We start from the raw sequence: 144,179 nt of genomic DNA on the forward strand, positions 1-144,179 counted from the left end.
GTATAGATCAAAGGAGCCCTGAAAACATTTTGCAAGGCAAGGGGAAGCAAGGGGCAGTTATACATCATGGGGTCACAGGTTCAGTGCAGGTTCAAAAACATGTTTGGCAAGGCACATCAAGTCTAAGAAACAAACTTATTCCTAACGAGAAATAGAAACTTGGCCTTGTAGAGTGTAGGGACCTAACAAGAGCAGTATGGGGACATAACAACAGTGTGGGAACCTAACAACAGCCGTGTGGGGACCTGACAACAGTGTAGGGACCTAACAACAGCGGTGTGGGGACCTAACAGCAGTGTGGCTCCTGTTCCAAAGTGAAGCCAACATGGCTTCTGCTCTCGGTTCACAGCAACACCATGCATACAGGAATCCTTAGGGGTCAGGAGATGTGTGGAAGCCCCTGAAACTGGAGTTGTAAGTGGTTATGGCCGTTTGGGTGCTAGGAACCAAACCTCTGCAAGATTGATCCTCTGCAAGAGCATGAAGTGCTTTTAACCATGGAGCTGTCTCTCCAGCCCCTGTGAGAATCTTCATTTCCATCCTAGGAAGGGAAGGAGTGCATGCTTGTGTAGAACTAAGACGTGAGTGGGAATGCTCTCAATCTCAACACCTGATCTCAAGTGAGCTGGTCCTTGTGTGAACGATAACTCCTGAGAAAAAGCTGTGTCTACAGAGGCTGATGGGCTGATTGGAATTCAGTACTGGGGAGAGATCAGAATGTTGCAGGCCCAGAGGCTATTACCTCATCTTATGCTAGTTCTTGGTCTCTGCAACAGACATTCCTTGCTCACTTGTGTCTGAAGCAACATCTTGTGACTAATGGAGAGAAACCTTTTGGAATCTGCGAACAGACCTCTAGCTTCCGCCAACCCCAGCGAAGGATGTCATCAGATAGTATCGCGGTCCCATAGAAAAGCTGCTCCTCTCTCGCTGAAACTGCTTCTCGGGTGTACCTGCCAATGTATTTTATTTTATTTTTGTCCTGGTTAGGGTTACTGTTGCTGTGATGAAACGCCGTGACCAAAGAAACTTGGGGAAGGAAGGGTTTATTTGGCTTACAGATCCACAGCATGCATGGTTCATTATCGAGGGAAATCAGGACAGGAAATCAACAGGGCAGGAACCTGGAGGGGTGCTGTTTACTGGCTTGCTCAACCTGCTTTCTTACAGAATCCAGGACCACCAGGCCTGGGATGGCACCACCCATAGTGGGCAGGACCCTCCCACGTTGATCACTAAGAAAATACCGTGTTACACAGAGAAATCCTGTCTCAAAAAAAACCTAAATAAATAAAGAAAATGCCTTACAGCTGGATCTTATGGAGGCATTTTTCTTAACTGAGGTTCCTTTCTTTCAGATAACTGTAGCTTGTGACAAGCTGACATAAAACTCGAGGCTGGCCCAGTGGTTAAGAGCACCTACTCTTGCTAAAGGACCCAGGTTCCATCCGCAGCACCCACAGGGAGGCTTGCCGCTTCCTTAGGCATCAGGCGTGCATGTGGCGCACAGACAGATGTACAGGCAAAGCACTTTCATACAGAAAATAAATAAGTCTAAAAAAACAAAAACTAGCCAGCACAATTTCTAAAAATTATTTTGTTATGTGTATGTGTGTTTTGCCTGCATGTATATATGTATGTGTCCACATGCATGCCTGGTGCCTGCAGAGGTCAGAAGAGGGTGTTCTGTCTCCTGGAAGTGGATTTATAAATGGTGTAAGCCACCATGTGAGTTCTGGGAATCGAACCCTAGTCATCTGGAAGAGCAGCCAATGCTTTCAACAACTGAGTCAACTCTCCAGCCCCACACTAATGTATTTTAAACTTACCTTGATGTATGACTTTCTTTGTTCTGTAAAACCATAAAATTTCATAAACATTGACTAACTTAAATCTGTTTTCCTGGGCCCTGGTCACTCAAAATGACTCCCAGAATAAACTCTTATTCTCTTTAAGATGTGAGCTGGTTTTCTTTCATAGACACCTAGAAATGACTGCTCTTTTAGAAAAATAGGGAAAGGTAAGGGCTATTTTGAAAAAACTACTAGCTTTGTTTTCTTTTTTTCTTTGTTTGTTTGTTTTTGTTTTTTCAAGACAGGGTTTCTCTGTGTAGCTTTGCGCCTTTCCTGGAACTTGCTTTGTAGACCAGACTGGCCTTGAACTCCCAGAGATTCGCCTGCCTCTGCCTCCCGAGTGCTGGGATTAAAGGCGTGCGCCACCACTGCCCGGAAGCTTTGTTTTCTTGACACAACTGATCATCTAGGTAAGAGACAGGGTCTATGTAGCCCCGGCTGGCCTGGGACTTGCTATCTGTAGCTGAAGATGATTAATGAACTCCTGATTCTCCTGCCTCTACTTCACAAATGCTGGGATTAGAGATAAGGGCCACCACACACAACTCAGTTTGGTAATTTTTCGTTTGTTTTTTTTTAGAAAGTGTCCCCAGTTGGGTGGTAGTGGCTCACGCCTTTAATTCCAGCACTTAAGAGGAAAAGGCAAGCAGCTCTCTGAATTCAAGGCCAGCCTGGTCTACAGAGCAAGTTCTGGGACAGCCAGGGCTACACAGAGAAACCTTGTCTCAAAGAAAGAAGGAAGGAAGGAAGGAAGGAGGGAGGGAGGGAGGGAGGGAAGGAAGGAAGGAAGGAAGGAAGGAAGGAAGGAAGGAAGGAAGGAAGGAAGGAAGGAAGGAAGGAAAGAAAGAAAGAAAGAAAGAAAGAAAGAAAGAAAGAAAGAAAGAAAGAAAGAAAGAAAGAAAGAAAGAAAAGAGAGAGAGAAAAAAAGAACTAAAAGAACTGTGCAGGTTGATCTGGATGGAATTCACTATGCACAAGGTAGGTTTAAACATGTGGCCATCCTCCTACCTCTGCCTTCAGCGTGCTGGAATTATAGGTGTGAACCATCACACTAGCTTCATTTGGGTAGTTCTTGTTTGTTTATCTGTTTGTTTGAAATAGGGTCTTATTATGCAGTCTTGGCAGGCTAGGAATTCCCTATGGAGACTAGGCTGGCCTAGAACTTACAGAGCTCTACCTGCCTCTGTCTTTTTAGTACTGGGATTGTAGAGGGGTCCCCAAACAGCTTGACTACACAGCTGCCATGACAGGCTTAGAGGCCCAGACACAATTTCTGGCAGACCCCACCCAGTGGAGCCTGCATCTAAGGGGAAGTACCTGACATTCTAACATTCCCTATACCCCTAGACAAATGTCAGCCAGTCAGAGTCCTGAACCCTGGAGATCCCCTCACGCCAACCTCTGCCGAGATGAAACCCCCACCCTGCCTGAGCTCTCTGCTCTCACCGCGGTGTCTGTCGGACAGAGGGACCAAGCTCAGAGCTTGAAGAGAATAAAGGCTCTTTGCTTTTACATAGGGGATTCGGTCTCCATGGTGGTCTTTTGGGGGTCCCCGCGATCTGGGCATAACAGGATCAGATGCCCTCTTCTGGCCTCCTCTGTTAAAGGGCATACACATGGTACACAGACACATGCAGGCAAAACATCTATAACATTAAAGAAAGATTTATTTATATGAATGTTTCGCCTGCATGTGTGTATGTGCCTGCACAAGCCAGGAGGCAGAACTGGATCTCCTGAATGTGGTTACAGATGTAAAGTGCCATGTGGGTCCTGGGAACTGGACTGGTTGTCCACAACCTGCTCTTTGCTGTTGAACTATCTTTCCTGCTTCTGTATACATATATTTTAAATGTATAACAGCATGTATGCCTGCAGGCCAGAAGAGGGCACCAGATCTCATTATAGATGGTTGTGAACCACCATGTGGTTGCTGGGAATTGAACTCAGGACCTCTGGAAGAGCAGTCCATGCTCTTAACCTCTGAGCCACCACTCCAGCCCCTGCTCATATATTTTAATCTGTTAATCATATCTTAATTAGGAAAAAGAACATTTAAAAAAAAAAACCGAATGGCTTCCGGGAAGAGAAGGAATTACAGCTGTAGATATGGTTGTTTTCTACCCATACCAGACAGAAAGATACATTTGTTTGTTTAGAGAAAGGCAAGTGATAAAAACGGCGTCCTTTTCTTAACCCACCCTTAACTGTGCTAATATTTTATTTGTGCCCCCCAATAAAGCTTATCTGGGGATCAGAGGAATAAGTCAGCCTCTCTATTAAGCACAGAGGTCAGGCAATGGTAGCACATTCCTTTAATCCTAGCATTTCGGGAGGCAGAGATTCAGATCTCTGTGAGTTCAAAGCCACACTGGGAACAGAGCCAAACGTGGTGGTGGCACACGCCTTTAATCCCAGCACTAGTTAACCATAGAGGTCTGGAGGTCTGTATAGACAGACAGGAAGTGAAGGAGCTAGGCATAGAGATGAGGTAAGATGGTAGAACAGCACGGCATATAGGTGTATATATATAAAATAGGGAGTAGCTCTCTCTTGGGCTGAGGATTTCCTAGCGTTAAGAACGTGGCTGGCTTCTTTCTGCTCTCTGACCTCTCAGTTTTACCCCAATATCTGGCTCTGGGTTTGTTTTTTTTTTATTAGTGAAACTGTTCAGCAATTCGTCTTACACTCAACCTTACTGTTCCATCCAACTAGACGCCTGTCTCTTGCCTTCTGTTTGGTTTTGGTTTTGGTCGTACTGTAAACTGAACTTCAGGCATCTGGAAAGCTAGACAAGGACTCTACCACTGAGCGGTATTACCAGCCTATGTCACGCCTGTTCTTAGGTTTTCTATTTCTGGGGTTTATTTTGTTTCTGTGGTTTTATTTGTTTGAGAGAGGGTCTCATGCTCTATTGAGCTAATCTGGAATTCACTATGTAGCACAAACTGGTCTCAACACAAACTTGGGGCCGTTCTCCTTCAGCCTCCCCAGTTCTGGGATTACTGGTTTGAGGCACCATGTACAGCAGCTTATCTGGTTTTTGAGATTGGGAACTGAACCAGGGCCTCACAAATGCTAAGCAGGCTCTCTATCACTGAGCTACAACCCTCCTTCCCTAGCTAAGTTAAACTAGCAGTATTCCCGGTGATAGCCCTTCCTTTGACTACTGTATATTGAAATGGTGTGGTGGGTGGAGTGAGAACGGCCCCATAGGCTCATCTATTTTCATGGTTAGCGCCCAGTTGGTGAACTGTTTGGGAAAGATTAGAAGGTTAGGAGGTGTGACCTTGTGTGAGTGGGTGTGGCCTTGTTGGAGGAAGTATGTCACTGGAGGTGGGCTTGAGGTTTCAAAAACCCATGCCAGTCCCAGGGTCTCTCTCTCTCTCTGCCTGCTACCTGCGGATCAGGATGTAAACTCTCAGCTACTTCTCCAGCACCATGCCTGCCGGCATGCCGCCATGCTCCCCGCCATGATAATAATGGACTAAGCTTTTGAACAATAATCAAGCCCCCGGTTAAATGTGTTCCTTTATAAGAGTTGCCTTGGTCATGGTGTCTCTTCAAAACAATAGAACACTAAGACAAATGGTTTTACTTTAAAAATATTCTTTTTGCCAGGCAGTCGTGGCGCATGCCTTTAATCCCAGCACTCGGGAGGCAGAGGCAGGCAGATCTCTGTAAGTTCAAGGCCAACCTGGTCTACCAAGTGAGTTCTAGGAAAAGGTGCAAAGCTATATAGAGAAACCCTGTCTAGATTTATAAATGGTGTAAGCCACCATGTGAGTGCTGGGAATCGAACCCTAGTCATCTGGAAGAGCAGCCAATGTTTTCAACAACTGAGTCAACTCTCCAGCCCCACACTAATGTATTTTAAACTTGCCTTGATGTATGACTTTCTTTGTTCTGTAAAACCATAAAATTTCGTAAACATTGACTAACTTAAATCTGTGTTCCTGGGCCCTGGTCACTCAAAATGACTCCCAGAATAGACTCTTTCTTATCCTCTTTAAAGATGTGAGCTGGTTTTCTTTCATAGACACCTAGAAATAACTGCTCTTTTAGAAAAATAAGGAGAGGTAAGGGCTATTTTGAATAAACTACTAGCTTTGTTTTCTTTTTTGTTTGTTTGTTTGTTTGTTTGTTTTTGTTTTTTCAAGACAGGGTTTCTCTGTGTAGTTTCGGTGCCTGTCCTGGATCTTGCTCTGTTCAAGCTGGCCTCAAACTCACAGAGATCCGCCTGCCTCTGCCTCCCGAGTGCTGGGATTAAAGGCATGTGCCACCACCGCCCAGCTAATAAATTTTTTAAAATGAGATTTGTTTAAAAAAGAAAGAGAGAATATTCTTTTCATTGAGTATTGTGATACACATCTTTGGTTGACCCCAACACTCATGAAGCAGAGGCAGGTGGGTCACTGAATTCAAGGCCAGCATGGTATACTTATCCAGTTCCAGGCTAGCCAGAACTACATAATAAGATCCCGTCTCACAATAAAAAGAATGTACTTTTAGCCTCTGTCTTTTAAGGGTCTTGTGTCTTTCTTCTGGAGTACCTTTCTCTTTTCTAACTCTAATGCCAAAAGTCTAGGTTGATCTGAAGGATGGCTCAGCAGTTAAGACAGCTCACTGTTTTTACAGAGGATCTGAGTTCAGATGCGAACGCTCACATAGGGTAGTTTACAGTTGCCTGTAACTCCAGCACCAGAGCATCCAATACCCTCTCTCAGCTTCAGCAGCCACCTGCCACATGTGGCTACATACGCACACACACACACACACACACACACACACACACACACACACACACACACGAATAAATAAATAATAAATAAAAATTAAATCTAAAAAACCGGTCCTGGATCTCGATCTGTAGTCCAGGCTGGCCTCGAACTCACAGAGATCCGCCTGGCTCTGCCTCCCGAGTGCTGGGATTAAAGGTGTGCGCCACCCCCCCATCCCACCCCACCACCCCCCATCACACCACCACCACCACCACCCACCCCCGGCTTGCTTGCTTGTTTTTAACAGTTTCTTTCCCAATGTCCTGGTGTCCAGCAGGTCAGTGCTTCCATGACTGAAGACCTCCTCACGGGGGCTAGTGGCCAATCACTGAGGTAAAACTCTGTTCTAGTCAGGGATGGGAAGTGCAGGTGAGGTTTGTCTGGGTGCTAGGGAGAGAACACAGGGTCTTTCATGATGCTAAGCACAGGTTCTGCCCCTGAGCTATCTTCCCAATAACGCAAGATTTCTTTCCTCTTTCTTTTTAGAAAAAAAACTTTAAATTTAAATTTAAAAAAAAAATTAAAATTTATTTTAAAATAAAATGAAATTTGTTTTATTATTGATGGTGGTGGTGGGGGAGAATGCACGTTACCCAGAAGATAGTGCTGGATACCCTGGCACTGGAGTTACAGATGGTGATAAGCGGACATGTGGGTGCTGGGACTAGGGTCCTCTTCAAGAGCAGCCAGTGTTTAACCACTGAACCGTCTTTCCCGCCCTCTTTTTGGAAATTTTTATTACATTTTGTAAACGGAGTTTTCCTGTCCCAACTGCCTGTTCCCAAATAATTGGCTTTAGCTTGTGTCACGTTGACATAAAACTGTCCAGAACACCTAGACTCAGGCCTAACTGGGATTTGTGGCTTCAGTGCAGAAAAGGATTTCAGGCCTAACTAGTACGTATATGATGAAGCCAACTTGGAGATTCGAACCAAGCTACTCTAGCACAGGCTTAAGAGTGAGGGTTAGGGCCGGGCGTTGGTGGTGCACGCCTTTAATCCCAGCACTCGGGAGGCAGAGCCAGGCGGATCTCTGTGAATTCGAGGCCAGCCTGGGCTACCGAGTGAGTTCCAGGAAAGGCGCAAAGCTACACAGAGAAACCCTGTCTCGAAAAACCAAAAAAAAAAAAAAAAAAAAGAGTGAGGGTTAGAAGGAAGGCTCCGAGAAAGAATGACATCAAGTGTGGCTTGGTAGAGGTAGAGTTCGTGTCAGAGCATTAACACGTACCATTTTGATGAGTCTCAAGTTACATCGCAAAGCGTTGCTAGGAAACACGCCGCCCTTGGATAACCGAGGTGGCTCTGGACACTGGCTGGAGCTGTAACCTGAGAAGGTAAAACAGTGAGCGCAGGGATGACACACGTCCTTCTGTTTCTGCTGAGATTCCCAGAAAGTGCGGGTTTAGAGCTGAGCAGAGGGAAAGCCCTTAAGCAGTGAGTAATGACTTGTGCTGGGCAGGGGGGGGGGGGGCGGGGGGGGGCGGACGGTGGACGGACGGACGGACGGATGGACGGACGTCCTTGCCACCTGCTGTCGGAAGCTTCAGCCACTCTAGGACGAGGGAGGGGCTCCTTCATCTCATGGGCTTGTACTTGCCTGTCTATCCTGCCTCAACGTGACGTGCCCTTTTTTGTTTGTGGACAAGATTTGACTGTGTAACCCTGGCTAGCCTGAATAGATAGACCAGGTTAGCCTGGTATTCAAAGAGATCCACCTGCCTCAATGCTCAGATTAAAGGGATGCGCCACCATGATAGCCAGACTTATTTTTTCACAGGCTGGAATCTACATGGAGACTGAGTTCAGAGGCCACTATATATATATATATATATATATATATATATATATATATATATATATATATATATTCTTGAGACAGGTTTTCTCTGTGTAGCCCTGGCTGTCCTGGAACTCACTCTGTAGACCAGGCTGGCCTTGAACTCAGAGATCTGCCTGCCTCTGCCTCCCGAGTGCTGGGATTAAAGGCATACACCACCACCTCCTGGCCTTTTTGTTTGTTTGTTTATGAGACAGAGTTTCTCTTGTGTACCTTTGGAGCCTGTCCTGGATCTCACTCTGCAGCCCAAGCTGTCCTGGAACTCACAGAGATCCTCCTGCCTCTGCCTGGGATTAAAGGCATGCGCCACCTCCGCCCCACTCTCTTGGCCTTGTTTATCTCTTTTCCTGCCATATGGCTGCCATGTGGGCAGCTCCCATGCCAGTCAGTAGCTTGCATGGTGTGGCTCTTTCCTCCTCCATTCTCCTGCTTGAGGCAGCTGCTAAGATTTACAGCTTGCCTACCCTGGCAGTTACTTTTTTTACTCTTTTTAAAATTTTCCTTGATCTTCTATTTAAGTCCATTCTTAAATTCTTTTTATTAATGAGACTACAAACCCAATTTCCATGATATCATGTGGCGATCACATAGGGACTCCCTAAAATTCTGGTAACAGCATGAATAAAGTGAGTTTTCTGCTCCCTGTCCTCGGCTTCCTCTTCTTTACTTCACAGACTATGGAGCTCCATTCTGCCAATGAATTACTCTCCTGCAGATTGGTAACAGTGAAGGGGAGGCAGAAGGGCACAGGAGAAGAGAGGAAGACTCCCAAGGAGAGGAATCAATATAAAAATCAATATAACAAATCATAACAAAACTTTGCGTTGACAGGCCTAAGTGTTTCTCAACCTTCCTACTGCTGAGACCCTTTAATCCAGTTCCTCATGTTGTGGTGACCCTCAACCATAAAATTATTTCATTGCTACTTCATAACTGTAATTTTGCTACTGTTATGAATTGCAATGTAAATATCTGTGTTTTCCAATGGTCTTAGGCGACCCCTAGGAAAGGGTTACGACCCACAGCTTGGGAACTGCTGGAGAGGAAAGCATTCGCTGCCAAGACTAAGGACATGAGTTCAATCCCCAGGATCCACGTGGGGGAAGGAAAGAACTGATCCCCACAAACTGATCCCCACTGACCTTCACATGCTTGATGTGGCATGTGTGTGTACCCACACACATATACCTGTACACACACAGATGTGTAAATAGAATTAAAAAAAAAAAACAAAAACCTTCAAGTTGGGTTGGTGAGATGACTCGGGGGCAAAGGCACCTGTGGCTAAGATTGACAGGTCCGTTCTCACTGGCAAGGCAGTCCAGCCAAAAGAGCTTCAAGTTCAGCTGGAGACTGTGTCATCGGAGTGACGACAGAAGATACCCCAACATCCTCCTCTGCGTGTGCGCAGAGGCGGGGGTACCTGTACCCCATTCACACACCAAAGAGAACGTTGAAAGAATTTGTATTTCCTTTTATGTGTTTGGGTGTTTTAACTGCATTTATGTGTGCACACCGCATGTGCACCTCTCCAGAAGAGGGCACCAGATCCCCTGGAGCGGGAGATACAGAGGGTGGTGAGCTGCCATGTGGGTGCTGGGACTTGATGAGCTCCAGCCTCTGGAAGAGCAGCCAGTGCTCTTAATGACTGAGCCATCTCTCTAGGCCCCATATATAAATTTTAAATAGCAAAAGAGCAGGATGTAAAGGTACATGACTGTAACCCCAGCACGCTGGAGACAAGAGGGGTGAGACAGGAAGATTGTGTCTCAAAAACAAGAAGAAGATAAACCTAGGGTAAGGCAATAAAAAACAAAGTCACTAAGTGGGCAGATAACATAATGTTAGACAAAATAAATCTTAAGAATTATATAGCTGGGCAGTGGTGGTGCACGCCTTTAATCCCAGCACTCGGGAGGCAGAGCCAAGTGGATCTTTGTGAGTTCAAGGCCAGCCTGGTCTACAAAGTGAGTTCCAGGACAGGCACCAAAGCTACACAGAAAAACCCTGTCTCGAAAAACCAAAAAAAAAAAAAAAAAAAAAAAAAAAGTATTATATAGAAAAAGTTATACAGGCCTGAGGATGAACTCAGTGGGTGGACTCCTGCCCAGACTTGGGTTCCACAATCCTGCACTAAAAAAAAAATAAAATAAAAATACAAGAGTAGAACCCAGGCTGGTTTGGTCTATAGAACAAGTTCCAGGACAGCCAGGGCTACACAGAAAAACACTGTCTCAAAAGAAAAAAAAAAAAAGAGTAGGCTCCAAGTGTGGTGGTCCATGCCTGTCACCCCAGTACCTGAAAAGGTAAGGCAGGAATATTGTAAGTTTCAGCCTGGGCTACTTAGTGACTTGGAAGGCACCTTAGGCTGTCAGTCATACAGCTATGCACTAGCTCAAAATAAGCAAGGAAAACATGGTAAAAGCTGGGCTTAGTGGCAAGCACCGTCACATCTAGTTTGGTTTTTGTTTTGTTTTTCCAGACTTGATTCTCTGTCTAACAGTCCCGGCTGGCCTGGAACTCACAGGGATCCGCCTGCCTCTGCCTCCCGAGTGCTGGGATTAAAGGCCTATGATAATATGCCTGGAGGGGAGGGGCGGGCTGTGTGTAAGCGCAGGTGTCCTTCGAGGCCAGAAGAGGGCGCTGGGTCACCTGGAGATCCTTGTGAATTGCCTGTAGTTGTGCTGAGATTTCTTTTCTCTCCAAGAACAACACAAGCTTTGTTTTAAATTTGTTTTTCCTTTTTAAGACAGGGTCTCACTATGTACTTCTGGCTGGTCTACAACTTAATAAATAGACTAAGTTGACCTCAAATTCATGAAGATCCAATAGTACACATTCTTAACTGATGAGTCATTTCCAACAGAATTTTATATAGTGCCAGGGATCGAATCCAGAACTATGTTTTAAGCGCGTGTGCACGTGTGTGTGTGTGTGTGTGTGTGTGTGTGTGTGTGTGTGTGTGTGTGTATACGTGTATACTTTTTTTCTTGCATACATGTCATGGTGCATGTGTGGAGGACCCCATTTTTGGAAATTGATTCTCTATTTCCACTATGTAGGTTCTGAGCCTCAAACTGCCTGCCTCTAAGCTGCCTTGCCATAGGCCAATACAGCTTTATTTATTAACCAATCAGAGCAACATATATTCACAGTATACAAAAACATATCCCACAGCATTTTCTTTTTAAAATTGAGATAGAATCTTATTCTATAGCCCAGGCTAGCCTTGAACATTGGGTCAAACCTCTAACCATGGCCTCCTACATGCTGGGATTAAAAGCGTGGGCACTATCGACTTATCTTAAAATTGTTTTATTTTTTATTTTTGGTTTTTTGAGAAAGGGTTTTTCTGTGTAACAGCCCTGGCTGTCCTGGAACTTCCTTTGTAGACCAGGCTGACCTTGAACTCAGAGATTCACCTGCCTCTGCCTCCTGAGTGCTGAGATTAAAGGTGTGCACCACCACCACCACCACCTGGCTATCTTATTTTTATTTATTTATTTATTTTTTTTTTGAGACAGGGTTTCTCTGTGTAGCCCCCACTCTCCTGGAACTCAATCTGTAGATCAGGCTGGCCTCAAACTCAGGTCCATCTACCTCTGTCTCCCAAGTGCTGGGATTAAAGGCGTGCACCACCATGGCTGGCTTTTGGTTTATGTTTATGTGTATGGGTGTTTTACTTGTAAACATGTCTGTACACTACATTCATGTAGTGCCTGCAGAAGCAAGGAGGGGCTATCGGATCCCCTAGAGCTGGAGTTGTGAGCCTCCATATGGGTGTTGGGAGTAAAATCCCAGTCCTTTGGAGTAGCCTGTGTTCATCATTGAGCCACCTCTTCATCTTAAATTCTTTATTGTAGCAGCTGGTCAAGATCCCAACTGTACCCAAGTAAAGAGGGGACTGCCGCTTCACTTCCAAGTCTCCACTGTTGGTGACAAACCCAGGTATCATTTTCTCCAGGAATTTTGTTGTTTTGTTTTTTGTGACAGGGTTTCTTTTCTCTATGTATCCGTGTGTGGTAGTATTTTATTTAAGGTGTGTTACTTTTGTTTATGTTACTTTTAACTCTGTGAAGCTGTGATACTTACCTGTCTAAAACACCTGATAGTATAATAAAGAGCTGAATGGGCCAATAGCAGTGCAGGAGAAAGGAAATGTGGGGCTGGCAGGCAGAGAGAATAAATAAGAGAAATGTGGGAGAAAAAGCAGAAAGAACAAGAGAACAAGGAGAAGAGGGCTATAGGGGCCAGCCACTCAGCCACACAGCCAGCCGCAGAGTAAGAGTGAAAGAAAGACATACAGAAGAGAAAGGTATAGACAAAAGGTGTAAGAAGCAAAAGATAATTTAAGAAAAGCTGGCTAGAAACAAGCCAAGCTAAAGCCAGGCATTTATAGTTAAGAATAAGCCTCCATGTGTGATTTATTTGGGAGCTGGGTGGCAGGCCCCCCAAAAGAGCAAAAACAACCAACAACAGCCCTAGATGTCCTCCTGGAACTTGCTCTGTAGACAAGGCTGACCTCGAACTCATCTGCCTCTGCCTTCTGAGTATTGGGATTAAAGGCATGCACCACCACTGGCCTACACTCTAGGAATTCTTTTTTTTCACTAATTGGACTCAACTGTCCAGATATGAATTAGGTGTGGTCATTGGTCCCTTTAACAAGCACATGTTAAATAGTATCTATTATTCTTCTCCATTAAAATTAAATTCCTTGAAGTGTCTTAAGCAGATCTGATAATCCCTCTACCACTGAGGAACCCAGACTTTGTTGTTGTTGAGGTGGGGGAGGGATCTTACTGTATCACCCAGGCTGGCCTGGACCTGAGCCTCCTCTTCAGTCTCCCTAAATGCTGGGATTACAGGTGAACCAGCAAGCCTGGTTCTAACGTAAGTACTTCATTAAGGAATGACGGAATGATGTTCTAGTATGCAGACTTCTACATATTTCAGACAGCACTTGTTACAATGGATTACTAAGGAACATAAAGCTTGGCTTAATACTACATTTTAAAGTATATGGAGTGAAACTAGACACATTTACATAAAATTTGTAACATTTATTTAGGCAAAAAATCCCAATCTGTACATACAACATTAATACTTTAGTGATATTCCATTTGAATATATAGCATGATTTATGTGCAGAATACTCTTGTTCATCAGGCCATAACTAGAATACCTTCATTCAGCCCATACAGTCCAGAATTGTGTCCAAAATATACACATTCAACTTCTTGATGGGTGTCTTGTTCCTTGAAAAGAGTTAAACCCATCAGAGCTCAAACAAAAGATAGCTTTTCATATGTACAAGTCTAGAATTTGACAGAGAAATCCTGTAAAATCAGAGATTTTCATTTTGTTATTAATTTACTTATTTTGGACTTTTCAAACAAGGTCTTTCTATATAGCCCAAGATGGCCTGAACCTCACTTAGTAGCTCGAGCTGGCCTCCAAGTCAAGACCTTTCTGCTTTGCCTTCTGAGTGTAGACATAAAAAGTTGGTGATTAATTTTGTTATACCTACCATTCAATGTGGGGTATGAGTGTGCATAACGCACACATGGGGATCGGAGGACAACTTGTGGAAGTCAGTTCTCTCCTTCCACCATGGGGATTCTCACCAGACGGAACTGAGTTCAGGCTTGGCAGCAAGCCTTTACCTCCTAAGCCATCTCACTGGCCTGCAAGTCAGTGACTTAAAAAAAATGTTTCTGCAGATTATCTGAGAAATCTTGAAATAACATTCAACTTTTAGAGGAAAACAATGCCCTCAAAGATTTCCTTTTATGAAAGTATCTCAACTTTCATTACATAAGGAACTTCTTGCTTCAAAGTTGATTTTAAAAAGATTAAGAGTCCAGTGTAAGGGCACACGCCTTTAATCTCAGCACTTAGGAGGCACAGGCAGGCAGATCTCTGTGAGTTCCAGGCCAGCCTGGTCTATAGAGGAAGTTTCAGGAGAGAAACCCTATCTCAAAAAAATAAACATACTACCACTCCCCCCACTCAAAAAAAAATCCTTAAAAGAACTCAAAGTTTTCCATAAAGTAACTCAAAGTGAAGTATTTACCATTAATGAAATAGATTTATGATTTGCCACAAAATAATTTTGAAAAAAAAAATTCAGAAACCCTGTTTTTCAAGACAGGGTTTCTCTGTGCAGTCCTGGCTGTCCTGGAACTCACTCTGCAGACCAGGCTAGCTTTGAACTCAGAGATCTGCCTCCAAGTTCTGGGATTAAAATCACGTACTACCACACAATTTTGTGAGGTGGGATCTTATGTTGCCCAGGTTCATCTTAACATTGTGACTCATTTAAGTCCTCAAATAATCCTCCTGCCTCAGTCTCCCTGGTATCTGAGAATATAGGGGTGCTGCCCAAGATGGTATGGAACTCAAGCTTTTCCTGGCTCAGCACTTCCTTGTTAAAGTAACAGCATGTGTTACCACACTGCTTGGCATAGTCTTGCTCATCACTGACTGTCAGCTAGGCTGTGCTGTTCTTAAGGGCCATCCCTTTAGTACAGTAGTAAGAAAATGAATTGAGTTTCAGATATTTTTTTTTTAAGTAGAGCAGTTGGAAAGACAGAAAATGTTCTTTCTTGGGCTACTAGTCATCCTAGTGTCTTGGGTTAAGATTCAGAAACAAATGCATGTACCACAAAGTGTGCCACATCATGCAAAGTCCCATGACATTTTAAGTAACACAAGCCATGACACACCTAAAACCCGACTGCAACATTCTCTATCACACTCGTGTTCCAATCACCGGTGGGTTTTATATGATGACTAAAATGAGCACTTTTGAGTTAACACTGAAAGCTAAAAACATGTCAACACACAGCAAATGACAACTGACCATGCAACATCCATGAGCTAGTCACATGAAACAGCCACAGGGATTTAAGAAGGAAAGCAAGTCTGCAAACCTTTCTGGAAGCAGTCTCAGAGCAGTGCTGAAGCCCAAACATACAAACTCTCCACAAAATAATATGCAGATAAAACCAGAAGAGTCCTTATCAGCTGACCGTAGGGCACTGCCGTAACCTATGCCTGCCTTCAGCGTGTGATTAACACAGTTTAGATCACATAAAGTCCCACCAAAACCAACTAATATAAATGTGCCATTGGAGAAGAGACAGGCTGCGGGTTACCACATACAAAACCGTTCACTGGGTCACCTCCCTCCTTTCAACTGAGCACTGTTTGTTACACACTGTTCTGGGCTTTGGGGAGGAGGATGCATTTACAACAAAGCCAAGCCTGGCTTGGTGCACCCCTATATTCCCAGCACTCAGAGGGCTGAAGCCAGCCTGCAATATATATCAAGTTTATCTAAAAAAGGCAAAAATTGTGGCTGGAGAGATGGCTCAGTGGTTAAGAGCACAGGCTGCTTGCTCTTTGGAGGGTCCAGGCTCAATTCTCACACAGCAGCTCACAACTGTCTATAACTCCAGTTCCAGAGAGCTAATGCCATCACATAGACATACATACAGGAAAAACACCAATGCACATAAAATAGACAAACCATTTTTTAAAAGGCAAAAATAGCTGAGGATGGTGGCCCATGCCTGCAATCCCAGGCCCTAGCATGAGGATGCAGAGTTCAAAGTCATCCTCAGACACATAGTGCGTCTGAGACCAGCTTGGGCTACATAAGATCCTGTCTCAAATAACAAAATGGAGCAAAACCAAAAACTGAGCCACATTTACTGTTCATTAATTCACCCCAACTTGGGACATTCAATGTTTTCAGTAACATGTACCAAGGGGGGGGGGGGAGTATGGTTGAAGGGCATCAAAGATAGACCAATGTTATCTTTATTTTTTATTTTTGTGTGCATTGGTGTTTTGCCATGGGTGTCGGGGTCCCCTGAAACTGGAGTTACAGACAGGTGTGAGCTGCCATGTGGGTGCTGGGAATTGAACCTAGGTCCTCTGGAAGAGCAGGCAGTGCTCTTAATCTCCCCCGCCCCAAGCCATCTCTCCAGCCCTGACCAATGTTATCTTAACAACAGCCACACTGAAGTGACTAAGCAGCCAGGCAAGTGGTGTGCTTGGAGCACACAGGCAGGTCGGCTGAGCTCTAAGCTAGCTCTGGTTATGAGACAAAACAAAGCAAAAAAACCCAAAAAATTGATTAGGAAGACCAGGCCAGCATAAAAGGACTCACTTGTAAAAGAAACTTCATTAACTGGATTTATATGATTGATGTAATTTTTGTTTTGTTTTTGACACAAGATCTCACTATATAGCCCTGGCTCTCCTGGAACTATGTAGACTAAGCTTGAACTCAGGGATCCACCCGCCTGTGCTTCTGCCTCCCAAGTGCTGGATTAAAGGCATGCACCATCAAGCATGCCTGGTTTCTGGTTTTAAACATGGACCCTTGATTCTTTAGAAACAAAAAATATAAATGCAAACTCCCAAGGCAGTCTTCATCCTCACCTGGGTGAACCCTCCTGCCCAGGCTAAGCAGCAGCAACCATTATGGTCAACTCTGGAACTTGTGTGTCCGATAGGACTTTTTGTAAACCCTCATTTAAGATCAGTAGTCACTGTGTCCATCCCCTATTACTTCTTGATGTATAGTTTTATTGATAATAAAAAACATTTAATGTCCTTTTCTCTTTTTCTGATAGTAGGAATTGAACTCAGAGCCACTCACTCTGGTACTGAGCTAAGTTACACTCTCAACCCAGAAGGAGAAAAATTTCAGCGTATATAAGATCATAGCAAAACTTACTCGATGCACAAACACCAGATGCTGTGATTTGCTATACTTTGCTTTATTAGATTACAATCTTACAAAGTCTAATTCCACTTCCTTTCTGGGAGGGGTGCTGGGGCTGGCCCCAGGGCCTTGTGCATGCATTTCCTTCAGCAGATCCAAGTGTTGCTTTGCTGGCCCAATGGCTTGTATCTGAGTACACTGAGTTCACCAAGGTCATTCAGTTTAGTCTAAACTGTACTTGAAAGCACATCCCTAAGCCAATGACTTTGGAGGTATCAAGCACTTACATTATAGTCTCCAATTACAAAGGGGAGGTCTGTAGAGACTGGCTGGACATAGCAACATATAATTACTGTATTTTAGCTATATTCAGGACTTTCTTGAAAATTCTGTCTTACTGATGGCTTTCAGATCCATCCCAGAGCCAGACACAGTAGCACATGCCTGGAACCTTACCACTTACTCTGAACTGTCAACTGAGTAGGATCAAAGTAGACTACAGCCTTAGGTCTACACTTAGTGAGACTATCTCAAAACAAAAACAAACATACCACCCCCCAACACACAAAAATCAAAACCACAGAGGCACTAACATCTTGATACATTTGTGATGTGATCATTTTTTATTTAAGTTTTGCAATGTAGCCCCGACTGGCCTGCAAAATATAAATGGAAATCTTTTTGAATCTTCATGTATCAGATTATTCTGAAAAATTCTTTAGTTTTTTGACCATTTCTTGTTCTGCTTCTTGAGACAGGGTTCTGAATTTGCTATGTGGTTGGTGATGTTGGGACTACAGGTGTGTACCACAACACCTGGCTTTATTTTTCTAACGATTTGCAAAAGCAGAAAGTTTAAGTAGTAGCTTATAGGAACACGCATTTTTGTCCTGACACTGGACACCAAAGTTCTCCAACAGGCTTTCCCAAAGTAGACTAGGTAGACCTGGCTGGTCAACACCACCAACTTGCAAGCTACTGCAGACTATTCTATTGTTAGAATTTTAATTTTAGACATTAAAATTGAGGGTGAAATGTCAACAAAATGCAAAAACTCCTTTGAAAGAATTTTCTTTCCTCTGAAATATGCATAACTATGAAAAATGCATCTTTTTGTGGGGAAGGCTGTTGAGACCAGCATCACTAGGTAGTCCAGGCTAGCCTCAAACTTTCAACAATCCTGTCTCTCCAGTGGCAGATCATGTTTGAGCAACCATCACAGGTGAAAAATTAATCTTATGGCTCTAAAAATCCCTTGAATCAATGAAGTAAGAATTCAACCATTGTTTTATATGGCTTTTTGATAATTCTATGTATCTATTTTCTTTCAGTTTGATTCTGTCTTCATTCCTACGAAGGAAGCCCACAATATTCAAGTCTAAAGTCTGTCTGTGACAGTAGTATGAAACATGAGTCAGACATGTTAAAAGCATACTAATAAATCAGTCAGCTTGTTGGTTTCCTATAGACAGGGACTCTCACGTAGCCCAGGCTGGCTTAGAATTCAGTCTTCTCCCCTCATTTTCCACATACTAGGATTACAGGTATATGCCCCATGCCCAGCTTAAACAAGCTCCTTTCTAAACTGAAATATTTCTGACTTACTTAAAAATATCATTTTAAAACTCTATTGAAAACATTTTAGATGTGTATGAATAAAATGTGGTCAGATGAGATTTCAGATTAAACCTATTCACAAAACGGATTTTGTTACTGTACCTGTTTGAAATGGGTCTTGCTATCTAGCCCATGCTGGCCTTGAATGCCACCTGCTCCTTAATGTTTTGGATTAAGGGCAAGTGCTACCAAGCCTCCTTAAAATAAAAACTTTGTCCTGTTTTGTGAGACAGGAGTTCCCTGTGTGGTCCAGGCTGGCTTACAGCTCTGTAGCCTGAGCTCTCCTCCAACGTGTAACCCCTCTGTCTCACACTACTCCCAGCTTAAAGTAGAAACGGAAATGGAAATTAAGTTTGTTGGTAACATGATACCTCCCAGGGTCATAGGACAATAACTGATTCTTCATTGTATCAATCATCTTAAAGGAAAGGCAACTGTCTAAAAAAAGTCCATCAAAAACATTTCCTTTACCCAGTCAGCTACATATTTAATCATTTAGCAGCAGCCTATTCTTCTCTTGCATGTTTGGAAGCAGGATGTGGACATCTTTTTCTAACATGAACACATAATGAAGACATACTAAATGTCACTCTAACACAGGTTGGCCTCAGACTCATGGCACCCCTCCTGCCTCCGTCTCCTGAGTGACAGGAGTGCAGGAATGAGCCATTTATGCTGACAGATATCTGTATTTTATCATAAGAAAAAATTAACATTTTTGTGTGTGGTGCTGGGTATTGATTCCATATATGGTAAGAACACACTCTACCACTGAGCCACAGCCCAGCTCAAGGTTAAATTTTTATAGCAAACTTTCTGTTGTCAATTTGTATTTTAACTAAGCAAACTAACTCTGAGTGGTCTCTAGTGGGAAAGAAGGGGTAAAAACAGACAGTGTTAACCAACAACACTGAAAAACCCACACTCTTTTACAACACGAGTGTCTCGGAGAGGCTTTGATACCGGATACTGTGGTAACTGGGGAGTATTTCTAGAGTAACCTGCAGAAACAGTCGTGCTTCCAGGGTTCAGCATGGAGAACAGCTCCTGCTCCCGGCCTTGGTAGGGGGACAAGGAGAACCTGTCCCATTCTCAGAGCTATACCATAAAAGCAATGTCTAACTCCTGTTCAACTCTGTTCTTCGTCCATGGCTTTTCTTTTGTATTTCTTTGACTGCTATCCAGGCTCCAAACAGCCAAGAGCTTCCAGAGACACAATGGGTTTCCACTCACACAAAGAAGCCATCTTGTGAGAGATACACAGAGAATGAGGGCATTTTTACAGAAGCAGTATAAAACTTACAACCGAGGCAGAGCCAATGTCACATCAGCAGCCCTGCTCACGCTGCAGATGACCTGGCTGCAAATGACCTGGAAGGGACTCTACACAAGTCTGGCATAAGGGTTCGTGCAATTTATCATAGAACTGTAGCATCTCAAGCACAGGTTAAGTTCAAACACTGAAAGATTTCCTAAAAGACAATAATGAAGGAAGACCTTTCTTGCCTCATAAGTTAAAAATCACAAGACAAATCAGACTGTTCACATGGGCAGTACTGTACATTACCAATCCCAAATGGATCACAGGACTCTTCTCTCTCTCTCTCACACACACACACACACACACACACACACACACACACACACACACACACACCAACACCAGAGAGCATATTATTCCAAATGAACCAACCACAAAAATGATTCCTGTTGTTCATTATCCAACTACCTATGGCTATCAATTTAGTCGGGCCTGGGGCTGCTTTTTACAAGGAGGGGGCCTCCCATGGCGCACAATGTGTTTTTCTAAACTGTCCAGAATGGCTACAGCAATCTGCTGGACGTAGGGGTCTGTCTGTTCATGTTCTTTGATGTTGTACAAATGCTGTAGTCCTCCTTCTTCAATCAGCATGCTGCAGTATCTTGAAGCTGAAAGAAAAATACAAGAACATTTCTCTTAAGGCATTTATGTATCTTGAAGTTATCCCACAAACAAAACAAGTTCTTTAGAGCTTACAACAAAACAAATGCATCAAAGGCCAGACATGGTGGTATATGGAGCAAATCTACATAGTGAAGATCCTGCCTAAAAAAACAAAAACAAAAAAACCCCTCACAAATCAGGTGTCCTCCTCTATCAATCTCCACTTTATTCCCTTGAATTCGGGAAATCTTAAAGAAATTATTCTTATTTTATGTGTCTGGGTGTTCTGTCTGCATGTATGTCTGTGAACCCCCCCCCCCCCCTTGCATACCAGGGCACAGAGAAGGCCAGGAAAAAGTATCAAATCCCCTGGAACTGGAGTTATAGATGTTCAAGTCACCTTGTGGGTGCTGGGAATCTTAAACTCAGATACTCTATGGAAGAGCAGCTGGTGCTCTGAACTGCTGAGCCATCTCTTTAGCCCAGCTCTTTGTTTCTTTTTGGTTTTTCCAGACAGGGTTTCTCTGTGTAGCTTTGGAGCCTGTCCTGGAACTCACTCTGTAGACCAGACTGGGCTTGAACTCAAAGATCTATCTGCCTCTGCCTCCTAAGTGATAGGATTAAAGGCATGTACCACCACCACCCTCTGCTGCCTAGCTATTTTTTTTAAGTGTGCCTATTTTTCTTTCTCTTTCTCTCCCTCTTTTTTTCTGATTTGCTTTTCTTGTAAGACAGGGTCTTATTATTATGCAGGCTAGACTGGCTTTAAACTTTTTTTGACCCTATTTCAACTTCCTGAGTGTTGGAACAAAGGTGTGCCACCAAACACACCTACCAAGCTCTCTGGAAGAATTCACTGAATTCATAATCTAAATCTCTTACTCTGTACTTTAACAGTGTCTTGGGGCTGGGAAGATGGCTCAGTAAGTACAAGGGTTTGCTGTCCAAGCATGAGAGCCCGAGTTCTAATTCTAGAACCACATAAAAAGCCAGGCATGGCCATGTGTGCCTGTAACGCCAGCTTCTGGGATGGAGACAGGCAGGTCCCACAAAATCCCTAGCCAGCCAACCTACCCAAAACAGCCAACTCCTGGATCAGTGAGAGTAAGGCAGAAGGCAAAAGAGGAAGACACCCAAGCCCTCCTCTGGCCTTGGAATGTGTATACGTGGGTGCGTATACCCACAGAAGCATGTGCACCCCGCCCCACACAAGTTACTGTACTTAAAAATCAGTGCAGCCAGTGGTCATGGCACAACCCTTTAATCCCAGCACTTGGGAGGCAAAGACAGGTAGATCTCTGTCAGTTTAAGGTCAGCCTGGTCTACACAGTGAGACCTATGTCAAACAAATAAACAAAACAAAAAAGCAGTGCAATATTACGCTAAAAATGACTAAAAAGGACTTTCTAGGCCGGGCAGTGGTGGCGCACACCTTTAATCCCAGCACTCGGAATGCAGAGCCAGACGGATGGCCAGCCTAGTCTACAGAGCGAGATCCAGGACAGGCACCAAAACACAGAACCTTGTCTTGAAAACAAAACAAAACAAAACAAAACAAAACAAAACAAACCTTTTGAGCTGTGTGTGGTGGCGCATACCTTTAGTTTCAGCACTAAGGCAGAGGCAGGCAGATCTACATGAGTTCGAGGCCAGCCTGGTGTACAGAGCAAGTTCCAGGACAGTCAGGGCTACACAGAGAACCCTGCCTGTCTTGAAAAACAAACCAAACAAAACAAATGGCTTTCCGGAGGCTCGGGAGACGGCTCAGCAGTTCAGAGCACCACTGCCTGTAATTCCAGCTCCAGGCAACCTGATAGCATATAGGTGGTGTACAGACACACATGCAGACGAAACACTCATACCCATAACATAAAATTTAAATAAAAAAGGGTGGGCTTAATGGAACTGGGTATGGCAGTGGCTTTTTGAATTCCAGTATTTGGGAAGCAAGTGAATCTCTATGAGCTGGAGGCTAGCCTGGTCTAAATAATAAATTCTAGGCCAAACAAGCCAGGGTTACAGAGTGAGACCCTGTCTCAAACAAACAAGCTTAGGGTTGAAGAGATGGCTCAGTTGTAATGGGTACTTGTTATTCTTATAGAGGACCTGGGCTCAGTTCCCAGCACCCACATCCCTAACTGCAGTTCTAGAGGATAGGATGCCCTCTTCTGGACTCAGCAGGCACCAAGGCAAGTACATCTCCTAGTTGGGGGCCAGTCTGGTCTACAGATTTCCAGGACTGATGGGAAACACAGAGAAACCTTGTCTTGAAAAAGAAAAAAAAAGAAGCCAGGCTGTGGTGGCGCACGCCTTTAATCCCAGCACTTGGGAGGCAGAGGCAAGCAGATCTATGTGAGTTTGAAGCCAGCCTGGGCTACAGAGTGAGATCCAGGACAGGCACCAAAGCTACAGAGAAACCCTGTCTTGAAAAAAACCAAAATAAATAAATAAAATGAAAAAACAAAACAAAACAACAAAACTCTTAAAAACAAAACAAAAACCCGATGGCTTTCTGGGCTGAAGATATATGTTAGAGAAGAGTCTTGTCTAGCATGTTCTAGGCATGGTGTTATATATCCATCTCACCACTCAGAAAGTTGAGACAAGAGGACTCCTGAGAGTTTATGGCTAGCCTGGGCTACATAGTGAGTTCTATGCTAGCTTGCCAGACTATACAGGAAAAACTCAACAACCCTTAACCCCCTCCCCCAATGACTTTCTATTGAACACAGTTCTAATTTTGGTACATACGATTCTTGCTGCAAACGTGTTGCATGGCCCAAACTGCCCACAGCTGGACTCCTGGTGTGGTAAAACAGCCAAGTAGTGGGAAAAATGGATTAAAGGATCTAAAGGTTCAAAATAAAAGAATCAAAGTCACATTTTATACAAAGTATCATTTTCTAAGCAGTGATTCTTACATTTAAAAAAAACACATGCCATTTCTAGACTGACATGAAGGAGCAATGCACACCTTTTCTTTGTCATGGCTATTTCAGAAAGGATTGCATTGAGACACCATGGTAGAGAAAAGTTATTTAACATACTGTATTAAGGGTGTGTGTGTGTGTGTGTGTGTGTGTGTGTGTGTGTGTGTGTGTGTGTGTGTATCTTTCAAAAGCTTTTGGTTTGGTTTGTTTTCCCCTTTTGGTCTTCCCCCTTAGATATGTGAAAAAATACACTTTACACTTTAAAATTAGTCAGAAGACAGGTGTGGTGGCCGCACCTTTAATTCGGCGGCAGAGGTAGTTGGATCTCTGTGAGTTTGAGGCCAGCCTGGTTTACAGACTGAGTTCCAGGACAGCCAGGGTGATAGAAAAAAAGGTGGGGGAGGAGGCAGAAGAGGTAAAGGCTACCACATAGTAACAGAGAGCCATTCACCAAGGAGACAAAACAAACGCACACACATATGCACCAAAGGCAGCTGGGACTGCTAGCTTCGGAAAACAACACAGCCTGAGCTACGCAGGACCCTGTGAGAGATCTTAAAAGAATAACCTAACAGTGTGCCTCAAGGTCTTAGAAAAACAAGCAAACCCCAAAGCAGCGCATAACAAGAGACAATAAATAGGATGAAAGAAAGTTATGAACATGGAGATCAAAAACAATGCACACAATCAATCAAATAAGGAGTTGCTTCTTAGAAAAAATGAAATTGGCCTTTCACTTAGTCACACTAACCAAAAGAAAGAGAAGACCGAAATTAATACAATTAGAGATTGTAAACATGTTACAATAGATTACAATTAAGTCCAGAGGATTACTAGAAAATAATTTCAAAACTAATATTCCAGAAAATGGATTAAAATTCTAAATGACCTACTAAAATTAAGCCAAGAAGTCATACACAACCTAAAACAAATCCATAACAAGCAAAACAACAACAAAAATAAAAAAACTGAAAGCCGTCTCGAGGGTGGAGGGAAGCCAGGAATGGCGGTAACCTTTAATCCCAATACTCAGGAAGCAGACAGATCTTAGTGAGCTATAGTTCTGGGCCAGCCAGGGCTATGTAGTCAGGCCTGTCTCAAAAAATAAAAAATAAAATAAAAACAAAAACCAACCAACTGCCAAAACAAACAAAAGGCCAAAAGTGAATTAAATTCTTACAAAGCAAATTCAAAAACACGCTTAGATTATGTATCATGACCAAGCTGATTTCATTCCAGGGATTCAGGATAGCTCAACATATGCACATCAGTAATTGTTATACAGCTTATAAACAGACTCAAGGACAGAAATAATGATCATCTCAATCACCAAAGGCCTTTTACAAAGTTCAACTTTCATGATACAAGTCTGAGGAAATTACCTGATACAACAGGCCCAAGTAGGCTCACACTATACACCAAATGGCAAAATAAATAAATAAATAAATAAATAAATAAATAAATAAATAAATAAATAAATAAATAAATAAATAAATTCCTTTAAAAACAGACTGAGACGAGGGTGTCCACTTTTTCCACTGTTACTTAATTTAGGATTCATGTTTTAGCTAGAGAAATAAGACAAAAGAATGCAATAAAGGAAAAGGAGGGTGTCAAATTATTACTATTTACAGATAATTCTTAGTTCTGTCAAGTATTTCCAGCAAAAGAACAGCATACAAAACCAACATCTCCAAATTAGTAGCCTTTCTATATAGCAGTAGCAAATTTGCTGAAAAACCATTCAAGGAAGAAAATTCCATGCAGAATAGCTTCATAAAAAATAAAGTGTCCAGAAATAACCCTAGCCAGGGAACTGAAAACTTCTAGAATGAAGACCTGAAGACACCAGGAAGGAAACTGAAGAAGACACAGAAAGATGCAAAGACCTCTAAGCTCATGGGTTGGTGTAATTAATGGTGTGAAAATGGTCATGTGACTGAAAGCAACCTACAGATTCCATGCAACTTCCATGAAAATCCAAGACATTCTTCACAGAACTAGAAAAACTACCTTAAAGTTATGAAAACACACAAGCAGGCCAGTGTAATCTAAGAAATAAAGCTTGTCTGAAGATCAGAAGACAGTGCTAGCCACAGAGTTAAACATAGAGGTCAGGCAGTGGTGGCACACAGCTTTAATTCTAGCACTCAGGAGGCAGAGATCCGTCTGATCTCTATGAGTTCAAGGCCACACTGGGCTACATGAGATTGATTCAGTCTAGGAGAGAAACAGAGCCAGGCAGTGGTGGCACACACCTTTAACCCCAGTACTTGGGAAGCACACTCGCCACTGATCCCAGCACTAGGAAGGTTGAGATAGGAAGTGAAATGGCTGGGCAGAGAAAGGCATGTAAGACCTGAGGAGACAGGAACTAGAGCCTTTCAGCTGAGGACTCAGAGGCATTCAGTCTGAGGATTCATGGAGACAGGATCTTCTCTTTCCGGCTAAGGAGTTGGCAAAGTGAGAAGTGGCTGTGGCTTGTTCGTTTCTCTGATCTTTCAGCATTTACTACAATATATGGCTCTGGATTTTTATTATATCCATTTAGGGTTCGTGCAACATCTGGTGTCTGACTTTTGGGGCACAAATTCATGAAAAAGCCGCTTGCCTGTGGCTTTGCAGCCACAGGCTGAGGCCAGAGTTACACATGACCAGAGTCTCTACCCCACCTGGGCCGGAGTCCTCCCCTGCTGGCTAAGTTCTTGTTGCAGCCTCTCTGCAGCAAACGCCATAGGTTTTGGGGCTCCAAAAGCCACAGGAGTTAGCTGCGTTCACACAGTCCCCGGTGCAGACAGCTGACTCCACAGGAGCAGGTCCAAGGCCAGACTCAGCTCCAAACACGACTTAGCTGCTCTCCCCATGCAGAATGCTGGCTCTTTGGCTTCTCCCCTCTCCAGGTAGGTCGTGGCTTTCTCTGGGACCCCTCCTTGGACTGCGGCCACACTGTCATTGTCAGCAGATTTGGTGAATCAATTGGGATTTTTGTTTTTGTTAAGACAGGGTTTCTCTGTGTAGCTTTGGAGCCTGTCCTGGAACTCGCTCTGTAGCCCAGGCTGGCCTCGAACTCACAGAGATCCGCCTGCCTCTGCCTCCCGAGTGCTGGGATTAAAACATGCGCCACCACTGCCCAGCTCAATTGGGATTTCTTAAAGGAGAAATTAGTTAAAAGAGGATTTTTCCCCCACATTAAAAAAAAGGGAAACACTATTACAAGGGAAGGAGTTTGGACTTTATAAACTAGAAGGTTTAAAAACGGATCAATTAAATGAGAGGATAATTAAAGTTGATGGGATTTATGTAATGTCAATTATAAATATTATTTGTTTGATTTCTATTTTATCATTAAAAGAGTTGGTTAATATGAGTACCAAGATAAAAGTTTTAGAAAAACTTGTTAAAACAGATCATAGAGATACTCCAGACCCTACAGAGGAATTTAAAGGAGAACCAATTTCAACATTGCATCATAAGGTTACAAAAAAACAGCCTAAGGCTTTTAAACAGCCAACCCTAATTTATCCAGTAACCTTATAGGAACTACCAATGATAGATATCCCCAAGACTTTGTATGAGCTGACTGGACTACTATGCAAATGTTAGATTTGAGGAGATTCAAAGAAGCTATAGTGTAATATAGTATGCATTCCCCGTTTGTGAAGCAAATGTTAAACTCATGATCAACTTATAATAGAATTAATTATCCCTAAAGATGGAGAGATTTGGTTATAGCAGTCTTAGAGGCTGGTCCCCAATTACATTGGAGGACCTGGTGGAAAGATGAGGCTAAGACCATTGAACAATGAAGTAGGGCTAGAGGTATTGAAATCTCCCAAGATTTCTTCTTGGGGAGGGCGATTATGCTGATATACAAAGACAGTCTCTACGTGATGACCACACCCTGGCTTTATGCCGAATGGCAGCCTTGAATACTTGGGACAGAATTGAAGAAGTAGGAAAGAAAATTGAGTCATTTACTAAAGGTATACACGGCCCAAAAGAAACCTTCACTAATTTCTTACGAAGACTGACTTCAGCAGTAAATAGAATGATACCAAATTTAGAAGCTAGACAAATAATAATTGAAACTCTAGCTTTGGAAAATGCTAATGCACAATGCAAATGGGTAATTAGGCCATTAAAAGCAAGATCCTTGGAGGAATGGATCTGAGATGCAATTAATATTGAATCTCATGACCATGATGATGCTTGGATAGGAGAGGTGATTCCCAGAGGTTTGAAGAAAAATAGTTATGTCTGATGTTTCAATTGTGGTAAACAAGGTCATCTAAAAAGGGACTGTAAACAGGACATTCCTAGAAACAGTATTTTTTCAAGAAATCATCCCAACAGAATACCCCTCCCTTCCGGATTATGCAGAAGGTATGGCAAAGGAAGACAGTGGACTAATGAATGTAGATCAACAAGGGACAGACAAGGTAATCCCTTGCCTTTGCCATCAGGAAACGCCCTGAGGGGCCTCTCTCAGGCCCCCATATCAAATTCAGTCCTTTCCTGTAATCGTGGAGTAAACTTCTCCCCAGAGCAATTAAAGAACCTAATGCCTAGTGTAAAACACCATACTGCGCTGGATGATAGAATAGAAGAGAGAACAAAAAGATCAGGAGAAACTATATATCAAAATTGATAAAGATTGTATTGGGAACTTCCCCAAAATTAGGGTTGGGGAAGGGTTTTGTTTTTGTCTTTCAGGAGAATGAAGGCTAAGGAATCTGAAGAGCACTGGACAAATGAGACATCTGAAGAAAAAGGACAAATCATCCAGAAAAAATATTCCGTGAAAAAGATTTTATGCAGTGAACCATGACCATGCCTAACAGCGACCTTTGAAGTCTCCAAAAAGATGATGAGACCCTTTGAAGTCTACAAAAAGATGATGGGACCCCATAACACTGATTTCACATGGACTATGATTAACACCATTAGGCTGACAAACACCACCCAAAGAGTGGCTTTGGACTACAAACTGCTCAGGACAGTTTCAAGATGGCTAGCTGAGATGACCCAGCCTCACAGACTACTCTACCCAGGACTTGAGACAAGCCCTGCACTTTTCCATTATGCAGAGACTGGACAACAAATGATACAGCTACCTCTTCCAGGACTTGATAATTAACCCAAAATTTTCCTTTTCAGGATCCCCTAAAGATGCCTCTGCCCCCAGACAGCAGGAAGTAAACTTAAGAACACAACACCCACAATCCCAAGAAGTGGGGTGGGTGGTTTTTGGTCGATGGATGAGTTATGGACATTTGTTATTGTTTTGATGGTTGGTTACAAGTTGTTATTGGTAATGGTCAGGAAAAAAGCTGAATGAAGGAGATTAGATTCAGGATTCCTGTTTGAAAAGAAAAAAGGAAAAAGAAAAAAAGAGGATATAGATATGATAAGATAAAAGGTAGATTATTGAACCTATTCTGAAAAAAAAAGATATAGAAATGATAGGATAAAAAGGTAGATTATTGAATTTACTCTGGAAAGAAAAAAAGGGGGGGGGGGCTGGAGAGATGGCTCAGAGGTTAAGAGCACTGGCTGCTCTTCCAGAGGTTCCGAGTTCAATTCCCAGCACCCACATGGTGACTCACAACCATCTATAATTTGATCTGGTGCCCTCTTCTGGCATGTAGGCAGAATACTGTATACATAATACACATAAATCTTTAAAATTAAAAAAAAATTTGTTTGGGAGCTGGAGAGATGGCTCAGAGGTTAAGAGCACTGACTGCTCTTCCAGGGGTCCTGAGTTCAATTCCCAGCAACCACATGGTGGCTCACAGCCATCTGTAATGAGATCTGGTGCCCTCTTCTGACCTGCAGGGATACATGCAGGCATGACACTGTATACATAATAAGTAAACTAACCTTAAAAAAAAAAAAAGAGAAAAAGGGAACATAGATGTAAGATAAAAAGGTAGATTATTTTTTAAACTACTATTTCAACTCTTTTTTTTATTTTAATTTTTATTTTTTCTTGTTTTAATGTGCCTTGGTGTTTTGCCTGCATGTGTGTCTGTGTGAGGGTGTCAGATCCCCTGGAACTGGAGTTACAGACAGTTGTGAGCAGCCAGGTAGGTGCTGGGAATTGAACCCAGGTCCTTTGGAAGAGCAGCCAGTGCTCTTAACCACTAAGCCATCTCTCTAGCCCCCAAAAAGGGTAGATTATTGAATCTACTTTTAAAAAGCAACTACTAGTTTTAAATATTTTACATTGGATTGAATTTTTGTATACTGTATACAAATTGTGTATATTGATACAAATTTGAGATTAATTCTGTTAGAATATACTGTATATACATTTCTATTCTTGTTCAAGGTAACAATGAAATGCAATTTTCTAGTCCTTGAAAGTTATTACCAACTATTTAGGATAATAAAGCAATGCAAGTTAGTAGTTAGTCATTACAATCAAACTTAGGTATGTTTTCAAGGTCAAACAAAAATATATTTTAGATATACAGATCATCTTCAAACACTTTAGATATCTGCAGAATATAGTATTTGAATGTTTTAATACACAGATTTTTTTTTCTTTTTTATGACAATGAGATACATTTGCTCCTGGCAGCACCAATCAACTTCAGAGAAGATGATGGACATTGAAGAAATTACATATGGAGTTTACTTTCTTTGTGTCAAGTTAGCCACTGTGTAAAAAAAATACCCTTGCCTTGACTGCTGACAGTATGCTGTTCAAAATGGACAAGCAGGACACAAAAGAAAGGACTGCCGAACTTTGCCAAGACAAGGCAGGACAGCCCTTCAGAAAATCCTGCTTCACAGAGGAGTCTGTCAGATATGCTAAGCCTGTAGGCCAAAGATGGATGCCCCAACATTGCAGAGGAACCTCGGGTGACTGTCCAGGCAGCCAGCTCTTTCTATCATTTATCACATTTTTTGGAAGTCATCTGTTTGCACTTCCTGCTTACTCAGCTAAATATTATTTCCTATTCGGGTATCTGAGGGAGCTGAAGGCTAGATAGTTATAGTTTTCCTTGTTAACAAATTCAGAAAAAAAAAAAAACCTCACTAAAGAGGTGTAAAGTTCATAAGTTTGAAAGACATCAAAAGATAGTTTTGGGTTGGTAATACAAGTTAGAATAGAAAATGAATTAGGTACAACACTTTGGACTCATCAAAATAGGATAGATAATGTATTTTCTCTGAATTTGTCAAATGTTTATGGACTGGACATTGTTAATGTAATTCTTGACTATATATATTATATATGGCTACTATACTTATAGTTTTTCTTATATTAGTTATAACCTTCTTTTATTATTTTACACAAAAAAGGGAAAATGTAGTGATATTACAGTGTTGTACTGTAATAAACTTTGCCTGAAGATCAGATGCCATCCACTAGAATAAATATAGAGGTCAGGCAGTGGTGGCACACACCTTTAACCTCAGTACTTGGGAAGCACATACGCCACTGATCCCAGCACTAGGAAGGAAGGTTGAGATAGGAAGTGAAATGGCTGGGTGGAGAAAGGCATATAAGGTGTGAGGAGAAAGGAACTAGAGGCCTTTTTGGCTGAGGACTCAGAAGTATTCAGTCTGAGGATTCATGGAGACAGTGTCTTCTCTTTTCAGCTAAGGAGTCGGAAAGGTACAAAGTGGCTGTGGTTTGTTTCCTCTCATCTTTCAGGATTTACCCCAATATCTGGCTCTGGATTTTTATTAGGACTATTTAGGATTTATGCAACACATGGCCTCTGGGGTAAACACTTGCAGTGCAAGTCTGCTGAGGAAGGGAGCTCCAGAACCTCAGACAGAAGATGACTGACTTCTAAAGGTTCTCTTCTGACTGTCTAATGCACATCACGGCACAAATAAAAAATAATCTACTTTTTAAAAGAAACAGAGAAGACCTAGAATGTCAAAACAGTCTAAGCAGAAAAGAGCAATGCTGGAGATAGCAGGCCTCTAACTATACTACAAAGCCACAACAACAAAACAGCATGGACCTGGGACAAAGCCAGACATGCAGGCCAGCGAGTAAGAATGGAGGACTCAGGAATAAACCTACAAAACCACAGCTACCACCTTTGACAGTGACAAACTTACACTGGGGAGCTGGAGAGAGAGCTCAGCAGTTAAGAGCACTGGCTACTCTTTCCAGAGGACTCTGGCTAGAGTCCCAGCTCCCGCATGTTGGCTCACAACCATCTGGAACTCCAGTTCCAGAGTACTGATTCAATGGCCTCTGAGAGCAATGCATGCATGTGGTACACAGACATACAATCAGGCAAAACACGGACTATACATGTAAAATTACAATCTAAAAAACAAGTCAAAATATACCAGCATGTATTAATTAGCCAATAAAAATAAGCTGTAATAAAATTCTGCCTATAATACTACCTAATTGTCATAGATTGATTTAGCCTTCCACAATGCCTTCTGTTTTTTTTTTTTTTGGTTGGCTTCTTGTCTTGTGTTTTTTTTTTGGGGGGGGGGAGGGGTAACTGTAGGATGGGAGTTGAGTGACAGTGATAGGGATCACAAACCCAGGGTTTTATAAATGACAGACAGCACTTTACCAAGCATATAACCCCTGCCCTCTTGGTCATGTTTAAATTTAAACAGCAGAGAAAAAATTCCAGGGATCTGCCTTCAATAAATACAGATAAAGGAAGGAATGTTGAATGAATAGTAGAAAATAAATCAAAATACTTTAAACCCCCTTGAGACAGGTGTTAGCATTCAGACCCACTTCTTGAAATCCTGGCCATTAAGCAGATAAATACCCTGGCCCACCTAGCCTCATGACGTCATCCTACATTCCCGTTCCCTTTAAGAAAGGACTCCTCACTCTCCTCTCTCACCCCCCCCCCATTATTTCTTTCTTTCCCACTCCCCCTCTCTCTTCCCCCCACCAAATAAAACTCTCCACTGAGCACTGTCTTTGTGGCATCTCTGTCTCTCACCTGCTGTGGGACAGACACCTTGGCTCCACCCACCAAGACCTGTGTGTGTGTGTGTGTGTGTGTGTGTGTGTGTGTGTGTGTGTGTCACAACAGGGTCTTGTTCTATAGTCCAGGTTGGCCAGGAACTTGGCAACCCTGCCTCAGCCTCCTCAGTGCTGGGATTATAAGCATGCACCACCATGAACAGCTACTTTACATTACTCAAAACCAGTACTATGAGAGATACTTGAAGTAAAGATTATAAGAAAATGACCAGATTACTTAATAATCATGCCAATTACCTGTATGCTACCATCTCACACTCTGGGGTTGGCCATTTCAAAATAGCTGAATGCTAAAAGACACAAGACATAGGATATATTACAATATTTACTTTTAACAATATTACTTTATAATGAAGCTTTTATATTTAACTATTACAAAATATAACTTATATCATCCCAGAAAATACCAAATGATCCTACCAAATCATCAAGAAGAGAATTCCTCTGGCTACGGCTCAAGGTCCATGCTTGTTCACCTCTAGATATTAAATGGGCAATAATCCCAGCTGCAAAGTAACTGACTTCTACTTCCACACTGTGCAGGAGACTGCTGATATGGTCTATGAAATCCTTCCACATTAATTCAGAATGCAGCTCTTGTACTTCAGCTATATTGTTCTGGGAGAAAAAGAAGATATAACAGTCTTATGCGAAGGAAACGGCAGAGAGAACTGTTTTCAGACACTAGACAAGCACTAATGCTGGTCTCTACAAAGTATGCAAGCTGGGCATTCTGCAGACTGTAATACAGGTAAGGGGAATTGTGGTCAGTTGAGCGGTAAATGTTGCCCATAGTCTTGGATCCTTGAACACTCGGTCCCAAACTAATGCTGCTGCTGGGGGGTTTACAAGTGTGGCCTTGCTGGAGAAGTTTGTCACTGGGGCGTGCGTACTCTAAGGTTTCAAAGCCTTGTCCATTCCCAGTGTGCCCCTTCTGCATCATGCCTGCAATTCAAGATGTGAGCTGTCAGCTTCTACCAGCTTCTACTCCTGCTGCCATCTTGACACTGGCTGACATCATAGATTCTTTCTTTAAAAACTTTTTTTGACTGTGAGTTCAAGGCTCACCTAGTCTACAGAGCGAGTTCCAGTACAGCCCAGGCTACATGGAGAAACCCTGTTTTGAAAAACTAAAAAATTTTTTTTTTCTTTTGAGATTTTTAGAAATGTGTACGTGTGAGTGTGCACCAGGTGTGTGCAGTGCCTAGGGGCGAGGAGAGGGACATCAGATCCCCTGGGGCTGGAGCTGCAGATGGCTGTGATTCTCCACATGGGCAGAGGGGCTTGACACTGGGTCTTCTGGAAGAGTAACCAATACTTTACTTTTTTTTTTCTTTTTTGAGACAGGGTCTCACTATGTAGCCCTGGCTGTCCTGGAACTCTTTCTGTAGACCAGACTGGCCTCAAATTCAGAGATTAACCTGCCCGTGCTTCCTGAGAGCTGAGATTGAAGAACTGCACCACTATTCCAGGCTTGTTTTATCTTAATTTAAAAATTATGTTTTATTTGTTTTCCATTGTCACTAGATGTTCAAAAACAACACACCACTGTCTTTCTACATTTCTTCTGGTCTTTTTGGGACAGGGTCTCACTACAATGTAGGTTCACCTGCACTACCGCATCCAGCTTTCTTACTTCTTTCTTTTTAAGACAAGGTATCATGTAACTCTGGCTATGCTGAAGAGGATGCTTTAAACTTCTGATTCTCCTGCTCCCACCCTTCATCTCCCAAGTGCTGAGATTACAGGTGTATGTAAATCTTACTTTTATTATACTCATGTTTATATTTTCTTTAAACACCCAAATTTTTGTGATGCAGAGAATGGAAACCAGGTTTCATGCATGCTAGATAGACAAGCACTCTATCAACTGACCTATACCCCCATTTATTTATCTATTTCGAATGTGTGTTTGTGTGCGTGTGTGTATCTCACATGCAGACATCAGAGGACAACTTGCAGGTGAGTTCTTTTCTTCCATCATGTGGGTTCTAGGATCAAGATCCTATCATCAGGCTCTGCAGCAAGTATCCTTACCAACTGAACAGCCTTGAGGGCCCAAGCAGCAACTTCCATGTACACACTCAGACAGAAAATAATTATGCCTTGGAATTAAATCAAGAATGGTGTATATCTTACCAAAAGTCCTAGAACTTTTTGTTGAATGGATGACTCAGTTGGGAAAGACTGCACAAAAGAAAAGAACATATAACTATCTAAATAAACAAACAAATGCTCAAAGAAACCAACCACATCCAACTGTTAAGTAAATTTCCATTCTAACCTCTAGAACTCTCATGAAGAGTTCCAGCCCTTGATTTTCAATGAAATGTCTGCATGTTGTTGGGGATTCATCTGTGAGGTTCCAAAGGGCACTCAAAGTAAATTTCAATGTAGTGTCCACTGAATTCTGATTAGTTTTCTGCTTCACTATTTGAAGAAGTTGCTAAAGAAGGAAAAAAGAATTAAGTTTTCATTATTGAATTGTCATAATTTGAGATTACCAATAACCACAAATCCATGAGGACTATTCTCATAGCTTAAAGCATTCCTTATAAAGGTTCTAAAAAATGTAAACTATACTTACTTATTTAGAGTGTGTGTGAGGGGGGCATATCCATACCACAGTATGTGTGCAGAGGTCTGAGAACAACTCACAGGAGTTGGTTTTCTTTCCACCCTGTGGGCACTGGGGATGGAACTCGTGGTCATGGCTGGCAGGAAGCATTCTGCTTGCTGAGCCATCTTGCTAGCCCTAGTTTGTTTTGTATTATTTCTTGAGACAATCTTGCTATGCAACTCAGGGCTAGTCACCTTGACACAAGCGACAGTCACTTTGGAAGAGGAACTCTCAAATGAGAAAATACCTCCTTAAGATTGTAGGCAATTCCGTAGTGTATTTCCTTGATTAGTGACTGCTGTGGAAGGACCCAGCCCATTGTGGATGGTGCCCTTTCTGAACAGGTGGTCCTAGGGATGTATAAGAAAGCATTCCTCCTTCCACCATTAGGTCCCGGGGACTGAACTCAAGTCATCAGATTTGGTGGCAGTTGCCTTTGCAATGACTCATCTCACCGGTCTTGAACCAGCTATCTTTTTTGTTTGTTTGTTTTTGGTTTTTTGTTTTGTTTTTTTTCGAGACAGGGTTTCTCTGTGTAGCTTTGCGCCTTTCCTGGAACTCGCTTTGTAGACCAGGCTGGCCTCGAACTCACAGAGATCCACCTGGCTCTGCCTCCCGAGTGCTGGGATTAAAGGCGTGCGACACCACCGCCCGGCTGAACCAGCTATCTTAATTAGTCATATCATTATAGTAAAACCTGAGGCGTAAGAAAAGCAGGAGGGGGTGAAGCCAGACAAAACTAGTATTTATTAACTTACAGTAAATGATACCTATAGTATCATTTTCTAGGGATGTAAATTGGATCTAAGAAATATTAAGTAATTTGGTCATAATCAACTTGATAAAAGAATTAGATTCTAATAAATTTCAAGTTTCTCTAAGGAAAAAAGGGCAAGGCTGGCATGGTAGCTGACACCTGTAACACCGGGACTTGGGAGGCTGTGGCAGGAGGGCTCTCACTACTCTGCAAGGTCCCTCCTGGGCTACACATACGGTGGTGAGAGACTTGAAGCTTACACTAGGTATTGAGAGGACACAGCTTTCACACATCTTGCACACTACGTCTAGTGTAACTAGCCTAAGAAATGCAGTGTGAGAGTTAGGTGTGGTGGTACATACCTTTAGTCCCGGCTCTCGGGCGGGAGTAACATGCACCGGGCTCTGGGCTCAACTTCAGGAACAACAAACTTAGCTATTTTCATCATTACTGTTAACTCTGCTCACACGGCATGCATCAAGTAGACCACTTTCTTAAATCTTTTCACATACTTTCAGCCAGAATTACTGAGATATCTACATAGCCCTCCACCTCTTTGAGAGAGGATCTCATTAAGTAGTCCTGGTTAGCCTAGCATTAACTACGTAGACCAGTCTGGCCTTGAATTTACAGAGAGAGCCACCTGCCTCTGTATCTCAAGTGCTAGGATTAAAGGCATGTGCCACCATGCCTGGCTCCAAAATACAGCCCTTTTTACTTTTATTTACAATAAAATTTATTTTTATTTTATGTGTATATGTGTATGCTGAGTGCACACATGTGTACCACATGTGAGCAGCTGCCCATAAAGGCCAGGAAAGCACTGAATCTCCTGGAAGTGGAGTTACAGGTAATTTTAGGCCACTCAATGTGGGTGCTGTGAACCAAACCCAGGTCCTCTGCAAGGGCAGCAAGTGCTCTTAACCCGAGTCCAGGACTATTAGTTCACAGCTATTTGCATTTGTCAAGGACTAAAGTTACTTCAAATTAAAAAAAAAAAAAGATACATTTGGGCCTAGAGATGGCTCAGTGATTAGAGAGCATTTGCAGAGAACTCCCAGCACCTACACGGTGGCTCACATCCACCTTTAACTCCAGTTTCAGGGTATCTGTCATCTTCTTCTGATCTCTGCAGGCACCAGGCATGCACATGGTATACATAAACATATGCAGGCAAAAGACTCATACACATAAAAATGAAATAAATAAATGAATAAAATGGAAAAGAATACATTTGGGGTCAGGAATACAGCTCAGTGGTGAAACATGGGCCTGGCATATGCAAGCTATCTACAATCCCTAAGTCTACAACGGACCGAACGTCAAAACAAAACAACACAATTAAATATATTCATTTAGAAAAGTGAATTAATTAAAAAAATAGCAGCTGGGACGGGGGTTTCTGTAGTAGAAAGCTGACTTAGCGTGTGTGAAGCCTTGGCCTAGATCCCCAGGAACACATATACCTACACCCATACATACTCACAAAAGATATACCCCACTACTGTCTGTCTATACTCCAGTCCCAAGGGATCCAATTCACTCTTTTGGCCTCCACACAGTGAACAGACATACATGGAAGCAAAGCACCCAAACACATAAAATAAATACTTAAAAAAACCAAAACACCATGTAGTGCCCTAAAAAGAGGGAAAATAAACTTACCCGGACAATGAAAAGCTCAGCACCAAGCTGTGCAGTTTGTTCTGTAGAAAGCTGGAAGCAAATGTAAGATATAGTAAGTGTCCAATTACTAGTAGGTGTAAGTTCACTGTAATTCACCATAACGGCCTCCATAGCCAGACGGAAATAGCCCCTTAGCTTCTAATTCTGCAATATTTAACACAATTAAACAAGCAGGCTAGCGAAGGGGGGCACTGACTTTTCTGGCACACAAATGGAGGGGCAGTAGTAACTGTAATGAGAAACAACTGCCTTTAGGGAACCATTAGTTCAGGTACCTTGGCAGCCAGGATGGAAATGATAGCAACTGCCATTCTTTGCATGTTTTGATCTTCGTGGTTGCAAAGCCACTGCATGACAAGCTTGGCTGCTTCAAACCTGAAAACACAAGAGGGTTTCCTCAATCTTGGAGATCCAGGCAGCATTTCAGGGAGCCAGGTGAGGGCTGATGCTACAACTTCGTGTGTGGGAAGGGAAGGGAAGCTTTTCTTAATGAGAGAGAATAACAAATTACCATTAGTGTTTTCAAAATGTTGCCTGTTTGGTTTCTGTTCTGTGCTGGGGACTGGACCCAGGACCTCATCTAGGCAAAGGCTCTACCACAGAGATATATCCCCAGCCCTTTATCTTTTTTATTTATCTATAGTGTCTATTGTTTTTATTTCCCTTACTGGTAGTGTGTATGTGTTTGTCTATGATGTGCATGAATGTGAATGCATGCTATGGTATGTATGTGGCCCTCAGAGGACAACGTGTGAGAATCAGTCCTTTCCTTCCACCGTGGGTTCTAGAGCTTGAACTCAGGTGGTCAGGCTTTTGTGGAAAGTGCTTTTACCCGCTGAGCCATCTTGCCAGCCCTTATTTATGTCTTTTTGAAATAGGGTCTCATGTAGCTCAGGCTGTCCTCAAACTCTCTATGTTGCCAAGGATGACCTTGAACTGCTGATCTTCCTGCCTCTACCTTCCACGTGCTGGGATTACTGGCATGTGCCACCATACCTGGCTCTTTGTTTTTATTTAGAGACAGTCAGAATAAGTTGCCAGGCAGGCTTTGAACTTCTGATTCTCCTACTGGGATCATAGGCCTGTACCACTGTGCTCATCAAAATGGCAGCGATGGCAGAGAAACAGGAGCATGGGGCCGAGGAGAGAGCTCAGCTGGGAAAGTGCCTGCTGGGCAAGCAAAGGGCCTGAGCTGGATCCCCAGCACTCATATAAAAGAGCTCGGCATGGCAACGCATACCTGTAATCTTAACTCTGGGGAGGCAGAGACAGGAGGATCCCTGGGACTTGATGGCCAGCCAGTCTAGCCCACTCCATGAACTCCAGGTTCAGTGAGAGCCCCTGTCTCAAAAAAATAAGGTAAAGAGTAATTGAGGAAGACACCCAATGTCAACCTCTGGTTTTCACACTGATACATGTGAACAATGTGCACACACATCAACAACAGCATCAACACACACACACACACACACACACACACACACGCGCACACACTAATGTAGAAATATAGTCAAAATTGGCATTTTATCTTTTACAATGAAAACATTTTAGTATTTCAACATCACAGCTTTAAGCACACTCTTTGTTAAAAACTGAAAAGTTATTACATGTGAATGTGTGCACTCATGCCTGTTCTCACACAGCATGCACGTGGAGGTCAGAGGACAACTTGAGGGAGTCACCTTCCTCCTTCCACCACGTGGGTCTGGGGGACTGAACTCATGTTGTCAACCTATTACTTGCCTGTTAAATGGAACATCTTGAAGAATCCGGTCACTGCAAAGTGAGAGGAGGCAATTCTTCTGTAACTAAAGGATAAGAGAGAGAGAAAGAGGAAAAAAAACATCATTCTGTTATCTTTTATCCAAAGACAGTCTTTTAAAAAATATTTTAAAAATTACATTTAAATGTGTATACAGAGGGTGCGGACCTGCTGAGTGCTGGAGACGGAACCCAGGGTTCATGAATGCAAGGCAAACACTCCCACCAAGATCCAGTTACTTATACAACCAGCTCCAGTTACTGTTTTTAAATCTTGAAAAACACACAATTTTTGTTCTTGATTTGAGATAGATTTCTCAATAATGCAGCTCTGTCTGTCCAGGAACTTGCTATGTAGGCTAGACTGGCCTTGAATTACCAAAGATCAACCTGCCTCTGCTTCCCAAGTGCTAGGATTAAAGGTGTGTACCACCACACCTAACCAAAATTATGTTCTTTAAGCTAATTCTTTATAAATGCTATCAAGAATAAATTGTTTTAGGAAAACATTATACTTTTAAACATGGGAATTCAATTCAGGTGTTATATCAGTACATTAAATCATGATCTTTGAAAATCCTTGACTTTAAAAAGTATTTAGTTTTATTTTGTGCGTGTTTTGCCTGTGTATATATGTGCCAACATGTGTGCCTAATGTCTACAGAGGCTGGAAGATAGCAATGGATCCCGGGGAGGTTGTGAGCCTCCATACAGAAACTGGAAACCAAGCCTGGATCCTCTGTAAGAGCAAGTCTTGTCCACTAAGTCAACTCTCCAGCCCTCAGCCCACTCCCACCCTGTTTTTGTTTGTTTTGAGACATGGTCTCATGCAGCCCAGGCTGGCCTCTAACTTACTATGTAGCTGAGGATGACTTTGAACTTTTAATCTTCCTGCTTTCACCTCTTAAGTGCTGGGATTACAGGCAAGCAAGCAAGTATATGCCCTACTCCCAGGAAGGAGCCCTGGGCTTTGTATATTCAAGGCAAGTACTCTCTCAACTGAGCTATATTCTTAGGCTCTCCTCTCTCCTCCTCTCCTCCTCTCTCCTCTCTCCTCTCTCCCTCCCTCCCTCCCTCCCTCTCTCTCTCTCTCTCTCTCTCTCTCTCTCTCTCTCTCTCTCTCTCTCTGGCTTTTCGAACAGGGTTTCTCAGTGTAGCTTTGCGCCTTTCCTGAAATTCACTTTGGAGACCAGGCTGGTCTTGAACTCACAGAGATCTGCCTGCCTCTGCCTCCCGAGTGCTGGGATTAAAGGCATGCGCCACCACCGCCCGGCACTTTCCTAGTTTTCAATTGTCCTAACTGCCTCTCCAGCCCCCAGATGAAATGTCTGGGAGCAGAAAAATCGGATTTCAGAGATTTTAGTGTAAGACAAGATTTCTAGTGTAAGGCTAGATTTTTAATGAGCCTGTTATGTTGGAGCCATTATCTTGGGAAATGGTTAGGAAAAGCAGTGAACCTATTATGGGACTAGGTTGGCCACTCTAAGGGCAAGCAGCTCATGACCTGGGTGTAGGAAGAACAAGCATTAAGATTTGGGAACACTGGCATGGACTTTACCAGTTGAGCAGACCAAATATGAAAATCCAAAATCTGAAAGGCCCTGAAATAGGAAGCTCTCTGAGTATCAAACAGGTACCAAAAGTTTTGTTTTTTAGTCTCCAATTTTGGATTTTGACATGAGGGCTCTTAAGCTGACTTGTTCTTAGTACTTTGCTATGCTATGCTAAATTATGAGGTTTTCTGTCTGAACCGCAGACCTCATCATAGGGGCACATATTCTAAACTGAATAAAGAAAGAGACACTAAACTGGGAACAGAGAAAAGCATCACTTCATCTGATCGATGGCTTCCCTTTGCAAAACACCATTAGCAAACAGAGAAGACATTTGTTACATTCTTCAAGTTCTAACCAGCTGCAATTTTAACTTTTGTAGCTCTAGTCTCAAATATGCAAGTATTTAACAATTTTCTATACTGTCATTTACCAAATTTGGCTATCACTGGCTTAATCCTACACTGCCCTTCCTACATTCTGGTTACAAGCAACTTGCCCTCCCTGGAATGGTTTGTACATTCCCATATAGGTCCAACTGCTTTTCTTATGCATTTTAAAAGATTTATTGCCAGGCGGTGGTAGTGCACACCTTTAATCCCAGCACTCGGGAGGCAGAGCCAGGTGGATCTCTGAGTTCAAGGTCAGCCTGGTCTACAGAGTGAGATCCAGGACAGGCACCAGAACTACAAAGAGAAACCCTGTCTCAAAAAAAAAAAAAAAGATTTATTTATTACGTATACAGTATTCTGTCTGTATCTACAGGCCAGAAGAGGGCACCAGATCTCATTACAGATGGTTGTGAGCCACCATGTGGTTGCTGGGAATTGAACACAGGACCTCTGGAAGTGCTCTTAACCTCCATCCCTCTCATCCATTTTTCAAGATGTGGCTCCATCACCTGCTCTTTGAGTCTTCCCATTCCTTCTTGTCCATACACTATGTACCTGACAGCGCTACTCATTTCCCTCAAGTTCCTATGACATTTAGTTCAAATAGCTGGAGAAAATGTTCATAATAGCATCCAGTAGCTGCAACTTTTCCTTCTGTGAGGGGTTTCTTTATTTTGACAGGAGTCTTGCTAGGTTGAACAGGATTGCCTGTAACTCCTGGGCTTAAGAGATCCTTCTTCTTCAACCTCTCCAGTAGCTGGGATTACAGGTACATAACAGCACGCCTATCTAAATATTAAGTCTTTTTTTCATATTTATTTATTTACAGACATCTATGTGTGTGTGCCTGAGTATATATGTGTACCATGTACATGCAATGCCTGCCCAGACCAGAAGAGGACTCGGATTCCCCCCTGAAGCTGGAGTTCCAGGTGATTGTTGGCTATTTGTAGGTGTTGGGAACGCATCCGGGTCCTCTGAAAGAGTAGCAAGTGTTCTTAACCACTGAGCCATCTTTCCAGCCCCATAAATTAAGTAACATTTAAATGTTCTATTTTAAAACAACTTATTTATTTGTGGTGTGTATGTGTGGTTTGATGTGTATGAGCATGTGGAGGCCACAGGTCTATACTGTAATCTTCCATTATTATTCTTTATCTTATTTGAGACAAAAAAAAATCTCTTACTGTGATGGTTAATCTCAACTGTCAATTTGACGCGACTTAGGGGGCCTGTGAGGGGTTATCTTGATTAGGTTAACTGAGTTAAGAAGACTCACCCACTGTGGATGGCACCATTCCCTAGACTAGGATCCTGAAGTGTATAAAAGGAAAAGGTGTGCTCAATACTAGAAAGCACCCCATTTGACTACTGATGTGAGGCTGCCAGTAATCCTCCTGCCCCCGCTGCTGATATCCCACAACAGAGGACTGTGACCTTAAACTATAAGCCAAAGTCAACCCTTCCTTCAGTTGACCTCGGCAGGATATTTGATCACAGACTGGAAAATTAACTAATCTACTTACTGAACCTGGAGCTAAAGTCACCTAGACCACTGGCCAAAGAGCTCCCAGGATCTGCCTGCCTCTGCTCTCCAGTGCTGGAGTTGCACAGCTCCCACACCCAGCTCTTACATGGTGCTGGGGATCTGAACTCAGGTCCTCACGATTGTGCAGCAAGCACTCTACTCAATCTCTTAACTCCCTAAGTGTTATTAAATAAATAGAGAAAATATTTACAAAATACATGCATTATAAGGCAATACCTCTGAATCTTTAATAGACAGATGCCAGTCGCCTAAGAAATATTTTGGAGGGGAATGATCAGTGACAGGTCTCATATTTCCCAGACTGGCTTGAACTCACTACACAGTCAAGGATGACCATGGATCACTGGTCTTCTAGCTTCACCTCCTAAGTGCTTAGATTACACGAATTTACCACATTTGGCCTGCACAAACTATGTATTTAAAAGCCTTTAACTTGGAAAAAAATTCTATTTTATGTATTCATCTGTGTGGGGGTGGGGTGGGGGACCAGGGGACAACTGTGGGAGTCAGTGTCTTCCTCAGTGTGGGTCCTGGAGGTTGAACTCAGGCTGTCAAGCCTTGGTGGAACACCCTTAGCTGCTAGGCTCTATCATCTGTCCTTTTTTCCCTCGTGTGTGTGTGTGTGTGTGTGTGTGTGTGTGTGTGTGTGTGTGTGTGTTCGTTCCTGAAGGAGCGCACATGCCAGGGCACACGGTCATGTGTGAAGGTCAGAAGAGAACTCAGAGGAGTCAGTCATCTCCTGTCACCTTGCAGGATTTAGGGGTCCAATTCTTGTCATTAGTCCTTAGTGCAAGTGCCTCTACCCACTGAACCACTTCTCAGCCCAATAACTTCAAAAACAACATGTATTTCTTTTCTTTTTTTGGGTTTTGGAGACAGGGTTTCTGTGTTGGCCTGGCTGTCCTGGAACTCGATTTGTAGACCAGGCTGGCCTCGAAGACCAGATCTTTGTAGACCAGATCTGCCTGCCTCTGGCTTCTAAGCACTGGGACTAAAAGTGTGCGCCACTATCACCTGGCTTATGTATTTCTACCTTTAAATAACATTGGATAAAAATGGTATGGTGCACAGGCCTGCCTGTGATCCTAGCACTGAGAAAAGGCAGAAAGATCGTAAGTTCAAGGTCAACCTGGCTATATAATTATGCCCCTTCTCAACAGAAATACTAATAATTAACATACTGGTTAACTTTGAGTTTTTCAAGTGAGTACATGAAATCATATATGTAGCCTTCTGCAGAGACTGATCTAGGTTGTGGTCTGTAGTTGCAACTGATATTTCCTGCTAAAAGACTACAGTTCCCAGCTTCTCTTGCAGACTACAGAAGTCACTCTGCATCTTCCTCTGTAGGTATTTTGGCCAACTGCACATTTGGGTAACAAAATGCTCCCTTGCTATAAATAAACACAGTCCCACCTAGGGCCAGACCAAGTCTCTCTTTCCACCTTCCTTTTTTAATAATCTAATAGTAACTGAGTCATCATTCGCTACTTTGTGTTTGTGTTTGTTTTCACTGGAATTAAAGATGTGATCAACTAGCAGGCAGTGGTGGCGCACACCTTTGATCCCAGCACTTAGAAGGCAGAGGCAGGGCAGATCTCTTGTGAGTTTGAGGCCAGCCTGGTCTAGAGTGAGTTCCAGGACAGCCAGGGCTGTTACACAAAGAAACCATTTCTTGAAAAACCAAAATTAAAAAAAAAAAAAAAAAAAAGGACCCCAGCAGCCATTCACTGCTGTTTTTACTATTTTGTTGTTTTTTTTGTTTTTTTGGTTTTTTTTGGGGGGGGGGGAGGTGGTTCCCGAGACAGGGTTTCTCTGTGTAGCTTTGCGCCTTTCCTGGAACTCATTTTGTAGACCAGGCTGGCCTCGAAATCACAAAGATCCACCTGCCTCTGCCTCCCTAGTGCTGGGATTAATGGCTTGCGCCACCACTGCCCGGCTACATAGTATTTGTACAGATTCTTTTTTAATTATATGAGATTTATTAAGGTATAATTCACATAGTATATAATTCCTGTTAAGTGTGGTTTTTAGTGTATGCACAGAGTTACATACCTATTGCCACAGTTCATTTTTAGTACAGTTTCTTTTTCTTTCTTTCTCTCTCTCTCTCTCTCCCTCCCTCCCTCCCTTCCTATTTTAAAAACAGTGTCCTATAATTCAATTTGGGCCTCAAACTTGCTATGTAGGGGAACATGACCTTGAACTCCTGCTCCTCCTGCTCCCACATCCTGAGCTCTGAATTACAGCGATGCACCAGCATACCCAGTTTTATTCAGCGCTGGGGATTAAACCCAGGGCTCTGTATGTGCTAGGCAAACATTCTACCAATTGAGTCACATCTCTCGCTCAGTTTTTACCATGTTTTCCTATCTCCAAAAGAAATCCAGCTGAGGATGCAGCTAGCTTAGTGATAGAGTGTTGGCCTAACACTGTCAAGGTCCTGGGTTTGAGTCCTAGCATTGAAAAAAAAAAATCCCGCCGGGCGGTGGTGGCACACGCCTTTAATCCCAGCACTCGGGAGGCAGAGCCAGGCGGATCTCTGTGAGTTCGAGGCCAGCCTGGGCTACCAAGTGAGTTCCAGGAAAGGCACAAAGCTATACAGAGAAACCCTGTCTCGAAAAACCAAAAAAAAAAAAAAAAAAAAAAAAAAAAATCCCACACCCATTATCTATTACAATCACTCTCCATTTTTCCCACCCTTACTTCCTAACTGAATTTTTCCCCTCAGTTTTCCTTTGTTAATTACACCAATACATTTTTGGTTCTGTTTTTTGTTTTTGTTTTCCCTATGTAGCCCTGACTGTCCTGGAACTTACTGTGTAGACCAGGCTATCTCAGACTTAGAGATCACCAACCTCTGTCTCCCAAATGCTATGATTAAAGGTACATACCACCATGCCTGAAACACCAATAAGTTTTAATTCTGGGCAGGGGGACACATGCCTAATCTCTGGACTTTGGAAATGGATTTAGGGGGATCAGGAGTTCAAGAACAGCTTGGCTACAAAAGGTCTTGCTTCAAAAGAACAAAACAACAACAGACAAGAAGGCTTGCTTTATTCAAGTGAACTGCAGGGAAGCAGGAAGCGTAAAAGAAGATTCAAGAATACTCGAGTGGGAATAAGGGAGTGCTTACCTGCTGGTGATTAGGAAAATGTTCCATGGCCTTGAGCAGCAAATGGGTCACATCAGCGAGGAGCCGGACAGGCATGCCTAAAGCAAGGTCCTGCTTAGTTAGGTTAAACACACAGGCACTCGCAGCCAGCTGCACAGGCAAATTCATAGGATGGTTCCTCATACCAGTAACCACAAGCTGGAACAAAACAAAACAAAGCATTTAGTCCTCTTAATTCACCTCATAAATACAAATCCTCTTCATATAGTGAGGCTGCTCTGTTGCTCTAGAATAACTTCAAAGACATGTTCATATGCAGAGAGCCTAGGCCATTATTATTCTCAATTCCCAAACTTCCCTTCCAGTTAGAATGCAATAAAAACCACCCTCTCCCCAGACTATACAACTGGTCTTCACTTCTTTCCCTTCTAAAGTCCCCCCATTCGTCAATGCAGTTGAAAATTTAGCTATCTTTAAAATTTATTTTATTATTTACTTATGTGTGTATGTGTGTACATATGTGTGTATGTGCCCACAGAGGTCAGGAGGGTGCCAGATCCCTCAGAACTGAAGTTACAGGCAGTTGTGGCCTACCTGCCATGGGTGCTAAGAAATAAACCCCCGAGGTTCTCTGTACAGCAACAAGTGCTCTCAACCACTGAGCCCTCTCTCCAGCCCTGGCAAAACCTAGCTTTCAACCACACTAAGAAAGCTTAAGTAACTAGAAAAGAACTTCGAATTCTGACTCACTGTGTGCTCTCCTTACTGGAATATAGAAATACATGTCACCTTGCCAAACCATAAAGATCTTTTGCAATCTTCTCTAAAGTTGATCCCTCCATGGATATGCCAGATCATTTCCTTGTCTGTCTACTCAAGGAAATGATGACTTCTACATAATTTTTAAAATTATGGATTGGAAAGATCAGCATATTTTAAAAGTTATTCATTTATAAATAAGGGGAGGGAGCACTGCACTTGCCTGTAATTCCAGTACTGGGAGGCTGAGGCAGGAAGATTGTAAATTTGAGGCCACGTTGGGTCTCATAGCAAGATCCTGCGTAAAATAACAAAACCTTCCTTTAATCCTATTTCCTTAATCAATTGCCATTTTCCCTTTGCTTTCTTTCACAGCAAAACTCCTTGTGTGAATGGGCTTTAATCTTTAATCTCTAAATAAATAAATTTTTCAAATCAGGGCTAGAGATCTAGTCCTTTGTGCTCAATTTTATAGAAACCTAAACTGGAGCTGGGCAATGGTGGCACACACCTTTAACCCCAGCACTCAGGAGGCAGAGGCAGGTGCATTTCTGAGTTCGAGGCCAGCCTGGTCCACAGAGTGAGTTCCAGGACAGCTAGGACTACACAGTGAGACTCTGTCTGGAGAAAGAAAGGAAAGGAAGAAAGGAAGGGAGAGAGGGAGGGGAAAAGGGAGGGAGGGAGGGAGGGAGGGAGGGAGGGAGGGAGGGAGGGAGGGAGGGAGAGAAAAAGGGAGGGAGGGAGAGAGAGAAATGTTGCACAAATCCTAAATGGTCTTATAATAAAAACCCAGAGCCAGATATCACGGTGAAAGCTGAAAGATCAGAGAAACAGAGCAAGCCACAGCCACCTCTCTTATCTCACCAACTCATCAGCCTGAAAGATCGTGAATTCCTGTCTCCTCCCACCTTATACTCCTTTCTCTGTCCAGCTATATCACTTCCTGTTACAACCTTCCTAGTGCTGGCATTAAAAGTATGTGATCCCAAGTGCTGGAGTTAAAGGTGTATGCCTTTAACTGCCTGGCTCTGTTCTCTTTTAGACTGGGTTAATCTCCTGTAGCCCAGTGTGGCCTTGAACTCAGAGATCCAGATAGATCTCTGCCTCTGGCTAGAATTAAAGCTGTGTGCCACCACTGCTTGACCTCTATGGCTAACTCTGTGGCTTGCTCTGTCTTCTCATCATTAGGCAAGCTTTTTTTCCTAGATTACAAACAATACATCCCCACAAAAGAAATCAACACTGGAAGTGTGTGTGTGTGGGGGGGGGGGGGCAAACCAAGTACCAGCATCTACTGGTTTGTATGAAGAGACTGACAGGCATTAGTGACAATAATAAAATGTTATAGTTCCTACCCAAGCAGCCCATTAAAAAAATTTAAGATACTTAGTTCAGCTCTGCCAACTAAGTTTCACAGTCTATAAAATGGAAGATAAAATCCACCTCTTCAGATTGTGCCCACTAAATGAAGTATGAAATAAAGTCTTACACTCACTAGATTTCAAAACTGAATATGCATAAGAATTATCTTGGTCTAAGTAAGATACAGAACCCTGAAGCCCATGTAGCCTTATCAAATCTGAATTTCTTGTGTTCATAAATCTGTTGGTTATTATTTACGTATGTTTGTGCTAGAGGTCAAATGCAAGTTCTCTACCACTAAGCTATACACTGGGTGCAGCAAATATGCTCTTCTAACCACCCTCCATCTCTCTCTTGAGACAAGGTCTCAACTACATAGCCCTAGCCGGGCAGAACTCACTCTGTACACCAGGCTGGCAGCAAACTCAGAGATCTGCTTGCCTCTGCCTTAAAAATGCCGGGGTTAATGGCACACACCCACACCTAACTTTAAATTGTATTAAGACAAGGTCTCCTTATTTTTCTTTTTAGTTTTTAGGTTTATTTTACTTGTATGTTATGGACGTTTAGCTTGCATGCATGTGTATGTGCACCACATGCATGCTTGTTGGATTACCTGGAACTAGAGCTATGAGTAGCTGTAAGCCATTATGTGGGTGTTAGGAATCAAAGCTGGGTCTCCAGCAAGAGCAACAAGCACTCCTAACTGCTGGGCCGTCTCCTCAGCCCACAGCTCTCCTTATGGGGCCCAGGTTGCTCTCAAGCTTGCTATGCAGCTCACAGGGGCTTGAACTTGTCACCTTCTGCCTCAGCCTCCTGAGTGCTAGAGCTATGACCTATTCCACCATGTTCAACTGATCATACCTGTGTGTGCGTGTGCGTGTGCGTGTGTGTGTGCGTGCGTGCATGTACCTGGAAGTCAGAGGAAACCTGGCAGTCAGTTCCCTCCTTCTACAGTGTGAGTCCTGGGGACTGAACTCAGAACCCCAGGCTTAGCAGCAAGCTCCTTTACCTGCGGGGCCATCTCACTGCTCCCCGCTACAGCACTCCTAAGGATTGAACCCAGGGTCACGGATGTATGAGACAGGACTCTTAACAGTGGGTTACACATCCAGATTTACATCAATGAACTTTTTTTTTTTTTTTTAGACAAAGTCTCACTGTGTAGCTCTGGCTGACCTGAAACTCACTATATATACCAGAATGGCCTTAAGTTCGAAAAGATCCATCAACCTCTGCCTCCTGAGTGTTTAGATTAAAGGGTATGTATCACTGTACCTAGCTGAATGGACATTTTTTCCTTAGACAGGGTCTCACAACTCACTGTGTAGGTAAGGATGCCCTTGAACTTCTGATTCGCCTTGTCCCCATCTCCCAAGTACTGGGACTACAGCATGTCCCACCATGCCCAGTTTATACAGTGTTAGAGATTAAAACTATGGGCTCATGCATCCTAGGCACGCCTCTACCAACTGCTCTACATCCCTAGCCCTACTTATGGAAATCTTTATTTTGGAGATATGTATAGTATGTGTGTGAGTGATGTTATGTGCACATGTGTGTAGATTACAGAGGAGGACACTGGTTGTCCTGCTGTGTGACACGCCACCTTCTTAGGTTAAAATGGGGCCAGCGAGCCCTAGTAATTCTCCTGTCTCCACCTGCCCCTAGCACAGGGGTTACAAGCATACAAAGCTATGCTGGCTTTTTAGAAAATGTGATGCTAGGATCTGAACTTGGTTCTTCATGCTCGCCCACTAAACACTCTTTCCCAATGAGTTATCTTCCTAGCCATATCTTACAGAATTCTAATACGTATTTCTAAAATGCTTCTGAGTGGGAAAATAAGGCTGACACACATGCAGTATACTGAGTCCATTCATACACTTCCATTTTCCTGTAATAACACATCTCAGGGTTACTGGTTTGAAGTAATTAAATAGCACTGTAAAGCATTTAAATTACTTAATGAGACTACTATAAACTTCTGTAATGATATGCAATTAACTTCTTATTTTTAATTAATAACTGGAACTGGGATCATCAACCCCAATTAAAAATAAAAAAGAAATAAAAGTCAAAACTAAATACACAAAATCTACTAGAAAAGTTATTTCAAATATCACCACTTTCTTGTTCTTACCTTTAAGATTTCTGGCTTTGTTTTTTCCATCACATGAGTCAGGCTAAAAAGATGAAACAAAGCTTCCCGGACAAAAAATGCCCTTTCGCTGTACCGTCTTAATGCTTCTGCAATTTGAGTTTCATTGGCTTCTCCAGACACCTTTGAACAGCCAAAAGACAAGTGTTTAGAATTCATTTAACCCTCTACTTTTCTCCATCTTAGCATCAGCTGAAAATATGACATTCAGCATAACTAAGGCTTGAAGCAAATGGGAATGATTACTTTCTAACTATCATCCTCCAGACACACATAATGAACTAAGAACCCAGGACAAGCCTGTAGATAACATTTCCTACACAGCACCTAGAATAAACCTCAAGACATTTCACACTTCATCAAGCCTTGCTGTCACACTGAGGCTTTTTTTAAGATTTATTTATTTATTATGTATACAGTGTTCTGTCTGCATGTATGTCTGCATGTATCCCTGCAGGCCAGAAGAGGACACCAGATCTCATTATAGATGGTTGTAAGCCACCTTGTGGTTGCTGGGAATTGAACTCAGGACCCCTGGAAGAGCAGCCAGTGCTCTTAACCACTGAGCCATCTCTCCAGCCCTCACTGAGGCTTTTGTTTTGGTTTGGTTTGTTTTTCCAAGACAGCATTTCTCTGTGTAGTCCTGGCCTCGCTGTCCTAGCACTAGCTCTGTAGACCAGGCTGGCCTCGAACTCACAGAGATCCGCCTGCCTCTGCCTCCCAGTGCTGGGATTAAAGGCGTGTGCCACCACTGCCCAGCTCTCACTGAGGCTTTTAAGCTGCCAGGATTGCTGGCCTTTTCCATGATCTTTCAAAAAGCCAAGCTCCATCTCAGCAAAAGGTCATCACATACAATGCCCAGTCTAAAATTCTCTCTTTGCTTAACTAATTTGTCCTTACCCTTCCTAAATCAAGCCCAAAAGCCTTCCTGACACACCAATCTAAGTCAGGTTACCCCAAAATTTTTTTCCTAGTTATCATGGTCCTCCCACTTCAGTGACCCATGTACCACTCAACTGAGTAAGTCAACAGTGCCTAGCATTATGCATGGCTCAGAAGAACATTTATTATATATTCATCAAATAAACCTGTTAATTTCCCCAGATTGATCAATCTCTGTAAGAGGGTTTATTCAAAATTGAACCTAACTTCAAACGTTAATATACTTATGTTAAACTGCGGTTCAGGGACCACTGTGCAAACAAACACAGATAATGAGAAATATCTATAAAGTAATCAGACTGGCAAGTGAAAAGTGATGACTAAGACACAGGACTGGTGAGATGACTCAGTGGGTGAAGGTGCTTGCCATGCAAGCCTGGTGACCCGAGTTTGATCCCTGAAACCCAAGTAAAGGTTGAAAGAGAGCCAATTTGACAAAGGTGTGCTCTGACATCTACAAACTGTCAGTGTACATGCACACACGCACATGTATCATGCATTACAGACACACATACAATGACTAAGACATCACAATGGTCTCCAATGGAAGATCAGCTCTAGGTACCATACAATCTCCAATGAATTACTAATATGATACTGAATACCAATAGCTGCTGGTGTTACAGGGAGAGAAGACTAGACATTACCCAGAGCCCAGTCAAAGAGCACAAGGGTCTTGGCAAAGGGATCAAACCTTAATTTAACTAAACTCCAAACCCAGCTAGCGATTTGCAGAAAATATAGGAATAGTGGTTCAAAACTTAATCACAGCATTTAGGAGGTTGAGGCAAGAGAATTCTAAGTTCAAGGCCAGCCTGGACTGCACAGTAAGTACTAGGCCAGCATGAGATACAGTAAGACCCTATCCCAACTCCTAACCCCCAAAAAGACAGAAATATGGACCATGAACATGTATAGCCAAAAAATTTCTAAAATTCTACTCTCAGGAGAACTCAAAAGTCAAAAGACCAGTTTTTTGTTTTGTTTGTGACAGTCTCACTGTGTACCCTTGGCTGGCCAAGAAACTCTCTCTGTGTAGACAGGCTGGCTGTGAACACATAGTGATCCACCTGCCTCTGCCTTCCAAGTGCTGGGATGAAGGGCATGCACCACTATGCCAGGCCAGTAGACATGTTTAAAGGGAAAGACAAGGAAGGAAAGATCTATGCGACAGAGCATTAGATAAAGGTGCCTGGTATCAAGCATGAAAACCTGAATTTAGTTCCTGGGACCCACACAGAAGAACCGACTCCTCCAAGTTGTCCTGTGACCGCCACATGTATACTATGGCATAATACATAAATGTAATCATTTTTTAATTAATAAAAAACGGAAGAAAAGAAAGAGAGGGTTTCTAAGGGTGTGGTACATGCCTTTAATCCCAGTAAATGAGAAGGCAGAGGCAGGAGGATCTTTGAGTTCAAGGCCAGCCTGGTCTACACAGTGAGTTCCGGGTGAATCAGGGTCTCAAAAACAATAAAGGGGTGCGGGAAGATGGGCACAAGAGTACATGCCTTTAAGTCCAGAACGTGGGAGGCAGGTACATCTCTAGGAGTTTGTTTGAGGCTAGCCAGGGCTACATAGTGAGATCTTGTCTCAAAAAAAAAAAAGGGGGGGAGACAGAGCTGGAGAGATGGACAAGTGGTTATGAGTACTTATTTTTGTAGACTACCTGGTTTGATTCCCAGCACCACACACAAAATTTAAAAATCTAAAAAATAAAAATGAATGGGAAGGGAAGGAGAAACCTATAAGCTGCAAGATGCTGCGAAGACACTCCAGGGATGGAGGGCTGCCTCAGCGGTTAAAAAAGCATGTTGTGTCAGGTGTGATGGCACAGGCCTTTGATCCCAGCACTCAGGAGGCAGACACAGGCGGATCTCAGTGAATTTGAGGCCAGCCTGGTCTACAGGGCAAGTTCCAGGCTAGGTCAGTTACACAGAAAAACTGTCTCAAACAACCAAAAAAAAAAAGTGGTGTGGGGGGGAGCATATTGCTCTTGAAGAAGACTGGAGTTTTGATTCTCATCATCCACACTTGGCAGCTGGAAACTGTATTGTATTCCAGTCCCAAGAGATCTGATCTCCCTGTATCTCCAGCTCCATGGGGAAATCCAGCTCCTTTAGCTTACACACACACACACACACAAATTAATTAATTAATTAATTAATTAATTAATTAAAAAATGATAAAATAAATGTTTATTTTTCTTTCTTTTTTGTTTTTTCAAGACAAGGTTTCTCTGTGTAGCCCTGGCTGTCCTGGAACTCACTCTGTAGACCAGGCTAGCCTCGAACTCAGAGATATACCTACCTCTGCCTCCTGAGTGTTTGAATTAAAGGTGTGTGTCACTATGCCCTGACTAAAATAAATCTTAAAAAAGACATTCTAAAAAAGTTTTTTTTTTTTTACCTTTTTTTTGAGGGTATATATGCATGGCATATGTGTAGAGGTTAGATAGAGGGCAATCTGAAGGAGTCAGCCTGCTGTTCTGAGGTCAATTCTGTACATTAACGCGATGTAGAAGATAAATGACACCTGATGACTTCCACACATGTGCAGGAAACATACACATCCCTCCCAATAAATAAATATAATAAAAAATTAAGATATTAAAAAATACAAAATAAAATACATAAACAAAACAAAAATAAAAGAATAATTGCAGGGCTGGAGAGATGAGTCAGCAGTTAAGAGCACTGGATGCTCTTCCAGAGACCTGGGTTCAACCCCAGCACCTACATGGTGGCTCACAACTGTCTGTAACTCCTGTTCTAGGAGATCCAATGCCCTTATACAGATATGCACACAGGCAAAACACAAATGCATATAAAATAAAAATAAATAAATAAATTTTTAAAAAGAATAATTGCTTCTCAGACTTTTGGGCAAGAGTAATTACAGAAACAAAATAAGTCACAAATTTGCAGGGCTGGGCTGGAGAGATGGCTCAGAGGTTAAGAACACTGGCTGTTCTTCCAGAGGTCCTGAGTTCAGTTCCCATAATCCACATGGTGGCTCACAACCATCTGTAATGAGATCTGGTGCCCTCTTCTGGCCTGCAGACATCCATGCAATCCATGCAGACAGAACACTGTATACATAATAAATAATTAAAAATCTTAAAAAAAAAAAATTTGCAGGGCTATGGCATGGAACATTTTAACAGCAGAAGTCTTAAAAAATGAGGAAAAACACAGTAAGAGAAAACACGCAACAAAACAAGGAAGAAAAAATAAAACAAACAAGGTTGAGTGTGATATCCCAGAAGCTAAGTTTAAAAAAGCGGAAGTGTCACAAGGAGGAAGGCAGCGTACTGTGCCAAACACCACTCTGGGTCAAATAGGTGAAGTCCGAGAATCACCACTGGACTTAGTAGATGTCAAGAGCCACAGCTTGGTTGATAAAGTAAGCCTTGGGAGTGAGGCAGCCAACAAATTTAAGATTGTGAAGTGCAAGACTGAGGAAACTTGGGCTGGAGAGGTTAAGAGCACTGGCTGCTCTTCTAGAGGTCCTGAGTTCAATTCCCAGCAACTACATGGTGGCTCACAACCATCTGTAATGAGATCTGGTGCCCTCTTTTGGCCTGCAGGGACACAGGCAGGCAGAATAGTGTACACATAATAAATAAATCTTAAAAAAAAAAAAAAAAGCTGAGGAAACTTAATGGTGACAAAACCATAGGAGGAATTCTGGGGTCAGCAGACCAGCTACGGTGGAACTGAAAGTCGTGGAAAAGCCAAACCAAGACCTCCTTCAGTAGAGGTAGTAGGTGTAGTGGAAGCGTACAAACTTTAGATCCAAACTGTCCAAGGCACAGACAGGATCTACGATCAGCGGGCTGTTACCCTAGGAAAACCCTAGTTGGGACTGGGAGATGGCTCTGCAGTTAAGAGCACTGGCTGCTGCTCTCCTAGAGGACTTGAGTTGAATTTCCAACACCCACATCGCAGCTCGAAACTGTATGGAATTTCTGTCCCAAGAGATCTGATAGCCTCCTCAGGCACCAGGCACACAAATGGTACACATACATCTAGGCAACTCATGTGTACACACAAATAAACTAAAATAAAAAGAACGTCTTTTGGGACAGGGTATGGTGGCATACACCTTTAATCCCAGCACTCTGGAAATATAGACAGAAAGGAGGATCACTGTGAATTCCAGGTCAGTCCCCTCCACATACTGAGTTCCAGGCCAGGCAGGGCTACACAGTGATGAGACCCCACCTAAAAACAAAACAAAACAAAACAAAAACACAAGAAAAAATTTTTTAATTAGGTGTGGTGGCTCACATCTATAATCCCAGCACCAGGAATCTGAAGCAGGAGGACTATGGAGACACAAAAATAAGTAATGCTTATGAAGTGCAATAAACACATCTCATATTCTTAGAAACACCTGCCCCATAGAAATACTAGGAAATTATAATGGCTGTTTCTTACATCCATTACTGTGGTCTTATAAACAGGCACATAAAGCCAAGAGCCAACCTAAACTCATCCCAATACTGAGATAACCATTTCAGACAAGACTTTTTATCAATTACACTAAATTGATTAAAAAAAAATATCTTTTTTTCCCCCAAGACAATTTTCTCTGTGTAGCCCTGACTGTCCTGGTCACTCTGTAGACCAGGCTGGCCTTGAACTCACAAAGATCCACCTGCCTCTGCCTCCTGAGTGCTGGACTAAAGGCATGTGCCACCACTGCCCGGATAAATTGGATAATTCTAATAAGAGATAGGTAATCTCAGCTCTCTTCATTTAATCTGTCTTATTTTTGAGCTGTCAAATCAGCAGTCAAAGAAATATCAACCTTTGTACATATCTGAATAAAAAAGTTCTAATGATCACTTGTTTGTTTTGAGTCAGGTCCTTGCTATGAAGACCTGATTCGCCTGATCCTTGCTATCCTAGGCTGGCCTCAAACCTTTTTGCCTTGGTCTCCTATGTTACGATTATAAAAAAAATGAAGTACCAAGCCTCATTTAATTTTTTAAATTATTTACTTATTTATGTGTATGATTTTATCTGCATGTGTGCCTAATGCCTGTGAATGTCCTAAGACATCAGATCCTCTGGGACTAGTTACAGATGGTTGTGAGCTGCCATGTGGGTGAACTGGGGGTTGAACCCAGGCCAGGTCCTCGGGAAGTATAGCCAGTGCTCTTAACTACTGAGCCAACTATCTCTCCAGCCCAAATATTTTAAAACATTATCGTTATTGTTGCTGTTATCATTACTATTATTTGAGACGGGGTCTCACTAAGTAGTCCTGGCTGGCCTAGAACTCTGTATGTAGACCAGGCTGGCCTCAAATTCAGAAACCTGCCTGCCTCTGCCTCCAGAGTACTGGGAGTAGAGCTAAGCACTCTACCCACTGAACTCCACCCCCAGGCCCCACTGGGCTTTCGGAGACAGGGTGTTACTATGTAGCCCTTGCTGCTTGGAACACACAGAAATCCACCTTCCTCTGCCTCCTTGAGTGCTTAGATTAAAGGTATTCACTATGCTTGGCCCCACTGGACTTTTATTTGGGACTATTACCCTAATGCAAGCCTTTCCACTATACAATGATTTTTCCATGCCTTCTTTCATATATTAGACCGTTATCCTAATGAAGTCTTATGGAATTAAAAAAAAAAATCGACCAGTCAGACAAAATACATTTTTAAAAGCTAACCTTCAAGTGTCCTTTGCCCGTAAGGAATTCGGAATAACCAGCATCTGTGGCCAGCAAACCGACAAACTGCATGCTGGGCCGCTGCTGTATAAAGGCTTCAACAGCTTTATCTGTCACATGCTTTCTCCCTGAAACATCTAGGGAGACAAGATTGGGCAAGATGTCCTTCTGCTCTAATAATCGAAGGGCTATGTCTGATGTAAACTGCTTATCATCTGAGATGTCAAGATGATTCAGATGTTTTAGTTCCCGAACAACATCCAGGATCTGGGTAGTAGTCATTTTTAAACATTTCAAATGGTGCATGGTGAGAGACTTGAGTCGGTCTTTGCAGGCCAGCAGGGCAGTGATATCTGTGATTGAGGTGTTAGAAATATCCAGGCTCTCCAGTCTAGGCAATGAAGCAACTTCAGCCAGATCTTCATTGTAAAAGAGCACATTAGTGATGCTCAGAGCTCGAAGACCAGAGAGCCGGCTGAAACACCGCTCATAAGGATCCTCGAGGGACAGAGTTAATGAGTTCAGTACTAAGCACTGAAGATTTTGCTGGATCCACTTGTTACTGCCAAGGCCACTTATGATGTCTGTGATAGTGATGTCGGCATTCACACCCGTGGCATCAAGTTCTACTAACTTATGGTGGCAGAAGGCTTTCCGGAAAGCAACAGCGGAAATCTTTGCTTTTCGAATGCAAGCGCGCTTTAGCCGCATCTGGTTACCCCTGAAAATTCCCACAGTTCCATCATTCAGCAGACCTGGGGAAAAATAAGCAGTATTTTAACTTCAAAACAAAAACAAACAAACAAACAAAAAACAGCCAAAAAATAGCAAATATTTCCATCTTAGTTTAAATTTCTTTCTTTCTTTCTTTCTTTCTTTCTTTCTTTCTTTCTTTTTTTTTTTTTTTAAAGATTTATTTATTTATTATAGTGTTCTGTCTGCATGTGTCCTTGCAGGCCAGAAGAGGGCACCAGATCTCATTACAGGTGGTTGTGAGCCACCATGTGGTTGCTGGGAATTGAACTCAGGACCTCTGGAAGAACAGTCAGTGCTCTTAACCACTGAGCCATCTCTCCAGCCCTTATTTTAAATTTCTAACATACATGCTGCTGTATTTCACTTGATACAATTCCCTGAGATGATGATATTATTACTCAGACTGAGACTCAAAAGGGGACTTTCCAAGATTATGGAGCTGGTAGCAGCAGTCAGATTCACCAGCACTCGGCTGTCTTCACCCAACCAAGTGGATATACACACCAAGAGATACACAGGCAGCTGTGCTTCCCAGTACTTCCTTACAATAGACAGGACCACATGCCAGACACAGTCAAGGGGCTGTGGCTTAAGCACCTGAGAGTCAACTGTGATTGCCCACGTTCTCTTCTCCTTTCGTGACAAAGGAGAAGGCTTCAGATTCTAGACATGTAGTATTCTGAGGACCAAGTCTCTATCAATCTGGATACTAAAGTGACCAAGGAAGAGAATCTTCAATGGACCTTGCAGAGTTTATGGATAAGGTTTAAACTTTACACTAATATATTGATACCAATATATTTCTAGAATATCTCTTAAGTTCACAATACATTATTACACATATAAACATACACACAATGTATTTAGTAGACATAATAACTAGAATTCATTTTTAAACCACTAGCCAGAATTGGGTGTGATGGCACACACCTTTGATCCCAGCACTCAGGGGGCAGAGGCAGGTAGATCTCTGAGTTCCAGGCTAGCCTGATCTACACAGTCAGCACTACATAGAGACCCTGTCTCAAAACAAACAAACAAACCCAAAAAAACTTACTAGCCAGATTTGAAATCTTTTTGTTTTGGTTTAGTTTGTTGTTGTTGTTGTTGTTTTATAGACAGGTTTCTCTGTTTAACAGCCCTGGCTGTTTTGGAACTTGATTTCTAGACCAAGCTGACCTCAAACTCACAGAGATTGCCTGCTCCTGCTTCCCCGGTGCTGGGATTAAAGGTGTGCACCACCACACCCTGCTTGGCTTAGTTTTTCAAATTTTTTTTTTTTTTTTTGGTTTTGTTTTTTTTTTTTCGAGACAGGGTTTCTCTGTGTAGCTTTGCGCCTTTCCTGGGACTCACTTGGTAGCCCAGGCTAGCCTTGAACTCACAGAGATCTGCCTGGCTCTGCATCCTGAGTGCTGGGATTAAATGTGTGTGCCACCACTGCCCAGCAGTTTTCAATTTTTAAAAATTGTATTTATTTATTCATGTGTGTGCACATCTGCTCAAGGCACAGCAGGAGTGTGGACGTCAGAGGACAATTGTGTGGAGTTAGTTCTTTCCTTCTATGTGGATCTCCAGAACAGAACAGAACTCAGATCTCGGGCTTGGCAGTAATGCTATTTATTCAGTGAGCCACATTACCTGCCTCTGGTGTTGTGTTTGTTTTTAAGACATGGTCTCACCCTGTATCTCTGACTGGCCTCAAACTTGTATCCAGTGCTTGAAACCTTACTGAAAAGACGTAACATCTGGGCATGGTAGAACACACTTGTGATCCCCATACTGGAGAGACTGAGGCAAGGACATGACTGTGAGTTCACTACTTAGTTAAACCCTCTGCCTCACACACACACACAGACACTAAAAGGAGAACAAGGTTTTTCCCTAAAGAAAGCGGGAAAAACAAACAAACCAAGAAATTATAGGGTAAATGTGAATAAAACGAGTAGAATAAAAGCCTCTCAGAAATTACCTATCATGCTGGGCAGTGGTGGCGCACGCCTTTAATCCCTGCACTTGAGACAGAGGCAGTCGGATCTGAGTTTGAGGCCAGCCTGGTCTAAGAGAAAGTTTCAGGACAGCCAGGGCTACACAGAGAAACCCTGCCTCAAAAATTAAAAAAAAAAAAAAAGGAGCCGGGCGGTGGTGGTGGTGGTGGTGGTGGTGGTGGTGGTGGTGGTGGTGGTGGTGGTGGTGCACGCCTTTAATCCCAGCACTCAGGGAGGCAGAGCCAGGCAGATCTCTGTGAGTTCGAGGCCAGCCTGGGCTACAGAGTGAGTTCCAGGAAAGGCACAAAGCTATACAGAGAAACCGTCTCGAAAAAAACCAAAAAAAAAAAAAAAAAAAAAGGAAAGATCTATCAGACAATAGTGCTATGAGAATATGACACTTTGGAGCCTTACCTCAAAATATTACATACCAAACAATAACAGCCATACCTATAAAATGTACTCTAAAGCCGGGCGTTGGTGGCGCACGCCTTTAATCCCAGCACTCGGGAGGCAGAGTCAGGCGGATCTCTGTGAGTTCGAGGCCAGCCTGGGCTACCAAGTGAGCTCCAGGAAAGGCGCAAAGCTACACAGAGAAACCCTGTCTCGTAAAACCAAAAAAAAAAAAAAAAATGTACTCTAAGAACAGTCTGTGGCTGTAAGCATTTGGGGCAAGATAAATGCATACCATGGGGTTAAAAGAAGAATTTTCATGGTCATATCAGCTAGTCCACACTAACGATGCCATTCAAGCTGCCAGACAGCCATTATCAAATCAGAATGAAGGCATTTTTGTCTGAGAGCTGTTGCTAAGTGGTAGAGCACGTACCCAGCATGTTCAAAGCTTAATTATTGTGCTACACAAAGAAACCCTGTCTCGAAAAACTAAAAAAGTCTTCATGAAACTTGTCATGTTGAACAAAAACTGAGTCAAGAGAGTACAGCAAAAAACATTGGACACCAAGAATTGCACCCTTTTTTTTTAAAAAAAAAAAGCTAATGTTCTACCACTAAACAGCAATCTAGTCCCTTGGACATTGGCTTTTATTGGAGTGATATAAGGCCTTTTTCAGGGTTCTGAGCAGAAAAGCCATAGGGTTCATGTATATTTTAATTGTATGTATGTATGTGCGTGTGTGCGCGCGCGCATACCTGTGCAATGGCATGTGTCTGATGTATACTTTTGAAGGTCTGATGTATTGTCCTTTTTTTCGAGACAGGGTTTCTCTGTGTAGCTTTTCGCCTTTCCTGGAACTCACTCTGTAGACCAGGTTGGCCTCGAACTCACAGAGGTCCACCTGGCTCTGCCTCCTGAGTGCTTGAATTAAAGGCGTGCGCCACCACTGCCTGGCAGCCCTTTCTTAACAATGTACCTTGCAACCTGCTGGCAATCTGGGAACCCTCCACACACCTGCACTGAGCTACATATACACCTGCTTTAACAATGGAAACTAGTTACTCTTCTTAGCAATCCCGAGATAACACCTGTTTCTATTCAAATGTTGCGAGACATATCAGGTATCTGGGCCAATTCAGCCTGGACAGGTTGTAGGTACATAACCATCAGGGCAAATTGTGTACTAGTCAGGCGGTGGTGGCGCACGTCTTTAATCCAAGCACTCGGGAGGCAGAAGCAGGCGGATCTCTGTGAGTTCGAGGCCAGTCTGAACTACAGAGTGAATTCCAGGAAAGGCACAAAGCTACACAAAGAAACCCTGTCTCAAAAAAAAAAAAAAAAAAAAATTGTGTACTCTGAGAGACCTTTGCTGCTGCTGTTGTTTGTTTTTTGAGACAGGGCTTCTCTTTGTTACCACTCCAGCTGTCCCGGAACTCTCTGTAGACCAGGCTAGCCTTGAACTCAGAGATCACCCGACCTCTACCCCCTGAATGCTGGGATCAAAGGTGTGTGCCACCACTGCTGGGCACTCTGAGAGTTCCTTTAGAAAGAATCCCCCATTTACTATTTTATGCTTAGGTATAATTGGGCATACATATGATTTAAATCAGCTGCGTCATGGTAAGGGGTGTGTAGTAGAGAAAAGGCAGTACAACCCAAACCTGTCAATCTAACAGAGAACCACCCTCACTAACATCTCCTATAAGCAGTTCCTCCTTCCACGAAACTCCATAAAATAAAGCCCCAAACAGTAACCAATACCTTTCTGTACTCTCCCGCTCAGGTGGTCCCGTCTCTCTTGGTAGTATATCCAAAACCTGAACTTTTGTTTTGCTATAATGAATCTTACTGATTTACTTTTTGTGTGTACATTTTTTCCAAGTTATGTGGACAAGGTACCACAAATTGGAAAAAAAAAAAATTATGCTGGGGCTAGAAAGACGGCTCAGTGGATTAAGAGCACTTGCTCTTTTGCAGAGGACCTGGGTTCAATACCCAAGCACCCACATGATGGCTCACAACTATCTGTAACTCCAGATTCAGGCAAGTCAACATCCTCCTCTGGTCTCTGAAGGTGACCAGGCATGTAAGTGATGTACAGCAACAGCAAAGCTGGGTGGTGGTGGCACATGCCTTTAATCCCAGCACTTGGGAGGCAGAGGCAGGCAGTTCAAGGCCAGCCTGGTCTACCAAGTGAGTTCCAGGACAGCCAGAGCTACACAGAGAAACCCTGTCTCCAAAAACAAACAAAATTTAAAAACCCAGCAATAGAAAAGAAACTAATATAACACAAAACTGAATTTTTTTTTTTGAGATAGGTTTTCATGTAGTCCAGACTGAACTCAATCTCACTCCCTAGCTAAGGATGACCTTGAACTCCTGATTCTCTTGCCCCAGAGTCCAAAGTATTGGTATTATAGGCACAAGCCAATACACCTAGCATTTATTTTATTTTATTTTTTGGAGTGTGTATGCATGTCACATTGCACATGTGGAGTTCAGAAGACAACCTGTGGAAGTCAAGTTTTTCCTTTCAGCACATATATCTGTGGGACTAAACTAGGTCATCAGGCTTGGCAGCAGGTGCCTTTGCCCACTAAGCTGTCCCAGGGGTCCACCACACCTGGCTTTTTTTTTTTTTTATTATTTTTGGTTTTTCGAGACAGGGTTTCTCTGTGTGGCTTTGCGCCTGTCCTGGAACTCACTCTATAGACCAGGTTGGCCTCGAACTCACAGAGATCCGCCTGGCTCTGCCTCCCGAGTGCTGGGATTAAAGGCGTGCGCCACTGCCACCCGGCTTACACCTGGCTTTTTAAAACAAATGTTTCGACTGAACATGCTGAGCATGATCACGCTGGTATTACATAATCTCTTAGATTGTTGCACAGCACTGTGAGTAACTTACTTTTAATAGCTATACTACTTATTGATAGTTATTCTAGTTCCTGGGTCAGAATGAATTCAGCAGTTCAGTGAAAACAAACAGATATAGAGGTTTTCTTTTCTAAATTATACCAAATAACTCAATTGCAGCTCCATTTTCCTTCTTCTTCTTTGGAACATATTACTTGCATGCACACTTAACAGTATTTTTCTTTTTTTCCTTTTACATTTAATGCAGGTGGGGGTAGGAGAGAACATGCGGAGGCCAGAGGAAGTTTTCAAGTGTCCTCTCTGTTGTTCTTAGTCCTCTTCCTTTGAGACAAGGTCTCTTACTGAACCTGGAGCTAATGGTTCTTCTAGTTATTTATTTTTAGTCAGGGTAGCAACAGAGATTTTCTTGTCTTCATCCCTTACCAACACCGGGTGTAACCACACCTAGCTTCTCACATGACACTAGGGATCCTAACTAAGTCCTTATGTTGAAGTACTTTACCCACTGAGACACTTCCAGCATCCCAACAGTATTTCTTTCTCTCTCTCTCTCTCTCTCTCTCTCTCTCTCTCTCTTTCTCTCTCTCTCTCTCTCTCTCACACACACACACACACACACACACACACACACACACACACACACACACAAAACGAGGCAGAGGCAGGCGGATCTCTTGAGTTGGAGACCAGCTTGGTCTAAAGAGTGAGGTCCAGGACAGCCAGGGCTACACAGAGAAACCCTGTCTCAAAACAACAACAACAGAAAAGAGTCAAGAGTCACTTTTTAGGTCTTGGAGAGATGGCTAAGTGGTTAAGAGCATTTGCTATTCCTATAGAGGGCCAGTGTTCAGATCTCAGCATCCACATAATGGTTCACAACCATCCCTAACTCCAGTTCCAAGGGAATCTGACACCCTCTTCTGATCTCCATGGGCACCAGGAATGCACATGATACATATACATACATGCAGGCAAAACACTCATTCACATAAAATAAATAAAGCAAAATGTGTGTGTGTGTGTGTGTGTTTACGTGTGTCTATTTTAAAGAATTGCTTCTTTTTGGGGGGCGGTGTGTGTGTGTGTGTGTGTGTGTGTGTGTGTGTGTGTGTGTGTGTGTGGTGTGTGTGCATTTCAAGACAGAGTTTCTCTGTTTAGTTTTGGTGCCTGTCCTGGATCCAGGCTGGCCTTGAACTCAGAGAGATCCGCCTGCCTCTGCCTCTGCCTCTGAGTGCTGGGATTAAAGGTGTGTGCCACCGCCACCCAGCAAGAATTGCGTAAGTCAAAAAAGAAAAATGGTTTGCCTAAATTGGAAAGGAAAAAAAAAATCATTAAATCTAGGCAAAAACAGGAATTCCTTTTCCTAGAATCAGATTCATCTGACTTTTTCTACTATTTCTACTACTTCTAAGAAAATAATTAAATGGGCCATAGCAGTACTTTAAAATCCAATGCCAATTTTAACAGCACACAATTTGTCTCTTCCATCTTTCATCATTTACCATGAACTGCCATGGTCTGAAGCAGTCGATCAGCCACCTCCTGTGGAAATACTCCAGGTTCCTGAAGACACAATGTTCCATCTTGTCGTGCTGAACAGAACTTCTCAAGGTTAGTGGTCAGGAAACTCAAGCAGATGTCAAGTAAGGAATAGGGAGATGCTTCCTCCTTGGAACACAGGAAGGAACATAAAGGGAATACACACACAAAAATGAACAAATTAGTTTCCAGAAGAGCAGAGAATCAAACACTTCTTTACTCATTCAGTAACTACTGCCTGTGAGACAGACAACGAATACAGTGACAGCACCAGATGCCATGTTATGGGGTACAGTCTGTAATGTGCATCTCAGAAGCAGAGAACAGAGGTCCTGAAACAAATTTCCACACAGCCCCTTAAGTACTACAAGGGAGGACACATGGGGACATGTAAACACACAGCAGGTTTTAACAAGTCGAAGGCAGATAGGGAAGGCCTCAGAGGAAAAGCAGACTAGTCTTCCTAAGTCATCACTGTGACACCCTAAAGACAGCTGTTCTTTTTCTTTTTCTTTTCAGACAGTCTCACACTTACCTCTGGCTGGACTGGAACTCAATACATAGACCAGGCTGGTCTGGAAATCACAGAGATCCACCTGCTTCTATCTCTGGAGTACTAAGATTAAAGGTGAGCACCACCAAGTGCAGCCACAAAGACACAATTCTTCAACTGTGACTTTCCTATCTGAATCCTTCTGTGTGGCTAGTCTTATGTCCACGTAACACACACACACACACACACACACACACACACACACACACACACACACACACACACACACACACTAGAGTTATCTGAATGGACAGAGCCTTACTAGAGAGACATAGATGGAAAAGGTTTATTTATCTCTCATTCCAGATTCAGTACATCACACAAGGTCAATCAAGGTGCCAGGAGCTTAAACCAACTGCTCACATCTCATTACACTCAGGAGCAGAGAGATGGATCTTATGTATTTGGTGCTAAGGTACCCTCCTCTACTCTTACACAGCCCAGGTCCCAAAGCCAGAGAACTGTGCCACCCACTTTCAGACTGAGTCTTGCCCACATTACTAAGGCAACCAAGACAGTCCCCAAAGAAAGCCCACAGGCCAACCTGATGTAGACAATCTGTCCTTGAAATTCTTCCCAGGTGATTTTAGATTGTGTCAAGATGACGATTAAATTAACCATCACATTTCCCTACTCCATCAAATAAGTATTTGTATAGCCTTCCCTTTCACCAGGAGTGTGGGTCCTTTAGAGTTTCTGGCTTTATTTACTCTCAGTTCTAATTCTTATGAATGAAGTTTAATTTCAAGATCTACTACTTCAAAGGTTCCATCAAAAGACAACAATGAATAAGTAAAACTTGGAAAGTGAAGTCTCCAGCTAGAGGGACGGCGGCTCAGCAGTGAAGCACTGGCTGCTGCTGTAAAGGACCCAGGCTCCTTTCCCAGGACCCACAGCATGGCCCACAGCCTGCAACTTCTAGGGGATCCAGTGCCCACTTCTGACCTCTGTGGACACGAGGCATACATGTGGACAAAACACACACATAAAAATAAACATTAAAAAAACCCTCAGAAGGCCGGGCGGTGGTGGCGCACGCCTTTAATCCCAGCACTCGGGAGGCAGAGCCAGGCGGATCTCTGTGAGTTCGAGGCCATCCTGGGCTACCAAGTGAGTCCCAGGAAAGGCGCAAAGCTACACCGAGAAACCCTGTCTCGGAAAACCAAAAAAAAAAAAAAAAAAAAAACCCTCAGAAAATAATAACCCAGGCATGGTGGCACACACCCTTGATCCCGGCCTGCGTGTCATTTTTAAAAACAAACTAGCCTGGACCTCTACGCAGCCCAAGGTGGTGTCAAACTATCCTCCTCCATCAGTTTCCCAAGCCCAGGATTACAGGTGGATAATCTATGATCTGGCTGTGAAATGCATTTTTATTTATATTTTTTGAAGGATTGAGTAATATAAATAAATATAATAAAAAAGGACTCCAGTTGTCTGGATTAAAATGCCATTTACAAAACTATGTAAATTTATAAGGTAAAGGACGTAGTCTTCCTGTACTTCAGTCTATGATCTAAAAAAATGCAGATAACAGGACCTACCTACCTCATGGAACAGTTGTAAAAATAACTACACTCTAAATGCAGAACTCTTGAAGTAGTGCCCAGCATGTACTAACTGCTGAGTTAGTGCTTATTATAGAATGTAAGTTCCACCAGGAAAAAAATGTTTTGTTCACTGATACAGTCATAAGCCTAAATAACACCTACTACATCATAACAACAACCGTCGATTAAACAGCTAATCGTCAAGCACAAATTCACTGTTAGGTGTTCTTCACTCCTAGGAAAGAGACACATACCCAGAGATACTGTTACAAGGTTAGAGACTCACACATACCCATCCTGACTTCCTGCCACCCTACTTCAGGAGAAAGCACCTACTGGTTTATGGATTTTTGTTTCTTTTGCAGTATTGGGGGTTGTACAAGTACAGCGTCACTGAGCTACAGCCCTGCCCCCATTATTTTCTACCAATAATTCCACCAAGTCAGATTTCTAGAATTAAGCATCGGAGACTATCAAATCTTCCACCCTACCCCTTTCTGACAACATCTTACAAATGAGGAAGTCAATAAAGTAGTCTCAAGGACACAGGTGATATCCTTAAGAATACAGACATCAGGGCCTGAAGAGATGGCTCCACAGTTAAGAGCACTGGCTGCTCTTCCAAGGGACCCAGGTTCAATTCCCAGCACCCACATGGCAGCTCACACCTGTCTGTAACTCCAGTTCTGGGAATCCGACACCCTCACATAGACATGCACATTTTAAAAAAGAATGCAGATGTTATAAACAACTGGACTATGGGTTTATGCTTGTGTTTTGTGCTAGGGCTCAACCCCAAGGTCTTTTGCTTGTTTGTTTTTGAGATAGAGTCTCACAACCCAGGCTGGAGGAGAATTCAAAGAGAACCCTGCCTCTGCCTTTCTGAGTGCTGGGATTAAAGGCGTGTTCCACCATAACTGGCTCACACCCAGGGTCTTGTCTTGTCTATGCTACTCAAGTGCTCTGCTGCTAAGCTACATCCTCAGCTGCTTTACTAAAAGAAATCACTACTCTTCAGAAACTCCTAGATTAAAAATTTAAAAGCAGATAAAGCAAGTTTTCTGCATGCATCACTTACAAACCTAGCCAATGTGGCAAGTAGCTATGTGCTAAAGGGCAAGGAGATAGAGTTCCAGCTAAACAAGATCAAGGTCTCAAATGGTAATCAATCCCTCCCCGCTTCCTTCTTAGCTCATGTAATAAAGCTATTCCAAGAAACAAAAATTCAGGTCAGTAATCACTGAGCCTTTATGGATTATACTGATGAGTAACACAGAGATATCTCAGCATTATTTCCCTTTTAGCCACAAGCTTGAGTTTTGAAATACAATATAGTTCAGATACAGGTTTAATAATGTCAAGAGCAGTTATGGGCTTAGAGTCTCCTGGTTTTGCTCCTTACTAGCTATGTGGGCTAAGGAAAAGCAATTAATTTCTCAGTTTCCTTATCTGAAAAAGTGAAGCTACCTCTATCCTATCTCACATGATATTAGTACTGAGTAGATGGGATTTGTGTGAAAACCAGATCTAAAATACTAAAGTAAGCGAGGCATGATGGCACACACCTGTAATCCTAGCAATGGCAAGGTCAGACAGAAGGACTGAAAGTTCGAGGCCACCCTGGGCAATATAACAGGTTCAAAGCCATCTAAAGCTACATAGTGAGTGTAAGTCTCAAAAAACACCCAACTACCATGGTCTATGTAGCACCATGGTAGAGCTTGTTCCCTAGCATACAGAAGGCCCTGGATTCAATTCTGAGCACCACAAATAAAATAAAATAAAATGCTACAATATCTGAGCTGAGGATAGAGCTCAGTGGTAAAGCATTTGTCTAGCATTCACAAGGCTTTGATCCTCAGCAATGCAAAAATCTAGCCAACCAACCAAGACCCTTAAGTTATTAGCAAATATGAACACCAGTGAAATAGGAGTCCTTGGTATGAAAAGTTAGTTAATACATTCTTCAAAGCTAAGAAGTTTATGAAAAATTTAAACTCTTTTACAGTAATTACCTTTAATTTGCTAAAATCTTACTATCCTTTCTTTAAGAAACACCACCACCCAGCAAAAAAAAATTTTAAAGCAACCAAAAATTGAATAAACCTAGGAAAGGCTAGTAATCTAATACATGACTTTTGCAAGAACTTTGTTTAAAGAATAAAGGATTTTAGTAAATTCATCTGTTGTTGTTCTGTGGTCCTGGGGAATCTGACCCTGTGCCTTGCACGTGCTGAGAAGTGCTCTAAGACTAAGGTACAATTCACACCCTCTGGTTTTTTCAGATGAGGCTCACTATGTAGCCCAGGCTGGCCTCAAACTCAAGATTCTCTTGTACCTTCCAAATATTGGGATTACCGGTGTGTGTACTGTTTTTAATAATCTCATAAATCCCCAATGGCAGTTTATATGAAACTGAGAATCAGTAAGCAAAATTCCAACACTATCAACAATATGCCCTTCTCCCAAGTTCAGAGTGAGGTCACTACAGAAAATGTACTTAGCCGAGTGGCAAGCCAGATCCCTGCAGTTTGTCTTCTTAAACTCCTTCCTCCAATTTAAATCACGCTACTGGGCTGGTGATATAGCTCAGCGAGTAAAGGCACTTGCTGAAAACGTACATCCTGAGTTCAATCCCCAGGTCTCAGTGGTGGAAGGAAAGAACTGCTCTAAGTTGTCAGTTGACCACACACACTCTCAACACATAAATAATACAATAATGATTTTAAAATAAATAATTTCAAGGAAATTGCTATTCTAACATGATCACCTACTACCTGGCTGAACAAAAGTTGTCCCCATTCCAGACCATGTTTCATAATTCATTTAAGAAAGGCCATCCTCCATCTCAAATATGACACTACTTCACATAAAGTCTTTGCACCTGGGTACAGTGGCCTGGACCTGGAGTCCTAGCACTTGGGAGGGTAAGGCAGGGGATCACTTGAATCTACCAGTTCAAGTCCAGCCTGGACTATATAGCAAGAGCCCATCTCAAAAAAGTAACAAACAAGCTTTTCAAGCTACTGAGGGTTTTTAATAGGACTCAAGGTCTCCTCAGTCTGATCACAGGTTTGTTTTATCTAATCTACCACACCTTCAATGCTGAAGTCACGGCTTCTAGAACATATCCTGCCTAGCCTTCATACTACCTTTAGTGACTTTTATTGCTATTTTGTTTTGCTTTTTGAGAGAGGGTCTCCTGTAGCACAGGCTGACCTCAAAATCACCAACGGTGACCTTGACTCCTGATCCTCATGTTGTCACCTGAGACTAAGCATGCACCAACCCCCAGCTTTCCCCCTTCCCACTGGTCCCCTTACTCCTCCTAACCAGCCCCCTTCTGTTTTCATGTCACAGAAGACTAGGACCCCATGAGCATCTCCCTCTCTATGATAGAGTAGTGATGAGCCCAATCTTGTAACTCACGTAACCAGAGCTACCATGGACTTCAGAGCACACAGCTGTGTCCTGGTCCTCCTGCCTCTATCTTCACTCTACTCTCAGCAGTTTCTGTACTCATGACTTTTCTCAGCATAGTGCTAGACTACCTGACAAAACCACCAAAGGGAAGGATTTCTTTTGGCTCACAGTTCAAGGATATGCTCCACCATGGGGGAATGGCATGCCAGTCAAAGTGAGGCAGTTTGTTCCATCCCATCAGTAGTTAGACAGCAAAGGGCCAAGGCCTGAAACCGGGCCAGCTTTAACTCCAAAGGCCTGTCCTGTTGCAGCCCATTTCCCCAGGCAGGTACTCCCTCTTACGGGCTCCACAATCTACAGCAGGAAGACCATAGGGAAGTTAACTTTAGACAGCGGAGCATGTGGAAGACATTTCACATTCAGGCCATCATACTGTTGTTTCTGATATATTTTTAATTACGTGTTCATGTGTGAATATGTGGATGTGAGTGCAGGTGCCTAAGGCAGCCAGAGGCCAGAAGAGGGCATCACATCCTCTGGAGCTGGAGTTACAAGGAGGCTGTGAGCCATAAGATATGGGTACTAAGGACCAAACTAAAGTCCTCTGGAGGAGCATCAAAGCACCTTGAACCACTAAGCAATTTCTTCCTGGTACCCTTTATGGCACCGTCATATGTTTAACCCTAGGAGTTTTTGTTGTTGTTTTTTGTCTTTTGAGGAATTTCTTGGACGACAAGTCAACTCCACATGTGGCTCCTTCTAACTATACTAGCCTCTCCACAACAGAACTCTTATAATTCCTCAAGTCTCCATTTGAAAGGATCCTTTCCAGAGTCACCACTGACTATCATATCCCATGATGCCACCATGTCTTTCTTAGTACATTTTAAGAATGCTAAAACCCTTCACACCTAAACCTACTCTACATTCACAAAAATATAAAAGGGAGGGAGGGTGACACCTGTTTCACAATCTGATATTCCCAACGCAAACACCGTCAAATGGCAGAAACTCTGTCAGATGAATGAAAGGTCAGGGCTGTAACTTAGGCCCGAAGCATCAGTATTGCAACAGTTCTTGTAAGAAATACAACTCTAGGGCTCAACTCCAAACGTAATGAATCAAACTCTGGAGGTAGGGAGCCCAGCAAACCCTTCCTGATTCACAGTAAACTCTGAGAACCTCTGACTTAATTATCTCAAGTATCCAAATTGTACCATAAACATTTGAAATATATACATTACAAAGCTTTATAATAATCATTCAACTACTTACTAAATAGATATTAAAGGTCCTATGCAAGGAAAACAAAAAAGTAGCCCCTACTAGTAATTTCCAGCCCACAATAATAGGCCAGCATTTTCCCTCTTCACTTCTCCCATACACTTGCTGTGAGTACATGTTTTAACAAGCAAGAACAACACAAGTTAGTTGAATATGAAGTTGAATATGAACACAATAATACCCAATTATTGCTGTGATCTGAATGTGTTTTGCCCTAATTCCTATGTTGACTGCCTATTCTAGCCTACAAGATGCCTAAGGAGGTAGGACCTTTGAAAAGTGATTAATCAGCCAGGCAGAACCCTCCAAATGAAACCAGTGCCCTTCTATAAAAGAAGCCCCAGGGAGCAGCCTTGCTTATCCACCATGTACAGATACAGGGGAAACATGCATCTATGAACCAGGGTAAAAACTCCCACTAAACACTGGGCATGATGGTGTATGCCAGCACCCAGGAGGCTGTGGCAGGAAGACACCTTCCAGCTGGAGGACAGCCAGTAGTACATGGCAAGCCACGTAGCAAGACTGTCTCAAAAAAAGATGCTGGATGATGGTGATGTATGCCTTTAATCCCAGCACTCAGGAGACAGAGGTAGGCGGATCTCTGAGTTCGAGGCCAGCCTGGTCTACAGAGTGAGTTCCAGGACAGCCAGGGCTAAACACAGAGAAACCTTGTCTTAAAAAAAAAAAATTTAAGTGGGGTGGGGAGTGGTGTGTGTGTGTGGGGAGGATGGGATGGGACTCAGGATATAGCTCAGATGACAGAGTCCTTACCTGGCATGCACAAGGGAATGGGTTCAATACACTGCTCAATATAAACCAGGTGTTGTGGCACACACCTAAAATCTCAGCACTAGGGAGGCTGAGGCAGGTGGATCAGGAGTTCAAGATCATCCTCCACTACACAGTGAGTTTTACACCAGCCTGGGCTACATTGAGGCTTAGTTGTAGGGAGCAGTAAAAGAAGGGGCTGGGGAGGTAATAGTGGTATAAATGCTCTCCTTGAAAGCATGAATTCAGATCCTCAGCACGCACATAAAAGCTGGGCATGGCAATGTGTGCCTGTGACCCTGGTGCTGGGAGGCAGAGACAGGCAGATCCCTGAAGCTCATTGGCCAACCAGCCTAGACAAATGGACAAGCATTAGGTTTAGTAAGGGATCCTGTCTCCTTATTTAATTTTCTGAGACAGGATCCCTTACTGAACCTAAGGCCTGTCCACTTAGATCACAGTTAAGAGCACTTGTTGCTCTTTCAAAGAACCAGGGTTTAATTCACGCTTACAACCATGTATAACTCCAGTTCCAGGGGATCTGACACCCTCCTCTGACCTCAGGCAAACAAGTAGTACACATCATACACACAAAACACTCACACATATTAAAAATCTAGAAGAAATTTTAATTAAAGAAAAAACCAAAATTCTAGCCTCTACACACATACACATGCATGCATACATACATACACATGTACATGAGCACTTACACACTCACACTCGAAGAGAAAATAAAGCACCTTTCAGACAATCCATGTGGAGGTGCTGTTCCTGGATATCCTACACTCCAAAACTCTTACCATTTTCTGTTGTCTGTAAGTTTGCCAGCTGATGACATTTTGTTATAGCAACCTAAATGAACTAAGACAGTATCTTTCTCACCTCATGTCTCACTACACATCCTATTTCTTCCATCCTTCCAGGCAGTAACCAGGTAATCCTTCACTACAAATCTTTTCTTTCCTTCCCTGCCCCCACCCAGAGACAGGGTTTCTCTGTGTAGCCCTGACTGTTCTGGAACTCATGCTGTAGACCAGGCTAACCATGAACTCAGAGATCCACCTGCCTCTGCTTTCCAGGTGCCAGGACTAACGGCAGGCATAACACACCTGGCTTTCACAACACATCTTAAACTTTGTTCATCCTTCTACTCACATTTATAACAAAGCTTTCTTCTTCTTTTCCAAATATTTCATATAAATTCCATCCATTTTTTAGGCCCAGCTCAAATGACTCTTTTGAATCCCGGTGGGAAGGCCCACATTTCCAAAAGTTTAGCAGTCTGCTGTCTTCCCCAGCAAGATGCCCTCTAGTCTGTCACTATCACTACGACCCACTACATTCCTTTCTGCACCAAAAGCAAGATGCTTCAGCTCACCCTGAATAGTCTGTAGGTGCCTCAAATTTGAGTGTGAGACTTTATTTGTCAGGTGGGGAAATCAGTGTGTCATTCAAGTGTCCACCTGATCTGGGCACTGGAAAGAAATTAAGTAAGGCACAGTCATTTCCACGTTCCATGAAAAGGACAGATTAGCACACAACGACAGTAATAAAAGTGAAGGAGGCAGGCACTGGAGAATGACAACGTATGAAAGACAGAGTCGAGTGAACTAGGGAAGGGTTATATGTTAAACGGCCGGACAAGAAATTACTTTCCTAAAAAATGCAGGAAAATAGAAACTAGGAAACTATGATTAGCCTGAATCCTTTTGACTAGAATGTATTACTCCTTTGACTAGAATGTAGATCAAAATTTAGCTTACTGTATATGATGGAACAGAACAATGTTTTCAACATGTATACTGCAAAACACAGGTAACTCAACTCACTTAAAAATGGACTGTAACCACAGCCATTTTGAAGCAGAAGGAAAATTTTCACAGAAGAGGTTCCTCCAAGAAAGGACAGAAAGGGCAGAACAAATGCGCCCTTTACAAGGAAGGAATTCGGAAGGCTGTCACAATCTGACTGCCAGGCTGATTTTCAGACCTCAAATGCCCTTGGCCTCTGCCTCCCAACAAAAAAACAAATTATTTGTTCTGAGCAATAACTGTCATGCTTGCAAATTTAAAAAGGCTTTTAATTTCCCGAACTGTAACTCTACATGAAAACACACTGGAAATAGACAATTTCAAAACCTTTTCAGGTATTTCTGTCAAAAGGCCAGATGATCACATAAGGCCACAATATGTACTCTGTAACACACTATCACTCAGGTTGATGACACTAGGTCGTAAGGCTTCCAGACTATTCTTCCATACCTCCAATCTCCCCCCTTCCGCCCTCCAAAACAGAAAAGGGAAAGGCAGGCTACGAATCTGTACGTGCCCGCCCAACAGCTCCGGGGAAGCAATCGCCTTCAAATTGTTCCTGCTTCGACTCCTGAAGTCTGAAGAAGGAAACAGGGGCAGATGTGCGAGCCGGCGACGGAGGACATCCGACTAGGGACAGAGGAAATGCGGATGGTCGAGGACCAAGGGGAAGAGGGGGCGGCGGAGACAAAAATGGGGAAGGGGGGAAGGGGGGCGAGGAGAGAAAGCAAGCAAAATGCGGGAACGAAAAACAGGGAGGAAGGGGGGGAGGGCTAACGATCACAGAGGAGAAAGGGAGAAGGAGGAGAAAAGGGAAGGGTTAAGGACGGAGGCTGGGAGGGTGAGAACGCGAAGGAGGCTGTCACCGGGGGACAAAAGGGTGTCACCGGAGAGGAGGGAGATTAAGGGATGTCCCCTAAAGGGATTCGCTCCCGCTGGGTGGGGAACGCCGGGCCGGCCGAGGCCGAGGCTGAGGGAAGAAGGGTGAGAGGAGGCTAGGTTGCCCAGCGTCCTCGGGCCACCCGGGGGTTGGGGGGTGGGGGGAGAGGCAGGCCGCGCTAGCTCACCATGGCTGCGTGGGCCTGGTCCTCCGGCATGCAGCCTCGGTCCTGCGTGCGGCGGCGGGCCGAACCGGAGCCCGCCCCTAAGATCAGCCGGCGCGGGGGCTCCAGGAGGCTCCGGTCGGGCAGCGGCTCCGGGCTGGGCCCAGGCCTCGGCCTCCCTCTTTCTGAACTACAGCCCGACAGCCGCAAGCCGCAGCCTGACCGAAACCCAGGCTCCGCCTCGCTCGCCGTGCCCGCCGCGCCCCGCCCACACGAGGTCCCGCCCCTCTCCCCGTGCCCACCGCGCCCTGCCCCCTAGAAGTCCCGCCCCTCTCCCCGTGCCTGCCACGCCACGCCCCCACAAGGTCCCGCCCCCTCGAGACTCCGCCCCGTCCTAGCGTAGACTGTCCCTTCTTGGGGCTTGAGTCCTTAAAGGCGCCACGCCCTCTCACGCGGGTCAAACCTCTCTGCCTGGAAGAGCTTTAAACCTTACCTCCCGGAGACTGCGGTGCCTGCGCGTCACTCACCCTCATTTTTTTAAATTTAGCTTCTGATTCCCGGTCATTAGTTATTGTTGTTATCGTTCTTGGTAATTTCAGCATTCTGTTATATATATATATATTTTATTTTATTTATTTATTTTTGAGACAGGGTCTCTCTACATAGCCTAGCGGTCCTGATACTCATTATGCAGATCAGTCTGGCCTAGAACTCACAGAAATCCTCCTGTTTCTGCCTCCTGAATGTTAGGATCAGAGGCATACACCACCACACCCAGCGAATTTTTTTTTTAATTTTTTTTCTTTTTTTTTTTTGAGACAAGCTATGTAGCTCAGGCTGGCCTAGAACTCACCATGTAGACAGGGCCAGCATGGAACTCTGGAGAGATTCACCTGCCTGTGCCTCCCGAGTGCTGGGATTAAAGGCATGCGCCACCACTGCCCAGCTCAAATGCTTTTTTTTATTATTATTATATTTATTTTTTGTGTATTTGGGCATGTATGGGGTGTGAGTACCTGTGGAGGTCAAAAGACTTCCAGTTGAGTGAGTCGGTTCTCTTCCTCCAGAATTGAACTCAGATGATCATTCTCGGAGGTAAGCTCTGTTAACCTCTACATCATCTGACCAGTCCTAAGTAATTTATTATTTTTAAATGTTATGAGTATGAATATTTTGCCTGTATGTATGTCTGTACACCACTTGTGTGTTTGGTGCCGGTGAGACCAGAAAAGGGAACCAGTTCTCCTGGAACTGGAGTTACATAGTCCTGAGCTGCCATGTGGGAACTAGGAATTGTACCGTGCTCTCTGGAAGAGCAGCCAATGCTCTTAGTTGCTGAACTAGCTCTCCAACCAAAGCTGTTTGATTTGGACCTTTCTGGCTCCTCCCCGCTGGAGATCACCCTTGTTTCTGCCTGTCATTGCCACATTTCTTACTGTCAGAAATTGTGACCTCTCCAAAAGTCCGTTAAATTTTTAACTGTATGTGTTTACTTATTGTGATGCTGAGGATGAGCCTGCCACATGCTCCAGCCCCACAATCTCAATTTTGACCATCTCCCTTCCCCTCCCTAACCTCCTGCCTTTCTAGTTCACCCTGCAGGACTCCAACTTTCAACTCATTCAAGACCCCAAAGCCACCGGCCCACTTCCTTTAATTATTTCCTCACACTACCTTCAGCTTCTCATTTCAAAAATTCATTTAGAGTCCATTGCCCATGATGGAAATTGTCCCCAGTATTCACTTTCTTTCTTCATTCCTTCTCTCTTTCCTTTATACTAGCAAAAGGCTCCAGGAGCTGGAAGATGGCTCCACAGTTAAGAGCACTTGCTGTTCTTTCAGAGGATCTAGCACCCACGTGGCAGCTCACCACCAAGGGTAAATACAGTTCCAGGGGATCTGACACCCGCCTCTGGCCTCTGAGGAAACCAGGCATGCACATGGTACACAGACATAATATGCAGGCAAAACATCCATGCACATAAAAGAAATAATAACAATTTTTTTTTCTGGGCTGTGGTGGTACAGGCCTTTAATCCCTGCACTCGGGAGGCAGAGGCAGGCAGAACTCTGTGCATTCTAGGCCAGCCCGGTCTACAAAGCTAGTTCCAAGACAGCCAGGGCTATGCAGAGAAACCCTGTCTCAAAAAAACAAAAACAAACAAAAAACAAAACAAAACAAAACAAAACAAAAGATCCTGTATCCAACTAAAAATTTACAAAAAAGGACCTGGGGTGTAACTCCAGTTTTTGATTCAGGATCAGACCTATATTTTTGTAAAACAGAAGAAAAAGAAATAACCAGAAAAATAAAAATTTTAAAACAGGTAAACTGGCTGGAGAGATGGCTTAGTGGTTAAGAACACTGGTTGCTCTTTCAGAGGGCCCGGGTTCAATTCCCAACACACTTAACAGCCCACAACTGTCTGTAACTCCAGCTTCAAGGAATCTGATGCCCTCTTCTGGCACCAGACATTCATGTAGTACCCAGACATACATGCAGGAAAAGCACCAGTATGCACCAGAAAAAAAACAAACAAACAAAGAACAACAACAAAAAACCTTTTAGGGGCTAGAGAGATGGCTCTTCCAGAGGACCTTGGTTCAATTCCCAGCACCATCATGGCAGCTCACAACTGTCTGTTCCAGTTCCAAGGGATCGGACACCTTCATATAGACATCCATGCAGCCAAAACACCAATGAATGTAAAATAAAAATAAAAACAGGGATACCAAGCATAGGCTTCTGAAGACCTCACCCCAGGGCCCTCTGCCCCTGGGCCACTCTCCATCTTCCCCACTCCCAAGTGTACAGTTCAGGTAGCACTGAGTACTGGTGTTGCCATCACCAACCGTGCAGCTGCAGATCTGCCACATGCTGGTTTGCTTGCACTGTGGTCCTGGGAATTAACCCCAGGGCCCTGCGCATGCTGTGTAATAAGTGTTCTCTTGGGCAGCATCCTTGGCTGCTCAGAACTCTTCTCTTGCAATCCTGAATGTCTGTGCTCATTAAACAGTAACTCCCCGTTTCCCCTCCACCTTTGACAAGCACAGGGCTACCATTTTGTTGACATTATTGTTGCACCGAATATTAACTTGACGGTCTCACACATACTATGCAAACTCTCTACCACCGAGCCACGCCCCAAAGCTAACATAGTCCTGTTTGTTAATCTCTGTGAATTTGATTACTCTAGGTCAAGGGTGTGTATTTGTGTATGTGTATATGTCTGAGGATTGAGCCTATGGCCTCCAGCAGGTCAGGCATGCTAGGCAAGTGCTCCACCACTGAGCTGTGTGTTCACCCAGATGATGATGATGATGTTTTGTTTTCTTTTTGACTTTGTTGAGACAGGTCCTTAAGGTGTAGCCCTTGCTGGCCTGGAGTTCACTATAAAGACCAAGCTGGCCTTAAACTCACAGAGATCCATTTACTTCTGCATCCAAAGTGCTGGAATTAAAATTGTATAATGTACCACACTTTGTTCTTCTTATTAAAAATAAAAATTGGGGGCCAGCCAGTGGTGGCGCACACCTTTAATTCCAGCATTCAGGAGGCAGAGGCAAGTGGATCTCTGTGAGTTCCAGGCCAGCCTGCTCTACACAATGAGATCTAGACTGGCTGGGGCTACACAGTAAGATCATGTCTGAAAAAACGATAACAAAAAATGGAGCTAAAGTTGATGTGTAACCAATGAAACCAATTAGAGAGTCCAAGAATATATCCAATATACATGGGAATAGAACATGATCAAGATATAATATCAAATCGGAAGAAAAGGGTGGGATTATATTTGGTGTTGGGATCACCAGCCACCTAGTAATTTTTAACATGAATCTACACAACATGCTACTCAGCAAGATAGGCTGAAATGTAAAGAAAAAAATGAAACAAAAATATTGGGAGAAGTTTTGTTTTGTTTTGTTTTGTGAGACAGGGTTTCTTTGTGTAAGAGAAATTTTTTATACTCTCAACATGAGGAAAGTATTTTTAAACACAAAACCAAACCTAATTCCATTAAAGAGGGGTTGGGGAAATGGCTTGGGGTTAAGCTACTGCAGAGGATCTGAGTTCCCAGCACCCATGGGAGGTTGCTCACCAGTGCCTGTATCCCCAGCTGCAGGGGATCTGTTGCCTCTGGCCTCCAAGGAAACCCACATGCACATAGTTAAAAATAAAATAAATCTCTAAAAAAATGCCATAAAGAAAAGATTGATACATTTAGTATTGATGTGGGGTATTCACCAGAGAAGATTGCTCAGACATGGGTTTAAGCCAAAAGAAAGTCTTTATTAGCTGGCCGGCAACTACACTGGGTGCTTGGAATCCTCAGTGTAGTACTGAGCCTTTCTCTGGGTGAGCTTTTAAACACACACACACACACACACACACACACACACACACACACACACACACACAAAACATGTCCTGAGTTGACACACTTCAGTTAGCAAGAACAGTTAGCCAGAAACAGAACTACAGAAGCTATAAATCAAGGTTAATACTGTTGGGGAATATTTGTTTACAATGTAAAGATGTGTCTCTGCCTAAGGTGCCTTCTGATTGGTTTAATAAAGAGCTAAATGGCCAATAGCTAAGCAGGAGAGAATAGGCAGGACTTCCAGGTAGAGAGGGAGAAACTGGGAGGAGGAATCTAGGCTTGGGATTTTTTTCCAGCTGACTCAGAAAAAGTTGGATGTGCCATACTAAGAAGAGGTAACTGAGCACATGGCAGAACATAGATTTTAAAAAAATAGGTTAATTAAGTTATAAGAGTTAGTTGGGAAAAAGCCTAAGCTAAGGCTAGGCTTTCATAATTAATAATAAATCTCTGGTCATTATTTGCAGGCTGACAGTCCAAAGATAGTCCGACAAGAAAGCTTGCTGCACAATACATTTAGAAACTTTCCCAGAACTGTAGGACATGGCTGCTGATCCAGTGTCCAGGATCCATGTGAGACATGGCTGGATCCCTCTGTCTGCTAAGGTATACGAATGTGGTGGCCACCCTAGTTGTTCTCTGCTGTGGGACGGTCTATATGTCAAATTGCTCTGATTGGTCAATAAATAAAACACTGGTTGGCCAGTGGCCAGGCAGGAAGTAGGTGGGACAAGGAGAGAGGAGAATTGTGGGAAGCAGAAGGCTGAGGCAGAGAGACACTGCAGCCGCCGCCATGACCAGCAGCATGTGAAGACGCCGGTAAGCCACCAGCCACGTGGCAAGGTATAGATTTATGGAAATGGTTAATTTAAGATAAAAGAACAGTTAGCAAGAAGCCTGCCACGGCCATACAGTTTGTAAGCAATATAAGTCTCTGTGTTTACTTGTTTGGGTCTGAGCGGCTGTGGGACTGGCAGGTGACAAAGATTTGTCCTGACTGTGGGCAAGGCAGAAAACTCTAGCTACAGTTCTCTCTCTGTCTCTCTCTCTCTCTCTCTGTGTCTTTCTATGTGTTACTGTCAATTTTGTTCCCCTGTATTGACCAATGGCTTTCTCTGGTGTGAGACACACACACACCCCGTACCCCCTCCTGTTGGGGACCTGAATCCTTTTGGCTCTGCCAGGTCATCCAGAGAAACCAAAAAAAAAAAAAAAAAAACCAGCAAAAACCCCTCCACCTGTCCCACTCCAGGAACAGGAACAGGAACAGGAACAGGAACAGGAGCAAGAGCAGGAACAGGAACAGGAACAGGAGCAGGAACAGGAACAGGAACAGGAACAGGAGCACTTGCTTGTTTTGTTTCTTGACTCCTGCTCAGGGTCAGGGTTGGCCCCTGTGTGGAGGTGAGGGGGGCCGGGGCCTCTCATCCAGGGCCCCCTGCACCTAAGCTGAGTGTACACAGGGAGGGGGAAATGGTTCCCCCGGGTGAGCATTCCCTCTGCCCTGCTCCATGCCTGCTCCAAGCAGCCCCAGAGAAGGGGAAAAATTCCCCTGGGCTGAGTTGGAAGGAGAAGAAAGTTCCACTCCATTCTCTTTCATGATTTATGTTATCTTTTTAACTAGTGATCTTTAAAACCCACCATTCTCTGAAAAAAGAAAAACAAAACAAAAACAAAAACCCTACCCCGACCAGACAACACAGCACAGACAGAACAGATTTTTTTTCCTTCTGTCCAACACCAACCAAGGAGATTTAAATAGCTAGATCCTTTTTAAAGGATTAAAAACAGCTACTAAAAAGATTTTCTTTGTCGCTAGTAGGCCCCAGATATTTTTTTAAAAGTTATAAAAGTTTTTAAAAAAATTCATAGATATAAGTAGGTCCAGTTGCTGGAGGAGGCTTAAAGGGTGCTTCACACCAGAAAACTGATTGGGACAAGACCTTTTGCATAAATGGAAAGTCACCATCATCTTCTCTGATGATGAGATGCAGTTAAGACTACAGATACCAGCAAAATTTTGGTGTCTTGCTTTCTGTCCAAATAAACCAAATCCCAGGACTGGCCCAACACCAAGCTCCTGTAATTGTTCAACTAACCAGTTTGGCTGCCTCCATCCAGATTAAACAATACCCAATGACTTCAGAAACAAAAGGGAAAATTGCAGTCCATATTGTCTGGCTTAAAGAGATAGGCATCCTGGTGCCCTGCCAGTCACCTTGGAATACGCCTCTCCTGCCTATGAAGAAACCTGGGACCTCTGATTCTCATGAGTCTGGTTCTTCCAGAGAAACAGGTGTACGCTGTCTTAGACCTGAAAGATTCTTCAGCCTCCCATTGGCGGAGGTGAGTCAACCCATCTTGGCTTTTAAATGGACAGACCCAGAAGGGAGGCTACAGTAGGCAACTTACCGGGACCAGGTTGCCCCAGGATTTAAAGACACTCAATGCTGCCCTTCTGTCAGGTTTCCTGGGAAAAGAGTTACAGACCTTGGGCTATAAATGTTGGCTAAGGAAGCCCAACTTTGTACAAGGCTACCTATCTTGGCTACCATCTGAGGGGATTGTCTCAGAGTAGAATTCCAGGCACCCTTCAGATCCCAACTCCAAAGACTGAGAGACAAATCCAGGAGCTCCTAGGTGCAGCTGGATAGTGCTGCCTCTGGACACCAGAGTTTGTGGAAATAGCAAGGCCTCTATACACCAGCACAAAGGGGGCACTAAGCCCTGAATCTGGACTGAAACTAAACAGAAGACATTTGAGATTCCAAAACAGCTCTGACTTCGCCCCAGCCCTAGGACTTCCAGATGTCTCCAAACCTTTTCATGTTTGTCCGTGAAACAAAAGACAAAAGGAGTTTTAACCCAGACTTTGAGGCCATGGCAATGCCCTGTGACATGCCTGTCCAAACGCTTGGCCCACTTGTCTAAGGGCTGTGGTGGCTGCTGCTAATTTAATGAAAGAAAGCAAAACAAGCTAACTCGGGGTCAGGATCTTGTAGTCGCAGCACCCCACAACATGGTTGAGGCCCTCCTCTGAGGAGCACCAGAATGCTGGCTGTGTGACCCAGGACCAGGCCCTGCTCCAGGCTCACTCTAGTACTGTTTGAGAACCCCAGTGCCATCAACTGAGCTACCCTCTTGCCTGATGATGCAGGTGCTCATCCATGATGGTCAGATGAAAGATGAAAGCGGGTATGTGGAAGCTGCGGTAGTTACTTTAACCAAAATGATGTGAGCCCAAGCCAGGTACCTCAGCCCAGAGAGCAGAACTGATTCATCTGACCCAGGCACTCAGATGGAGAAAAGGAAAGTCCACCACCATCCATATACATGGACCGTCAGTTAATTATTCTATTTCTACCAGGCATATCCATGGTATAATCTATAGAAGAAAAAAAAAGGGATTCTCACAACTGGAAAAAAATTTTATTAAAAAATCTTGGCCCAGCTGGGCGGTGGTGGCACACACCTTTAATCCCAGCACTCAGGAGGTAGAGCCAGGCGGATCTCTGTGAGTTTGAGGCCAGCCTGGTCTACAGAGTGAGATCCAGGACAGGCACCAGAACTACAAAGAGAAACCCTGTCTTGAAAAACCAAATATATATATATATATATATATATATATATATATATATATATATATATATATATATATATATATATATACATACACACACACACACACCTTGGCCCTCTTAGAAGCTATTTGCCTCCCTCTACAAATTGCTGTCCTCCGCTGCTGGGCTCTAGATCTGGATGCCCAACAAACAGCCCTAAGATCAGTGGGGCCTATTGATATTCTGATGACATCCCATGATCTGGTGCCACCTGAGACTCTGAGGTAAAGAAATAAACAGCTCAAACACACAGGCTGATGGAGGACACAAGAGGGAAAGCTCATTCTCCTGAAACTAATCTATACCAGGCTACTCATCTGGTATCCACAAAACTTTCTGAGTTGCTTAGACCAAGGTATGTGTTATACCTAGACTGACTGGACATCCTAGCATGGGATGTCTTAGCCAGATGCCATGTTTGTGAACAAGTAAATATAAAACAGAGAGTCCTTACCCAGGAAGGGGTCCAAATAAGAGACCAACATCCCGGTGAACTCTGGGAAAATGGACTTCACCAAGATCCCATCTGCTGGGGGAATATAAAAGTGCTTGCTAGTTTTTATAGCTACCTTTTCCTAGTGGATAGAAGCATTTCCCACCCAGACTGAAACTGCTCACATAGTAGCTAAAAAGCTCCTCCAGGAATTTATTCCCTTATTTGGCCTCCTCCTAGCAATGGGGTCCGGCAATGGCCTGGCCTCATAGCCAAAACCTCTCAGTTAATAGCTAAAGCTTTAGACACAGATTAAAAACTTCATTGTGCATATAGACTTTGAAGTTCTGAGCAGATGGAAAAAATAAACAGGACATTGAAGAAACTCAAATGGTCTAAAGAGATGACTCAGAGGCTAAGAGCACTAGCTGCTCTTCCTGAGGTCCTGAGTCCAATTCCCAACAACCACACGGTGGCTCACAACCATTTGTAATGAGATCCTCTTCTGGCTTGCAGGCATACATGCAAAAAAAATAATGTATACATAATAAATAAATATTTTTAAAAAACTCTAACAAAACTCTGATTAGAGTCCAGCAGAATAGCCGTCCTTCCTTTGCTTTGGTTTGTTCTGCTGCTCCCCGTGAAGGGAGGGATTTACCTACCCCCAGGAGATTATGTTTGGAAGACCACCCCACTGCTTCCCAGGCTCAGGAATCAGCAGTTGGCAGAACTCTCTAGCCATTCCTTTTTCCAGTCATTACAAAGCCCTCCTATTCTCCATACAGGCTATTCATTAAACTATCTCAGAGACCCAGATGACCTTTGGGTCCACCACCAGTTTCCCCTTGTTCAAGTCCAGTGATACTGTCTGAGCCAAGTGAATAGCCAAAGGGGTGCTGGAACTAACCTGGCAAGGACCTTACAAGACCCTCCACTCTTACTGTGATGAAGATAACTACCATTACACCATGGATCTACTGCACCTAGGTCCAGAAAGCAGAAGCCACAGACGCTGCTGCCCAAGGGACTGTCTCTGGACTATGGACCCATTAAAATTAAGGTTTCATTGGGCCCTGGGCCCTTCCACCCACTGCCCCTCTACCTCCTTCTGAGTCTTGGGTTTGCACTATGGGTATAAATACAGGGTCATGCATGGTCCAACCCCACTGCCCTCTGGCCTGGACTGGAAACTGAGGAAGACAGATACAGGGAAAGTGTTAGCTAGTGTGACCACAATGAGCAACCCATATTCCATCTTGACCTTTACTTACTGATGCCCATTTTAAGTATCCGGTTATATGGAGAGCAGGAAAGATAGGGGAATTTATCTTTTAAGATAGGAATACAAGCCAGGTGAGGTGGAACACCTCTTTAGTCCCAGCACTTGGGAGGCAGAGGCAGGCAGATCTCTGCAAGTTCAAGGCCAGCTTGGTCTACAAAATGAGTTCCAGGATAGCCAAGCCTATTACACAGAGAAACCCTGTCTCAAACAAAACAAAAGTTAGGAATACAGCATTTACAGTTCTATTCATGCTCGGTGGTTGGGCCCGACAGAGCCTGTCAGAAACAAGGGCATTTCCGTTGCAAAAATTGGTGTAAAACGGAGGCTTCCTGAAAAATTCTTTTAAAAAGATTCTGGCCTTTAGAAAACAGGAAAAACCTGGGGAATCAGACTTTCTGACACAGAAAGGGTCCCTGAGGATAAGAGTTAATCATTCCCGGCCAGAAATCAGTCAGGACTGTTGGCTATGCTTAGCCACCCAGCCCCTGTAGTACATAGGGATAGGAACTAACCAGACTGTCAGCCCATTGACTGATAAAACTCACTATGACTGAGGGCAGCTCAAATTAATGTTAGAAGACTTACAAGGAGCTGAAACTTGTCTAATATCCAAAACCTTTTGTTTGTTTTTTGTTTTTGTTTTTTTTTTCTGGGGTGCAGAGGGGGGTCAGTGTTTCTCTTTGTAGCTTTGGAACCTGTCCTGGAACTCACTCTGTAGACCAGGCTGGCCTCAAACTCACAGAGATCCGCCTGCCTCTGCCTCCCGAGTGCTGGGATTAAAGGCACTTACCACCACCACCACCTACCTAATATCCAAAACTTTTAACCTAGGCACTCTCCCTTATTCTGATACCTGCTATTCTGCCTTATGGGTTAATTCATATGGATCACAGCAATATTCCCCGGCCTCTGAGACTACTTGGTGGGCATGTACTAATGGTTTGATTAAACAAGCCTCTCTTGATGCTTTCCAAACTAAGGAGACAGGTTGATCAGGACTTAGAGGTATTAAAAGTTTCCATTTCTACGTTAAAACAATAGTTATATTCCCTTGCAAAGACAGTTCTACAAAATTGGAGAAGTTTAGACTTCTCATGAGATTAAAAAACAAAAAACAGCCGGGCGATAGTGGTGCACGTCTTTAATCCCAGCACTTGGGAGGCAGAGCCAGGCGGATCTTTGTGAGTTCGAGGCCAGCCTGGTCTACAGAGCGAGATCCAGGAAAGGCGCAAAGATACACAGAGAAACCCTGTCTCAAAAAAAAAAAAAAAAAAAAAAAAAAAAAAAAAAAGAAAGAAAGAAAGAAAGAAAAAGAAAAAGAAAAAAAGAAAAAGCTATATGACTTGGGAGAAACTTGTTGTTTCTATGCTAATTGATCAGGAGTAGTTAGAAAATCATCTTGCCATGGTTGGGGGAATAAAATACCAGTCTCTGTTCTCTTGATCCCTCTGGATAACTGCTCTGCTATCAGCACCTACTGGGCCTTTAATTCTCATTCTGTTTGGATAAGGGCAGGCCCCTGCATCTTAAACTATATGACCAATTATGTAGCAGTTCAGTAAAATTAATAGTCTTTAGGACCAACTATGCCTCTTTAGAGCAGGAGGAATCCACAATTTGACCATTTAATTTGTCATTAAGACCTCGCCGGGCGTGGTGGCGCACGCCTTTAATCCCAGCACTTGGGAGGCAGAGGCAGGCGGATCTTTGTGAGTTCGAGGCCAGCCTGGGCTACCAAGTGAGCTCCAGGAAAGGCGCAAAAGCTACACAGAGAAACCCTGTCTCGAAAAAACCAAAAAAAAAAAAAAAAAAAAAAAAAAAAAAAAAAAGACCTTAAGTAACAGGGTCCCAGACCTTAATAGGCCGCTGGAGGAGCTGGAGAGATGTCTCAGTGGTTAAGAGCACTGTCTGCTCTTCCAAAGGACCCAGGTTCAATTCTCAGCACTCATATGGCAGCTCCAACTGTCTGTAATTCCAGTTTCAGGTGACCCAACCCTCATGGAAAAACACCAATGCACATAAAATAAAAAAATAAATAATAAAAAAAAAATAGGCCCCTGGACCTAAGCACCACTGACTCCACAATGGAAGTACCATTCAGGTCATAAAACTCAGTACACAGCACCATCTGCCAGAACTAAAACAAAGACCTAATCCACCACAGCCCACAGTTCTGGAAAAGTCTCTGAATGTACTAACCTTGCTTTTTGGCTTTTGCAGTTCTGCTTCTGGCTAACTGTTCTTGTTAACTGAAGTATGTCAACAGAGGACATGGTTTTTGTGCTTAAGAGCTCACCCTGAGAAAGCCTTGGGGCTACAACTGGGATCCTGAACACACAGTGTAGTCCTCAGCTGTCTCATAAAGACTTTCTATTGGCTTAAATCCATGTCTGAGCAGTCTTCTCTGGTGGACACCCCACAGCATTGCTGGGTTATTTCACTTTGTTCCTGCGTTCCTTAGAGCAGCATGGAAATTATTCTTTTCCCAACACAGGGGTCAGGGATTTGTTTGACTAATGGGATCTCCCCAACCTGTGGGGCAAATTTGCTGAATACTCCAGGCAGGGGCCTGGAAGAAGATCACAAAGTCTTGCCTTCCAGGGAGATAACAGTGTTGCTTCCTAGCTTCATTGCCAGGATGCATCCGTCCTTGACATCCTCCAAGTGGTTTGATCCCTGTCAGCTTCCTCTTGATGGCATCCTTGGTCCTACGGAGATCCTTTTGCTCTTAAGAGGGTAATTCACAAGGGGCCCAGAAGATGAACACCAGACCACACTTCTTCCCCTCCTTGGTCCATTAGTTTGCATCACAGAGGGCATAGCTGCAGTTCTTATCTGACAAAGATGAGTAAGGATCGTCCGTACTTGGCCCACATCACCAGCCAAGGTCTCCCTGCCGCTTCCAGGATGATGTTTTTGGCTTCACTCAGGCAGAAGAGCACTACCATCTTCTGCTCTTTACTTCCTCTGACATCATGTACACTTTCATGAATACCTCAATGACATCAAGACAGCCATACCAGCCATACCATTCCTGTTTCCAGAAGCCAAAAGAGGAGCCACAGAAGACCAAAGCCACTTGAGCTGCTGGAGGGATTCAACTGTACCGTAAGCTCTATTACAGAGTAAAGCAGGCTCTAAACAGTGTGTATCACATGCTCACCCCAGGAAGAAGTGGTAGTGGTAATATACTCTCACAACTGCTTACATGTGCATCAACTCTCCCTGGAAGAAGACCCTGTAGCAGGAGACAGGCAAGAGTGAGACTCTTCATAGTCTGGTCTGCTTTCTACTGCTGTGATAAAACATTGACCAAAACCAACCTGTAGGAAGCAAAAGTTTGTTTGGCTTACAAGTTATGGTACTTCACTGAGGGAAGCTGAGGCAGGAACCTGGAGACAGGAACCAAAGCATTGAGGGAAAACTACTTGCTCTGCATGGCTTGCTAATACAACCCAGGACTACCTGACCCTAAACCTAAATGGAAGAATAACCTAACCTGAACTGAAACCCTAACACTAACCCCAAACATAAACATAATGATAATTCCAATCTTATCCCTAACCCTAAACCTAATCGCAAACTCTAAACCTAATTCTAACCCTGACTGCTTCCCTAACATAACACCAACCCTAACCCTAATGCTGACTGCATTTCTAATCCAAACCCTACAGTTAAACATAACACTAACACAAACCCTAACTCCTAACCTCAACCCTAACACTGCTTCCCTAACCCTAAACCGTTCACCAAACCCAAACTGAACCCTAAATCAAACCCTAACATCAACTCAAACACTAACCCTAACCCTAATGCTGACAGCTTCCTTATTTCCAACCCAAACCATAATCCTAACACTAACCCTAGCTATAACCGTAAGTAACTACTCATCTAATCGTAACACCAGCACTGACAGCTTTCATAACACCAAACTTAATTCTAACCTTAACTGTAACAGTGACTGCTTCCATAAATAAAACCCTAACCCTAACAATAACACTGACAGTTTCCAAAACCCTAACCCTAAACCTAGTAGTAATCCTACAACTAAACATAACCTTAAGGATACAGCCTAAACCTGACCCTAAACATAACCCTAATGCTGAACTGCTTACATAATACCAATCAAAACCCTAACCTAACCACAGTCGCAAATGAAACTCCAAACCCCAACCTGGAAAGTAACACAAACCCTAACACTAACCCCTAATCCCAACCTTCCCTAACTCAAATTAAAAGCAAACCATAAGCCAAACCCTAACCATCACTCATATTCTTAAACCTAACCTCAACACGAAAACTAACCCTAACACTGGGTGTTTCCCTAACCATAACCCTAGCCCTGACGCCAACCCTAACCCTTACCCTAAACAAACCCTAACCCTAACCCAATTCCTAACCCCTAGCCTTATCCCTAAGCCTAAGACTACCACATAGCTAGGATATGGAATGTAGGTCAGCTGAAGAGTTAATACTCATCTTGCAGAGGGTTTTAGTTCTGGCACTAACAAAACAAAACAAAAATCAACTTGGGTGTGGTAGCATATTGCTGTAGAACATTATTTTAAGATATGTTACATTTGTTTATCCTGTGGAACATTTGCTTAATGACGCAAAGATGTGTTGCATTCCTTTACATTGCATTTGTTTAACTCCGTGAAGCTGTGGGACTATGCCTGCCTAAAACACCTGATTGGTCTACTAAAGGGCTGAACGGCCAATAGCAAGACAAGAGAAAGGCTAGGTGGGGCTGGCAGTCAGAGAGGATAAATAGGAGAAATCTGAGAGGAGAAGATTGAGGAATGAGAAGAGGAGGATGCAGAGGGCCAGCCACCCAGCAGCACAGCCAGACATGGAATAACAAAGAAAGAAAAGATATACAGAAATAGAGAAAGGTAAAAGCCCAGAGGCAAAAGGTAGACAGGATAATTTAAGAAAAGCTGGCTAGAAACATGTCAAGTTAAGGCCAGGCATTTATAAGAAAGAATAAGCCTCTGTGTGATTTATTTGGGAGCTGGGTGGTGGGACCCCAAAAGAACAGAAAAAACAAAGAGCCAAAGAGCAAAGAATAAAAATAAAAAACAAAACAAACAACAACAACAACAACAAAACCTATAGCTTATGCCTTTAATCCTAGCACTCTGGAGGCAGAGGCAAGTGGATCTCTGTGAGTTTAAGGCCACCCTGATCTATACAGTAAGTTCTAAGACAGCCAGGATTACATAAACAAAACCTTGAAACCTATTGGAACATAGATATACCCAGTCCAGGTAGGCAACAGAGGTCAAAGAAGGTTTCTATGTCACATTTTTTAGATGCACTGTTGTTCCTGGGTTTTGAAGGACATGCAACCAGATGATGTGCTTGAGTCTCCAGCGTGTGACCAGACGTGGGAGACAGAGCTGGAAAGGCATGCTGGGGCAGAGTACTCTGGAGAGCAAGCTTTTTTTTTTTTTTTTTTTTTTTTTTTTTTTTTTTTTTTTTTTTTTTTTTTTTTTTGAGACAGGGTTTCTCTATGTAGCTTTGCGCCTTTCCTGGGACTCACTTGGTAGCCCAGGCTGGCCTCGAACTCACAGAGATCTGTCTGCCTCTGCCTCCCAAGTGCTGGGATTAAAGGCGTGTGCCACCACCGTCCAGCTGCAAGCTTTTGTTTTATCTTCAGTGCCGAGGGACACTTGGTGACACCGTACCAGCACCGGTGCTTTTCCGACAGTCAGCACTTGATGGCATTGAAAAGTCCATAGTAACTCATTATTAACGTATCCCCTCATGCTTGAGCACTGACCTGCACCCATTCCTGTGTATAGGCGGGAGGCTTTAGGAAGAGACTTTTGGGATCACAGCTTAAAATCCTGTGGGCTTAGTTAGTTGTGCTTGTTTGTGTTTATCTAAAGATTTCTTTTCTTTAGTTTTCATTATGTGTGTGTGTGTGTGTGTGTGTGTGTGTGTGTTGGAGTATGTGCATGTGAGTGCAGATACCCAATGAGTCTAGAAAAGGGTGTGGGGTCCCATGGAGCTAGAGTTACAGATAGTTGTGAATGACCCAACATGGATGTAAGGAAGCTAATTTTGATCTTCTGCTTAAACAGCACCCAATCTTAACCACTGAGCCATCTCTCTAGGCTGTGTGAGAGCCAAAAGTTACAAAAATGTTTTCATTACTATGCCTAAGAGATCCATGAAACAAAATTTGCCTCTGATCTGCAAGCCCCTTGCCCAAGGACAGATAGTTCCTGAAGTGCTGGAGGCTATTGTGTATGGGAGACAACAAGCCACGTGTGTTCATGCCCCTAAACAAGCTTGTTTGACCCATGTGCACTGGATGTGCTTCATCACAATGGACAAGAAATATGGCAGGAGGTACTCTTGCCCCTGATTGGACCTGATGAGAAATACTTTAAGCCCCTGCAAACCATGACTAGTGGCCATTTCCTGGGAACCTAGGCATGGACCTGGCCAGAGCCTATGCACCTGACCATTATTTAATTAAAGTTTGCTTCAAGACCTGGCATTGGTCCCATGCCTTTAATCCCACCCAGCACTTGGGAAGCAGGGACAGGCAGATCTCTGTGAGTTCCAGGCCAGCCTGGTCTACAAAGAGAGTTCCAGGACAGCCAGGGGTACAAAGAGAAACCCTGTCTCAGAAAAAGAAAAAAAAAAAAAAGCTTCAAATTTGATTTTAAACTGTGGTCATGGTCTTATTCTTGACCAGTAGAATTAACAGCTCTGTGTTTGTTTCAGACATTCAGACAGGATCTCCCTGTGTAGCCCACACTAGCCTGAAACTCAAGGCAATCCTGCTTCAGCCTCTTGAGTCTTAGAATTCATGAATCACCATTCCTAACTAAAATTATGGAACAAATTTCAGTATTGTCCATGCATAGGGGCCATGCTAACCTCTGTGTTGCAGCTGGATTTTTCTTTGGGCCACCAACCAGCTCCCAAATAACAACACAGAGACGTCTTACTAATTATGAAAGCTCGGCCTTAGCTTAAGCTTTTCCCACTAGCTCTTATAATTTAAATTAACCCATTTATATTAATCTATGTTTTGTCTTTCTTTCATTCTGCATGTCCAACTCCCTCCAAGTCTTGTTGGCATCTCTCTGCACCTCAGTTATCTCCTCTTACTTCCTCTCTTTGTACCTGGAAGTCCTGTCTATATCTCCTACCTAGCTATTGGCCATTTATTACACAAATCACAGAAATACATTTTCACATAGTATACAAATATCCCACGACATTTCCCCCTTTATTTGTCTAAATAGAAAGGAAAGGTTTTAACTCTAACATAGTAAAACTATATACCATAAGAACAATTATCAAGTAAGAATTACATTTACAATGTCCAGTCTATCTGTATTTGGCAAATTCAGAGAAAATATTACATTATCTATCCTATCTTGGTGAGTCAAAAGTTTTGTACCTAATTTACTTTCTATCTAACTTGTATTACCAACTCAAAACTATCTTTTTAGACTTCAAAACATTTTCTTAGCTAAACAACTTAAGCTTTTATATTTTTCAACCTTATACACTTTATACTTCTTTTATGAGTTTCTTTTCTGATTTTGGTAACAAGGAAAACTGTAAATATAACTATCTAGTCTAAACTCTATCATAGACCAAAGAAGGATATAATATTACCTGTGTAAACAGGAAGTAGAGAACAAGCAATTTCCAAAACTATAGAAATGACAGAGACAGCTGGCTGCCTGGACAGTCACTCAAGTTTCCTCTGCAGTGTTAGGGCATCCATCTTCAGCCTAGAATATCTGACAGACTTTTCTGTGAAGAGGAATTCTGAAGGACTGTCCTACCTTGTCTTGGTAAAGTTCAGCTGTCACCTTCTTTTATGTTCTGCTCACCCAATTTGGACAGCATACTGTCAGTAGTCAAGGCAAGGGCAGTTTTTTTGTCAAGTGACTAACTTTGCCACAACAAAGGCAAACTCCATATGGAGGTTCTTCGATGCCTATCATCCTTTTTTGAAGTAAATTGGTACTGTCAGGAGCAGATGTGTCTCACCGTCATGAAAAGCCTTAGGCTATTTAAACATCTTAAATGTCATATTCTGTAGGTCTTTGAAGTGTTTAAAGTCCAACTATCTAAAATATATTTCTGTTTAACCTTGAAAACATACTTAGCATAACTATGTTTAATTATTATAGATGACTACTACAAACTACTAACCTGTATTTCATAATTATACATTTTTAAATGAGCTGCATAGGTATAATACCTTAAACAATAGTAGGAACATATATACATTATAACAAAAATAACTTTAAATTGTATCAATATATAAAAATCTATACCAATATTAAATATTTGAGATTAATGGTTGCTTTTTAAAGTAGATTCAATAATCTACCCCTTTATCCTATCCTTCCCATATCTCCTCTCCTTTTTTTCTTTCAGAAAGAGATCCTTGAATCCAACCTCCCTTGCTTAGTTTCCTCCCTTACCATGACCAGTAACAATTTGCAACTAACACCCCTAAATTATAACAAACATTCATAATCCACCAAATGACCAAAAACCACCAACCCTACCTCTTGGGAATGTGGGCATAGTCTTAAAATTACTTCCTGTTGTCTGGGGGCAATGCCATCTTTAGGGAACCCTGAGAAAATTGGGATAATGATCAAGTCCTGGGAGAGCTAGCTGTATTATTTTTTGTTTAGTCTCTGTGTGATGGGAAAGTGTAGGGCTTATCTGAAGTCTTGGCTGGATAGTATGTGAGGTTGGACCATCTCAGCTAATGAGGTTGTTCTGGATGCAGAGGAAACTGCAACAGAGGCACTCTGAGAGGCTGGATCACCTGGGCTACTTGTCTTTTTTACTGGTATTTGGTTCTTTTGTTCTGAAAACACATAAACTTTTAAAGGTAACATATATATCTGCATTAACACAAGTATGGAATGTGTGGTGTGCACAAGTCAGCTAAAGATTATTTTTTGTTCTATGTTTGAGCAGGTAAAAGGCATATGTTAACTCTATAAGTCTGTTTGGACTGTATAACCAAACTTCTGTTCATGCCATATGAAAGAATGGCATGTAATAATAAGTCATGAGGACTCTGTAGCCAACAAGATTTACCATGTCTCACCCGGTCTCAGAGCTGTTCCCATGTCAAGGGATCAGCATATACTTCACACATGGCTTCCTCCCCTATGTCTGTAGCCAAGATCCTCAAGAGGTCTCCCCTGAATCAAATCTGATCTCAATTAACTTCAAAGGAATCCATAGCTTTTCATTTCCTGTGGAAACAAAAGCACAACCTCTCCACCAACACAACACGTTGTCTGACTTCCATTTTGAAGCCAAGACACCCCTAAAGTATCTAGGCTGGTTTAATTCCGCAGTCCCTTCCACAAACCAGCGTCTCTCAGCAGCTGTCATTCTTTCTTCATTAGCATTTAAAAAGTTCAAAATTAGGGGTTGAGGATTTAGCTTAGTGGTAGAGCGCTTGCCTAGCAAGCGCAAGGCCCTGCGTTAGGTCCTCAGCTCTGGAGAAAAAAAAAAATTAACCAAGCACCATATAAGGTCCAAACTCCCTGTGCTATAATATTTTCCATTTTTATGTGGTATATATATATATACACATACATATATACACACACATATATATATACATATATATATATATTCTCTTTTTAAAGACTATTATTTTTTAATTATTTTTTCTATGACTGTCTATACCCATTTTCATTTCTTTCTTTAGCATCTAAGCACATTTTTAAGTCTACTCTACTTGTTGAGAGGTTTTCTACATCTGGACCTGACTTTCTGTGCATCTACAGCTTTCTCGGACCATGAGACAAACCTTAAATGGTCATGCCAGCTGCCCCAGAGCTCTGGTGGCTGGCTCCACACCCCCTCCCGTGTCTCCCCCACAGTGTCTCCCCCCCCCCCCAGTTCCGTGAGAGCCTAACTTCATAGAAGCACCTGCAAGAGCTGTGTTTACCACCCCAGCTCTGGGAATGTGCTGAGTCTGATTGGCAGGCATTTTTACCTATCAGGCCAGCTGCTCAAGTGCTCTGCTGTACAGCCAGGGCTTCTTACATCATGAGTGATGGGCTCTGTGTATGTGCCCCCACTTTAGGCACCATATAATATATAGTTGGATTTTTCTTTGGGCTGCCAGACAGCTCCCAAATAACCACACAGAGACTTCTTTTGTTGTTGTTTGTTTGTTTGTTTGTTTTTGAGACAGGGTTTCTCTGTGAAACAGTTCTGGCTGTTCTGGAACTCATTCTATAGACCAGGCTGGCCTCGAACTCGAACTCGCAGAGATCTGCCTGCCTCTGCCTCCTTAGTGCTGGAACTAAAGGCATGTACCACCACTGCCCGGCCAGAGACTTCTTATTAATTATGAAAGCTCGGCCTTAGCTTAGGCTTTCCCCACTAGCTCTTTTTTTTTTTTTTTTTTTTTTTAAGATTTATTTATTTATTATGTATACAGAAGAGGGCGCCAGATCTCATTACAGATGGTTGTGAGCCATCATGTGGTTGCTGGGAATTGAACTCAGGACCTTTGGAAGAGCAGTCAGTGCTCTTAACCTCTGAGCCATCTCTCCAGCCCCCCCCCCCCACTAGCTCTTATAACTTAATTAACCCAATTATAATAATCTACATTTTGCCTTGTGGCTTTTTACCTTCCTTTCATTCTATATGTCCAACTTCCTCTGCACCTCAATTATCGCCTCCTACTTCCTCTCTCTGTGCCTAGAAGCCTTGTCTGTACCTCCTGCCTAGCCATTGGCCATTCAGTTTTTTATTATACTAATCACAGCAGTACATTTTCACACAGTGTACTGTGTGAAATATTCCACAACACTGTCACTCCAATTATAGTGTGTGAACTGCTAAGGCAAACAACACCTTTTAAGCTTTTTTAGAAGGCATAAAATCTCAGCCGAGACTTGAGATAATTTACCACAAAACCCAATTCTTTCCCTGCCCTTAGATTTGCAGCCAGCTGGGTCATGTGAACTTCCCCAAGTCCACGTGCACACTGTGAGTATGGCTGCAATCCCCAGCTGAACCCATCGGCGTGTGTGGTGAACAGAGCCTGTTGTGCTGAGACACACGGAGCATCCCAAGTGACAGGAAAAGAAATGAGTATCAGGTCCCAACTCTCAGGCATTTCAGATCTAAAAATACAAAGGTATGCATTACACCCAGAAAACATTTTGGAAATCATTGGCCACAAAGAATACACTGAATAATTATTGAGGTCCCAGTGACGTGTTGGGACACAGTGGTGAAATAAATGAGACTGGGTTCCTAACCTTACAGAGTTCATGGTCTGGTAAAATAGGTACTAAAATGAAAAATAAGAAATAGGTGCAGCTATCTAAGAAAAGGAAACCTCAGCTGTGTACCCACAGCCCTAACAACCAGCCAAATTTAGAACTCCACTGGGAATAATGTCCAGGGTGTGTATCCCAGCCTGAGCTGAGGCTGGGGGCATGTAGGAAGGGCAGCCGGGAAGAAAGCCTGAGTTCTGGGAAAAGGACAGGGTGTAGCTGAGGAAGTTTCCAGTGGAGTGTCCCTGGGGGTCTGATCGGAGGGCTTTGAGTGCTGAGCTAAGGATCTCCTCTTCCAGGGGACCTGAGTTCAGTTCCCAGCTTCCATAGAGGTGGCCCATAACCACCTGTAACTCTAGCCCTAAGTGATCTGGTCCCTCTGGCCTCTCCTCTGCAATTGCATGCCCATGACCACATACAGACACACCCACCCCACATAATTAGGCACTAACAAACAAAAGGTTATTATGTGTCCTCCTCACCTTGGGGTAATGTAGAAAGTAAGAGCCCCATTGCACAGCCCCATATACCTACAATCCCAGCACTCAGGAGGCAATGGCAGCAGTTCTCCGTGAGTTCAAGGACAGCCTGGTCAACATAGCAGGTTTCAGACCACAGTTATACCGTGAGACCTGACCCTGCCTCAAACAAATAAAAACACACAAAACAAAACACAAGAATTGGAGTTATCTGTCCAGAGATATTTTCTCTGCATTTCAGTCTCTCCCTCTCCCCTATTTCTCTCAACAAAACAAAAGCAGGATGTAGCCTCTGCGTGCCTATAAAGCACAATCCTCCAGTATCAACCTCCTGAGTACTGGGATTACCGGTGTGTACCGCCATGCCTGAATTTTCTCAAATCTTTCTATTTCCCTATAGTTAAGGTGTTCATGCATTAATTTAACACAGATTTTACAACACATCAACCACATTTCAGACCTATCATAACATGTGATGTGTTGAGAAAGTAGTTACCTTTCAACACTGGCAAGTGTGAAATATACAAATGAAGGGCAGAAGGCGTTTCTGGAGCATGTGGTTTATGTCTCAGCTGTGGCGTTTAAGTTAGCTTAGCCAAGGCAGAGAAAGGCAATGCTGATCTCTGCTTTTGATGCTGCATTCTTCCATATCTGCCAAGCCCTCCTGTGCCCTAAGCCCTGCATTAAGTTCTGTGGATGTAGATGTGAATCGGAGGCTGCTCCCCAGAAGCTTCAAGCTTAATGTAACACAAGCATTTTCTGTGTTCGGGCTCTTTCCCCCATTAAGAGCAATTGCCGGGCGGTGGTGGCGGTGGTGGAGCACGCCTTTAATCCCAGCACTCTGGAGGCAGAGGCAGGCGGATCTCTGTGAGTTTGAGGCCAGCCTGATCTACAGAGCAAGATCCAGGACAGGCACCAAAACTACAGAGAAACCTTGTCTTGAAAAACAAAAAAAAAAAAAAAAAAAAAAAAAAAAAAAAAAAAAAAAAGGAGCAATTGCCATTTGCTTAGTGTGTGATACCTCAATGTCACACTAAATGTCACGTGTCATTTTCATTAATTATCTTAAATCAGTCTCAGACATTGCTAAGATTTATACTACACAAGGGCAGGGTTTTTTGTCTGTTCACTAATGTACACTTAAAATCTGGAAGAATGCTTGCTACAAGGAAGGATTTGTCTATTTACTTTTTATCTATTTGTTTGTTTATTTGAGACAGGGTCTTACTCTGTAGCTCTGGCTGGCCTGGAACTCACTATGTAGATCAGGCTGGTGTTCAAAGGGTCAGGCCACTGGGTTTGGGGGTCAGACAGTTCAAATTTCAGAAGGGTCTCAGTTCTGCCTTTTCCTGTGTGGGGAAGACTCAAGCACATCTCCTACCGATCCTCGGTTTACACATCTGTGAGATGGAAGTCAAGTGTGTCTCCCTGACAAAGTTGTTTATTCAGTCTTTATGGATTGGCTAGAAAGACAAGGAAAATTGTGTAAGTGTTTTGCCTGCAGGTATGTGAACCATGTGCATGCAGTGCCCCAGGAAGCCAGAAGAGGGCATCTGCATCCCAGAACAGGAGTTATAGAATGTAGTGAGCTGCTACCTGGGTGTTGCTATATAAACCTGGGTCTTCTGGAAGAACCATCAGTGCTCTTAACTACTGAGCCATCCTTCTGCCCATTGTTTTGGTTTTCTGAGATAAGGTCCGATGTAGCCAGGCTAGTTTAGAACTAGCATTAAGTCAACAACGACCTTGAGCATGCCTCCATCTCCTGAGCGCTGGAATTACAGGTCTGAACCACCACGCCCAGCAAAAAAAAAAAAAAGTTTTTAAAATAAATTGTGTTATATTGTGAGTTCTAGGCTGGCATGGGCTGCAGAGTGAGGCCCTGTCTCACTTCCCTAGATTTATTGTCAGTAAATGTTTGTCTATACACTATTATATGTAGCTATAGACCTGGGGTCATGTAAAAAGGTCTCCAATGAAGGGGGCTCACGAGTGGAAACGGTTTAAGAAACCCTAATGTAGCCGGGCAATGGTGGCACACGCCTTTAATCCCAGCACTTGAGAGGCAGAGGCTGGGGGATCTCTGTGAGGCCAGCCTGGTCTACAGAGAGAGTACCAGGACAACCAGGGTTGTTCAGAGAAACTCTGTCTTGAAAAATCTAAAAAAGAAAAAGAAATAAAAAAAGAAAATATTTGTATGATTTATTTGTGTGTCCATCTGCATATGGAGACAGAGGGCTGGCAGGCTACCTGTTGCAACTTCCCTGACGTGTGCTGGGAATTGAACTTGGGTCCTCTGCAGGAACAATATGTGCTCTTAACCACTGAGCCATCTCCCCAGCCTGTAGATTAGGGTTTCTTTCTTTTCTTCTTTTTTCTTTTTGTTTGTTTTTTCGAGACATGGTTTCTCTGTGTAACAGTCCTGGCTGTCCTGGAACACTCTCTGTAGACCAGGCTGGCCTCGGACTCACAGAGATCCCCCAGCCTCTGCCTCCAGAGTGCTGGGATTAAAGGCGTGCGCCACTACCTCCCAGCAATAATAAAAACATTTTTTAAAAAAGAAAAAGAGCCAAGCGGGTTCCAGAGCTGCCAGAGCTACACAGGGACCCTGTCTAGAAACAAAAAAAAAAAGAAAAAGAAAGAGAACCGAATGCCCTAATATAGAGTAGGTCAAAAATGAAGTGGGGAAGGTTCCCACCCGACTTGTTACCCTGAGGGAGGAAAAGGAGTTCAGGGCTGTCATCAACTTCCACTGTGCCTTGGTACCAAGCCCCTTCTTCAGTGAACTCCAGTTCTCTCCCTTGCAAAGCAGGGCACAAGCACTTTCAAGCTCAGCGCTGGAAGTTCTTAAGTCTGCCGCTTTAAGCTGGCTCTGGGCCAGGCAGGTCACGTGAGGATGGTGTGACTTGCCTTCAGTCACCCTTGATAAGCAGTCTGGGCAGGGGTGACAGCTGTCACAGCCTGGAGTAGGAGGAGGGAGGCAGTGAGGGAGGGCTGTAGGCTCCCGGGCTTGAGCGATTGGCTGGCCACAGCAGGAAACACAGGTCTCCCGACCGACCGCTGGGCTGCCCTGTATCGAAGGTTGCCAAGAGATCTGCAAGAACTTGAAGCCCGGAAAGTCTTAGTATGATCGTGAACGAACCGTGAACCGTGCTCTGGTTCTGTGTCACCATTAGTGCAAGGCTGCTGAGGAAAGCGAGCTAAGACACAAACACCAATCCCAAGGCTCCAAAATGATCTCATAGTAAAACGTAATTGGTCCTGCATCTCTGCAACAAGCAGGATCCTGGTAGCCTGCTGTGTGACCTTTACTTGTCTGAATGCCTTTTTAAACGAAGACCTATTGGACCGGGCGTGGCGGTAAACGCCTATGACGCTGGGGAGGTGGAGGCAGGAGGATCAGGAGCTCAAGGACTGCCTTGGCTCTGTGTTAATAACATGTTCAAGCAGGTGGAAGGTGTGACGGCAGCCTGTCCTGGCCGGTAGGGGTGAGGTTGGCGGCTGGACGATCTCTGTGAGTTCCAGGCCAGCAGATGTTATGCTTTGAGACCCCGTTTCAAAAACAAACACAAAAACAATTGGAGGCCACCTAGACTATATACATAAGACCCTACCACAAAAGAGGAGAGTGGAGGTGGGGTGAGCGGCTCCTGGAGAGATGGCACTTGCACTGGACCTGGATTCCATGGGAACCCACATGGCAGCACACTACTGCCTTTTAACTGTAGTTCCAGTAGATCCAACAATCTTGTCTGGCCTCTGCAGGCACCAGGCATGCACCTGGTGCAAATACATACATATGAGCCAAACATTCACAAACATAAAATTAATTTAAAAAAATATGAAAACAAAACAACAAAATTACTTCAGCTAATACTTGAGAACACTACCCCAAATTCTCTGTCCTTACACACAGGTGAACACACAAGAACACACACACATACACAAACACACACACACTCACAAATAATTGCAATAGAAAAAGAGTCACAGCTGGGCAGTGGTGGCCCACACCTTTAATCCCAGCACTTGGAGGCAGAGCCATGTGGATCTCTGTGAGTTCGAGGCTAGCCTGGTCTACAGAGCAAGATCCAGGACAGGCACCAAAATTACACAGAGAAACCCTGTCTCAAAAAACAAACAAAAAAAAAAGGAGAAGAAGAAGAGGAGGAGGAGGAGGAGGAAGGAGAAGAAGGAGAAGAGAAGAAAGAGAAGGAGAAGGAGAGGAAGAGGAGGAAGAGGAAGAAGAAAGAAAAAGAGTCACTGGCGCACCTTTAAGTGGACTCAGCTGCCTCTCTCTTCCCCACACTCTTCCTCAACATGCACACAGCCATCTTCCATTGGCCATTTCCACCCAGGAAAAGGAATCCTATCGAATGTCCACTATTCAGAGCCTACATTCTTTGGGCCCCTTTGCTGATATAAGTAAGGGTGATGACCTGCTTCCTGCCAGCACTGAGGATCTATCCATGTATGGATTCTATCCATATAAGGAAAATGAACATCATTTGGTATTATTGCTGAAAGATATTTAACTGAATTTGGTATTTGAAAAAAATATCTTTTAGAGTTTCAAATAAAAAAAAATGTATGAGAACCCGAATACTCTTTAGAACCATATTAAAGGCTGCTTTAAAATACAATAAATACTAAGTGAAACAGTTTCACATTATTACTGTCCAAAGGATCACTAATAGTCACCATAAAAAGGAACCAGTGAAGGCATTCAGGGAGGAATTGACCTGCAATGGTACTGTAATTGAGCCTCCAGAATATGGAAAAGTAAAAGTGCATGAGATCATCCCTGGGCTGGCTAAGCAAGAAAGCAGGTAGAGCAAGCCATGAGGAACAAGCCAGTAAGCAGCACCCCTCTGCATCAGCTCCTGCCTCCAGGTTCTGGTCCTATTTGAATTCCTGTCCTGACTTCTGTCAGTGATGGACTGCAGATGTAGAAGTATAAGCCAAATAAACCCTTTCCTCCCCAACTTGCTTTTGGTCACAGTGTTTAATGACAGCAATAGAAATCCTAACTAGGACATTAACAGAAAGCAGGTATCAATGCTTCTCCTGAAACAGCTCCTAAGACTAACTATGGGGGCCTGGAAATGGGGTTCAGGGGTGAAGAAGTCTGGCTTCTCTTCCAGATGACCCTGGTTTGATTCCCAGCACCCACATGGTGGCCCACCACAGTCTACAATTCCAGGTCCAGGGAATCTGAAACTCTCTTCTGGGTACCAGGCATACAGGTGGTGCACAGACCTACTTGTGAACAAAACACCCACACACGTTAAAGAAAAAAGAAAGAAAATTACCAAATATGTCTTGAGATGGCATTTAAGCAAGGATTTAACTATTCTTTTTATATCTTTCATGCTTGTATATATCTGTGTGTATATATGCACACCACGCAGTACCCAGCGAGGTCAGAAGAGGGCATTGAGTCCTGTGGAACTAGAGTTACCGGTGTTTGTGAGCTGCCCAATGTAGGTGTTGGGATATGAACTTAGCTCCTCATGACTCAGCCACATTTGTCCTTAACCATCGAACCGTCTCTGCAACACAGATGGCATGTTTCTAACAAGTGCTCTTACTATTTTGTCTGCTTATAAAAGTCACATGACTTTTTAGATAGGGTCTCATATCCAAGCATGACCATGAGCCTCTGATTCTTCTGATTCCGTCACTGGTACTAAGATTACAGGCATGCATCTACACACAGTTTATTAGGTGCTGGGGAGCAGACACCTTCCAGGGTGCTAGTAAGTACTGAAATAACTGGGGCTATATCCCCAGCCCCAGCTTAGGATTTGAATAAAAAATAAATATGGAGGCAGCGAGGTGGTGGCAGAGGCCTTTAATCCCAGCACTCAAGAGGCAGAGGCAGGCAGATCTCTATGAGTTCAGGATAGCCAGGGCTACACAGAGAAACCCTGGCTTGAAAAATCAATAAATAAATAAATATGGAATACAAACACAAACATTGGAATTCCCTTGTACAATATCCTATACTCTGTTCTAACTCACAGTTAGCAACTATTGTTAATAGTTCGGGATAGGTGAATACTTACATCTTTATAGCTGGACGTCCTATCAGAGCTTGCATCTGCTAAGCAAGTTCTCTATTACTGCGTTAACTCTCAGTCCCCAGGGTTTAATTTTTATTTAGCTAGTTTTTTACTTAAGGCAATCTTGTTATGTAGGCCTGGGTGGCCTTGAACACAGAGCTATTTTCTAGTTCCAGTCACCTGAATATAAACATATGTGTCTTAGTTAGTGTATCTATTGCCATGATGAAATACTATGACCAAAAAGCAGCTGGGTAGGAAAGGGTTTATTAGACTTACACTTCCACATTGCTGTTCATCACTGAAGGAAGTCAGGGCAGGAACTCAAACAGGGCAGGATCCTGGAGGCAGGAGCTGATGCAGAGGCCATGGAGGGGTGCTGCTTACTGGCTAGCTTTTCTTGACTTGCTCAGCCTGCTTTTTTTTTTTTTTTATATATAGAACCCAAGACCACCAGCCCAGGGATGGCACCACCCACCATGGGCTAGGCCCTCTCCCATTGATCACTAATTGAGAAAATGCCTTACAGCTAGATCTCATAGAGGCATTTCCTCAACTGAGACTCCTTCTTCTCTGATGACTCTAGCTTTTGTCAAATTGACACATAAAACCAGCCAGCACAATTGACCCCTTGTCAACTGACACACAAATACATCTCTAATAAGCCACAACCCTTCATTTCTTATTCATTCCCAAGATCTCACATCAAAAACATAAATAACTTTAAAAGTCCCACAGTCTTTACAAATTCAAACACATTAAAATTTCAGTTCCTTTAAAACAGCCAATCTCTCTCTTCTGCCCGCCCCCCCCCCCATCTCTCTCCCTGCACGTGTTTTTCACAGCCTGGTCACTCTCTTCTGTCCCCATGCCTCCTCCTAATAAAGCTCTAATACTGGGGGAAAAAATAATAAATACTAAAAATAAAATAGACAATCTTTTAAAATTCAAAATCTTATAAAATTCAAGTTCTCTCAACTTGAATACTTTTGTTGAATGATATTTTGTTTGTGTTCTGACAAATAAAGCTTGCCTGGAGATCAGAGGGCAGAGCTAGCCACTAATTAACCATAGAGGCCAGGCAGTGGTGGCTCACACCTTTAATTCCAACACTTGGTAGGATCATGCCTTTGATTCTAGCATTTGGGAGGCTCAAACCTTTGATTCCTGCACTTGGGAGGCTCATGCCTTTAATCCCAGCACTAGGGAGTTGGCGACAGGAATATAAGGCTGGTGGAGACAAGATCTAGGGCCCATTTAGTCTAAGGATTTGTAAAGACAGGATTGCCCATTTGGTCTGAGATTTCATAGAGGTAAGAAGTCTCTGGTGGCTGGCTGTTCTGCCTCTCTGATCTTTCAGCTTTCATCCTAATATCTGACTCCGGGTTTTTATTGTTAATGCTAATTAGGATCCTGCTTCATACTTTCTTACCTCAAGAGGGAAAAATCAGGACACAATCACAATCAAGTCAAAAGCAAACTCAAATTCCAACTGTCCAGTGGCTTGGATCAACTCATGATCTTCTGGGCTCCTCCAAAGGGTTTGGGTCTCTTCTCCAGCTCTGCCCTCTGCAGGACACAGCTTGTCTTCTAGGCTCCACTGCTGCTGCTGTTCTTGGTGGCCATCCCATGGTACTGGCATCTCCAAAACACCAGGGTCTTCTGCTGCAACTGGACTGCACTTTCACCAATATCCTCTCATAGGCTCTCCCCATGGTGCCTGAAAGACCCTAACCCTTCAGGCTTACACCCCCCCAAGTCCCAGGAAATGAGAAACTAAAAATCTAGTTCCAAGGGCAACCTGACTCAGCCATTATTCAACCACCCCTACAATGTAACAATGTAAAAAGATTTCTGTTAAGAGATGCACTCAACTGTGACTGGGATAGTTGCAAGTGTTCCAGGAAGGACCACTGTGACCTTTGTGTCAACTCCACTCCCGCCCTGATACCCCACCCCCCTTGAGGCTTCAGGAAGAATGTACATGCGGAAGTCACTGTACCCACTCTGTGATCAGGCCATGATCTTGTGAAACGAAATTGTATGGGAATTGTAATCTTATGGCCTTTGTGGGTTTTTCCTTTAAAAGCACCCATGTAGCTGCAGCAAGATGCGACTCTTGCTCTCAGGACAAGAGTTTGCCCGTCTGTACAGTCGCTTCTTCAATAAACACCTCTTGCTGTTGCATCAACTGGACCGGAGTCTGGGTTCTTGGGGCGCCCACTCGAGACCCTAGATTTTGGGGTCCAACAGTGCCAAGTCCCAACTTCTCTGCATGACCCCTTCAGTCCTGGGCCTTCAACTGCCACTGAGGCTGCACCTTCACCAATGGCCTCCCCTGGCCTCTCACAGTGCCAAGCCTCAGCTGCTCTCCATGACCCTTTCATGCCTTCAAAACCAGTACCACCTGGGTGACTCTTACAATGTTACCAAGTCCAGCTACCAGCACAAGGTACAACCTTGACCACCTCTGGAACACAGCTTCTGTGTGCTGATTCTCAGGAAACACTTTTCCCAGAAGATTTCACATCAGTGATGCTGGTCTCTTCTTAATCACCACTAATTTTTTAGCTCTAGCCAACCAGCACCAAATACCCGAGCAAAACAACGTTTCGCTTTATTAATTCTGGAATCTTATTAATCACAGCTGATTATTCAGCTCCAGCTGACCAGAACCATAGAATCTTTAATTCAAAATAACAAATGGCCCTGATGGCGTCTTTAAACTTCCCTCTGAAATATCGTAACCCAGGCCTCCATTTTCTCACTGCTCTCAATCTTCTTCTTCTCCTTCTTCCTCTCCCTCTTCTTCTTTTTTTTTTTTGTTTTATTTTGTTTGTTTGTTTGTTTGTTTGTTTTGAGACAGGTTTTCTCTGTGTAGCTTTGCATCTTTCCTGGAACTCACTCTGTAGCCCAGGCTGGCCTCGAACTCACAGAGGTCCACCTGGCACTACCTACCAAGTGCTGGGATTAAAGGTGTGCGCCACCACTGCCAGGCTTTTTTCTTTTTTCTTTTTTCTTTTTTCTTTTCTTGGTTTTTCAAGACGAGGCTTCTCTGTGTAGCCCTGGCTGTCCTGGAGTGCTGGAATTAAATGCATTCGCCACCACACTGGACTGCTTTCAACATTCTCCTCTTTCAAGCTCCCACCAAGCATCCCACAGAGCTCTTAATACTCAACCCACACTCAATGGCTCTTCTGGCCCAAAGTTCTAAAGTCCATCCACAATTTTAAGAATATGGTCAGGTCTGTCACAGCAATACTCCACACTCTTTCCTCTCTGATGATTCCAGCTTGTGTCAAGTTGACACACAAAACCAGCCAGTATAATGTGTCATCATGCCTGACTGAAACTAATTTTTAGGAAAAGGGTCTCATCTAACCCTGGCTGGCCTTGAACTTGATTTGTAACTGAGGATGATCTTGAACCTCTGGCCCTCTTGCCTCCACCTCACACGTGCTAAGACTGTACCATGTCTGTCTTATGAAGTGACAGGGACTTGAACCCAGGGTACAAAGCAAGTTCTCCAGCAGATGAGCTACTTCCTCAACCTAATCATTATTATTGGTTTTTTGAGACAAGGTTTCTCTATGTAGCCCTGGCTGATCTGAACTCACTCTGTAGAACAGGCTGGCCTTGAACTCACAGAATCTTCCTGCCTTTGTCTCCTTAGTGCTGGGATTAAAGGCTTGTGCTACCATCACCGAGCCTAATTTTTTTTTTTTTTAAAGAAATGGCTTGCTGTTTTCCCAAGCTATTGCTGTGGATATCACTCTATATAAATATATAAATAAAACACTGATGGCCAGTGACCAGGCAGGAAGTATAGGCGGGACAAAGAGAGAGGAGAATTGGGGAAACAGGAAGAAGGAGGAGGGACACTGTAGCCACCGCCAGGACAAGCAACATGTGAAGACGCTGGGAAGCCACCAGCCACGTGGCAAGGTATAGATTTATAAAAATGGGTTAATTTAAGATAAAAGAACAGTTAGCAAGAAGCCTGCCACGGCCATACAGTTTATAAGTGATATAAGCGTCTGAGTGATTATTTTATACATGGATTGTGGGACTGCGGGGCTTGGGGGACCTGGAGAGAAGCCCTCCAGCTACAGCTATCCTGGAACTCCTGGGACCGACCCCATGAGTGTTAGGTAAGCACTCTATCGCTGAGCTAAATCCTTTACCCCAGCACATTTTAAATGTTAGTAAATACCACAAAATTTCTCTCCAAACAGAAAGCCTCAATTTATAGTTCTACCAACAGTGTATAGGAATGCTAACTTCCCACCATGCACATGAGCATAGGAGGCCAGTCCTTTATTTCAGGAGTCTGTTCTCTTCCTCTGTCATGTAAGTCCCAGAGATAAAACCCAGCTGGTCAGCCTTGGCAGCAAGTATCTTTACCCACTGAGTCATCTTGCTGGCCCCAATCCTTTTTTCTTAAAGATTAAAAATTTTAAATTTATGTATATGTGTCTCTCTGTGTGTACCATGTGTGTAGTGCCCCAGAAAGCCAGAAGAGAGCATCTGATCTCCCAGAGCTGGAGTTACAGGTGGTTGTGACCCTCCAGATACAGGCTAGGCACTGAACTCCCATCTGCAAGAACATCAAGTGCTCTTGACTATGGATCCATTTCTTGAGCCTCTAGGATGCCGGCTGTCCTGGAACTCGATCTCTAGACCAGGCTGGCCTAGAACTCTCAGAGATCGCCTGCCTTCTGAGTGCTGGGATTAAAGACATGTGCCATCACTGCCCAGACAATCTTTTTTTGTTTGTTTGTTTTTGTTTTGTTTTGTTTTGGTTTTTCAAGACAGGGTTTCTCTGTGTAGCTTTGGAGCCTGTCCTGGAACTCACTGGCCTTGAACTCACAGAGATCCCCCTGCTTCTGCTTCCTAAGTGCTGGGATTAAAGGCAAAGGCATGTGCCACCACTGCTCAGTTCAGCCAATCTTTATTAACCTAATAGATGAAATTATCACACTGGGTCTTATTTTTAGAATTATCATTATTATTATTATTTTGTTTTGTTGAGACATGGTTTCTCTGTGTAGTTTTGGTGCCTGTCCTGGATCTCATGCTGTAGACCAGGCTGGCTTCAAACTCAGAGATCTGCCTGGCTCTGCCTCCCGAGTGCTGAGATTAAAGGCGTGCACCATCAGATCACTGCCCAGTCAAAACACTGTTATTAATGTGTGTGTGTGTGTGTGTGTGTGTGTGTGTGTGTGTATGTATAAATGTATATGGGTATGTGTATCTCATAGTGAACATATGGAAGCCAGAGGACAATTCTGTGGAGTTGATTCTTTTCTTTCTTTCTCTCTTTCTCTCTCTCTTTCTCTCTCTTTTTCTCTCTCTCTTTCTTTCTCTCTTTCTTTCTCTCTTTCTTTCTTTCTTTCTTTCTTTCTTTCTTTCTTTCTTTCTTTCTTTCTTTCTTTCTTTCTTTCTTTCTTTCCTCCTTCCTTTCTTTCTTTCTTTTTGAGACAGGGTTTCTTTGTGTGGCCCTGGCTATCCTAGAACTCAATCTCTAGACCAGGCTGTCCTGGAACTCACAGAGATCCACCTGCCTCTGCCTCCCGAGTGCTGGGATTAAAGGCATGCACCACCACCGCCCAGTGTGGAGTTGATTCTTTCCTTTCACTTTGATATGGGATCTGAGGATCAAACTCAGACCACTAGGCCTGTGTAGCAAGTACCACTACCCACTGAGCCATCTTGCTGGCCCGCACTGTTTTTAATTGGCTTTCATCATTAAGAATAAGAGCTTATCATATGTATTAGCTGATGCTTTTCCTGTTCTGAGAGCTGTATGCTTTTGATCGAAACCTTCTAGATCTTAGTATTGCATCCTTGAAATCCTAGCCACTATTAAAGCACCAGGAATGTTATTGCACGAGTGAGGAGAATTCGGTGAAGACTAAATGGAATCGAGTAAGCACTCAACCAGGGGTTAATGACCCATCGGTCTCAGTTGACTCTAAGTCCGGAGTTAGAAAGTGAGCTTTGCAATGCTTGAGTTCTTCCCGCCAGCATCCGGGATGTCAGCTGTGAACTGCAGGATCAGAAAAGCTCCTTCACAGTGTTTTTATGGAAAATCACTTCTACAAGCGTGCTTATCTGCAACACGGAAGCATGCCTGCTAGCTGTATATCACACTTACAGAAAAGGGTTATTAGGTGAAAAACAGGAGGTTAATTTGTGATAAACTGATCAATGCATTCGTCGTGCAGCTGAGACATTTACAAAATAAGCATGAACATTTGTAAGACTACATGAGAGCTAGTCTATCTCGGTGGGAGAGCACATGCCTAGCACGTGAGACTCTGGGTTTGATCTCAGCACTAGAGAACTGAGGGAAATAATCCCACAGAGATCATGAAAGGGCTTTTCAAAAATGAAGCAGCAGCAGCTTGCTGTTCTTTTAAAGATCTTACATCTCTTTATAAAATTTGTAGCACGCTTTTGATCACAGCTCTCGGGAGGCAGAGGCAGGTGGATCTCTGTTCATTCCAGGCCATCTTGGTCTATAGAGTGAGTTCTAGGACAGCCTAGAACTAGTACACAGTGAAACCCTGTCTCAAAAACAAAAACAAAAAAACAAACAAGAAGTATGATTGTGTGACTTTGTACGTGTCCTGGTGGCGCCTCTCTTTTCACCAGCCCTCTACTGCCCTCTACCGCTCAGCTGGCTGCATGCCATGCAGTTTAACACGTGAAAAAGACTAAGTGGAAAGCTGTACTTGTGGCCAGTCCTTGACTTCAATTGTCTGTAGCATCCTCACTGAGGCCTGCTCTATTCTTATTTTATTTTCTCATAGTGTTGGTGATCCAGGCTTGAACATGCCAGGCAAATGCCCTACCACTAAGCTATACCACACCCGTTCCTCTGTCCTTGACCCTCTCACCAGCAGAGGAGACATAGAAATCAAACTGGTGGGAGACACCAGCTTTTATGTCATTCTGGGCATGGCAAGAAACATTTCTGCAACAATAATTACTCTGAACCAGGCAGCATGCAAATCACATGGCATGCACAGATCTTTTAGTTACATTGACAGGTGGAAATAGATTTGTATGTACAGAATAGGAATGAGGTCTAAGCTCATAACTTAATAAATATGGCATTGGAATTCTTACTTTTTCCCCTGAATTTGTTTGTTGTTGCTCCTGTTTTTTTTGAGACAGGGTCTCACTATGTAGCTCAGATTGGCCTCAATTTAGTATATAGTCAAGGATGACCCTGGAGAAAAAGAAAAGCAAGATGACTTTGAAGTCCTGATCTTCCAGCCTAGCTCATCCACCTAGCTTTTGGACAAGGATAGGGACTTTTTTTTACTTATTTATTTATTTATTTTTATTTTGTATACAGCATGTATGATTACAGGCCAGAAGAGGGCGCCAGATCTCATTACAGATGGTTGTGAGCCACCATGTGGTTGCAGGGAATTGAAGTCAGGACCTCTGGAAGAACAGTCAGTGCTCTTAACCTCTGAGCCATCTCTCCAGCCCCAGGATAGGGACTTTTAAAAAATGGTTTACATTTATTTATTTGTGAGAGGAGAGGAGTTTGTGCCACACCATCTCACTGGCTCTCTTTCTCTTCCTTTCCTTTTCTCCCTTGCACTGAGGATTGAAACCTAGGACCTCGAGCATGATAAGCCAGAGCTATACCACTGAGCTCCATCCTCAGAGTGGGATAGTGATTCTCAACTAAGATCTGTCTGTCCTCCAAAGCTAGTCCTTTCCTAACATATTATACAGAATATATCAAGTAATATGAAACACCGAGGAAGAAGCTTCTAATCTATTTTGGGTTGGCATGGCAGTTGTATCTGGCAAACTTTATTGAGAGGGTAGAATGAAATTTCACAGGGCCTTGAAGGTCAGGCTAAGTAGGGAATCTCAAAACCAAAGGTCAGGCCATCCCATCCTTGGGCATGTTTTCTGAGGGTTTTCTCTAGTGACCAAGGATATAAAAAAAATAAATAAATAAAAGAAAAAGAATGAGTAGCTGGATGTGGTAGCTTATATCTGTAATAGTACTCAGTAGGCTGAGGCAGGTTGATCGTCTCAAGTTAAAGGTAGTTCTAAGCTACACAGTGAGATTCTATGCCAAGGAAAATCAACAAAAGAAGCCATATGTAAAGATGGCATATCAGAGCCAGGCAATGGTGGCGCACGCCTTTAATCCCAGCACTCAGAGAGGCAGAGGCATGCAGATCTCTGTGAGTTTGAGGCCAGCCTGGTCTACAAAGCAAGTTCCAGGACAGCCAGAGCTGCTACACAGAGAAACTCTGTCTTGAAAAACCAAAAATAAATAATAAATAAATCAGGGATTTCCAAAGACATGTACTAGCTGAAGTAAGTTGCTTCCCATCCACCATAAATAAGTTAGTGGTGAAGCCGTGCTATATTAGATAGTGGGAAACATGGATTGTGCTCCACGAAGGCTCTAGACTAGGGCTGGTTGGCATTCATGAACTGGCACTCTGGGGTGTATGGTTTAGCCATAGTGCACCTACCTAGCATGCTTGAGGTGCTGGGCTATTAGCCAGGAGGCAGTGGTGCATGCTGGAGGTGCTTGTTTCAGGTTTGTGAAAGTAATGATTCTAAGTAAAACTTAAAAAACCAAACCAAACAAAAAACAGGTGACGCTTTCTTCCCCCACATCTTGACATGCTTCTCTTTTTGCATGGTACTGGGGATTGACCCCAGGACTCCTGCACATGCTCCGCAAGCCCTCTATCACCGAGCTAATCTTCATTCTTTCTCTTAACAAGCGTTGTGCACCAATTCTTTCGTTGTATAGCTTTGGACAAGTTACTTAACCTCTCTGAACCCGTTTCCCGGTCTGCAGATAGGGAAGAGTCATACGTATATTGTCACCACTGTAAATGATTTAACTAGTGTAACGCTCTTAGACCCGGATTCAATATTCAGCAGTCGGCACTAGCTATCACCATCATGTTGTCACTATCATCACTCGTGGCCACATTCATATCCCAGGTCATTAATGTTGGTGATCTTGATGGGTCTAGAAAGAATACAGAGATAAACGCATCCCGTGGCACTAGCAGAGATTTATTTTTTTGTCAGTTGTTCCAGTCATATGTAGGACACACAAGTTACTCAAAATGCCTGCTGCCCGAATAAGCAAATGATTTCCCGATGAATTTCAAGTTCTTTATTTGGCAGTGCTGGGAGCATCGAGCGGTGAGCTCCAGCCCAACGCGGCAAGCTCTGGAAAGGCAGGAAGCGACCCGGAGCTCCCGGCTAGTTGTCTGATCCCGACTGCAGGGAGCAAACTATTAAGGGGCAGAATTTTATCAGATAAGCTGAGGTAGAAGCCCGGGAGGGAGCCCTCCACAAAGACGAGGAGGAGCGGGCGGAGACCGCCGCCACCACCACCGCAAAGGCTGCTGGGAAGCGGCGGTCCTCCCGACGACCGCGGAGCACCGACACCACGCATGCCGCCGCCAGCCCCGCCCCCTGGGCGGCTCACGTGGTCTAGGGGCGGGGCCGCCGCTCGGTTTGTGGGAGTCAGAGCCATGGCGGGCTTGGTTGACTTCCAGGACGAGGAGCAGGTGAAGTCTTTCCTGGAGAACATGAAAGTGGAGTGCCACTACCAGTGCTACCGCGAGAAGGACCCGGACGGTGAGTGCCGCCCGCGCAGCCGGGCCCGCAGAGGAGGGGCGCGAGCGTTTGACCGGGACGCGGTCACGTGGCGGGCCGAGGACGCCTGAGGACGTGGTCAGGGACTCTAGCGGGCTGTGGGCGGGGACTTGGAGCGCAGCGGGGGCGGGGCTTCTGTGGAGGGGCGGAGCCCTCAGGCTAGAACGGAGAGGTGCGGTGTAGGATGTAAGAACTGGGGGTGCGATGGTGAAATGGACCCTCCGCTTACATGTCTTTGAAGGAATCGGTTAACACGCATAGGAAACAAAGGAAATATGCGATGGTAGTAAATGCGAGGCAGGTTTGGTGTCAGCTGTAATTCTAGCACTCGGGAGGCTGAGGCAGGAGGATTACTTAGAGCTCAGGAGTTACAGACCAGCCTGGGTACATAGCGAAACACGGTCCAAGAGAGGAGTGGATAAGGAGACTGTACAGATGGATGGGTTCAGCGGTTAAGAGCACTTACTGCGCCAGGCGGTGGTGGTGTTCACCTTTAATCCCAGCACTCGGGAGTAAGAGGCAGGCGGATCTCTGAGTTCGAGGCCAGCCTGGTTTACAGAGAGAGTTCCAGGACAGCCAGGACTGTTATATAGAGAAGCCTTGTCTCGGAAAATCAAAAGGAAAAAAAAGCGCATACTGCTTTTGCCCTCGTGGGGCCGTTTCCAAGCGTCTGTAACTACAGTTCCAGGCGATCGATACCTCTGGCTCCACACCACTTGCACATATACACATGTATACATAATTTAAAATAATTTTGAGACCAGGTCTCATGTAGCCTTGACAGCAGTGCAGTCCATGCTGGCTGCGGACTTAGAGAACCCCCTTCCTCTGCCTCCTGGGTTTCCAGCGTGAGCCACCTGCCCTGTTCACATAATTAAGCCTCCCTCCACCCCCAGTCAGGGTTTCTCTGTGTAGCCCTAGCGATCCTGGAACTCCCTCTGTAGACCAGGCTGTCCTCAAACTCAGAGATCCACCTTCCTCCGGCCACCAACTGCTGGGCCACCACTGCCTGGCACAAAATTAAATCTTTTTTTTTTTTTTTTAAGTGAAATAGGATAAAAGAACTGAGTGAAGAGAACAGCACAGTGGAATGGCTTTTGAATAAAGCTTTAAAGGAGGAAACACCATTTGTAGGTCTTTGCCAGGCAGAGGTAACAGCTAATGAAAAGGTCTGAGGCAGAAATGGCCTCTTGTGTTCAGTGAGGTGGTTAAGTGTATGGGTGATTGATGCTCAGAGAAGCAGCCAGTGTCTTTGAGTTCTTTTCCTAGAGATTTATTTAAGGGAAAAGAAAGAAAATGGCTCTGGCCATCCCTTCCAGTAGCTTGCAGTCTGGTTTCCAGGAAATGATTTGCTATTTCTTAAAACTAGTCTACTACAGAGTGACTGTGTGGACAAGGAAGCCTGGATTATTCTTTGGGAGATAGTCCATGTCCCAGCTGAAGAGAAATTTCAGAGGACTTGACCCTTTGGGGTCCCTGAGGAGCAGAGTGGCTAGGCGTGGTCTACAGGGGTGAGTTTATAGTCAGTGGAGGAGAGGTGGGAAAACCAAGTTCTCTTTTGGAAGGTTGAAGTCAGGCTCTTCGAGAATTAAGTCAAATTAATTTTTGTTTTGCAATCTAGAGGCTCAAACCCAGGGCTTCTGAGTGTACTAGGCAAGTTTACCACCGTTGCACGCTACCTCTAGTTCCAGAATTTGGAACAAGGAGCCTGGACTGCAGTGTGTCCGGCCTTTTACAGAAGGGATTTAGAGCTGATTCTGTAGACATGTTTGAGGAGTTCATGGTAGTTGGTGTGTGTTAGGTGGAGAATATAGGGCACTGAGTGGAGGACAGCCATGTGAGAACTGGCTGAGGGCTGGGGCTATAGGTCAGTTGGTAGTGTTCACCTATTGTACATGAGGCCCTGAGTTCAGTTCCTGTCTTAAACTGGATATGGCAGCACATGCCTGGCCTGTAATCCTAGCACTCTAAGGAGGTGGAGGTAAGAGGGTCAGGAGACAGCCTCAGCTACATAATGAGTTCTGGTCCAGCCCAGGCTATATAAGACCCTGTCTCAAAGAAAGATAGAACTAAACAAATGAAAATAATATGTAGGCCGGGCGGTGGTGGCACACGCCTTTAATCCCAGCACTCGGGAGGCAGAGCCAGGCTGATCTCTGTGAGTTCAAGGCCAGCCTGGGCTACCAAGTGAGTTCCAGGAAAGGCGCAAAGCTACACAAAGAAACCCTGTCTCGAAAAACCAATAATAATAATAATAATAATAATAATATGTATTATTATTATTCTCAATGTCAGAATGCCCTCTCACCAGTTAGCTTCCTCAGCAGTCATCCCGGCAGGTGCAGACATGCATACCTGTGTAATGTTTTACAAAGGCAGAGTGAATCTTATTACTTCCCTTCTTTTAAGAGATTTCTCAGTTGGTAGCTTACTTGTATTGTTTTTATTCTGGGGGTAGCGGTTGAACAGAGGGCCTCTCACACTCTAGACAAGTACTGTACCACAGAGCTCCACACAGCTCCAGCCCCACTTTCCTTAAGAACTCTTCTGTGGTTTGTAGTTTGTAGTGTGCCCAGTGTGCGGAGAGGCTGGGGTTCAGTCCTCAGCACTGATGTTTTATAGGGTCTTCCTTCCTACCCCACACCTCTTTAATTCAGCCACATCCTACCATATCTGTGAAAGGTTCCTTTCTTCATCTACCTGTTTGTATTTACAGGCTCTTTCTCCAGGACTCTCGGCCCCTTTCCATTTCGTTCTTGACATGCCAGGGCTGGAACCACCCAGGGCCTTGTACTCTGCCTTGCCATGGAACAACACCTCCAGACACCCCCCCCCCATTGTCTTTAAGTTGCTTGTGCTTTCTTCTTAGTCAGGTCCCAGCTCAGCTATCATAGTCCTTGGTGGCCCAAACTATGTTCATCATTCTCCTAAGATGCACAACGAACTTTCTCATCATCCTGACTTAATTCAGTTATAACACTTAATGCTTGAAAACATTGGATTTCCTTATTGTTTCCTTCTTACATAGGCTGAGCTGTACTCTTTGACTAGGTTGTGGAGGACCTTGAACTTGAAAGAGGATCTTGGCTCCACCTTGTGAGTGATGGGTTTATAGGCATGAATTTGCATGCCTGGCTTAGAGTATAAATTTTAGGAGGGCAAATGACAATATTCCCAGCAGCTGTGTCTCTGGTATATACTTTCACACATATGATAGTATGTATATGTTCAATATTTGTTGACTGGGAGTGAATGAGAAACCATCTTTGATGTTGCTGAGAATGCTAAGGGACTGGCTAGGACTGGGATACCCAGGAGGGAGACCTATTCCCCACCACTGTGGTAGCCTCCATCTCCGTTTTCTGGGCTTCAGGGAGTAAGGGCCACCTCATTTCTGGTTTGCTGCTGCAGGAGGAACCCACAAAGCCTTTTAGGTTTTAGTGTTTTCATTATAGAACTTGCAGAGTGGTTCCAAAGCTAGCCATGGAGGTCAGCTTAGTGTTTGGGCTGGGCTGACAGGGATTAGGGCTGGCAGCGGTAGAACCATTGCTGGGCTCAGTTTCCTGATCCATCCAGCGCTGGCCACGGGGAGACATGCACGGACACTGTGCATTTCTGTGCTCAGCCTGCTTGCCATACTTGAGGAGTAAGAGCTAGACTCCATCTGACTCCCTGGACCCCTTGAACAGCTGACCAGCAGCTGCTGGCATGGGCAACTCCTCTCTCCTCTAGGTTGCTATCGACTGGTGGACTATCTGGAGGGAATTCAGAAGAATTTTGATGAAGCCGCCAAGGTGCTGAAGTTCAACTGTGAGGACAATGGGCACAGTGACAGCTGCTATAAGCTGGGGGCCTATTACGTGACTGGAAAAGGTAAGATGCAGGTCTTCATGGGCCTCACAGGCATGGAGGGCAGTGTGGTGGGCAGAGGACGGGCAGGGGTTCAACAGAGAGCTGGTAGAGCAGCATCGCCCTTTAAGTGAAGCCATCTTTGAGGTTACTGTGGGACCTTGAGCTAGTTAATTTTTTTCTTTTTCTTAAAGAGTTTCTTTAAATTACATTTACCTATTTATTTTGGTGTGGGGCCCGTGTGTACCATGTCCTACATGTGGAGATCACAGGACAACTAGCAGAAGTTGGTTCTCTAATTCCACTGTGTAGGTTCTGGGAATTGAACCCAGGCCATCAGACTTGTCAGCAACAAGTCATTTCTCGGTCCTGGGTTCTGTAAGAAAGCAGGCTGTGGTCTACAAAGTGAGTTCCAGGACAGCCAGGACTATTAACACAGAGAAACCCTGTCTCAAAAAAAAAAAAAAAAGAAAGAAAAGAAAAAGGGGGGGAAAAAGAAAGATTAAAAAAAGAAAAGAAAGCAGGCTAAGGAAACCAGGGATGGATTATGGATGCGACAGAATAAGCCAAATGAACCTTTTCTTCCCCAGCTTGCTTTTGGTCATGGTGTTTAATCACAGCAATAGAAACCCTCACTAAGACACTGGCCTAGAATTCAATTTGTAGTCTAAGCTGGCCTGGAATTTTCAGGACCCTCCTGCCTCTGCTTCCTGAATGAGAAATTACAGATTAGCTGCTGCTGGAAGAACCAGACTTCAGCAGCTCAGGAATTGAAGGACGCGCGCGCACACACACACACACACACACACACACACCCATGTATCACCTACGTAATACATTTTACGTATTACAAGTGAAAAACAAGCCGGGCGTGGTGGCGCACGCCTTTAATCCCAGCACTTGGGAGGCAGAGGCAGGTGGATCTCTGTGAATTCGAGGCCAGCCTGGGCTACCAAGTGAGCTCCAGGAAAGGCACAAAGCTACACAGAGAAACCCTGTCTCGAAAAAAAAAAAAAAAAAAAAAAACAAAACAAAACAAAACAAAAAAAAAAAAAAAACAAGTGAAAAACAATTTATCCCCAAGAACTCACATACATCCATGTCCAAGCAACTTGTTATAAACTAACAAAGTTTAAGCAAGCAAGGTACTTTTCTCAGCCAGGTCTTGGAAAAAGTCAATCACTATTATTCTAAGTACCAGTAACACCCAATGAGGGTCTAGAAACCCCCTGAGAGTCTTTATCCAACTCATAGATTGTGAGGGGTGTGTTGCTGGCAAGGGAACTAAGCAGAGGTAGTCCCTGGGCGCTGCCTCTCCAAGGCTCACTCTGGAGTGGCTTTGCTGACCCCCAGCTGTGTTCCATGTGGGAGCCCCCAGAAGTTTCCTTGTGAGATCTGAGTTTGCCTGACACAGCAGAGCCACATAAGGGGATGATTTGACCACGGGCAAGGTCGCCAGGTGGTTGGAAGGGTTTACACTTGGCTGTGCCTGGGGGAGGTCTTTTGCTCCTCTGCTTGGCATTCCTGTAAAAGCCCTTTGGCAGAGACAGTCAGGGCCTCATGGATAAGGACCCAGGCCCTCTTGAAGCTCTTCTGTGTTTCTGTCTGTCTCTCTCTTCAGCTATATTTCTATCTAATATTTCCTGCTGCTCCTGCTCAATAGTACCCTGGGGTAAAGTGGGGATGGGATGGCCCCCCACAGTTCCATGAGTTCCAGTGCTGTGTGTCGGTCCCCTCGTATGGCCCCTGACAATCTGGCATGACAACCATCCAGCCTTAGCTAGTCACTTTCAACTCCGTGTCCCAGTCAACTGCCATTTACAGAGCCTGGACTTGCATAGTTGGGTTACAGATTGAGATTCTGCCTCAGAATTCAAAAGAAAAAGAAAAACAAAATGAAAGTGTAGCTGAAATTTTTCTGTGTCCACCCCAGCTCCTGTAGCTGCTCAGACCCAAGTAAACACACAGAGGCTTATATTAATTAAAACTGTTTAGCCATTTGCTCAGGCTAACTATTGACTAGCTCTTACACTTAAATTAACCCATAATTCTTATTTATGTTTAGCCATGTGGCTTGGTACCTTTTCTCAGTTCTGCCTTGTCATCTTGCTTCTTCTGTGTCTGGCTGGTGACTCCTGACTCAGCCTTCCTCTTCCCAGAATTCTCTTCTCTTCTTGTCCCGCCTATACTTCCTGCCTGGCTACTGGCCAATCAGCACTTTATTTATTAACCAATTAGAGCATCACATTCACAGCATACAGAGTGATATCCACAGCATGAAAGCAGTAGCTCTTACTCCATAGTTTTAGTGTGAAGGATAGATAGTATAGGTATGAAATGTTCACTTGAGTAGATTATAGACCACCAAGAATACAAGGCCAGTGAAAAGTCCTTTATTTCCTAGGGCCTTTCATACCAGAAAGAACTCTCTACCTGAGATGAAACAGGGTGTGTTTCTAAAGTCCAGATCACAATTACATCACATCAGAGGCATGGGAGGGATGTCCATGGGGAGGGAGGGTCAGTTTGTTAAAACAGTTTGTTTTATGTTGTAAAACAATGACCCTCCGGAAGCTACATGAGAACGTTCTGCTCAGCAGGATGTGGTGCTGACGGTGCTGGGGAGCAGTTAGATAAGTCAGATTAGCTAGGACAAAGTGGAGTCACTTTGGGCAGTTCAGCTAAAGATATTAGTGTGTGGGCTGTAGAGGTGACTCGGTTGTTAAGAGCACTTGTTCTTGCAGAGGACCCACGTTCACAACCATTTGTAACTCCAGTTCCAGGGGATTCGACTTCTGACCTCAGGCACTAGACACACACATGGTACATATACATGTACACAGGCAAAATACTCAAATAAAATTTAAAAGTAAAATGTAGGAAAGTGATGGGTAGTGGTGGTGCACACCTTTAAGCCCAGCACTCTGGAGGCAAAGGCAGGTGAATCTCCGTGAGTCTGAGGCCAGCCTGGTCTACAGAATAAGTTCTAGGATAGCTAGGGCTACACAGTGAAACCCTGTCTCAAAAAACAAACAAACATATATATAGTAAAGCTATCAGGATGTACTGAGCACAGAATAAGAACTGAGATATTATGCCTTTGTATTTTTTCTCATGCTCTAATTGGCCTTATATCTTAGTAACGCTAAGTTTTTGCCAGGTAACAAGTTTCCCTCTTTGCTTCTGTGGCTTAGGAATGTGGGGTTGGTTTAGCTGGGTGCCTTGGTCAAAACACTGGCAAGGGAGTAGTACTGCAGTCGTTGGAAGATGTGATTGAAGTTGCTCTTCGGATGTTGACAACTCACTGGCCTGATAGCAGAGGCCTTGGCTCCTGTCAGCTATTATCAGGGGACCAGTGATCCCAGTGACTGAGCTCTCCAAATCTCTCTGCTGTGCTGGAGTCTCCTGATGATCTATCTGCCTTTAGCTCTCTTCAGGGTAAGTAGCCCGACAGAGAATCCAAAAAGGACTGGGGCAGTGGCTCAGTGGTTCTCACTGGCTGTTCTCCTAGGAGACCTGGGTTCCATTCCCAGCCCCCACATGGCAGTTACAATTATTTGTAGCTCCAATTCCAGGGGGTCTGATGCCCTCCTCTGGCCTCTGCAGGTATCAGGCATGCATGTGATACACAGTTATACATGCAGGTACTCACTTGTACTCATTAAATAAGTTTAAAAAGTTCAAATCTCTTCTGAGATTCATGCATTCTCTTAACTGTGATCCCCTGTAAGTCAGAATCAAAAAGCAGATCACATACTTCCAACATTCAGTGGCACAGGATCTACATTACCATCCCAAAACACAGGAAAGGGAGCATAGTGAGGAGATATGGGACCAAGCAAGATGGAAAACCAGCTGGGCAAACTCCACACTCTGCATCTCCATGTCTGATGTCAAAACGCTCTTCAGATCTCCAACTCTTTCAGCTTTGTTGACTGCAACACACTTCTCTCTCTTGGGCTGGTTCCACTTGCTGTTAGCAGCTTTTCTCGGCAGGTATCCCATGGCTCTGGCATCTCCAACATCTTGGGGTCTCCAACCCAATCCAAGCTTCAACTTCATAGCTTCACAAAATGGCCTCTCTAGGCCTTCATTCAGGGACACCCCTGACACATGTCTGGCCTCATCAGCCTTCCTTAGTCGCCGAGGCAAATTCCACAACCCTTCTGTCCTTAACTCTAAAGCCAGAACCACATGGCCAAAGTGTCAGCCTCTGCCTTCTGAGTGCTGGAATTCAAGGCTTTGGTCATGGGGTTCTGGCTTTAGAGAGGCCATGATCATGGCAACTCCTATAAAGGAAAAACGTTTAATTAGGTGGCTTACGATTCAGAGGTCCATTAAATGTATTTTTATTTTATGTGCATTGGTGTTTTTGCCTTCATATATGTCTGGGTGAGGGTGTTAGGTCCCCTGGAACTGGAGTTACAGACAGCTGTGAGCCACCATGTGGATGCTGGGAATTGAACCTAGGTCCTCTGGAAAAGCAGTCAGTGCTCTTAACTGCTGAGCCATCTCTCCAGCCCCTGGATGCTACTCTTTTTTTTAAACAACCTTATTATGTAGCTTAGATGATCTCCATCTTTGGATTCTCCTGCCTCTACTTCTTCCGTGCTAGGGTTATATATAGCAATATGGGCATATACACCATTCCCAGCTCCATGTCATTTCTTTTTTTAGTTTTTTTTTTTTTTTTTTTTTTTTTTTTTTAGGGGTTGTTTGTTTCGTTTGTAATAGGGTCTCTTTATTAGGTAGTTCTAGCTGTCTTGGAACTCATAGGCATCTACCTGCCTCTGCCTCCCAAGGCCTAGGACTAAAGGTGTGCATGCACCACCTTTAGCTTTGGGTTTTTTTGTTTTTTGTTTTTTTTTGTTTTTTTCCTTTTTTAGTTTGCCCTGGGAGATTATTTCCAGGAGCTTTGTTGGATCAGAATCCTTAGGTACTCCAGATCCCTGTGCACAGAGAGTTGGCATAAACACCCACACATCCTTCCTTCCCTTCAAATCATTTCTAGCTTGTGCTACCTAATACAGTATAAACACTAATGTAAATAGTTGTATCATGTACTGTTCTGGGAATGACAGGGGAAAGTCCATATATTTTTAGCACAGACATGTTTTTTTTTTCCCTGAATATTTTCAGTCCATGGTTGGTTAAATTTGCAGCTGCTGTCTGGTTTGAATGCTGTAATAATGTTCATAACTAATGGAATCTGCATATGCAGAACTCATAAATATGTAGGGCCAACTGTATATTTAGATTAAGGAACATTGAATTGCTTATTTTAAAAATTCTCTGTTCTCACTGTAGCACATGTGGTAGTCTCTGGTGCTCTAAGTTTATATGTCTCTTCCTGTCTTGGCTTCCCTGTAAGACAGCATGTGAACCAAAGATTCTGTGGCTACCAAACTGGCTACCTTCCTCCATGTTACTTTAGCTCACAGGACTTTACTCAGGGATTGTTCCCTAACCTTGGCCAGAAAGAAATAGGTTCAGCCCTGGTTGAGGGGTGGGGTGGTGATTTTTTTTTTCTGGGGTGGGGGAGGTTCTAGGGATTGAACCCCAGCCTTCTGACATTGTTAGGCGAGAGCTCTACCACTGAGTTACCTGCCCAGCCCTTGAGTTTACGTTTTCTTTGTTTTTTATGTTTGTAGGTGGCCTGACTCAAGACCTAAAGGCTGCATCTGCCTGCTTTCTGATGGCCTGTGAGAAACCAGGAAAGAAGTCTGTAGAATCATGTCACAATGTTGGACTCCTGGCCCATGATGGACAGGTCAATGAGGATGGCCAGCCTGACCTGGGAAAGGCCAGAGACTACTACACCAGGGCCTGTGATGGTGGCTTTGCAGCCAGCTGCTTCAACCTCAGTGCCATGTTTCTACAGGGTGCCCCTGGCCTCCCCAAGGACATGGGTTTGGCATGTAAATATTCAATGAAGGCCTGTGACCTGGGCCACATCTGGGCCTGCGCCAATGCCAGCCGCATGTATAAACTGGGGGATGGTGTTGATAAGGACGAGGCCAAGGCTGAAATGCTGAAAAATCGGGCCCAGCAGCTGCACAAGGAACAGCAGAAAAACGTCCAGCCTTTAACGTTTGGGTAATGTGTGGCCCGTCCTCCCAAGCAACAGACAGCTTGACCCTGGCACCTCTCTGATGAGGCCCTTGGAGATAAGTGAGTGCCATCTGCGCCAGAGTGTCGCCTGCTGGGAGTGCCTGGAAGTGTGTTTTAGTAAATAATCCTTTGTGTGTATTCTGTGAAGACACCCACATTATGGGGGTTTTAATTTCTAAACTGGACCTCTGAAAAGTAGAAGCAAACTGTGGAGCCATAGCCTTTTGGGGTGGGAGACAAAGAGAAGTTGGGAAATTTAGCAACCACAGGCCTCAGAGAATCAGCCATCATTATCATTTTAGTCGGAAGATCTTGAAAATTAGAAAGTATCCTAATTTGCATAACAGAGGTCTTGAGGAGCTAAGAACAGCGGCAGTCACGACTGCCGCCCTCTGCCTTACGTAACCACGGTGTTGGCTCCTTGCCTTTCCAGTCAGACCTTAGACAGATTTATAGGGATCGGCAGCTCTGCCATAGGAAAGCTGAAGGTAGTTAGGTTATGCCTTGTGGTGGCCAAAGAAGATAGGACCTAAGTGTCCTCTCTTCTCGATAAGAAATTTACAGTTAAAAATTAACCTCCTCAGCTACCTCTGCTCCTCAGGGGAAGACAGAGGACTCTTGAAGCAGCTCCGCCTAGGAATTTGTGAGAGGGATGGCACAAAGTTGTCCACTGAACAGAGCCTTTTTCTTTTCGGGGGTGGGGTTGGGGAGGGGTGTTCGAGACAGGGTTTCTCTGTGTAGCTTTGTGCCTTTCCTGGAACTCACTCTGTAGCCCAGGTTGGCCTCAAACTCACAGAGATCCGCCTGCCGCTGCCTCCCGAGTGCTGGGATTGAAGCTGTGAGCCACCACCGCCCGGCTGCTGCTGTTTTGAAGAGGCCCTCCCTGTGCTGCGTGTGCTGGCCTTCTGCTCCCAGCCCTGCCTCAGCTAAGCCAGGCGGGACCGAACCTGTCAAACTGTCCAGATGAATGAACTGTTTCACTTGATTTATTTATCTGTCATGCTCTTGTGCTCCAGACCTTGGCAGGATGGAATGTGTTCATCATGGTGGCTGTGCCTTTTTCTTTTTTGCCTTTGTGTGTGTGTGCCTTTTTAATACTTTTTTCCCTTCTATTGTCTCTGTTGGTCACCAGGGGGCGAGCGTGTCCTTTTCCTCTGACAGCTGGACCACTGTAGCCATCACTACCTTGGTCTCCTTTCCGGTCTGGCAGCTAGCTGCTGTAGAAGGCAAGCTTGCCTTGAGCATTGTGAGCCCAGCCAGCTGCCCTCTCAAGCTGATACAGGGGAGGACCTGTCCTGAGTGGAGAGAGCGTTTAAAAGCCATCAAGTTTGTTTTTAGGATGTCTTGAAAATTGCATTTGGTGTGATTGGCTGCCGTAGGCCAACACGCATAGGAAAAGATACTAATCATGGGGGCTATGCGTGAAAACCACATGAACTCTTCTGCTGTCCTGGGCCTGCACAGCGGAAGGAGGCAACTGAGTCCTGCAAGCTGTCATCTGACCTCCATGCAGGAGTGCACACACAGTAAAAACAAGTGTGATAGGAATTATAAAATAGTAGACAGTTGATGAAAAGGACTGAAAGCTGTGTGCGGTGGCTGGCACACTCTGGAGACAGAGGGCCTGGTGTACACAGGAAGTTCCTAACCAGGAGAACCCACCAGAAGTGGCAAGTACATGTGTTAGAGGGTCCTCTGCAGCGTGTCAGGAGTGTGCAAACTGCACCGAGCACACTGCTGTGACTGTAGAGGCTGAAACACACCAAACGAGGCAGGTGGGATTGTGGGGAGGCCAGGACTTGCCTCACTCATGAAAACCAAAGGTGGCCCAGCCACTTGGGAAGACAGTTGATCAGTATTTAACAAAACTAAACATACAGTGTCCTGGTGATCGGGCTCTTTATATTTCCCCGGGGAATTAGAAGTATACTCATGCAAAAACCAGCACCGGTGGTTTTCATAGCAGCCTTACTTATAATTGCCAAAACTCGGAAGCAATAAAGATGTCCTGTATGTAAATGATACATACAGACAATGGACTGTCTAGTACTAAAAAGAAACGAGTTAGTCATAGGAGATGTAGAGGGTTATTACTGACGGAAAGGCCAAATCTGAAAGGGTTACATTCTTTTTTGTTTGTTTGTTTGCTTTTTGAGACAGGGTTTCTCTGTATAGCTTTGTGCCTTTCCTGGAATTCTCTCTGTAGCCCAGGCTGGCCTCGAACTCACAGAGATCCTCCTGCCTGTGCCTCCTAAGTGCTGGGATTAAAGGTGTGCATCATCACTGCCTGAAGTAACATTCTTGATTCCAATTGTGTGATACTGGTGTCCTCAAAAAAAAGTGATAGAGTAAGTTAGAGCCTGGCAGTGTGGCTCAGCAGTGGAAGGCTGAGTTTCTGGGTTTTACAGGTTCCAGAGTACAGGAAAAGTTGAGGTGGCAGGCTGCAGAGATGGCTTAGTGTATAAGGGCACCCACTGCTCTTGCAGGGGACCTGAGTTTGGTTCCATCACTCACTTGATGGCTCAGAACCTTCTAACTCCAGCTCCAGGAGATCTCACACCCTCTTCTTCCCTTGGCAGGTAGTGGGCACGTACATGGTACACACACAAACACAAAACAAAAATCTAAAAATGTTCACATGGTAGGACGGTTAGAGAAGAGTTTTTAAGGTCATGAGCCACTCTCTGTGGTTCTCATTATGGTGGATACAGGTCTTCAGCCATTTGTGCAAATTGGTAAACCATGAAATAAGAGTGAACCCTAATGTAAGCGAGGACTTTGGGGACGATGTGTGCATGTAGGCTCGTCATTTATAATGCACCTTCTGCTGAAGGTGTCAGGATGTCTCTCAAGGCTGACTCTTCATAGATAGGAAATTGCTGTATTGTCTCAGTTTTGCTGTGAACCAAAAGCTGTAAGAAAATGGATTCAGAATAGAACCACACTGAAATACTACCTCCCACCCAGTAGGACCACTACTATTAAAATAAATGTCAAGTGTAGGGAAATGGGAGCCCTTACGCACTGTTGATGGGAATGTGAAAGTTTAGAAATAAACTGCATTTTTGTTTATGAAATCACTTGAAAAGATTTGTGGCTATCAACACAGCAGAGAAAATGCCTGGATTCTGGCTCTTACGGATGTGTACAGTTCTGGGTTAGTCAGAGGCAGACCAAGCCTATGCATTTGGAGCGCCTGACAATGAGAAGAATAGGAAATTTTAAATTAGCTCTGTGAGCCAGTAATTCCACTTCTGCTTACCTATCTGCAGGAGCTGAAAGCTGGGTCTCCAGGGACTTCTCTGTAGCCTGTGTTCATAGTAGCATCAGCCAAAGGTCAGTGACTGAGAAAAACAGGATGCTGTGCACAGGGGGGTGTAAGCAGCGTTGGGGTTTGCCTGCATGTGTGTCGACGTGAGGATGGCAGATCCCCCAGAACTGGAGTTACAGACAGTTGTGAGCTGCCATGTGGGTGCTGGGAATTGAACCAGGGTCCTCCGGAGGAGCAGCCAGTGCTCTTAACCACTGAACTATCTCTCCAGCCCCTGGATTAACTCTTTTTAAAATTAAGAATTGGGACTGGAGCCGGGCGGTGGTGGCGCACGCCTTTAATCCCAGCACTCGGGAGGCAGAGGCAGGCGGATCTCTGTGAGTTCGAGGCCAGCCTGGGCTACCAAGTGAGCTCCAGGAAAGGCGCAAAGCTACACAGAGAAACCCTGTCTCGAAAAACCAAAAAAAAAAAAAAAAAAAAAGAATTGGGACTGGAGAGATGGTTGAGAGCGCTTGCTCTGACAGAGGACCTGGGTTAGATTCCCGATGCCTACATAGTGCCTTACAATCATCCCTAACTGCAGCTCCAGAGCATCCAGTGCCCCCTTCTGACCTCCCCAGGCACACAGATGTGTGCACACATGGTGCATACATGTAGACAAACATACATTAAAAAACACATTTTTAAAAAATGAGGAATTTGAGCCAGATGGTGGTGGTGCATGCCTTTAATCCCAGCACTCGGGTGGCAGAGGCAGGTGAACAAGGCCAGCCTGGTCATAGAGTGAGTACAGGACAGCCAGGGCTACACAGGGAAACCCTGTCTTGGTCTTGAAAATGAAAACAAAACAACACATTTTATATATATCCTTTCAATTAGACAATGGCTTTGTGATTTTGAGGAGTTAGTTTACTTGACTGTTGGGTGCTTACTCTTTTGTGTGGAGTAGTTCCTGCCCAGGACCTGAGGCACCCATGTTATTAGATCACATCCTGAGATGGAGCTGGGAACAATAGCGAAGGTTAGCTGTCAAAATGTTACATTTCCAGCCAGATGTGGTGTAGACTTGTAATCCCTGCACTGGGGAGATGCAGGCAAGATGATTGAATTCCAAGCCAACCCCGGGCTGCATAATGAGGCCCTGTCTCAAGAGAAAAAAAAAAAAAACACAAAAAAGATTCCAGCGTGGGACACATGGATGGTGTGGGGCCTGAGCTAAGGAACGTGAAGCAAGGGAGGGCGGGAAAAAGGTTGAGGCAACCGGATAGGCAGAATTTAGAGTGCAGTCAAGCATGAATTTAAAGAGAAACATAAATTTTAGCCCGGGCAATTCCAAGGACAGTGGGAGTCATTCATAATGATTTGACGCTTGTTGGGCTTGAAGGGCTTGGAACAAGAAACAGCTGTTTGCTGCTTTAAAGATAAATATATATTTTAAAATAAGTTACATTTTTGGTTTGTTTTTTTTGAATTTTTTGTAAAGACTCTGTGTCTTGCAGGTGTGCCCCATTCTGGATTAGTGAACAGACTAAACAGGGCATCTGACAAGGAATGAGACCAAAAAAAAAAAAATTGTTTGAGGGCCTAAGACGTCTTGGTGGGTAAGGGTGCTTGCCACCCAAACCTGACAATCGGAGTTCAGTCCCCAGACCCCCCCTAAACATGGTGAAAGAAACCAACCTGGAATCTTCCTGTGTGTCTGTAGCATGCAGGCACCCGTACACACTCACAATGACAGTGATGATAAAAATCTAAATACATTTTAGAAAGTTTCGGCTGCCAAGCTTTTGCAGCGTAGACCTTCCACTTCGAAGTCCACCTCATGGTTTGTGGGGGTTGTGAGGACCCAGACTGCAGGTTTTAGGTCCAAAGGGCATGCACTGGTTTCCACTCTTTGTTCTGCATTTTATTGACTCTCTGACCTTGGACGAGTTACCCAACCTTCTGTGTTGAGGTAGAGATAAGAGGGCCCTCTAATAGGTCCTTGGAAGGATTAAGTAATGGCCTTTATCACAGAATGGTGGACTTTAAAGACAGACTACAGTTAGATCATTGTTTCTTGCCACGCGGCGGCATTGTTAGCTCCCGTGGGAGTCCAGCTTCTAAAACAGGCTGTCATTTTACTATCAGGGAAGCCGGGGAGGAGGCTTTCCAGGGAGGAACCAGGGAGGGGGGTTTTGATGGCACAGAGCAGCTGCACGAGGTGGGCCTGGGGCGGGGGACTTGGGGCCCCACCATCCTCTCCTTTTTCGGCTGCCTGAACAGGGAGGGTCCCTGAGAACTGCACCTGCCAGGGGCTCAGAGTGGAGACTATTCCCAGCTGTTGCCCCTTCCCAGGCCTGGGGAGTGCCGATTGTATTACAGTGTGTTATCAGGGCCTCCCTACTGTTTAAATGGGGAAGACAATCCTCTGCCCAGCATATGTCTCCCCACCCCCATGCCAATTCCTGCCACTGTATTTAGCTCCATCTTGTTCCTTCCTTAGGCTTCTGCGTCAGGGAACTGCCCATAGTCCCTGCACTACCATCCAACAACAAAAGATGGCCGGCCACACGTGTTAACTGTGGGGGTGGGGGGGTCTTCATTAACCACTGATAATCAGTACAGAATGTGTACATCCATCGCACTGTGTACCTTGAATATATGCATTTTTCATTTGTCAATTTATTAGGAGGGAAATAGAAGCCACAAAAATAGCCGGGCTGCCTATGCTGGGTTCTTTCCTGGAACCCTTTTCTCTTGCACCTCCCAGGCTGGAAGGCTGCACGTTCCTCCGGGCTGCAGGGGTGCAGTCTGCTCCCTCACGTAGCTTCCATCCATCACAGCCCTGATGACACATGCTGAGCTCTCTGTGTTTATGGTCTCTGCTCCTCAGAAGACTGAGTTCTTGGGGAGCAGGGGCTTGGGTCAGTTCTATTTCTACCCTGAGACCTGAGGGAGGCTGGGCACATCCCAGGCCTTCAGTGGCTGCTTGCTGAGAAGACTTGACAGTTTCCTCCACCAAGACAAATCAGACGTAGGCTCCTTCTCATACATAAAGCTCTGTGTGGTTCTTGGGGCTGTAAATGAACCCCCCCCCCCAATTCCAGTCTGCTCTGCTCACATGGCTTAAACATACAGTAGATAAGATCAGCTCTGCTTTCACCGGGCTCTGAGCTAAACAACAAATTTTGAATTTTGAAATAATGAAGGGACAGGACCTAGATTTGCCACCCTGGCATCTTAAAGCATGTGTTTGGTCATTTAATGCCAGCAGACCAATATTAATATCCTCTTGGCCAAAGAATTCTAAGTAGGCCACATATTCTTGGAATACTAAGAATAATTGAGGGAGGACTGAATGCAGGTGATGGATATGAGTTAGGAAAGATAATACAAAACTAATTACTGTTCTAGTTCTCTGTCATGAATTTTGTTTTGTTTTTTGGTTTTTCAAGACAGGGTTTCTCTGTGTAGCTTTGCACCTTTCCTGGAACTCACTCTGTAGACTAGGCTGGCCTCGAACTCACAGAGAGCCGCCTGCTTCTGCCTCCCGAGTGCTGGGATTAAAGGCGTGCACCACCACCACCCAGCTTGTTTTTTTTTTTTTTTGCTGGTAGATAAATGCATAAAATATATTCAGTACCAAAAGTGTAAATTTTAATGTGAAGTTCAGCAGCCGTTCTACATGCCAGTTCCACTGTGTAGAAATCACTGTGCTATGTAGACTTGGGGTCTGGTTAATGTTTTTTCTTTCTTTTGTTGTTTGTTCTTTGAGAAAGGTTTTCTCTGTGTAGCCCTGGCTGTCCTAGAACTCTATAGATCAGGCTCACTTCAAACTCACAGAGATCCGCCTGCCTCTGCCTCTCGTGTGCTGGGATTAAAGGCGTGTGACACAACCTCCCAGTAATATGTGATGTTTTTATTTGCAAGTTTTTTAAAAAATTTTTGAAAATTATTTTATTGTTGTCATTTATTTTTTTGAGACAGAGTCTCCCTGCACAGTCCTGGCTGTCTTAGAATGCTCACTCTGTAGACAGGCTGAACTCAAACTCACACAGGATCTCCTGCTTCTACCTCCCAAGTACTGGGATTAAAGGCATGCATCATACACCTAATAAAATTATTTTTTTAAAAAGTAATTGATGATCAAGCCAGGCATAGGGCAGACACTTTTAATCTCAGCACTCAGGAGGCAGAGACAGGTGGATCTCTGTGAGTTCCAGGGCAGCCAGCCTAGCTATGTAGAGAGACCCTGTCTTAAAAAAGAAAATAATAATTGATGGTCTTTGTTCATCATAACTACTTGTTAACAGAGACCAAGAGCTCTGTCCTCTTTCAGTCCCTGAGGTTTTTATTTCTAGCATTACCTACTTCCCCTTCTCCCGGGGCATCTTGTAAACAGAGGGACTCTAGGGTCCACCTTGACCCAGGGATGACAAACAAACAAACAAACAAACCCGAGGAGTCACGTGCACTCAGGCAAGGCGGCCCGTGCCAGGGACTGAAGTAGATCCTCCTTCGCTCGACACTGTGCCCTCTCTGCATCCCAGCTCCACGGTCTCGGTATTTCTGGTTGTTGTTTTGGTTTTGAGGCATAATTTCATGTATCCCAGGCTGGCCTCGAATTCACTGTGCAGCCAGAGATGGCTTTGAATTCCTGATCTTCCTGCCTCCACCTCCAAGTGCCGAGTTTACAGACATGCACCTCGACACCTAGTCTATGCAGTGGTGGGGACTGAACCCAAGGCCTTCTGCATGCTACGTGAGCACTGCCAGCTGAGCCACATGCCTACCCCCAACTGTGGCTTTTCAGACACAGCCACACTGCAACATCGTGCTTCCTTGCTCCTTGGCATGAGCCTGCACAGCTAATAGTCTCAAAACTCAGCCCAAATGTTGCCTCCTGGAAGCCCTCCTAGATGCTCAAGATGTGTGCCTCTCCATCTCTTTTCACAGGATTGAGAACAGTGAAGTGCCCGGAGTAAGTGTCTGGAGCATAGATTACACTTTTTTGGTTTTTCGAGACATGGTTTCTCTGTGTACTTTTGGTGCCTGTCCTGTTCAAGCTGGCCTCAAACTCACAGAGATCTGCCTGCCTCTGCCTCCTGAGTGCTGGGATTAAAGGTGAGCGCCACCAGCACCTGGCAGGATTACACCTTTTCTACTCAATGTCATACATGTGTACTGAAGGGAAGGGATGGGAAAGAAAACTGGAGACAACTCCTATCTTCCAACAAGTTCACTGAGCATTGAAAGGGCAGCACTTTGAGAAATGCTGGATGTAGTAACAGGTGTTCCTAAACCAGCACCCAGGCAGGAGGACTGCTGTGAGGTTGAGGCCAATCTGACCTACACAGTTTAGGGCCAGCCTGGGATACACAGAAAGGAAAAAACAAGCAAAAACCAAACCCTGTCCGGAGTGTGTGTCCTCTCTGAGCCTGTTTCCCTCATCTCTGAAGTAGATGGTATCCACTTTCAGATTAATGTCAAGGTTAAAGGATTAAATGAGGTGCCCAGCTCAACGCCTGCCACTTCCTGATTTCTCCTGGAAGTGGAACCGGGCTTATTTCACCCCCATCTAGAGAGCAGAAGTAGGCCCAGTGGACCGTAGCCTGGACACAGACCTCAGAGTGTGGAAACCCAGTAGAAAGAAGAACATTCTGCTTGGCGGGATGGGAAACCTCCGTGAACTTCCGTGAACTTCCTGTCCCGCTGGAAGGTCAGGGCTGATGAAGAGGAAATGATTCTAGGTAAAATGTAGTAGGAAGGGGTGTGGAAAACCTGAAACACAGCGGACAGATGGGGCATCCATGTCTGCCTTAGTCAGTGTTGCCCTTGCTGCAACTAAGGACCCGGGACAGCTGACTTTATAAGAAAAGAGGTTGACTGAGCTCACAGTTCTGGAGGTTCAAAAATCTAAGTCACAGAAGAGACTCCGGGACAAGGGCAGCCCTCAGTTGTGTACCTCAGGGGCGAGAGCAAAGCGGCTGGAGTGTGTGTAGTCAACAGGAGACTGATCTCAGGCTCCCCGCAAAGCGGCTGGAGTGTGTGTAGAACAGGAGACTGATCTCAGGCTCCCGGCAAAGTGGGTGGGAAGAGCCAGGCTTGCTGCCTTTGCGGTAACTGCTTCTCTTCTTTAAAAAAGTGCTTATTCGTTTATTTATTCCCGTGTCTCTGTGTGTGTGATGTGGGTGTGGGTGTGAGTGCCACGGTGCTCACATGGAGGCCCGGAGACTGCTCGGTGGAGCTGGTTCTTTCCCAGCACAGAACTCAGGCTTGGGTAGCAAACGCTGAGCAGGCTCGATGGCCACATTTCTCTTTTCATTATTTTGTGGTTGGTTTTGTTTTGAGACAGGGTCTTGCCAAGTAGCCCAAGCTATTTATTAGTTATATTTATTTTTCCTTTCCTTTTTTTTTCTTTTCTTTTTTCTTTTTTTTTTTTTTTTTTTTTTTTTGTGTGTGTGTGTGTGTGTGTGTGTGTGTGTGTGTGTGTGTGTTGAGACAGGGTTTCTCTGTGTAGCCCTGGCTGTCCTCACTCTGTAGACCAGGCTGGCCTTGAACTCATAGAGATCCAATTGCTTCTGCCTTCCAAGTGCTGAGAGTCAAGGCATGCACCACCACCACCCAGCTTATATTTCTACTGCTGTGATAAAACACCTTTTATAAGGCAGCTCGTAAAAGAAAGCATGTACTGGGGCCTAGGGCCTATCTAGAAGGTTAGCTAGAATCCATGATGGTGGGGCAAAGGCACGGCATCAAGAGCAGCTGAGAGCCCCCATCTCTCCAGCAGGAGCAGACAGCACAGTGAGAATGTTGGGAAGCTTTTAAAATCCCCAATCAGAGCCGGGCGGTGGTGGCGCACCCCTTTAATCCCAGCACTCAGGAGGCAGAGGCAGGCCGATCTCTGTGAGTTGGAGGCCAGCCTGGTCTACAGAGCAAGTTCCAAGATGACCAGGGTTGTTACACAGAGAAACCCTGTCTCGAAAACACCTCCCACTCCACCCCTCAAAAAAATCCCAAGTCAGTTGCCAGTGACACACCTCCTAATCCTTTCCAAACAGCCAACCGGGGACCAAGGTTTCAGATGTATGAGCCTGTTGGGACAATTTCATTCAAACAACCACAGCTTACTATTTTGCCGAGGCTAGCCTTGGATTAGTGAAATTCCTGTGGCGCTAGGATCACACACCACCAGCTATGTGACATTCTTCAGAACTACCACGTAGGCCAGGTGGTGGCGGCCCATGCCTTTAATCCCAACAGATCTCCGAGTTGAGGCCAGCCTGGTCTACAGAGTGAGTTCCAGAACAGTCAGGGCTACACAGAGGAACTCTGCCGTGGGAGGGTGGGGAGGAGAGTCGGGAGGAAGAATGAACTGCGAAGGGGGGTGAGGCTGGAAGGAAGACGCCCACATAAAGCACCTGCTGTCCAAACCTGAGGCCTGGAGGTCAGATCCTCAGAACCCAGGCAGAGCCAGGCGGGTGTGGTGGAGACAGGGGATCCTCAGAACTGGCAGACTAGCTAGACTGGCTCACATCGGCAAACTCTGGGTACAAGTCAGAGACCATGCCCCAGCATAGAAGGCAGAGAGTGATCAAGGAAGACACTTGCGGCCAAACTCTGGCCTCCACTTGCACACCCATGTAAACATGGAGGCACATACATACACACTCCACACACGTCTACACATGAACAAAAGAAAAGAACTAAGCAGTTTCACAAGACTTGCCTCATCCTCCACCCCACAGTGACCTAAACTTCTCCCTCAAGGCCCCTCCTCTCAAAGGCTCCCCTACCTCCTGCCAGCACCGCCCTGGGAACTGAGCTTTTAACGTGTGAAGGGACACATGCACCACATTGCTCTCTGTTATTCATTCAACCAGCACTGAGGATGAATGCTGGGGACGCAGAGGCACTGAGAGCGTTTGCCACTTAGGAGCTCATGGTCTCAACTGTGACCATCATTTGAGTACAAACTATTCCAGTCCTCTTTGCAACCCTCCAAGGAGACTCCCATTCTCGACATTTTTTCAGACCGAGACCCTGAGGCTCAGCCAAAGTAGCTTCTAGGAACACAGACAGACCCTGTGAATATGGCAGCTGGGATTAGGATTTAGTCCCGACTCCATCCTTCCCTTCAGATGTTGGAACCCAAACAGCACACACTTCATCTCTGAGCAAATGGAATAGATTTTAGGGAACATGAGGTAAAGGCGAAGGTCAGCTGCAGGAGGGACATGGTGTCTCCACAGCACACTGTGCTCCCGAGGCCTCTCAGCCTGGCCACAGGGAGGGCCCAGGAGAACAAACTGAGGTCAGATACTCCTCACCTGATCAGCAATCTGTCTGGGCCAGGATTCCCTGAGGGAACCTGAAACCAGCTGGGTTTCTTTGCTCCGGGAATAGCAGCTGTCACTGCTCCTCAGTCGCTGATGGCCTCTGATCAGGTTCCCCGAGGCCTCGGCAGGCTCCAGACATCGGTGGCAGCAAACTGTGATCACCTCCCCCCACCCAAAGGCAGGGTTTCTCTGTGTAGCCCTGGCTGTCCTGGAACACGCTCTGTAGACCAGGCCGGCCTCGAACTCCTGAGATCCTCCTGCCTCTGCCTCCTGAGCAAGCTGTGATGGTGAAGCTGCTGTGGGGTGGATAGGAACAGTGACATGAATTTGCTTTCTGTGTGCAAGGAGCACCTGGGAAAGAGCCCCTGTGAGGAACTCCGCGCAGCGTGGAGCCCATTTTGCAGATGAGGAAATTGGGGCTCAGCTATAGTTTGCCCAGAGTCATAGTGAGTATGTGGCAGGCCTGGAGTTGAGCCTAGCTGCCCCTGCCAGTGACCCTGATTCTGTGAGAAGGGAAAGAGTACTCCCAGGACCTCAGGGGTCCTGGGCATAGCGGACAGATGCCCAGGTTTCCGAGTTGGTGCCCCAGTAGAATGTGGCCCAGGAGTCTATAAAAGGCAGGTTGTAGCTGGGTGAGGTGTCACAGACTTGTAATCCCAGCACTCAGGAGGCAGAGGCAGGAGGATTGCTCCGGGTTCAAGGCCTACAGAGTGAGCTCCAGGCCAGCTGACGCTGCATATTCAAGACGCAGTTTCCAAACAGCAGAAAGAGAAAGGGCAGATGAAGAGCAGCTGGAGGCCCAGCAGCAGCAGCAGAGCCATGTGTCCACTGTGTGAGAGGCCAGAGCCCAGCGGGCCTTTAGTGCTCTGACCCTGATACTTCCTTTGTTTCGAAACTTCTAGACTTGGCCTCCAGTGGGCATGTGGTGGGATGGGCTGCAGGTGGGATGAGGGGAACAAAAGATGAAGAGATCCCCTCAGGGATTTGTATGTTTGCAAAGGGTGGAGTTTGGCTCAATGCACCTGGTCACTGTTTAATTTGGCCTAGACTCTAATGGTTCCCGACCCGTAGGTCGCAACTCCTTTGGGTGGAATGACCTTTTCACAGGGGTCTCAGTACCATCAGAAAATGCAGATACGTACATCACAATTCACAACAGTAGCAAAACGACAGTTATGAAGCAGCAGTGAAAATAAGTTTGCAGTTGGGGTCACCAAACATGAGGAACTGCATTAAAGGGTCGCAGTGTGAGGAAGGTTGAGAACCACTGCTCTAGAGAGTCTTTAGGCTTCTTTCTCTTTCTACCCTCAGAGCTTCACGGCACATGCCCTGCTGTGGCTGGCAGTAACTGCAAAATCCCCGCTCCCCAAAGCAAGTTTACCAGGCACCCTCCATGTGGTACATCCTGCTTGATGGACACACAAGATCTAGTTAAAAGGTTGAAACTTTCTCCCTTCTCCTCCTGTCAGCCGGCCATCAGAGACAGCCTAATTGTTAGCCTGTACTCCAAGCTACTCATCAACTCATGAGGTGAGAGCCCTCCCCATTCTCTTGGAAACCTAGAAAGAGGTCCCCACTTAGTCACATGGGCTTGAAAGTTCTTCAGAGTCCTGTTGCTATGGAACAATCCTCTTGTACACTGTAAAGATTTGTCACTTGAATTAGTTTAATAAAACACTGATTGGCCAGTAGCCAGGCTGGAAGTACAGGTGGGAGACCAAACTAAGAAAGCTGAGAGGAGGAAGGGTGGGGTCAGGAGTCGCCAGCCAGATACTGAGGAAGCAAGATAAGAATGCCGTACTGAGAAAAGGTACCAAGCCACGTGACTAAACATAGATAAGAATTTTGGGTTAATTTACGTGTAAGAGCTAGTTAGTAATAAGCCTGAGCTGCTGGCTGTGCATTTATAATTAATATAAACCTCTGTATAGAAATTTGGGAAGTGGCTGCTGGGTATTTGGGAGTTGCTGGTGGGACACCCTGTGTTGTCTTTCTGTGGCGTTAAGAACTTTCCCAATAAATCTCTTACCCAAGAAGACAATCTAGCTCGGAAGTCTGAGACCTTTCAGTCACTATCTTGAAGGTCTTGACGATTTTGGTGATGAGGCCTTCCCTACGTGGTGGCTGATCTTGGTTGTCAACTTGACACACCTGGGATGAGAAACCTCAGCTGAAGAGTTGCCTCTATCAAGCTGGCCTATGTGTCTGTGGAGGACTTCCTGGATTGCTCATGGATGGAGGCGGGCCCAGCCTACTGTAGGTGGTACCATTGGAAGGGAAGTGGGCCTGGCCTGTCGAAGAAAGTGGCCAAACAAGCTGAGGATGCGATCCAGTAAGCCAAGCTCCTGGCTCCCGCCCTGACTTCACTGAATGATGGACGCACTGTGATGTGGGGGTGTCAGCCACAGAAACCCTTTTCTCCCCCAGGCCGCTTTTGGTCATGGTGTTTATCACAGCCACGAAACCACACCAGGACACCTAGATTTTTATTTTATACTGGACCCTGAAAATCTGGTAGTTGATTTATGTGGCTGCTGGGCTCTGGGGCAGGAGGCAGCTACTCCGGACCTGCAGTGGCTCTGGGATTTGTCAGAGGCTTGTCAATCCCATGATCCTGTCCTTTAGGCTAATGGCTGAGTCACCAACAGACAGGAAGGAAGCTAGCCGGAGCCCCGCCAGGCAGGTCTGCCTGTTACTGCGAATCTCTTCAAGACTGTACAGATGCAAGGGAGGAGCCTGGCTAGAGAAATTCAGGGGATCGAACTGGAAGCCACCATGATTCGAGGAGACTTAAGCTTGGTGTCGGAAGGTTTTCCTGATAGCCAAAATGTAATCATAATATGCGAAATATACCCCAGTAAAGCCGTTAAAATGCAACTGTGATATGGGCAGGTGAGAGACAGCATTTCTTGTGTGCAAATAGCTGTCCTTCTTGGGAACACAGGCAATAGCAGATCGGTGAAGAATGGGTCCACAGGACAGTCGAGCCTGTCTCCACCACTTATTGGCTGTGTGACTCGGGGCCAGTTGCTTGGCCTCTCTGAACTTCCATTTTATCACCTGGAAAGTGAGGATAAAAATATCCACTTCCCTGGTTTAGTGTGAGGATTAAGTTTACATACATAAAACATGCTGAGTAGAACCTGACGTAAATGAAGTACCGTGTAGAGATATTAGTCATTTTATCTAATCCTTAGAACAAGTCTACAGTATAGGCATGTTGCAGGATTCCCATTTAACAGACATGTAAACTAAGTCTTGGAAGCGGTAAGTGGCTTGTTGATCACAACACTATTAAGTGGTGGAGCTTCTGGAAGGTTGTGCCCTAACAGCTAGGTTAGACTTTATGGCCATTATTCCTAGAATTTCAACTGAAGTGGGTGTCTAGCCATTGTTTTCTAAGCTTTTGAGAAAAAAGCATCAGGTATATTTCACTCCGAGCCTTCTGAATCAATCCCGTTTGCTCCCTCCCCTCCTCCTCCTCCTCCTCCTCCTCCTCCGCAGGCTCAGTCCAAGCTCTAGTCTCTCTGGCCTCTGAACTCCCCCCCCCCCCCCCCCCCCCCGTGCTAATCCCAGCCCCTCACATCTGCACAGCATTCCAGTGTCCTGTTTTCACTTTCAGTGGTTCATTGGTTTGTGGCTGACTTTCTGGCACGGCGCCCAGGGTGCCAGTTCTCCAGACAGATCCCAACCAGTCAGGGCTGCCTGCCCCCGGGGACCATGGGGCCACATGGGAGGGGGCTGTGCAGTCTAAACACCGGGAACTTGGGGTTGTTGCTGTCTGGGTGTGTCTGGAGCCAGTCACCAAGTGTGGTGAAAGAGGCAAGGCTACACAACCCCCCTCTCCGACTTAACACGGCCCATGTGAGAGTCAGTCTCCCCACTCTGGAGGACTCTGAAGAAGGCTGCCCACCATGCTCTAGGAGCCTCTGTGGTCCATTATACACACAGAGGGCTAGGCCTTACAGCCTCTCTCTGCCGCAGGGTCTGCTGCCAGATTCCAACAGGAGCTCTGTGCAGAGTCACTATAGAAAATACAGAGGGCGGGCTGAGGTTGTAGCTCAGTTGGTAGCATGGTTGTTAAGTACAAAGGACAGTTTGCATTTCATCCTCAGCATCACGTGTGGTGGACAGCCAGAGCTGTTACACGGAGAAACCCTGTCTTAAAAAACAAGCAAACAAACAAAGACTAGAGAACTAAAGAGACAGAAATAGAAAAATAGATTTTTTTTTTTTTTCGAGGCAGGGTTTCTCTGTGTAGCTTTGCGCCTTTCCTGGATCTTGCTCTGTAGACCAGGCTGGCCTCGAACTCACAGAGATCCACTTGGCTCTGCCTTCCGAGTGCTGGGATTAAAGGCGTGTGCCACCACCGCCAGGCTGAAAAATAGATTTTATACTAAACAGATGGTCTATACCCAGCATTAGCCTGTGGTTAGTGGTTCAAAGGAGAGGAAAGGCGACTGTCCTCTGTCCCAGTGGCTAGGTACCTCGTAAGTTCCTTCGTGTGTGTGCATCCTGCACACTGAACATGACTCTATAGTGTTGCCCTTGAGGAAGCCAGTATTTTATCAGTTCTCACAACAGTGGGGTTGTGGTCTCTTCCATCGGCAGGAGAGGAAAGAGCTGTGCATATTCAGCAGCAGCGCTGTTACCTCCTGGGTGCGTGGAGAGAGACTTTACAAACTGAGCTGCGTGTGGTGGTGAATTTGGGAGGTAGAAGCAGAAGGATCAGGAGTTTAAGGAATTTGAGGCTAGCCTAGGCTACATAAAATCCTGTCTCAAAAAACAAAAGACAAACAAATGCAAAAGCAGAAAAAAAAAAACACTGATTTTAATTATTCACAACTTTCTAGACTTTATCTTAGATGAAGTAGTTTTGCTGTTGTTGTTATTGTTTTTTTTTTTTTTTTCCGGCTGGGGATGGAATGGACAATCTTGGGTGTGTTAAACATGTTCTCTTCCCCACTGGGCTATATTCCCAGCTTATAGAAGCTTAAAAAAAAAAACAAACTTTGGTGTGTGTGTGTGTGTGTGTGTGTGTGTGTGTGTGTGTGTGTGTGTGCTGGAGAGATGACTCCTGAGTTAAGCACACTGGCTACTCTTCCAGAGGACCTGGGATCAATTCCCAACACTTACATTGCAGCTCACAACTGTCTGTGACTCCAATTTCAGGGGATCTGAAGCCTCTTCTGGCCTCCTCCATGGGCCTCGGACATGCAAGTGGTGCACAAACATATATGCAGGCAAAAATGCCTGTACACATAAAATAAAAATATTAAAAAAACCATGTAATGCTGTGGTATGCTTGAGGAGGTCAAAGGCCATTTGTGGGATTACATTCTCTCCTTCCACCGTGGGGGTCCTCGAGATGAAACTCACGTGAAAAGCAAGCGCCTTTATCTGATAAGCCATCTCGCCGGCTCCCACACAAGCCCTAACTGAATTGTAACTCAGACGTGAACCAACCCTCTCAGCTTGCCTACAACGTGAACTGCACTAAAAGCAAGAGAGTTCCAGGCAAAAGAGGAGACATGGGTCACCCTGCCACAGAGGGAAGGCATCCGAGTCTGTGGCAGGGCTCTGCTGAGACCTGTCCTTTGTTATCCTTTATGAGGCTTTCAGAAGGGAATCTCATCCATCTACCGTACCGAGACTGGCTGTGCATCTTCTGAGGAAGAAGTGGTTTGTTTTTATCCCATGAACGCCATGACCTGTGTAAGTGATGTTTCCCTTTCTCTCTTGACTGCTGGAGTCCTCAGAGCTGAATGTGTGACACACACTTGGTTCGCTCTTGGTATCACTGAAGGCTCCGCTCTGTTCCTACCTTGTTTTTATCTAGTCTCCTCTTGACCTGTCTTAAACCTGATGCTCTTGATTTATTTTAAATGTCCTCTGGATCAAGGTAGGCAAAATTAAAAAGCTCTTAACTTTAGAGTCTGTGGACTCTGCCAAGAAGCATTGACTAGAAGGAGTGATATATAAAATTTACATGTATATTTTTCCCCAAGGAGAAGGGACCATCCATTTGATCAGTTTGCACATTTTCTTCAAGGTTTACATTCCTCAAACTATTAGAGTTATTGATATAAGGAATGAAGAGAAGAAGAAATACTTGTAGTGAAGGATGGTCTAGTTGTAGTGTTGGCTGATGGGGTGGAGTGTGTGTGTGGGGGGGGGCAGAAGGTCCCCTGAAATGGAATGGCAAAGTAAGAACATGTGTAGCTCTGGAGCATTAGTGTGTCAGAATGTTAGCATGTTCTGAAATTTAGCCAAGTCCCTAAAATCCTTCTCCCAGATGTCCTGGCACCCTCCTTGCTTGGTTACATCTCCAGGATTCAGCGTGAGTCCCTGACGTACCCTAGTTCAGTGCCTTGTAAGGGCTCCTTAAAGAACCAGCTGGGGCACCTGAGGCCCTTGCTCAGTTGGTAGAGTGCTTGTGTAGCATGCACAGAGCCCTGGGATCCATCCGCAGCACGCCATCAACCTGGTGTGGTGGGCACGTGACTGCAATCCCCGCACTTGGGAGATGGAGCAGGAAGATTACAAGCCCTGTCTACACAATGGATTGAAGACTGGCCTGGGATCTATGTGGAAGAGGAGGAAGAGGAGGGGAAAGGGAGGGGGAAGGGACGGTGGCAGCACCAACTCACTGCTGGAACCCTTCACTCATGGCACCTGCCTGGTTACCTGGTTATCGCTCTCTTCCGCCGTCCTTGGAAACGTTTCAGGTGCCAGTTCAGGGTTTGTCTCCTTGGTGGGCTTTGTCTACTTCTGTGACTTCAGTACCTTCCCAGAGTGCATGCTGACCCTGGGACAGCTCTCAGGTTACCTCGTTGAGTGCTGGCACATGGAACACTCGGGGCTGGGGACAACTTCCATGCAACTCAGGACCCCTGAGCTTGGTAAGAAGCAGGGCAGTTAGCCAGAGTTATTTGGGGATGATGAGTGATTCATGACCAGAGAAATCTGGTCTCAAGCCAAACCCTGGAGCTGGTAGGATGGAGCCTGAGGTCCCTCAGCCTGGGTTTCCAGGGGGAGCAGAGAGAGGAGGAGCTGAGATGAGGGCTGGCTTCCTGGGTACTTCTTCTCTTCTCCTTTCCTCTCTCGTTTTCAGGCCGTTCATGTCCAAGAGTTGACATACTGGAATGGAGAAGACAGACACGCAGGGCCTAACAACCAGTGGGGCCAGAGTCGAGACACAGAAGCCGTGAGGCTTCTGGGAGAGCAGAGGAGGATCCCACCTGGTGTGAGAAGCACCAACATCTGCTGGGGAAGTGTCTGAGCTGACCCTGGAAGGGTTGGGACATCACAAAAGAACATGGACATTTCCAGGCGCTGGTGTGTGGGCCTCAGGTCAGGGTGCCAACTGTCACAGACTGTCCAGTTCTTTGGGCTGTGCACGTTTGGTCTACTCAAGTCTAATTACCTTCAGGCTTCTTTCCCAGGTATTCCAGTAACCCCACGCGTTTATGTCTATGGCAATCAATTCCAACCAGGGGAGGGCAATTGACTCTTAATGGGTGCAGACATCACCTGATTTGGAAAGAACAGTTTTCCGGAGGCACAAGCCTGTTCCCTCCCAGCCACTCTGCTGCCCTGTCCTCTCCTGTGAGCCCACACCTCAGCCAGTTCCTGTACCAACATCTGGGTTAGCCGATTTATTCTCTGTTGTCCATCTTAGTCGACTTTAAAATGAACTCCATGATGGTGAGGTGAACACTTCTAAACTGAGAGGCAAGAGAATTTCATTTAAACCTGAGCTCTTGTGTGTGGATGTCATCTGCGGCAGGCACGGGGTAATGAAGCATACTTCTCACCTCCCTCAGGAACTCGGCTTCCCTGCCAATGACAAGATGACAGGGTGCAAACACAGGCCAGGCCTCTTCCTGCCTCGATGCTCTGTGTCCGTGTGGACGCCTGCCTGTACTGTTTTCCGCCTGCAGCTTTGAGAGGCTGTACACTAGAATGGACTCCGGAAACAAGAGTTCTGGATAGGATTCTGGCTCTGATGGGCCCTGTGAATTTGCCACAGCCATTAAAAACTCCCTGAGCCCTAAACGGAAATTCTGTGAGGCTCCAGGGAGCAAAACTCAGCATGGTGGTAATGATAACAAGCTGGAGGTGGTGGGCCTGTGGTCCTCTGCACGGGAATCTCCTTGGATCAAACACAACTGTGACTGTGGCCAAGGAGAGAAGCCGTGTCCAGAGTCCCAGGGGATGTAAATGAGTCTTTGAAAATCTCCTCCAAGCAAACACTCCTAGCAAGAAAATCAGCTCTTATCCATTTTGTGGATCCATGGAGGAGCTCATGGGACTCCTCTATTTCTGTAAGGCTGGGTGACAGCAAATAAATCTTTCAGGGCCTCAATCTTTTCATCTATAAAATGGACTATCATCTGACTTAAGATCATTGACTGCTAGGTAGACATGGCTTTGGGTTATCCCACATCCAAATTCTTCCTGTTTGGAGGAATCAGTGGCTCTTACCCTCTGACCCTGTGCGGGCCTGGATTTGGCCAAGTTCACGCCCTGTCAGGACTTTGAGTCTGGTTGGAATTAAGCAGAAGGGTGAGGACAGTCAGAGGTTATTCAGGAGGCTGCAGTGGCCGAGAGTCCAACAAAGCAGAGGTGACCAGCAAGGGCGCAGGCATGGGGCTGGCGATGGACTTCTTTGTGGTGCACTGTATTCAGATATCTTCCTTCTTCCGCTCCTTCCTTTTTGTCTTGTTTCTGCTTCTCAGACAAAGTTTATGTAGCCCAGGTTGGCCCCAAACTCCATGGGTAGCCAAAGATGACCTTGAATTCCCGATCTTCCTTCCTCCACCTCTCAAGTGCTGGATGTCTGTAAGTGATGACTTAGACATCACTTTCTATCTCAATACATTGTTGTTCGACACTGTATAGTTGAGCTGCTTGTTCATAGCTTTCAAAACAACTTTTAGTTTAGGGGGCAGAATGCCCCCTATATTAGTCAGGGTTTTCTAAGGGAATATGAATATCTATAAATAGAAATAATAGTTGTTAGCTGGGCGGTGGTGGCACATGCCTTTAATCCCAGCACTCGGGAGGCAGAGCCAGGTGGATCTCTGTGAGTTCAAGGCCAGACTAGTCTACAGAGGGAGATCCAGGACAGGCACCAAAACAACACAGGGAAAACCTGTCTGGGGGGGTGGGGGGGTGGGGAGGGGGGAGAAATAACAGTTGTCTCATACCTGAGAGGCTGGTTGTTGCTCAATCCAGGAAGCTGGGTTCCTCAGCAGTCTCTATCTGAAAACCTGGTAGATTCCTTGGGAGCTGCTGGTCCCTGGTCCCTGATGGAGACCTGGAAAAACTGGTTCTAACATCAGCAAATGAATCAGCAGCTGCCGCAACAGGGTAAGACCAACCCAGAGGCAAGGGGGAAGGCCAGTGAGGCAAAAGGTGAATAACCTTCCCTTTGCCGCATTGCATCTCGGGTGGGTCTTCCCATGGCAATTAAGGCAATCAGGTAGTTCTTCAGATGAGGCCCCCTACTCAAGTGATTCTAGTGTGTGGCAAATTGACATTAAAACCAAGCATTACACCATGGCAAGTTGACATTAAAACCAAGCATTACACTTTTACGCCTGGATGAGGCGCTAGCTCAATGAAACTCTGTAAACAGCGTGGACTGGGACCCATGCATCTGAGTAGCTCCTGGCTGGCACTCTGGTGGTGTTGACACATGTGTGAACTCACAGTAACATGTGCTGCTGTGTTTCAGTTTGTGAAGTGGTCCTATCAGAACACATGGATACCTGTTGAGGAATACAGTCCTCCAAGCATCATGGTGAAGCCATTTCCAACACAGTATACAGCTGGACGGTGTTCCTTCATAGGAGGAGGAGGAGGTGGGGAGGGTCGTTAGACTCACCCCTGAGATTCTAACTGCTCCCTCCCACACACACTCAACTCCAACTGTATATAATTCTGCTCCAGCGGCAGGTGGGCTCCCAGGGTGCAATAATATATAAAGTGTGGAAAATTCACAGATGGAGGAGATGCCATGCTGGGGTGAGACATTTAGGTGATGTGATTGTGTTGGGGTCTCCCGGCCTCCCCGAAAGTCAGCCCGATAAACTCATTAGTTCTCTAAGCTGGGCCATTCCTTCGGCACCTATCTGAGATGAGTCAACTTTGTTTACATCTCCCCAAGAGGAGTTCACACAACACAGGTTTAGTCAACCCCTGGGGTGAGTCAGCAGCTTTTTCCTAGGAGGCTATCAGGGAGAGAACACCATGTACCAGACAGACCCTGCAGAGATGGAGTGCGCAGCAGCCACCAGTCTGGCCTGGAGTACAGCTTAGAGGAAAAGGACACGGGAGAGGCGAGGGGTGGGGAAGGGGCAGG

General features: G+C 44.4%; 2 protein-coding genes across 4 annotated transcripts; one reads left to right on the forward strand and one right to left on the reverse strand.

Annotated features, from left to right (window-relative positions):
• Positions 1–17,244: 17,244 nt before the first annotated feature.
• Positions 17,245–75,345, reverse strand: Zyg11b (zyg-11 family member B, cell cycle regulator). Of its 3 annotated transcripts, XM_076564695.1 has the most exons (15): positions 74,485–74,987; positions 73,535–73,631; positions 64,536–64,701; positions 57,022–57,776; positions 50,377–50,517; positions 46,134–46,310; positions 39,483–39,547; positions 38,015–38,114; positions 37,719–37,769; positions 34,961–35,122; positions 34,816–34,863; positions 33,097–33,294; positions 32,914–32,966; positions 23,503–23,600; positions 17,245–20,756 (listed from the first exon to the last, which is right to left on the reverse strand). In XM_076564695.1, exons 3-15 carry the CDS (start codon positions 64,546–64,548, stop codon positions 20,566–20,568), a joined length of 2,052 nt encoding a protein of 683 aa, XP_076420810.1. In that variant the 5' UTR covers positions 64,549–64,701; positions 73,535–73,631; positions 74,485–74,987; the 3' UTR covers positions 17,245–20,565. The 3 variants fall into 3 exon arrangements, with proteins under 3 accessions (XP_076420810.1, XP_006977788.1, XP_076420811.1); XM_006977726.4 differs by lacking the exons at positions 73,535–73,631; positions 74,485–74,987 and adding an exon at positions 75,035–75,345; XM_076564696.1 differs by lacking the exons at positions 64,536–64,701; positions 73,535–73,631; positions 74,485–74,987 and adding an exon at positions 75,035–75,276.
• Positions 75,346–112,072: 36,727 nt separating this feature from the next.
• Coa7 (cytochrome c oxidase assembly factor 7) lies at positions 112,073–124,501 on the forward strand. The gene is made up of 3 exons (XM_006977727.4): positions 112,073–112,240; positions 115,991–116,131; positions 121,759–124,501. Exons 1-3 carry the CDS (start codon positions 112,135–112,137, stop codon positions 122,205–122,207), a joined length of 696 nt encoding a protein of 231 aa, XP_006977789.1. The 5' UTR covers positions 112,073–112,134; the 3' UTR covers positions 122,208–124,501.
• Positions 124,502–144,179: the final 19,678 nt, after the last annotated feature.

This window comes from Peromyscus maniculatus, chromosome 2, assembly GCF_049852395.1.
Source record: "Peromyscus maniculatus bairdii isolate BWxNUB_F1_BW_parent chromosome 2, HU_Pman_BW_mat_3.1, whole genome shotgun sequence".
In the NCBI taxonomy this organism is placed as follows: domain Eukaryota; kingdom Metazoa; phylum Chordata; class Mammalia; order Rodentia; family Cricetidae; genus Peromyscus; species Peromyscus maniculatus.

What these genes read in the sequence shown, in the direction of transcription:
- Coa7 (XM_006977727.4), top strand. Translation starts at nt 112,135, where the DNA reads ATGGCGGGCTTGGTTGACTTCCAGGACGAGGAGCAGGTGAAGTCTTTC. An exon ending in CCGCGAGAAGGACCCGGACG is followed by an intron (nt 112,241 to 115,990) that starts GTGAGTGCCGCC and finishes TCTCTCCTCTAG; the next exon opens with GTTGCTATCGACTGGTGGAC. An exon ending in CTATTACGTGACTGGAAAAG is followed by an intron (nt 116,132 to 121,758) that starts GTAAGATGCAGG and finishes TTATGTTTGTAG; the next exon opens with GTGGCCTGACTCAAGACCTA.
- Zyg11b (XM_006977726.4), bottom strand. Translation starts at nt 75,064, where the DNA reads ATGCCGGAGGACCAGGCCCACGCAGCCATG. An exon ending in CTGAGCTTTTCATTGTCCGG is followed by an intron (nt 35,123 to 37,718) that starts GTAAGTTTATTT and finishes TTCCTTCTTTAG; the next exon opens with CAACTTCTTCAAATAGTGAA. An exon ending in AAAAAGTTCTAGGACTTTTG is followed by an intron (nt 33,295 to 34,815) that starts GTAAGATATACA and finishes TTTTTCTCCCAG; the next exon opens with AACAATATAGCTGAAGTACA.